The sequence below is a fragment of the Elephas maximus genome, chromosome 4 (genome assembly GCF_024166365.1).
Source record: "Elephas maximus indicus isolate mEleMax1 chromosome 4, mEleMax1 primary haplotype, whole genome shotgun sequence".
Classification (NCBI taxonomy): Eukaryota; Metazoa; Chordata; class Mammalia; order Proboscidea; family Elephantidae; genus Elephas; species Elephas maximus.
Window position 1 is genome coordinate 26,608,727 of NC_064822.1, and position 144,179 is coordinate 26,752,905.

At 38.1% G+C, this 144,179-nt stretch overlaps 2 protein-coding genes across 7 annotated transcripts; one reads left to right on the forward strand and one right to left on the reverse strand.

The window, feature by feature from the left end:
* Positions 1 to 5,697: 5,697 nt before the first annotated feature.
* WAC (WW domain containing adaptor with coiled-coil) lies at positions 5,698 to 107,417 on the reverse strand. 6 transcript variants are annotated; one of them, XM_049881733.1, is made up of 14 exons: positions 106,752 to 107,162; positions 106,359 to 106,395; positions 104,663 to 104,858; positions 45,486 to 45,592; positions 38,370 to 38,485; positions 37,688 to 37,800; positions 32,725 to 33,033; positions 18,588 to 18,833; positions 16,953 to 17,075; positions 15,845 to 15,993; positions 13,074 to 13,207; positions 11,395 to 11,578; positions 9,748 to 9,875; positions 5,704 to 8,033 (listed from the first exon to the last, which is right to left on the reverse strand). In XM_049881733.1, exons 1-14 carry the CDS (start codon positions 106,790 to 106,792, stop codon positions 7,964 to 7,966), a joined length of 1,953 nt encoding a protein of 650 aa, XP_049737690.1. In that variant the 5' UTR covers positions 106,793 to 107,162; the 3' UTR covers positions 5,704 to 7,963. The 6 variants fall into 6 exon arrangements, with proteins under 6 accessions (XP_049737694.1, XP_049737690.1, XP_049737695.1 ...); XM_049881736.1 differs by lacking the exon at positions 106,752 to 107,162 and adding an exon at positions 107,333 to 107,417 and having other exon boundaries at positions 5,708 to 8,033; positions 11,395 to 11,581; XM_049881732.1 differs by having other exon boundaries at positions 5,709 to 8,033; positions 11,395 to 11,581; positions 106,752 to 107,160.
* Positions 106,795 to 111,454, forward strand: LOC126074836 (uncharacterized). The gene is made up of 4 exons (XM_049881623.1): positions 106,795 to 106,805; positions 106,846 to 107,506; positions 107,734 to 107,904; positions 110,747 to 111,454. Exons 1-4 carry the CDS (start codon positions 106,795 to 106,797, stop codon positions 110,846 to 110,848), a joined length of 945 nt encoding a protein of 314 aa, XP_049737580.1. The 3' UTR covers positions 110,849 to 111,454.
* Positions 111,455 to 144,179: the final 32,725 nt, after the last annotated feature.

Consider the following 144,179-nt stretch of genomic DNA (forward strand, 5'->3'; position numbering starts at 1 on the left):
TTCCTAGGTATTTTATTCTCTTAGATGCTATTGCAAATGGAATTGTTTCCCTAATTTCCTTTTCAGATTTCTCATTGCTACTGTATAGAAACTCAACTGATTTAGTTTTTTGGCCTTGTACCCTGCAACTTTGCTAAATTCCTCTATTAGCTCTAGAAGTTTTCTTGTGGACCCTTTGGGATTTTCTATATATAGGCTCACATGATCTGCAAATAGGGATTTTACTTCTCCACTCTGGATACAGAATGTGTATTTTTTAAAATTTAGGCCATATTTATATCCCACAGAAGAGTTTTAAGGTTTTTTTCCACATAGACCCTATGTATGTCTCATTAACTTCATTGCAGCTATATAAATTAAATCTTTACTTCTGTTGCATTTTCAATATAACAAAACTATTGATTTTTGCATATTAAACTTGTAATTAGGCCTCTTACTGAATTTACTTTAATAGCTTTCTATTTTTCAGATACACACATCACTGAAAATAATTTTTCCTCCTCCTTTCCAATATATATAGAAATAAATAGCTCTTCTTTTTCCCATATAATTGCATTGGTTTAGTATTTCCCAAGCAGTATTGAAAATAATAATGGTGATAGTAACTCTTTTATGTCCTTGAATTTTATGGGACTGCTTGTAATGTTTTGTCGTTAACTTTTGCATGGCTGTTTTGTTCTCATTTTTCAAGTATCACGTCCAAAGTCATGTCTTCAGAGATGCTTTCCCTGACTATGTGATCTAAAATTCCTCAACCTTGCCCTCTTACCAGTCTCAATTTTTTTTCTTCACAGCAATTACTCATTATTTATTGTGCACATTATGTACTGATGTCTAATTTTGTGCATTTACTTTTAAAAATCATTTACTGTCTTTTTGCCTTCTCTTGACCGTAAGCTCCATTAGAGCAAGAACCTGTTCTACTAGTAAAGAGTGCATTTCTATTCCTCGATTTATGAACATTAGACCTCCCTAGTAAGAAAAAAAAAATTGAACATCCTCATATTTTCTCCCAACTTCTCACTGCCTCCCATTTTATTTCAACATTTCCACATTCTACTACAATCCTGTATCATGTTCCCCACAGCTCTTCAGTATTAAAAACAAAACAAACTCATTGCTGTTGAGTGGATTCCGACTCATAGCGACCCTATAGGACAGAGTAGAACTGCTGCATAGAGCTTCCAAGGAGCGCCTGGTGGATTTGAACTGCTGGCCTTTTGGTTAGCAGCCATAGCTCTTAACTACTGAGCCACCAGGGTTTCCTCTTTAGTATTTGTTGTCTAAATCGCTTCCATAACACCAACAGTGCTTTTACACTATTCTCCATTCATCTCTGGGTTAGATTTTGTTAGCAATTGTGAGTACAATAATAGTCTCTTGCCCTTTCCTGTTTGGGAGTTTCTGTTGTCTATTTGAACATCTTACTAAGTATGATTTTGGGGTTCAATAGATTTTTTTAGACATTTCTTAGAATTTCGTAGACATTACTCCACTATCCTTTGTCAGGAAATGTTGCTCAAATTGGTATACTTTTTCTTCCTCTTATTAAGCTAGTGGTGGTCAGTGGTTGTGCTGGTTATTTGCCTGTTTCTTCGAAGATTCATTATTTTCCTTTCTCCTCCCTTCTCAGTATTGTAGGGGATTTCCCAGGTTCTGTGTCCTCTTGCTCCTGGGTAAATTCTGCCAATACGTGCACTCTCAGGAGGCTAGAGGGAGAAAGCCTGTGTTTTTCCCTCTCTACTTCAGCTGAAGGAGCCCTGGTGGCACAATGATTAAGCACTATAGTTCAAACCCACTCAGCAGCTCCACGGGGGTGGAGACCTGGTCATCTGCTCCTGTAAATACTAGTCTAGGAGACCCTGTGGGGCAGTTATACCGTCACATGGGGTCACTATGAGCCAGAATTGATTCAATGGCACCTAACAACTGCTCCAGGTGGTATCTTGCTTAGTAGCTGTCTTTTCCTTGGATCCAGACCCCTCCCCCCTGCCCATAGTCCCAGCTCTCTTTTTTGTCATTTCCTCCAGGTACACCTGCCTTGGTTTCATCCTTCAACCCCCCTCCTTTTGAGATACCTAGGGTGAGCTACCTTCTGACTGGACCCTGACAAATCCAGGGGTAATGAGATGTGCTAAACTAAGCCAAAAATTTCTCTTTTCCTTTCTCTTTGGCGATCACTTTCCAAAGATTACAGAACAGGGTTGTGCTCCTTTCATTGTTTTACTGTCTGTAGAGGAATATTGGGGCTCTTTTAAAACCTTTGTTAGGCATTAGGGAGTATGTTACCTACTATCCTTTACTGAAATTCCATTATCAGTATTTTAAATAGTATCTTTGGAACTTTTGTGCTTGTGAAACAGCTAGAGAGATGCAGCCTGCAACTTTGTACTGGCATTTTAAATACCAGAGCTATCACCAACCATGGTCAACATCTTCTGTCCTTTGCCTTAACAGTTACAGCTCACAAAGATAAAATGTCAGGGTATCAAAGTGCTTCAATTTAAGCAATGGACTTGATTTTACATTTCGGATAGTGACTCTCTGTTCAAGTCCTTCTCCTTAATCATGATTAAAAAAAACATTGACTTAAATTTATTAAATAGCAAAGCTGAACATTCTTAGAGAGCAAACATTTAAAATGAGTATTTCACTCACTTGCTCATGCAGAAGTATTTACTGAAGGTCTAGGCAACGGAGATCCACACACAACGCACGGGACAAAAACCCTCGGCTTCACATTCTGCCTTTTCCGCCCAAGAAGACAGCACCAGGACTATCAAAAATGAGTAAGAAATCACTTATTCGGATCCTCACACACTCATCTACAAATGAAAATCTGTTGCTGTCAATTCTGACTCATAGTGACCCTATAGGATAGGGCAGAACTGCCCCCCGTAGGATTTTCAAGACTGCTTTTACGGAAATAGGCTACCACATCTTCCTCCCAAGAAGCGGCTGGTGGGTTTGTCCTGCTGACCTTTGAGCTAGCAGCTGAGTACTTTAACCACTGCACCCCCAGGGCTCCTACACACCCATATATGTTTAATCAGGCAGTCAACAAAAGGCACTTAAAAAAAAGATGCCTGTTTATAATGGCATCGGGTGTCCATTCCATCTTAATCTTCCCACCCATCCCAGAAGCAGAGAATTCTTATACCCCAGCCATTTTCTACAGGATGAGTATGTCCTAGGGCAGATGTTCTATTAATGACACATCTTAGAACGTGACTTGAATACCAGATTGCCACCTACATCCCTGCCCTAGAAAGCCAGAATATCAGTGTGGTTGGGTGTCCAACATCTGAACTGAGGGATGGCCTATCACAGTAGTCCTGCCTTGCAAAACCAGGACTGTCTTCAACCCCCACGCCTCACTGGATCCTTGCCTTTGAGAAACAGGGCCAGTTCCTGCTGGTCCTTCTCCCCATGCTTGTTACATCAGAAGTAGCATCCCCCTTCTCATCAGCTTAATACTAAAATGCACTCATGTAAGTAAGCTCAAACTATCTTCGTTTATCTTGCTTAAACAGTCCACACTAAAAACTATAATAGTCTAGGTTTTGGTAACCAACAGATAGTAAATTTTTGGTACCTAAAAAATTGTAATAATTAAAAAGAAAAAAACTCACTGCTAAGAAAAAAAGTTGTTAAACTTTTTATAAACATATTCTTAAATCCTGGTCTGGTCAAAGTCCTTTACTCAACATCCATAATTCATTTGACAAATATTTATGCAGTTCCTCCAGATCAGACACCGTTCTTTGGTCAGGAAAGGCCTCTTTGAAAGACTGCATGTGACTGGGCAAAAAACTGCAAAAATCTCTACAAAAACAGCTTTCCAGGCAGAAAAAGCAAATGCAAAAGCCCTGAGATGGGACTGCAGCGTGGTCGAAGTGCAGTGACCAAGAGACAAACTGGTAGATGAGAAGAGAACGTAGTGATATTCAGGGATTTGAAATACGTAAGTCACAGCAGTTGTTTTAGGTTTTATTTTGAGTGTGAAATCATTATGAACACAATGACATAATCTAGTTTACATTTCACTTAGGCAGCTGTCTGGAGAACAGAGTGTGTGTGTGGCAAGGGGAGGGCAGCAGTGGGGTAAGAGCAGTGGCAGGGAGAAAGATCAGGAGATGGCTGCAGTGTTCCAAAAATGACTGATCCAGACCAGAACGGTAAACATGGAGGTAGGAGACCTTCTCAGAACCCAAAATACATTTTGAAGGCAGTTAGTGGGTCTTCATGACGGATGAAATATGGGACATAGGAAGCAAAAAAAAAAAAAAGGATTTTTAGTTTTGGGTCTCCAGCAACTGGGGAATAATAGTGTCAATTACAGGTAACGGGAACAATGGAGAATGGTCTAAGGCACAAACTGAGAGCTCCCTTTTGGTCATGCTAAGTCTGAGAGACCTTTAGACATCCAGGTATCTCAACTGACTACCCGGAGCTCAGGGATAAAGATAATTTGAGTGTTATTACAAATTGTTAAGCCATGGACCTGAATAAGATCACCTAGGCAGACTGAATGTTAGGGTACTCCCAACGTGAGAAATCAGGGCAAGGGTCCAGCAAATTAGCAGAGCCTAAAGAACCCCAACTTCAAGCCAGAATTTAAAAATCTTAACTAAAAAATTCTATTTTGAGACTACTGAAACACATGACTGCTATTAAAATTTCAGCAGTAATCTGTTGTTTCCTTACTCAAATTATGCGTTCTAAGACTCTCAAAAACATTGTTCTGAAATAACTGCACAATACTGTCAAAACATATTTATTACTTTTTAGTGTCATTTGTACACTCCAGTACAGATACAAGAATACAGCCGTATTTACAGGTATTAAGGAAAAAAATCCATATATTCAAACTCCACATCTAAATACAGTAGTTTTAAGTCCCAAACTACAATCGTTCTGGTATGTAGAAGGAAATTACTCTGTCACCCCTGCCCCCTTTGAAATAGTTTCTTAAAGCTAGGGTTATGTTTAAACAGAACGAGAAACTGTTTTTGAAATGGGGCAATAATTTATTCTTTGCAAAGTTTTAAGCACCTCCTTCCCAAGATTTTACAAGTGTGAGACAGAAAAATGTCAATTTTTGTCAAATATAAATGCCAAATGTATCAAAGTAAAATATGTCATGTGTGTCAGATTTAGAATTAAAAATAAAACCAATCATCTGGGCTATTAAAAGCAGCATGTATGTCTCAGAAAAGAACTGGGTGGAACATGGAGTTGAGTTTTCAGTGTTTAAAATCGGGGAGTTGTAGTCCAAGTTTGAACTTCAATTCTGGCCTGACTTAACAGAAAAATAAAAGGTAGGGAAGCTGGTTCTTCAGGGGACTTTCTAACAAATCCATCTTCACTAAATACACTTTGTTACAATATCACAGTTTTCAGTGTTTGAATACAGACTATAAAGTCTTTTAAGAGACAAACAAAAAACACCTGAGGCTTCTTAGAGACTATTCAGTAATTTTATTTTCAAATTGTCTGAACCAAGTTGCCCACCAAAATGATACGTGTTCAAAGCTATGGCAACGGGTATAACTAGATAAAGAATATTCTAGGATATAATGTCTATTTTAATAGTACATAATCCCTGGTTACCTCAAAAGCTTAGTAGCTGAATACCATGTCTGTATTAAAGTGCAATATTTAAAATAATTTACTACAGAATAAGTGAATCAGATATTGTAAAAATATTTCCACAAAAGATTTCAATTTTTCTGTGTGTTTAAAAATTCACCACTAAGAAATTTCAAATTAGGCATCGTTTCCTACATATATATGCAACTCATTTATGGATGTAAACATTTTTTAAGCAAAGGAAGAAAAGTGATATAGATCAATAAATTCTATTAGCAAATCAAATCCAAATTTACCTTAAACCACAAGTCAAGTTGCCATCTGCTCAGGAAACACTGGCCTACTACATCACAAACTGTTTGCTTTTTTCCAGGAGGAAAGATCCAGGGCTGCACTAATAAGGGTTCTAGCTTAACACAGCTCTTCAAGGTTTCCTTTACATGCACTAATTAAATCCAACAAATGTTAACAATGCCACAGGTATGAACATTTCATGACATTTACCTTTTCTTACATTTAAGAGTACTCTCAAGTTACAGGGGGGAAAAAAACAGCTTCCAGTTTAAGATTTTTATTCTTCTTAATTACACTGGAACATTTTTGTTATTTTAGAAAATACCATTCATACTGCTGCTTACACTTTACTTACGGAAAAATCTGAGCCTTACTCCTATATGCAAAATATGCTTAAGATATGCTTAGAGCGCGAGACCAATTTTCAAATTTAAGTTAATATCCCATAATGCAAATTACATTCATATCTAACATGACAAGATAAGCCCTTGGTGCTGGCAGTTCTGAAAGCACATGAATATATCTGTGCCAACGACAACAAAAAGAAGCTCTAAATTGGAAAAGATTGTGAAATTAAATGATTTTTCTACATACAGAAATCTTTGTGACTTAATACTGGCAGTGTCATGTTAAGGCCATGTGACTGATATTTTAAGGGGAAAAAAAAAAAAGCCAAAGTAATTTTATAGTAGCAATAGTTTCTTTTTTTATTTTAATATATTTTAGGAAACAATATACAAAGCTGAGCTTTCCCACCATTTCCAGATAACAGCAGGAAGCTCCAATTACACAAATTTAGCGTTTTGTGATGGCTAAGAACAGCAGTCAGCACCAGACTTGAACAGTTAGCTACAACACAAACATCCTTCAAAATGAAATGTCATAATAGCAAGACAGGTAAACCAGGGTTTAACAAATGACAACCACTTGGGAAGTGACTTAATCATTCTTGTTGAATTTCATATTTCATTATATATTTTATACACAATTTTCTGTTAATATGCTTTAAACGAAACTTCCCTTAAAGAATTATTTCAATCAAGTATAAATATTCAACAAGAAGAGTTCTCATAAAGAATCCCCAGGTAGTTCAAATTCTAATAAGCATTGACCGAAGGAAAAGAAAAGTAACAATTTTTGTTTGTTTTAACATGTTTATTACAACAGATACAATTCACATCTGAGGAGCTTTGTTTCCTCTTTCCCCTCCCACGACCACGTTCATCGGGCTATTTCCTTATATCTGAGCAATCAGTGTACTTTCAGCACACATGCCCAGCAGTACTTTTAAGTCCACTCTTACAGGGTGCAAATGGATTTCAATAATTTATACAAACAAGTGGGTTATGCTCAATCACTGCAATTTTAAGCTACTGTACACAGGAATGAAAAGGTTATAGAAAAGTGCCATAGCAACAGTGCCTTAAGAAAGGAGAAAAAGAGGAGCCTTAAAAAAATGGATAAAATCAGATCAAGGATTTCAGAGGGAAATGGAACACACGGGAAATGAAAAACATTTCTCTGCAAAACAAATGGAGAAGCACTGCTCTTGATCAGGTGCAAGTGTGGAAGCAGTTGTTTCATGATATTTCGTACACTGCCCATATGGTTCAAAATCGTATCCTTGGACACAGATCGCCTGGCGCTTGCACTGAATTTTTGAAAATGCAAGATTTCTGAGTGATAAATTAACCCCCCCCAATTTTTTTTTTTTTTTTTTTTTAAAAAAAGCTAATTTTGCAGACAGGTTTACATGTAAAAGGCTAGTTATTTAGCCACCTCAGCATTGATTAGTTTTGGATGTCTCAGCTCTGTTACACATGGCTTCCCATGGCTTCACTCTACAAAACATATTTACAACGTGAAGAATACATCTACAAGAAATCTACATTTCAAGGGTTTTACAAATCAATCTTGTATCTTTCCCCTGAATCGACTCTCACAGACCCATCCCCTTGTCATTTCTTTTGCCCAGCTTAACGGTCCAAAGTCTACTTAAATGCAGCTCAAAAATGTTAAGATTGGGCAATAGATTTACAGTTCCTGTACTCAAAACCATGTGCAATTATTCACATCTTCACACCATGAAGGAATTCTGATTTTTTAGCTTTTCGAGTTCCTTAATTTGTTGTCTCAAAAATAGTATCCTGAAAAATAAAATAAGGCATTAGAACCTGTGTGTTCATATAAATGTAACACAGAAAAAAGTGAACTTTTAAGTATAAAAGTATTTTTAAAACAAAATGATTACTAATTAAGACTAAATAACTGAAAATTTTCTTAGTGTACAGTTAAGGCAAAATAACCACTGAAGATATGTTGAATACATTAAATATCAGAATGATGAAATTTAAAATATTTCGTGGTTTTCTAACATTTTCTCAATAATTGAATATAAAAATTGACTTAAAACTGAGTTGTTCTATATACTGTATTAAAAAGGGGGGGGAGGCAGTAGATTATTATACACAAGAGCCACCCATAACTGCATGTTTCGAGGCCACGATATAGTAGGACTGTATGTAAGTATAAGAGGCTAATCATTTTAAAGAGCAAATGTCAATGCAGATATGGGTTTATAAAAAGGAAACTGAATCAAACTTCAGCTGATATGTTGTATATTTGAAACAAAAAATAAAACACAAACCCCACAGCTTACCAGGTTCTCATGTATTTCAGGAAATATTTTCTATCCTGACCCCTCTTTTCTGTGAACATTTATTGCCTGTACCAGGGAATTTGGTATAATCATATGCCAGGTTGATATCTGACTGTGTATACTATTCCCTATGATGCAATAAAGAACAGTGTAATTTCCTAAAAGTCAAATCGTCTGTCTAGCAAGCCAAAGTGAAGACAATTTTTAATGTACGTTAGAACTATGTTCAGAGCAATCTTAGAGTTAAAAAAAAAAAAAAAAAAAAACCTAGTGATATTCAAAAAATACTTCCAGGTATTTAAATAATTAAATGGGAAAAAGTCACTTTTCCAAGTTTACTATAAATCCCAACTAGTATTTAGTAAGCATCTGTTGTTGCATAGCAAGATTAACTCTACTTGTGACCCACTGACAGATATGAAACCACTGAAAATTTGTCCTCAGTTTTGTAACAAAAACCCAAAAACCAAACCCACTGCCATCGAGTCAATTCCAACTCATAGCGACACTACAGGACAGAGTAGAACTGCCCCATAGAGTTTCCAAGGAGTGCCTGGTGGATTCGAACTGCCGACCTCTTGGTGAGCAGTCATTGCATTTAAGAGCTACGCCACAGGTATTTAAAAAAATGTCTGACATTTATTGAGAAATAGATATCCTACTTAACAGAAATATTAGATTAAGAAATGTGAGATGAAAAGGGTATGGGTGAGGAAACCTAACATAAAAAACCCAACCCAGTGCCATCGAGTCGATACTACATCATTAAACTTGTTGGGTAACTAATTTTTGCTATAATTTCCAACTATAATTTCAATGACATAAGGACAACATAGACTGATGTGAAATTTCAACTGAAAAAAGCACCCTCAGCAATAGAGCACTACTCCCAATTCAAGAGAAGAGCCTTCATAACTGATGGCTATCGACATTCTACTTTTTAAATAATTAAAATATTACTGTAGCTACAGCAGTAACCTAAGGAAAAAGTCTACTGAAGCACTTATCACGGGGTTAAGAGAAATGAAATCTAGGTGCCGTATCATTCACCAGGAATATTGTTAAATTATGAAAAAGCAGTTAAGAGTTATGGAACATAATAAATTAAAAAAGATTTTCACTTTCATAAATGAAATTTGATTTATGTTCTCCAATTTAATATACATAATTCTAAAACCTAGTTACTTCAGTGAAAAACTTACCTTTGCTCTCGCAAAGTTGCTTGAATTTCACATACTCGGACTAAAGATCTTAAATTTTTTAATTCAGTACATATTTCTGACATGTGAACGCTTCCCATGTTATGGGCTTCTTCACGCAATCTTGATGCCTATAAAGAAATAAAAGTTACATAAAAATTAAAATATTAAATATCTATGAGTAGATTTTAAATAAAGGTTACAAAATCATCTAGTAATATTTTCCTTTAAATTCACAAACATGATAAATCTAAGCAGGGAAAATCATTTTCTCTTAAGGTATCTCTAATGCTAGAAGGTACTCATCTTAAGATTTCCATTTCAAGTTTCTTAAGATAGTATACAGCACTAGAACAGAATAGCTTATAAATCTCCTTTTTATTATGGTTAATTAAAAATGCTGGATCAGCAAAAGGGAACGTCATTCCTGCAATTTCAGGTATTATTGTTGTTGTTAGGTGCTATTGAGTCAATTCCAACTCAAAGCAACCCTATAGGACAAAGTAGAGCTGGCCCATAGGGTTTCCAAGGAGCGGATGGTGGATTTAAACTGCTGATCTTTTGGTTAGCAGCCAAGCTCTTAACCACTACGGCACCAGGGCTCCAGATACAGTATTGATAAATGAGCCTTACCATATTCCTTTATCATGAGATACATAAAGTATCTCTGTGAACTTTCAGAACATCTCAGAAGTCAGCTATCTTGTAAATAGGAGAGGCAACAAGCAGCATTCAGTGGACTGTCCTAAGGTCCCTCATAGCAAAGCAAAAATGTTTTCAGGCTGCTAGTCTAGCGGGATAGTCATATCAGATTAACAGTTCTAACAGGATCTCAAACTACCAGAGTGGCAGAAAGGAAAAAGCACACTAGCTTTGAGTAACATCACGGCATTAACTGGGTGACGTGGGGATAATTTCTTTGGTCCTAAGAGCCTCACTGGGAGCAGTGGGATGCAGTCCCCAAATTCTCGTAAAAAGACCAGACTTAATGGTCTGACATGAGAATAGAAGGACCCCAGTGATCCTGGCCCGCAGACCTTCTGTTGGCCAAGAACAGGAACCATTCCCATAGCCAACTCTTCAGACAGGGATTGGACTGGACAATGGGTTGGAGAGGGATGCTGGTGAGGAGTGAGCTTCTTGATCACATGGACACTTGAGACTATGTTGGCCTCTCCTGCCTGGAGGAGAGATGAGGATGAGAGGGTAGAAGGGGGACGGAAGCTGGCTGAATGGATACGGAAACACGTGGTGGAGAGAAGGAATGTGCTGTCTCATTAGGGGAAGAGCAACTAGAAGTATACAGGAAGGTGTGTATAAGGTTTTATATGAGGCTGACTTGATTTGTAAACTTTCACTTAAAGCACAATTAAAAAAAAAAAAAAAAGCCTCATTGGAAAAATCATTATCTGAACTGCTTAGCAGTTTTAAGAGTGGAGAAAGTAACTGATTACAGAGCTAAATCAAATAAACTATATATAAGTACATATAAAAAATCGTATGATTAAAGGCAATCTGATTAGAATTAGTTATTTTAAATACAGCTTGAATACAGTGGTCCAGGTTACAATTTTCTACAAGTAGAATGAACTTCTATCTTGCTAGTCACCCAAAGGTCTCTGTTGTCCACATTTTCTTCACGTAACACACCTGCTTCTCCGCATGATCTGCGGGCCAGCCTTGAACATGTTTTATGAGATTTTCACTGAAGTGTGCCGCTAGCGTAGGTGTTAACGAGCACGCAGGTCGGGCAGAGGCGTTCTGTGCTACGACTGCTGCATTCGATGTGTTACTGCTAGACGTATGATTTGGACCAGGCGATGGACTTCTCTGGCTACTGAAAGAGAAAACAAAATCGAATATGTGGTATGTTTAAAAATAGTTTCAGGAGTCTTAAATTCTCTGTTAACACCTTCTATGAACTTAGAGATATCCAAACTTCTAAAAAACTGTTTATTTAAACTTCAAAAAAAAAAAAAAAAAAAACAACCCCATAGTATGTTTATATCATGTATTTCTCAATACACTTTTGGAGGAAATAAACAGTCCTTTTAACACTAATGCCAGAGTCAAATTAAAAAAAAAGAAAAAGTATACTCTGCAAATTCGACAGCAGGACCTGCTGACCTTGTAAATACCACAAACACTAGGTGAGAATGCAACTAAGAAATGGCCACATTTTAACAGCTGCAGGTATGAGGCACATCTGAAGACTAAGTCTTATATACAGCTAAATAAGAAAGAAAGGGGAAAATTACTGCCTTTGTTCAGCAAATTACAGGCATCTTATTGGACAGCACTGAATGATCAAAGTGGCAAAATAAGACCAAAAAAGCAGTGCTCTGAGACTGATTACCTTCTTTTAAGATTGTATGGTTTGGGCCAGGGGATGAGGATATGGTGGTTAGAACCAAAAATTTAATAACCTAAGTTGATTTCCTACCTGCTTCACCAGACTTGGCTCTGAATGAATTTCAGTAATTTCCAAAAACTAAATCTCCCAAAGGATGAAGAGTTTTCATCACTGAGGATATTTAAAATAATACTGCAGCCTCTAAAGACAATTTAAAAGAAGAATTTCCCAAAAATGTTCTGAGCAATGGCAACATTGCTGGAGTAAGTAGACAGCTTCCCAAGGTGATTATTTTGAAGGGAACAACTCTCATTTGGATGTATAAGTTCTGAAATGGTTGTTTAGAAAACAACAACAAAAACAACAGTTGAATTATTTTGCCACCTCAGCATGAGATAAAAATAGGAAAATCAATTAAATGAAAACCATTCACTAAATTTCATTTAAAGTTTCACTGTTAATTATCAAAGATAAGTGATATCCACAATACAGCACTATACGCGTACCTGAAAAGCAATCTATATCGGGTCAAAGCTAAAGCTATTAGGAAAGCCTGACGTGCACCAGTTGGAAGATACTGGTCCAAGTTTTAGATATAAGATTTTTGGTTTCACCAATAACACTCAAATCTAAAACTGCTATGAGAAGGGTGTATGTAATTCCAACAAAGTATTGTAAAAACACGTGCAGTCTTTGTACATAAGTATCACGTAAGTTTAGTCCCATAATACTCTACTAAGTAAAACTGTAGAGAAAAACAGCCACTTTCCTCAAAACACCCAGGTATCGCTACTAGTGACAACAATCTATTTACGTAAGAATTGCCTTTTTAACATGAAACTAAGTTAGCCTATCTATGGATCCCTTCCACAATTCCATTCTATGACAGGTATGTATTTATAACATTCAGACAACGCACTATGCCATATTAAAGGAAAAAGTGAAACCTATAGTCTCAACACAAACACCAACTTACCTCGAGCGCTGAAGACTTCGAGGAGAAACGGGTTCATGACCTTGTGGCTTCTCAGCAGGTACAGGCTGCTGAGTGGCTGATTGTGAAACTGGTCCTTGCTTAACTACTGGAGTACTAACCTGTAATTTCAAAACCTAATAAGACATGCTTTATCACAAAGGAAAAGATCATGGAAACTAGATAAAAGCAGAAGTTGTATAATTACTGAAACTCTTCTATTATTTCTATTCTTCAGTTGTAAGGTAAGACAATGATCTTAATTCTGTTTCCTAACAATACTAACACCAGTGATACAAACTTATTGAAGTTACGCAGATTATTGTTATTTAGGACCTATAACCATCCATTCCCCCTCTTCCCAACCCAATCTAGTTAATCTTAAACGCTGTAAAGTCCAGAGTTTTTAAGAAGAAGTATCAAGTGCTTTACCAAAGGTCACAGAGCTAAATTTCTTAATCAAATGGCCCAAGGCCATGAAGTTACTTCAGTAATGCAACCAGCATAGGAAACCAGTTCTTGTGATTTTCAGCCTCGTGTCTTACAGCAATAAAAATATATGTTACCACATCATACAAATAACAGTTGCTCAGATTTGGAGGGAATGTAGATTGATTTATCAGAGAATACGCAATGGCCATACAAAATTCAACTCGAAAGGTTTTCAGAGAGAGGTTACTCTGTAGTGATACACCAAGAGGTCCATGACCACCAATGGGGATTCACACACTATTCATATTCACATCATACAGACAGAAAAAAAAAAAAAAAAAAAAAAACAGGTTCAAATATAAGCCCCAATCTAAAGGTGTAAGAAAACCCTGGTGGTGTAGTTATGGTTAAAGTGCTATGACTGCTAACCTAAAGGTCGGCAGTTTGAATCCACCAGGCGCTCCTTGGAAACCCTATGGTGCAGTTCTACTCTGTCCTAAAGGTCGCTGTGAGTTGGAACCCACTCGACGGCAAGGGGCTTGGTTTTTTGGTTTTAAAGGCATAAAGGCAGACGGAACCACTTCTGATGAAGTCACATTAGCAGATCTACGTTACATCTTGCAGCAGCAGATTTTTTAGGGGGGGATGGGAGACAAAGACGAGTCATAATTCTTCCAAACAAATCTGGATAATTCTCATAGTTCTGAACAGTACCTATCAGCTCTCCTCAAAAGGCCTTTTATAAAGGACATGTTTATTAACTTCTACAGAAGATCGCACACCCAATTATTTTGAAAAGCAACTTGGAAGTTTTTTTGAATGCAAAAAGCTGATGGTCATATGCTTAAGGGATCTGAAATGCTGACTGTAAAAACCACTAACCTTACCACTTATTTCATTTCTAGTCACCATTTATTGTACTCTTAAAATATCACCCTGAAGACAAGTTTTAAGCTCTAAGTAATCGCTTTTGCTGAAGTTTACATTTTAATTCTTCTTCCATCAAAACAAAGGCAAGCAATTAGAAATTCCATAATAAACAATTATAACTCAGAATTTTTCAATCCATCTAGATAAACACCACATTCAAGGTAGGGAACGGATGAGCCAATAGAAGACCTAAAAACTGACCTACTGCCAATTTCAAACTATGTTTCACTACATTTTTATATTTCCCATCAAGAGTCAAAAATCAACTTGTATATAGTAAATTTCAACCCTCTCAAAATGTTTCACTGCTAACATGTGAAAAGCAAAGAATGAGTACAACTTTTGAATTCTGGACAAGACTCATAAATAAGTGATACGGTATAACAAAATCTGACTGCAATAATATAAGGTTCTGTTGCCAGTTCAAGTAAGAAGAATTGAGCAAATTTTCAAACTGCTTCGAAGAGCCGTCTATGTACGCTTTTGCTTGGACAAACACAGGCAATATAGCTTAGTAAAATGGGTTCTAGGTTCAGAACAATCTAGGTTTCAAATTCTGACTCCACCACTAGAACTAGACAACCTATATGAAGTTTAATATTCTTATCTACTCAATAAGGTAAATTTTTCTCACGATGTGAAAGTTAAATTAACTGCACATAAAACTCAACATAGAAGCTAACTTACTTTTGAAACAGAAGTATGAAAAAAAAAAAAGTCAGTGGAAACGATGTTTCTCACCTTCCTTATGGTTTAAAAATTCTACAAATTTAAGACCCATCACACTCTTCACCACTCTCTCCATTATCACAGATCCCAGGCAAGCAAAGGGAATGGAATCAGAGCGTAGGAGCTGAGCACAGGTATAAACAACCCCTCTAACCTGCATCTATTACCATCCACCTATCCTGCATGTCAGGAGCCCTGGTAGTGCAGTGGTTAAGCACTCGACTGCTTACCAAAAGGTCAGCAGTTCGAACCCACCAGCTGCGCTGAGGAAGAAAGATATGACTGTCTGCTTTGGTAAAGATCATAGCTTTGGAAATCCTATCAGGCAGTTCTACCCTGTCTTCAAGGGCAATGGGTTTTTAGATATCCTTCACATCAACACTGCATCTCATTCTATAAGAGGGCTTTGTCTACAGTAAAACCAAATCAAACCAAAACCCACCGCTATCAAGTTCATTCCGACTCATGGTGACCCTACAGGACAGAGCAGAACCACCCCATAGGGTTTCCAAGGAGCAGCTGGTGGATTTGAACTGCCTATCTTTTGGTTAGCAGCCAAGGTCTTAATCACTATGCCACCAGGGATCCTTGTCTACAATACAGGTTCTAAAACATTATTAAACTCATGTTCCCAAAGTAAGGTAAGTGGTTTCTTTTCTCAATTTCCCTCAAAGGCAACATACCTTTGGCTGTGATGAAACAGGAGGAGTACTAATCAAAGGTTTGATAGGGACTGTGTTAGTCTGAGGTGTGCTTATTCTTGGAGACACGTAAGATCTTGGGGATGATGCATCAGATGTTAAAGACATTGGAGACTGATTAGATGGCTGGGCTGGAAGAGAGCACAACAACGTCGAATAAAGCAAATAAGTGTGGAGAAAATCTCTGTATCTTTCCAGACACCCATCACTCCTCAAAGAGAACACTGATTTGAATAAATCGGAATCTGCAATATTGCCTGGACAACTCTGACTAAACGAGCTGGATTCCCCATGTGTGTTAAAGATAAGCACATCCAGTGTAGCTCCCTTTCTTTCTGAGGCTGAAACAGGAAGCTAAGCCTGAAACTATGCTCATATGAAGGACTCCTCACCATCCGTATTTCTCCTTTCTTATTCTACATTTAGGCCCAGTTATCCCCTCAGTTTCCTACCTCATGAGGTGAGCCAGAAGGCAGTAACCGTCTTTTCACCATTATACTTCCCTTTTGGACCATTCCAGCTCAGTTTGCTTTCTGAACTGGGGACCAAATCCACCTAACAAACTGGCCCTTTTACTTGTCATTGCTCCTATGCATAGCTCTATTAGATACCTTCATGGAGAGGAAGGGCAGCTAATTCAAGGCAGGACTCTGGCAATTTTTGCATTTTCTAGCCAAAAGTCATTTTATACCAACCTGAACCAAATCTCAATTCCTAAAACATATGCGATGTTTCACAAAGATTTAGAGCATATCATAGGTTCGGTTTTAAAGTAAAATATGTCATTAAGAACTTAAATTCTGAATTAAAATAAATATAATGTAGTGTATATTTAATTCAAAATTTAAGCTCTTAATGAAATATTTTACTCCAAAAGTGAAATTAAACTACATTACAGATTTAATGGCAATATCTAAGATAAACGGCAAACTTTTTTGTCATCTTAAAAAAAAAAGGTAAAAATTCTACTGTATACGCTAGCGCTGTAAAATTATTGTAGCTAATCTCTTTCAAGATTAATAAAAACTTTGCTATTAATTCCAAGATAAAAACAAGATACAATTCTAGAGATACCTAAGAGCATAAATACCTTGTGTAGAGAGTTGAGCAGCTTGAGAAATCAGAGAAGTTATGTTGAAAGCAGATGGTCCAGCAGTAAGAAATTTATGAATTATAGACTGCAGTGAAGCTTGTGTCACAGCTGCTGTAAGAACTGAAAACATATTATTTCCTAAATTTAAGTAAAAACAGGGGCATATGTGGCATCAGTAACAACCTGAAAACTCAAAAGGAATTAAATACATATATATATATACACACACACACACACACCCCTGGATGTTTGAAACCAGAACTCTTGCAATAAAAAACTCAGAAAATAGGAGTAATATAATAGATCTAAGAATTTGAAATTACATAGCTCTGAGGCAGAAAGAAACTTAATAGTTTTATAATAAAGGAAAACAAAGAGTTTTCATTACACTAATAAACGTAGATGTTCAGGTAAAGAAAACCCTTCACTGTAAGATTAAAAAAAAAAAACAAACAAACAAACACTGAAGAGTGTTCATGAGAACTTCTGATTATGCCAGAAATCTATCCACATGTAAGGAGAGTGCTTAGTATATTACTTGGAATTAACTCAGTAAATGATAGCTACTTCATGTGACTGCTTTATTAAACAAGCTGACTACTCAAAGTCTTTATCAACACCCACCCCAAATATCTTTAAAAAAAAAAAAAAAAAACCCAAAGAGCTGAGCACTTTGGAATAGCATGTATTTTTCTAAGCATAAGAAGACCTATGATTACTAACATTTTCCAATTATTTCCTCAAATTTTTTAAAAGCCCGATTTTGCCTAAATGAAATGTTTACCTATGAGTAAGAGGACGGTGGGTTATCTTAGAGAATAAAACCAAAACAGAGAAAAGCTGAGGCCAGTGAGAACAGAAGACTAATGACCAACTAGCCTGACAGAGCTCTATTTTTACAATAAAGGAAGAGCTTAACCACTTAACACTAGCGTTGAATATATTATGTGGAAAATGTAGATAAACAGAAATGAACTATTCTAAACTGAAAGCTTTGCAATACAAATGTGCTCTCAGGATCCAGAGGGTTTATGAATTAAAGCCACATTCACTCTTATTCAAATCTCTTCTCTGAGGTGGCTGCCCAACTACTTTCTTGGCACGTTAAAAAGCAGTGTTGGAATGAATCAATGTAATTAATCAGGAAAAATAGCAAAATTTGATCTAGCACCTCCCTTCCCAGAATTTTTTCCAAGTATTGTGAGAAGAAACTAGTTGAATTCCTACTCTTCAAGTAACAAGCATACTTTTACATTCCAAATAGTTATTTACCCATATACAGAATTTTAGAAATATGTTAGAAGCGAGAAACATTTTTGTATCAGTTTTAGCAAATGCTCTCTTGTTTTTACTTAAAAACAAAACACTACACACACTAAGCACACAGAATGGTTTATCCCCAGTTACACAGCAAGTCTGGAAAAATATACAAAAAAATTCATGTATCACTAGAGCTCAACTGATACTGCCAAGGGGCTTAAGCTATAGATGTAAATTCCATACTAAAAGAATGACGTGCAAACATGAAGTTCAAACTGAAATGAAGTCCATTCCTAAAGTGGAGATTTTACTAGTCACAAAATTTTGTACAATGCAAATAAATTTTTAAAAACTGTTACTACAAAATCTTACCTTCATTGATTTTGGATATATCCACATTAGAATTATTAAGCTGCAGCGTAGCCTGCAAAGCAGGAAGCAACTGTCTAAGAAGATTTGGGTCCTGAAGTAATGGAGGTATTGGTGACTGTGGAACAGGTGAAACAGGGACTGCTGAAGCAGATGTTGGAGGCGCAGATGTGGGATTTAGTCCAGAGGCAGAAGATGTAGAAGGAGTTGTGCAAGAATGTGATACAGATTTGTCTCCTGATGTAGATTCTAAATAAAAAGGAGATAATAAAGCTGAAAAAAATTACTTGAATAGAGGAAACGGGAACCATCAAATGAGCATGTCCCATGTGCCAGGTACCTAATCATTTAATCTTCACAAGGTGGCACACAGAAGGGGCTCGGTAAATGGCTGGCTAACTAGAATGACAAGACAGGCATTTTTATCCCAACTTTCTAAGTGAGGAAACTGAACAAGAAAGATTATGTAACTTGTTTAAAGTCGAAAGCCCTGACAAAGCAGTGATTTAATCATACCAAAAGTACCACGTTCTAGGTACTAGTAAGGCTGCCTCAAGCATAATTTAAGTATTAATCATACATTTAAATAAGCTCTTGCTCAGATAAAGAGGCAATACTAAACCAAACCCACTGCCGTTGAGTCGATTCTGATTCATTGTGACCCTGTAGGACAGAGCAGAACTGTCCCATAGAGTTTCCAAGTAGCGCCTGGCGGATCTGAACTGCCAACCTCTTGGTTAACAGCTGTAGCACTTAACCACTACACCACCAGGGTCTCTGGAGACAATATTACAGGGGCTTAATTTATGTCTGATGAAACAACTTAAAGTGAAAAATGTCTATGACCGCTGCAATAGCCCACCTAAATGTGACAATGGCCTTAATACAAGTACTGTGGTCGTTAATTACCCTTAGTGAGGTGAAGATGTGATGAATGAGGGGAGACTCCCATTTTAAAGTTTCACAATTACTATTTGAGTTTTAGAACTACATACTCCTCCTCTTTTGTAATTAAATATACAAAGCAATGAGTTAAAGTCCGTATTTCTATCATTTAAAAATTATGAGCATTAAAAAACAAAGGACACACACACACAAAACCCACCTAGACAAATAAACCTCAATACTATTTTTGTAGCATTTCACAAGCTGATTCGATTTATTTATTTGAAAGAGTTAAAGGCTTCTAAGAGCCAAGAAATTCCTGAAGAAAAACAAAAAAGAACACAGCTAGCAGGTAATGTCATGCTGGATCTCAAAGCTTACAGAAGAAAAAAAGAAAACAAAAAACCCCAATGATTTAAGGTGGATTAAGCTTTTGTATATACACTTTAAGTCTTTAAAAACTATTAAGGAAATCATAGGAAGGTATCTTGACATCAGGAAGATTTCTAAAATTACAAAAAGCAAAACAATTAAATCCAAAGTATTAGTAACCAGAATATTTTTTAGAAGTTCTGTGACTCAAAAAAGAAAAGCATAGAAAACTGAACAAAAGGCATTTCACAGAAAAAGCTTAAATAGCTAAGAATCAATGCAAAAGATGCTCGATCTCATCACTAGTCAGGAAAATACAAATTAAAACCAACACGGTATTTCTCTTAAATTCACCAGATAGGCAAAAATTAAGGTGTCTCACAAAACCAAAAGTCAGCAAGGAGCAGAGTAATGGGAACATTTTTCTTAACATTTCTGGTGGTGACTAAATTGATATAACCACACAGGAAAACAATGTGACACCATCTAGAAAAGCTGACTATAAACATACCCCCTTACGCAGATACCCTCAAGAAACTCTAACATATGCAAATCGGGAGAAATATTAAAAAACTTTCATACAAGCATTGTGCTTGTTTTATTTTAGCACGAAACTAGGAACAAACCAAATAAATGTCCACCAATTAGAGAATGAAAAAGCAGTGATATTTTTACACCATGGAATTCTACTAATACAGTGGTTTTAATGGAAACAAAAAGAATTAAAACCAGAGACCTTAAGGGTAACAATGCTCAGATTGAACTATTCAAGATGGTCATACATATTCTCTTACAATATTGGTCTAAAGACTAAAATACGAAGATCTACTTAAGTATCTTTAATTTCCTATATATACCTATTTCTTGAAGATTTTCAAGCTCTTATATACACTGTATGGTTGAATTAAGCCTGCTGTTAAGAGCCGTGTATACGTCTTAGGAGCGCTGGATTTGATTATTTACTACACTGCTATCTACTAATTCTATTATCTTCATTGCCAATTCCAGAAACTAAATACCTCATTAACCTTCATGATTCCATAGAAGCCAGGAATTACTAATAAGGTTATTGAGAAGTGACTCCTTTATCAGCCTTTTTACAAGTCTTTCCACTATAATGGTCATACAAACTAGGGATAATAGCTCTCGAAACTCCTGACCTCATAGATGGTTTAAGTACATTTCAAGGATTTGACATTCTTATTTTGGTTTTTCTTGATTAAGCATAATAACTCAAAGCCTAGGACATCTTAATTTTACATAAGGCACACATTTTTAAAGTAGAGCCCCCAAGTCTAGCAGACTATCACTTTCAGCTTTGTTGTTTTAGATTCACAGACAAGCATAAAGAAACTTGAATGAAATGAGATTTCCCATGAAAATCTGCCTTTGGTTATTACATTTATTTTATGGTGGAATTATAGACTATTAACAGTTTTTTATTTGGGAAGACTCCATATTATATCATTTAAGGCTTTTTATGTATAGCTTAGGGACATCAAATATAAAATGCTATTCTTAGAGGTAGTCTTAATTTTATGATTAAAATATTGCAAAAGAGGGAAGTTTTAAACTTAAGGTGGTTGCGGTGCCTCTCTGTTTTGAAAGTGCTCTAACACAGAGCCATCATATCACCCAGCATCCTCTATTATATGGTTTATTATCTCTCCCTTCTACTAGAACATGACCTCCTAGAAGAATTTGGCTGTACTTATGTCTGTAGCCCTGGTGTATAATGAGACTTCACATCACGATGGCACCAATACATATTTGACTGAATGACTGCACGTATATAAGCTGACTCTTGTTAACGTCTCTTCTAATTTTTTGGATTGGCCTAAAAACTGAAGATGTTGGGAAGAAAGTCCTAGATCTCCATAAATCATAAAGCAGACAAATAGCTCATTCTATGTTATATTTATAAAGCTGAGTAACATACAGTCTTAGAGGCAAATTAAACTTTAGGCCTATCTTGTAACAGTCAAGCTACTTTTTTCACACACAAAGGCAACAAACTACTATATACAGTCACTCAACGTCAGTGCTTATCATAGACCGATAAGACATCTGGATCTTAAAAAACAACTAAAGACGAGAATAAGAGAATTTTTAAACGCAGTGTTTTGTGCTACAAAGCCATTGCAATGGGCTTTTCTGCTCTTTAAGCCTCTGGTCTCATTCCTTCCAATGTAAACTTTGATGAGCATTCAAGAAACCTAGTTTTCTTTAAACATCCTTTCACAATCAGTCTTTGGCAATGAAATGGGATCTATTTTTAGCTCTACTGTTTTTTACCTTTTTGTTTGCCTACGATCTATTTGAGGATCTCTAGTGATCTCTTTCTAAGCTGCTTTATAAACTTAAGTGAACTATGTCATTTTCCCCATGACATTTCAATGTCTTATAGATCTCTAACCAATTCCTTCTGCCACTAGTCTGTCACTTTGTCACACTGTGCTGGCTTGCGTTTTGCTGTGATGCTGGAAACCATGCCACTGATATTTCAAATACCAGCAGGGTCATCCATGGTGGGAAGGTTTCAGCAGAGCTTCCCAGACTAAGACCTAGGAAGAAGGACCTGGCAGTCTACTTCTGAAAAAACTGGCCAGTGAAACCCTTAAAAACAGCAATGGAACACTGTCTGATTTAGTGCCGGAAGATGAGCCCCTCAGGTTTGGAAGGCACTAAAAATAACAAATGCAGAAGAGCTGCCTCCTCAAAATAAAGTAGACCTTAATGATGTGGATGGAGCGAAGATTTCAGGACCTTTATTTCTTGATGTGGCACTACATAAAGCCGAGAAGAAACAACTGCAAACATCTATTAATAATTGGAATGTGGAATATACAAAGCATGAATCTAGGAAAACCGGAAGTCGTCAAAAGTTAAAAGAAACCCAGAAAGATCGACATCCTAGACATTAGTGAGCTGTAATGGATCGACACTGGCCATTCTGAATTGGACAATCATACGGTCTACTATGGCGGGGATAACAAAGAGGAATGGCATTACATTTATCATTAAAAGGAGCATTTCAAGATCTGAAGTACAACACTGTCAGTGACAGGATAATATCCATACATCTACAAGGAGGCCCAGACAATATGATTATTATTCAAATTTATACACCAACCACTAATGCCAAAGATGAGGAAACTGCAGACTTTTATTAACTTCTGCAGTCCGAAATTGATCAAACATGCATTCAAGATGCACTGACAACTACTGGGGACTAGAATATGAAAGTTGGAAAACAAAGAAGGATTGGTAGTTGGAAAATACGGCCTTTGTGATATAAACTACACCAGAGATTCCATGATAGAATTTTCAAAGACCAATGACTTCTTTGCAAATACCACTTTTCAGCAACATAAACGGTGACTACACCAAGTGGGAAAACCCTGGTGGTGTAGTGGTTTAAGTGCTACTGCTGCTAACCAAAAGGTCAGCAGTTTGAATCCACCAGGCACCCTTTGGGGACTCTACAGGGCAGTTCCACTCTGTCCTATAGGGTCACTGTGAGTTGGAATCAAGAGGACGGCAACAGGCTTGGTTTGGTCTGTTTTGTTATACACCAAGCGGAACTTGTCAGGTGGACTTCACAGCAATCAAACTGACTACATCTGTGGAAAGAGATGATGGAGAAGCTCAGAATCACTAGTCAGAACAAGGTAAAGGGGCCGACTGTGGAACAGACCATCAATTGCTCATATGCAAGTTCAAGCTGAAGAAAATTAAAACAAGTCCACGAGAGCCAAAACATAACCTTGAGGATATCCCATCCGTATTCTAGAGACCATCTCATGAATAGAATTTGATGCACTGAGCACTAACGACTGAAGACCAGACATGTTGTGGGATGACATAAAGACACCATACATGAAGAAAGCACAAAGTCATTAAAAAGACAGGAAACAAAGACGAAAATGGATGTCAGAAGAGACTCTGAAACTTGCTCTTGAACATGGAGTAGCTAAAGCAAACGGAAGAAATGATGAAGCAGAAGACCTGAAGAGAAGATTTCAAAGGGAAGCTTGAGAAGACAAGGTATTATGACATGTTACAAAGACCTGGAGTTGGAGAACCAAAAGGGAAGAACTAACTCAGTACTTCTCAAGCTGAAAGAACTGAAGGAAAAATTTAAGCCTCAAGTTGCAATACTGAAGGACTCTATGGGCAAAATATTGAATGAAGCAGAAAGCATCAAAAGAAGATGGAAGGAATACATAGAGTCACTATACCAAAAAAGAACTGGTTGACACTGCACCATTTCAGGAGGTAGCATATGATCAAGAACTGATAGTACCGAAGGAAGGAATACAAGCTATGCTGAAGGCACTGGCGAAAAACAAAGCCAACGACAGAAGAATTCACAGAATACCAACTGAGATGTTTCAACAAATAGATGCAACACTGGAAGAGATATCACTTGTCTATGCCATGAAATCTAGAAAACAGCTCCCTGGCCAACCAACTGGAAGAGATCTGTATTTGTGCCCATTCCAAAGAAAGGTGATCTAAAAGAACATGGAAATTATTAATACCACATGCAAAAACGACTGCAGTACGTCGACAGGGAACTGCCAGAAATTCAAGCTGGATTCAGAAGAGGATGTGGAACAAGGGCTATCACTGCTGATGTTAGATGGATCTTGGCTGAAAGCAGAGAATACCAGAAAGATGTTTACCTGTGTTTTTCTGACATGCAAAGGCATTCTACTATGTGGATTATAACGAATTACGGATGACACTGCAAAGTATGGGAATTTCAGAACACTCAACTGTGCTCATAAGAATACTAGACATAGATCAAGAGGCAGTCATTTGAAGAGAACAAGGGAACATTGCATGGTTTATTTAAAACAGGAAAAGTGTGCATGAGGGCTGTGTCCTTTCACCACACCTATTCAATCTGCATGCTGAGCAAGTAATTCAAGAAGCTGGACTATAGGAAGAATGCGGTATAGGGACTGGAGAAAGGCTATTAACAACCTGTGTTATGCAGATGACACAACCTTGCTTGCTGAAAGTGAAGAAGACTTGAAGCACATACTGATGATCAAAGATGACAACCTTTCGTATGGATTACACTTCTACATAAAGGAAACAAAAATCCTTACAACTGCACCAATAAGCAACATCATGATTAAAGAATCCTGAAGTTGTCATGGATTTCATTTTACCTGGATCCACAACCAACACCCGTGGAAGCAGCAGTCAACAAATCAAAGGATGTACTGCATCGGGCAAATTTGCCGCCAAAGATGTCTTTAAATTGTTAAAAAGCAAAGATGTCACTTTGAGGTCTAAGGTGCACCTGACCCAAGCCATGGTATTTTCAGCCGCCTCATATGCATTGGAAAGATGGACAGTGAATACGGAAGACTGAAGAAAAATTGATGTCTTTGAATTATGGTGTTGTCAAAGAATACGGAATATACCACAGACTGCCAGGAGAATGAACAAATCTGTCTTGGAAGAGGTATAGCTAGAATGCTCCTTAGAAGCAAGGATGGCAAGGCTTTGTCTCTGGTACTTTGGACATGTTGTCAGAAGAGACCAGTACCTGGAGAAGGACATCATGCTTGGTAAAATAGAGGATCGGCAAAGAAAACACCGTCAACAAGATGTACTGACATGGTGGCTGCAACAATGGGCTCAAACACAGCAACAACTGTGAGGATGACACAGGACCAGGCAGTGTTTTGTTCCACTGTACACAGGTTATCCCTATGAGTTGGAACCAATTCCACAGCACCTAACAACCACCAGCACCAATTCTTTGATTCAAGCCATAAGTATGTGACCCTTGGCTTTGTTTTAATTTACTTCTTTTTTTATGCTTACTTTAGGAGACAAAACCTCTTAACTGTATGCTTGTAATTAATTATTAACTTATATTACCAGATTTTGTCAGCAGGGGGAGTAAGCTACCAAAGACTAGACTTCACATAGAAATCTGTTACTACAACCTAACTTTTTCAGAGTTAAATACCACTTAACTCTTCTAATTACAGGCACCCTTTCAAACCATCCTAGAAAGCACAAACTCAAGTCAAAATTTATTTCTGACCAATATTTTTCTGGTATGTTAACTTCTTATAGGTCCAAAAAAGAAAATGATACTATTTTAAGAGTAAGATGGTACCAATTGTATTCCTTATCGAGTAGGCATCATAATAGTTACTTTAGTGACAGTCAAAGAGAAATGAACAATATGAAATCCTGAAGACTAGAGCAGTGAAGTAAAATGAAACCAAAACCTCTACCATCTGATACCAACTCACAGAGACCCTATATGACAGAGCACAACTGCCCCATAGGGTTTCCAAGGCTTTAATCTTTCCGGAAGCAGACTGCCACATCGTTCTCCCATGGAGCGGCTTGTGTGTTCAAGCCTGACATTTCAGTAGGCAGCCAAGTGCTTAACCACCGCACCACGAGGGCAGTAAAATACCAAACACTTTTAGGGATAGGACTATTGGGCTAGTCAAGTTTTTCTCTGCTAATTTTCTATGATGTTTGATAGTTGCTATAATACTGAACAGGACATGTTGGAAGTACTGTTACATCAAGGGACGGCCTACTAGTTTTATTTTGTAGTACTGGTATTACGTGGGAGAGTACAAGTAGGAAAACAAGTACGCAAGGGTAGTAGAATTTACAAATGTACACAATTACGGTGTTAATGTCTTGTAACAAAGAAGGTACTACATGCTTTGCAACGTGTTTTTTCTCATCTGAGAAAACCTTTATGTCAGTACTTTGTAATAATACTGCTTTGACTCTCTTTAATTGCCGCAGAGTATCCCATAGTATGGATGCATCGAAGTTTAACCATCTCCCTTTCAAAGAACATTTGGTTTGTTTCCAATTTTTCATAATGACAAATAAATGCTACAATGAGAATCCTTATGTCCATACTGCTTTAACTTTAACAGATTTCATTATGACTGACCTCCACACTAGCAGTACCAACTTACACACTCCCCACGACTACATTTCCCCACATTTAATCTTTGTTGCTAATCTTAAAGGTAAAAAATGATCTCATTTAATCTGGATTTTCAGTATGTACTCACCAGTTTTCATTTCTCTTCTAAAACTGCCTATATCCCTTGCTCCTTTTTATGCTGGACTGCCTTTTTGTACTGATTTGTATGAATTTTTAATGTATCCTTAATATAATCTACCCTCTCTTCTATTTCTAATAATCTTTTTACCATTTAGTCGGTCACCCTGCCCACTGTTCAAAATGCCATCTTTATTACAGATTAAATTCTTCCACTAATGCCTTCAGTTATTCAACAAATACCTGAATAACTCTATGGTCAGTCATTCTAATTTTTCATGAATATTAAAATAAAGACACTGGTCACATGTTGCCCACTATAGCCAATTACTGACATGTGTAATCTATAAAAGGATATTGCCTGAACATATACTTAACAGTCTTCAGGTTTATTCGAATTTCAATTAGTCTACAAGTACCATCAAAACACAAAAGCGAAGTTTATTCCAAGTGGCTGACTCACACGTCCTAGTCCTGAAGGGCTAATCCTGCTCCTCTCGGCTCCCCCAGACTGCAGAACCGGCATGTCATTACTGAGCAGTTCAGACATGCTAATCCCCTGCTAGCTAGAGCCTGCAGTCACTGAACAGGTCTGCTGCTGTGGCACTCTGTTTCCAAATTTATGTATTCTAATAAATTCTAACTATAAATTACCAAATGAGGAACTTACTGATTAGGCTTATTAATAAAAACTCTGCTGACTATCATCCATTTGGGCAAAGCCAACAAGGACCTACTTTTCCTGCCTATTTTGTCATTTCACAAAAATGGATGGCAGAGCTACAGTTTAGAATTATCACTGGGGTATACAGTCCCAAATGATAAAAAGGTTTTAGTTTTTTTTAGTGTGTAAGAGTTTCTCTATTAATTTGTTACATGGCTGTCCAATAATGTGATCTTACAACAGATGTTTCAGTGTTAGCGTAACTAACAAGTAGAGATCTAAAAGGAGATATCCGATCGTCCTGTTTTACCCCAACACCAGGATCATTCTCTGCAAAATCCAAAAGCTTCACAGCTTCTCCACACTTCTTTCTACCCCTCAAGCAAGGACAGTTTATCTTACGTGCTTTCCTCTAATGACACACTAGAATTAAATCTAAATTTACTGATGGTATCCCTTCATTAGATGTACAACACATACACACCCATCTTTTCCCCCAAACACAACTTTTTAAAAACCGCAACTAATGCGGGTCCTTCCTCAACCCTGAACACGCTAATTATCATTCTTTCAGTTATTCATCTACAACAAATATTTACTGACTGCCTGCTACATGCCAAGGCTTAGGGATACAGCAGTGGAATATACAGGGTAGACAAAGATCCTGCTCTTTATATAATTTAAGATAGCAGCCTACCCTTGATATCCTTAGATAGTTTAGCTATACCATCGGCACTTAAGACCAACATATCAACCTGATTTGAACTATCGATTCCTAATATAAATTCTTTAATTGTTAAGGGAAATCCAAACAAGAAAAAAAATCACTCTGCTGACGAGAAGAGTCAATAGAAAGGTAATTTAAACATGGCTATCTCCTTTGAGAAACAAAAAACTCAAATTAACTGATTATTCACAAATTTAGATGAACTGGAGAACAATCTGAAAAGCTGAAAATGGTTATATATTTAAGGAAATAAACTGTTTGCAATTCACATGCAAGAAGTACTCCCACAGATAGTAAAATTTTCCCTATTTAAGTAGGCAATTCCAAGGTAATCAAGTTTCTTCCCTGTAAGTTTAAAATGACCACATATAAAATCTTGTATATGTATATGATTACCAAATACGTGTCACAGAATGTAAACTTGAATTACCCCTAATCTGCCAGGAATTTTGAATTTTAGAGTCCAAATTAATAAAGATTTATTGGATCTTTCATTACATATGATATTGTGTAAAGAACATGGATTTTGGAGTAGAAGCTGCCTCTAACAATCACCATGTGTTTGAACTTAACAATTTTCGGGTTCCTCATATCTATAATAGAGATACCTTCCTCCATAGAGTTGTTTTAAGGATTAACCTAAAATGTACGTAAAATACTTGCACCAAGCCTGGTACATTATATTTTTAATTATGTTAAAGTTTGGCAGGACAGGTGCCTGAAGCATAAAGAAAGTATACAATGCAATAAAGCTTAATAACAAAGTCCAAGCAGAAGACAGTCTAACTGAAGAAACTAAAGTGCCAGAATAAATACATAAAAGTACAAAATGTTTGATAAATACAGATTTGGAGACCTTAACTGACAAAAACCAAGTTCATTAGGAAAAAAACCAAAACTGATCGCCATCAAGTCAATTCCAACTCACAGCGACCCTACTGGACAGAGCAGAACTGCTCCACACCGTTTCCAAGGCTAAAATCTTTCTGAAAGCACACTGTCACATCATTCTCCTGCACAGTGGCTGGTGGATTCCAACTGTCCACCTTACTGGTTAGCACCATGCCACCAGGGCTTCTGAGAACACAGTATATTCTAAAAAATGTAACCAGGTATGCAGCAGGTGAATTATAGAGAATGAAAGAGTGGAACAGTTGGAGATCAAGCTAGTGAAACAGACTATCAAGTACTTGTTATAATCTTACTAAACTATGGATTTTATTTCTGGATAGCGGAAAACCACTGAAAAGTTTTTAAGCAAGACAGTACCATAACGCAATCTAAATTTCATAATGATGCCACCATCAGTAGACAGACTAAGTAGGATGAAGAGTAATAATCAGAAGGTTATTTCAAGACAGATGACCCGAGTGTCCATTATGGCAGTGGCAGTAATATGACAAAGGATCTACATAAAAATGACATTTAGGAGACAGTTCAAAATTTATACATGGGTGGGAAGGAGCTGGGGGGCAAGAAAGTCAAAGAACAAAAAAAAGTTGATGAGAAATTTCAAAATCAGAGAACTCTGGTTGAGTGGATAGTGCTGTTACTTACTGAAAGCCTAAAAATAAAAGATAGGAAACAGAGCAATTTGGACACATCATATCTAAAGAGATATAGCAAATAAAAAGAGGTTTAAAAAAAACAAAACCCAGGCTGTCGAGTTGATTCTGACTCCAAGCGACCCTATGGCGGACAGAGTAGAACTGCCCCCACACGGTTTCCAACGAGCAGCTAGCTGGTGGATTCGAACTGCCCATCTTTTGGTTAGCAGTCAAGCTCTTAACCACTGTGCCACCCAGAAGAAAACCCAGTGCTGCTGAGTCGATTCCGACTCACAGCGACCCTACAGGGCTCCACAAAGAGCTTATGTAAGGTAAATATATGGGTTTAAGCTGATTTGGGCGTCATGGTAGTTCCAAGAATGGCTGCCCAAGGGGGCGGGGGGAGGAAACAAGGCTGAATGATACTGATATTTAAGTGTCAGGAAGAGAAGAACCAAGAAATTGGAGAAGATTATCACAGAGGAGTCTCTGTGTGGCGCAAAATGGTTAACGCACTAAGCTGCTAACCAAAAGGTTGGCAGTTCGTGTCCACTCAGAGGTGTCTCAGAAGAAAGGCCTGGTGATCCACTTCTTAAAAATAAAAAAAAAAAAAAGCAGCCATTAAAATCCCTATGAAGTCCTTTTCAAAATTACCTACATGAGACCCAGTGGTTAACAATCATTTTAAAAACAAAGGTGAGAATGTAAGGGAGCAGTGAAGCTACAATAATGGAATCAGAACAGAAATCATGAGATTAAAGCATCCTAGGCACTGATAATTTGTGGTGCCCCATGATGTAAAAAAGTTCTTCTTAAATTCGACTGTTAAATATTAGCAATTGAATGCAGAAGTGGCATATACCATTTTAGTGGAATGAGATGAACTGGATTACAAATTTTTTGGTGGGTGAATGCAGCAAGAGCTAGACTCGACAGCCCACCCCCACCTCTTGTTTATTAGAAATAGTATACTTCCAAGAGACCTGCTGAGATAAGGAGTTTCAACTAAACCAGAGGGTACCGTGGAAGACAGGTATCAACGAAGGCATTAAAGCGGGAGCGGCCTCAAAAGCTTAAATGACCTTTCCCATGGGCACCCTCATGACCTTGCCCAAACATTTTTTCTGGCCAGCACATTCTCAACACACTGGAGCTGGTATCAATTTCATTTAGGGCCCCACCAGTTTCCTTCCACTGCAGCACTCGATTTTCCTTCGTATCTTCATGTCTTTGCTTTGGACAACTGGTGCTCCTATTTTGTTGATGCCCTAAGCATGTGCTTACCTTGCTTACTGGATATGTCCCTGATGAGAATCTTCACACACTGTGAAGAATGTAACCAATGTCACCGAACAATTTGCGTAGAAACTGTTGAATGAGAACCCAAACTACTCTGTAAACCTTCACTGAAAACACAATACTTTTTTAAGAAACAAAACAAAAAAAAAACAACCCTATGGAGTAAAATTCTACTTGACACACATAGGGTTGCCATGAGCTGGCTCGATGGCAACTGGTTTTAGTATTACAAGAGCCAGAAGAGAGTTTCAGAAAGTGTTAAATGAACAAGAGGTGAAATGGGATAAAGACCATGGGATTTTAAAATAAATTTTTCTGTGACCAAATATTCAAATAAAATTCTAAAAGCTGGAACAGCTGGAACATCCTTTAGAAAGTAGTACCATGTTAACAACACTGCATTAATTGAAACTTAATTACCTTTCTAAATTTAATTCTGCATCAAGGAAAATCTGAGATATACATGTGGATTTTGGTATAAACCATCTTAAAGGAATTGACACCATTTGGAACAACCACAAGTCTATTTAATACATTACGTACTACATGATAAAAGTATACTGTTTAGTTATACATAATGCAACCTGCTATAGTACAAGGAAAATTGAAATAGGATGTATAGAAAGAAAGAGAAAACCAGAAGCAAAATGAAGCCAATTATTTGGAACTGTATTCAACAAATTAAATCAGTGTGAAATAATGGATCAAGTAAGCAATTACAGACGTTAAGCATCATGAGATTCATGTAGCATTTCCTCAATCCACAGGACACTGAAAAGCTCCTCAGCACTTACTCATGGTCTCCTTGGTCCACACATGATAATTTGTTTACTTACTGCCTTTTAATTTCCTCTTCAAACATAAAATGAAGCCTGTTTGGCACTGTGAGTCTATGCATATATATCGTTAACCTGCTATGTTATGTGTCATCTCCCAAGTACCTGTTAAGTGTTACAATTTTTCTCTAACCTTTCTGAACATGCTATTTTATGGTTATAAACACTGAGTTGGATAAGCACAATTTGGGTTGCAATGCCTAACTTCTACTCTTCAAGCTTAAGTTCTTATTCAGACATTAACACTCCTCAGAGCTAGAGAGAAGCCTGAGCCTTTTACCAGGACTTAGTTTTCAAATTCACAAGTTGAAACCAATTAGCTGCATGTTATGTAGAAATCACAGATTTCAAAATGTCTCTATTCAATAAAGAGAAAACAGACAATTTCTAAACTAAACCATCAAGACAATTATCACAAAAACAGAAGGTTATTTTACACAAACATGAAGGGACCATCATTTGACTGTGACAAGTTATTTAAACCACTGTTAACTGTTATAATCTAAGCATTTGACTTCAAAGTGTCAAAAAACAAAAACAAAAATTTCTGAATCTCAATAATTACAAATTGAAAGGAAAAGCTAAATATGGCTAGCTTTAGGCCTAAATCTGTACAGTAACATTCTAAAATACTTTTAAAAAATTTTAAATTTAAGAGACTTACTTAAGCTAAAAGAAATAATGTAATATAATCAGAAACTCTAGTTCAACGTGCAGCATCTAGTAATAATGGCATACCTTTTCTTTCTGTTTTCTGTGCAGGGACAGAAGATGTGGGTGTAGGCAGTTTTGATAAAGTAGATGCTCCATTAGCATCAAATGATTTCTTTGGCTGGTGATCAGACTGTAGCGTAAATGGACTAGAAGGAACAGTGCTTGGGGCAGCAGTTGGATGAACCACTGGTTTGATGGGGTGCTGTACTGGCGTAGAACTACTGTGAGTCTCTGCTCTTGGCAGTCTGTAGTCTCTGTCATTGTGTCTGCTTGTTTGAGACAAAATATTCTGTGGGAGCAAACTACTGGCATCACTGGAATGCTTGTCTTCCACTTTAGTTCACAGTTCGTAAAAAGAGATGTTGGAGTGACGGAAGGGGGAAGAAAAAAGATTACGTTAGAATTCTGTCTTTAACAACAGCTAATGTAGCAACATACTTGTAATTAGATATCTTTTTATAAAACTGCAAGCTCAGTTAGCGTCTGCAGTTATACCACTAGCATATAAATATCCAAATACTGGAAGAGGCATTTTAGCTCAATTATAAATATTAAATATATACTCAGATTTCACTGGGCTTTCAAATGGGAGCTAGTTTTTTTGGATTCTTTAGAATCACACCTGAGTTCAAACAAAAATATATATATATTTTTAAATCAATATATGGAATAACATTTTATTCAAAAAAAAATTTAAATATTTTAAAAACAAAAAAAGTAAATGGTCCATCCTTTTAAAATCTGGGCCACGGGTTCTGATAAATGACTGAATTAGCCACAGTGGTTCAACTGCAAAGGAGTATCTGTTTTACTAACCTGATTTTTCTGGATACTAAGGTAGATAATTAGTGGGCTCTGAAGTGGTTTATGCCAAGGATTAAATGACCTCATTTGAGGCTGGATGAATTTATGATGAACTGTGCGTTTAATAAGTAAGTCAATTCACATTTTCTTTAATAATGCAAACAAACACCAGAGTTTGTTATAAGATCTTGATACAAAATGTTATCTGAAATTGAAGTTCTATATTCACAGTATCGTCATAAAAAAATCTACTTGCTATCCTTTTCTAACTTAAAGCCACAAAGATATTAACTCAGAAATAAGTACTAAAAACCACTTAAGCTCTATCATAAGCACTACGCTTCTGTAAAAGGGCAAAAAAAAAAAAAAAAACCCAATCACACATTAACAGATTCTGTATTTACAAAAAATTTCTAGCCTAAGCTACAACACAGTTCAATCAGTAATGAAATAATTAAAATATCTCTCCAAGTAGATAAACACCTTTGTACTAAAAAATATGGTATGTAATGATAGTATGAGAAACCCGGGTGGCGCACTGGTTAAGTGCTACAGCTGCTAACCAAGAGGTCAGCAGTTTGAATCTGAAAGGCGCTCCCTGGAAACTCTATGGGGCACTTCTACTCTGCTCTATAGGGTCGCTATGAGTCGGAATCGACTTGATGGCAATGGGTTTGGTTTGGTTTGGTTTTAATGGTCGTATTACCAAAGGATGCTCTCTCTGTTGAATACAGTATTGTTTTTACCAAATTCATGGCTCCTCCAGTTCTAGAGACCATGATAGCACCAACAAGGAAATATACTCAAACTACAAGTCAGTTTTAAGTTTTCAGTATCCAACTACCACACGCCTATGCTATACCAAAACAAGGTACTGGAGTATTGCTAACAAACTTCCATACATATGAAAACACAAGGTCTTTTGATTTAGTAATGATTTAAAAGTAAAATTTAGTATTAGTAATTACATATTCACTACATTATCAGAAAAATAAAAAATAAACAAAATGAATGCAAGAATGCTGAGCTATTACAGTATTTGTTGTTGCATTATTAGTCAATAAGCTATAAATCTGCACGCACGTGTAGCTTTCTCAGTTTTATTCTAGGTTTCTTCCTGCAAAAAATGTTACAACAACAGAAACCTTTAGGAACAGATATAACAAGAATAATCCACATCCAATGCCCACCAGTCATTCTGTCACCTGACTGCCTGACAAAGACAATCCCCTTCTAGTTCTGTCTGGCTACAGTTAGAGAGAATACAGTATCAAGGAGCTGTATTTAGATGAAAATGAAAGAATTCATAACATGTATAAGTTTAAAAAAAAGCAAAATGGTGAGAACTGGGGAAGCTTTAGCTGCACCAGCTTACAATTCTAGACAGAACACAGTCACGGAGGTGGCTTTCGAGTGGGGCTGTTATGTGCCAGTCCTCAGGGGGTGCTCTGCCATGTCTGGAGACACTTCTGTTGTCATGACTGGGGAGAGGGACGCGCACGACTGGCATCTAGTGCAGAGAGGCAGAGGCGGTGCTCAATATCCTTCAGTCTATAAGACAGTCTCCCGCAAGAAACAATTATCAGGTCCAGAATCTCATTCATGCCACTGGTGAGAAACCCCATTAAGGTTTCTCTAACCATAGACTACTCCTCACCCGAGGAGAGATTAGAGATGATAAAAATAATCTAGTAGAGGCAGTATCAAATAAAAAAATTTATCCATACAATTTTAAATATCCAATTATAGATACCATTACCATTGCTTAAAAATCTCAATACTACACTGCAAGAAGAAAACTCACTAACATTTTTCTACCTCTTTATCTCTTTACATGTAAAATCTTCCTAGTCCCGCCCCCCCCCTTTTATTGGCAGTTTGGAACTACAAGCTTTAAGCCTTACACTACATCAATACCAATGTACTGAATACGTGGGAAAACTCTGCCAACATTTTTGGGTGGACAGTTAAAACACTCAGATGGCTTACTGATTTTATGAGTACCACACCAAATGTAGCTTAGCTGACACATACATACATAGATAAAACAAAGTCAGCAAGGCTTAGTCCCTTTCGGACATTACTTAAAACACCCAACCTTCCCCCAAAAGGTGTAATATATGACTACATTTCAATACAAACACACAAATGCACTGATTCATCATTTGCACATCCAGGAATTTATTTTGAGAAAATCATCAAGTTTAAGTGGGGAAAGGTGTGAACCACAGCACTGTTTATAGGAGGAAGACTGGAAATCACCCAAGTATTCGTGGATAGGGAATTGTTTTTAAACAATGGCACATTCTAAACGACGGAATACTGAGGTCAATTAGACAAACTGACATGGAAATACAGCCCTGAAATACTGATCAAAAAGCAGGCTAGAAGCAGTAATATATAATCTTAGTTTTTAGCATAAAATACATGCACATTATTTCTAGATACATTTATATACATACGGAAACAAGTATATAACCCCAAAACATTCCTGAGTCATGGGATTAAAAAATCTTCACTCTCTTTAGTTTTGTTAATAATGAACATGCCTTACTTTTAACATCTTGGAAAAAACTTCCATTTTTGAAAGAAAAAATGCAAACAGATAATTAAAAAACACATGACTCTTGACTTTATTTCCTTTATTAAGAAGACAAAAATAGTATTTTCACTTCCCATAAATTTTTCTATCATATCTCTAATCCCTCCCTTCATTTACTCTACCCGACATGAGAAGTAATTTAAATGACTGGTTATTTTGGAAAAAGTAAAGCAGACCTGCTCAGCTCTGCTTTTTCTTCTTCGGGAGCCCCTATTCGGAGATGCCTAGCCCAATCCCAAACCAGTGCTACCTAATTCTGGGGTCTAGTCTAGCAGGCCCACAGGTTCTTTAACAATGTTGCATTCGCCAACTCGTCTTTATTTACTAAAAAAGGGTACTATTTTAGTCTCCATTTGCCACTCCTCTCAAATACCCCCAATTTATGCAAGAGGCTCACAAGCTGAGTACCATTTTCCTCAAAAGACAACCTCTGTCTTATTTTTAATTGTTTGCCAAAAAGTCAATTACTTAAAATATTAAATTAAATGGGTATTAGAGTCCAGGTCCTCTGCCTCAAAATACAGTGTTCTTAACTTTACAACTCCAACACTTTAAATCATTTTCCTAAGAATTACTTCGAATTTCAGCAGTAGTTTTTTAAAAAACTAAGTGTTCCAAAAAACATATTTTAAACATTCAGGCTTGCAGAACTGTTACTATTTGTTTCAGTTTAAAATAATTTTTTTTTAAATCAAATTAAAGAATCAACATCCCTTACAATGATCAGTGTCAAATACACTCCTCATTTTTTTTTTTTTTGAAGTTCCAGAAGGATTCGAAGCATTAAAATTAAGAATTATGAACACATCTTAAAATTCTTTCAAAATGTACTAAAGAACCCATGAACTCTTACATAGCATTTAGTTTTTATTCAGGGCAAGGGAAGCCACCAGGAATAGAGGATGTTTAAATTAAAAACCAAATGTGTATTACCCAAGCTCTCCCAGGTGGGCAAAATTTGATCTCAAAAGAACATTAAAGTGTGCCCACGGTTTGAGCTGTAAATGAAGACCAACTTGGAACAACACCAGTAGGTATTTTACTAATTTTGAGGAAATTCAGTATGGAGAAGATGCTGCATTCTTCCATGACAGTGGTAAAATCAGTTTCCAAATACAAGGATAAACGAGTTCCTGCCTAATAACAGAAAACCCCAATTGGTACTCTCATGTCATTGTGTTATGGCTAGGGTTCAACTGCTAGACTGAAACCCAGTGAGTCTTGGAAAGGATTTCAGTTCTAGTTTAACAGGATACAATTCAAGAAAAGATGATCCTGTTTAAAAAAGTCAATCCAATACATGCAATTTATTTTATTTGTTTACCAATTTGACAACATTACATTTAATATAGGTAGTGATACATACCTGTACAATTCCACTGTGTGCCCTTCTTTCCTTTTCAGGAAACAAAATGGCAGAGAGGCTAGGGGAGTGATCCAATGTTAAAAGAAACCCTGTATGGTTGTATTAATTTCATAGTCTACATATGTAGGTGGCTATGCATATAGATTTATAAAGTAAATTAATTATAAGGCTGAATCAAACATTATATTGTTTCAAAGAAAAAAATTAATACTTACTTCCACCGGCAAACCCACTGGTGGCTGTTGCTTGCATCACCTCTCTTCTGTAATCCCTATCTTTTGGGAAGCTATTAACTGCCATCTTGTTTGCTTCTTTTTGTCTCTGTTCTCTGAAATTAAAAAATAAATGAACCCATAAATATCATATCAATAATATGAGTCTCCATATGGCACTTCTGGCCAAATGCTCACTGAAATGGTTTATGGCAAATAAAAGAATGGAACAAGGCCACAATATAGTTTAAATGATGTGGGGAAACGGGGTGTAGCAAACAGAATGCTAATGTTTATCACTGATGGCAAAATTATACCAATTATTTATACCACTAACAGCCCAACAAAAAGGCTGCAATATTAATTCTACATATATAAAGAAAACACCTTATTATTGCCCCATAAAAATTATAAGGACTCCTATGAAGAATTTTAAGGAAGGTTCATCTATGCAAATTAACAATATGTATTTTTTATTTACAAGGCCCATGCAGACAGCTGCTTATCAGTCCTAGATTTTATTAAAAAAAGCTGTGGAAATCAAATGATGGATTAGCCACTACAGTTAAAAAGGGGAATAAGGGATGTCACTACAGAGAACCTAAAACGAGAACTTTAATGCCATAAGACGTTAAACCGTAGAATCAAGAAATGAGAAATACTATTTTAGATTAAGAGCAAATACCTTTCAAGCCACTCTTTTGGTTTTTCCCATTGTGAAACTTCTGTTCGACAATTGTAGTAGTACTTTTTCCCAGAAGAGCTAATATGCTCAGACCAGTCATCTGCAGAATCATAAGGCTTAAAAATACATTTTTAAAAATTAGAAAAGGTTAACACTATTTAACCTTGATAATGAAATATCCAAGAATGTCAATGGTTTTCAAAGCATCATATGGGAAAAGAATGTAATTATCTACATATATATTTTAGAAAGCTTTACTCTGAGGAGAACCTTCAAAGATAATAGAAAAAATCTAAAAAAAGTTTAAAATTAAACAGATTAATAAATATCAGCTCTGTTACATACAGGAAGCAAAACGTAAAATGAACACTGCCCTGACTTTATAAAGCATTATTAAAAGCTCCTGATTATCATAATTTTAATTGCTGAAATCTAGTGGGTTTTTTTTTTTAGTGGTGGTGGTGGTGGGGGGAGACACTCTCAACTTAGTTCTTATTTTATGCCGTAAGATTACATTGGTTCTACAATCTTTAAGGCACAACTGAGAACAACCTGCCTGCATTTACTGTTACTTAGTAAAGAAAGGCACCAAAAAACTAAAATGTATAAAGAATTTTTATGTAACATTATTTCTCTTACAATATTTTTTAAAGAAAAAATTGTCTAAAAATCCAGGGAAAGGAATAGTGAAATGTAGTAACATTTCATTTTCTTAAAATGTCAACTGTGAAATATGAAAAATAACATGTCAAATATGGATAAAGATATTAACTACTTAAGGTAATATTTTTCTTGTATTTTTTCTCATCAAAAACACAAGGCTAATTGAATCAATTTGCTTCACCTTCCAAATCTATGAGATTAGTCAAGCATTAACTAGAACCCTGCTTCATACAATATGGCATCAGCATCATCACTCATTTTCCAATAACTAAAACTGGTCTTTCAAAAATTCTCAGATACTTTTATAGGCACTGTAAAATTACAATGAATTTAGAAAAATCTAAAATGCTCAGTTGGAATTGATTTTAAAAAGTGAAAAGTTTAAGTGCCTGCACTGACCCTAGGAATTTTGACAGAATCTCAAGTATTCTTCTAGTTGGATTGCTTAAATATTTTTTCAAAGGAGCTTTGAGATTAAAATTAAATAATGTTACACCCTGGCAGCCTGTCCTTCTGGGTTCACTGCAGCTCTATGTAGAGTGACATTACTTTACAGCTTGAGGGAAGGAAGGCTTACTCCTTTCCCCTACTTCCCTGCCTTAATTTTACCAATCAGGAAACAACGTGAGAGAACTTAAGAGCTGTCCACTGATCACAAAATTAGTGGTAGAAAAAGGACCAAAACTCAAGTTTCCTGATGCCCATTATTTCCACTAAATCAATACCAATTCTGGAAATGCTCTAATAATTTTGAGGGTGGTTGGGAGATATATTCCATACTCTACCATATGCTCTTAGGTTTATGTCTCAAAATAATGAGGGTATCAGAATCAGCCCTTTGCCTCCAAACTCTAAAAGCAGTGATGAGTCAATTTTCAGACCCTGGCTTCCCAAAGAAGGCTTCACTCAAGCTGCAGGAACACAACTGCAGAAGGCCAAATTCACAAAGTTCTTCTCTACCATCCACCCCTTCTCTATACCACCATGTTACTACGCAAACTGAGCTCTGGTTTGCCTAGAAAGTGGTTATATGGGATTCCTAGTTTGTTCTGAGAGTGAGAATGAGATTTAAGGCTAGTGGGCAGAGGACACTGAAGTAGATCAGTGTGGTCTAGACCAGCGCTTTTCAAAGTGATGGTTTGTGAACTGTCACCTATTCTGAAGGAGATAAGGAGCTTGCATCAACACTCACTTCCTTCACCACAAGTCTAGCTTTATGGGGGAAAAATCAGTAGAACTAAACAACATACTTTATGAGAGCTGATTTACATGCTGGCGCAACTTCCAGAACAGTTCTGAACCTTAAAGAACACTGGTCTACCACACCATACTGATCCTCCTACCTAGCCTATCAAATCCCAGGTAGCAGGAATTAATGTCTTACTTAAAATGTTCCAGAGTGCCATATTGTAACCACATACCAAGAATTTTAGCTTCTCTTCTTCACCCCACTTTTATCCCCAAAAAAGATGGTAAAGAGGGGAAGAAAGGAAATCAAACAATGGAGTAACTACTTTAAAAAATACTGATATACAGCTTTAGATAGTAATTTTTTTTTTTTTTTTAATTAAGAACTAAACTTAGGCTTTCAAAGTTTTCTATATCATCATATGCTCTAAAACAGTAGTTTTCCAACTGTTCAGGACCCCTTGGGGGACCCTTAGATCCTTCAACGGGTTTGAAAAGATCTAAACTAATTTCATAATACTAAAGATGATCTTTTAAGACTGGAAGCTGATCTTGCCTTTTTCATTGCCATTACACCACAAGAACACAGAGGCGTTTTCTCATGAGGCTACTGGACATTTGATATCACAACTGAATGCAGAAGTAGATATGAAAATCCAGGGGTCTTCTAAGAAGCCAAGCATTAAAGAGGTGTACAATGTCTAATATTTGTTTTAGAAAATAGTTATGTTCATAAACATGTTATGTATATTAACACGTAATGAATTTATGACTGGTATTTTTAAGTGAATTAAGTATTTTTTCCATTTCTCAGTTTTTAATTTTTGTATGGTAAATATTGATGATATGGTCCTCAAAAACAAAAGCGCTCAATTTTCATGAGTGCAGAGAAGTGTTGAGACCAAAAAGTTTGAGGACAGCTGCTCTAAAAGAATAGCACTCAGCAGTTACTGTGACACCCATCGGTCTCCCCTCAGAGTCGCTGCTTTTCTCCTCTTAAAAGCATATCCTTTTCCACTCTTTCCCCTAAATAGAATAACAATGCTTCTCCTCTAAATTAATCTCTGGTAATCAAACAGTTCATCTTCCAATTAACTTACGACTATTTTATCATTAAACACTAGCTCACTTAAAAAATAGTTCACTAAATACAACATCAAAGATGGTGTTTCCTGAGTGAGGATGAATAGGACAGGCCAAGATATTGACCTTTTCAAGGCTGACAGAGATGACACTATAAATCTAAATTATGGGCATTTAAGGGGGGAAAAAAGGTGATAATGAGCAACTGGATTCGTTTAAAACAAAGGTATATTAGAGAATGCCTCGTTTTGTGCACATACCTTAGCAATATATTCTCTGCTCAGGTTTTACCTTACATGCTCTTCTTTAGCATTACTTCCCTTCCACTATGATCACAGAAGCTGTGGTGGCATAGTGGTTAAGAGCTATGTCTGCTAGCCAAAAAGGTCAGCAGTTTGGGTACACCAGGCGCTCCCTGGAAACCCTATGAGGCAGTTCTACTCTGTCCTACAGGGTTCGCTACGAGTTGGAACCGACTCAACAGCAATGGATTTGGTGTTTTTGGTTACTATGATCATATAACAAAAAGCTGTATATACGATTTTCAGCAAGTCCGGGAATTTCTTTAGTTCAAAACAAACTGGTACAGTTTAACAATGCATTTCATGGAGTTCTAAGAAGTCTTCTGATAAACTTCTATTCATTATTTACTAAACAGAGATTGGTTATAGAGAGTAAACCTCAGGAGACTTTGAGGATACTTAGTCGATAATGAGAGGAACTTGAATATGAATGCAAAGTCATAGCGCAGTAAATGTAAAGAGCCTCCTAGCAAATCAAAAGTAACAAGAGGATACTTAGAAGTGAGGACTCCCATTACACAGTATCTTTAAATAAGAAAAACCAACTCTTCTCTAAACAAAAAACTTCAGAGCCCCTTTTAAGAAATCACAAATACGCACAACTAAACTAAAACCATCTACATGTCTGTAAGTCTTATAATGACTTAGATTAGAAAGAAGGCGGCATTCAACAAGCTTTTCTAAACAGTCACTGTGAGTCACACTGTGTTAAACACCACAATAAATGCTAGTCATTGGACTCTGTGAAGAATTACACATTAATATCAAAATCTAATACTGGAAAAAAATTTTCAACTTGGCTTTTAGCATTAAAACTTGATTAAAAACTACCCACAAATTCAAATGTCTGTGTAGATGATAACTCTAAATGATGTTAGATTTTCAAAAACATTTAAAACTTGAAAAGCTTCAAGGGTAAAAAACACCATTTAAAAAAAAAAAAGCCTATTCCAGAGCAGTGGAATGCAGACCTCAAATTCTCGTAAGACCAGACTTAATGGCCTGACTGAGGCTAGAAGGACCCCGGAGGTCATGGTCCCCAGACCTTCTGTTTGGCCAAGACAGAATCCATTCCCAAAGCCAACTCTTCAGACGGGAATTGGACTGGACTATGGGACAGAAAATGATACTGATGAGGAGTGAGCTTCTTGGATCAAGTAGACACATGGGACTAGGCGGGCAGTTCCTGTCTCGATGGGAGATGAAAGGGCAGAGGGGGTCAGATGCTGGCAGAATGGACACGAAAATAGAGAGTGGAAACGAGCGTGCTGTCTCATTAGGGGGAGAGTAACTAGGAGTACATAACAAAGGTGTATATAAATTTTTGTATGAGAGACTGACTTGATTTGTACACTTCCACTTAAAGCACAATAAAAATTTTTAAAAAAGCAATTCCATATATTAACCTACCTCATCCTGAGTTACCATCTAATATTTGCAGTTCATTTACTCTTTCGTTATGAAAATATTAGATGAAAGGTAATTTCATGTCTTATTAATTGCTTAAAAACTTCCGTTAAAAGTGATTTTAAAACATAAAAAGAAAATGCCTGTTGACAACCTTTAGAAATATTCAAACACCACTTTTCAGGTAAGACTGAGTTTGTAAAATATGCATGGTATGCATCAGGCCTACTGGATATGTTATACTGCAAAAGACCACTGCTTGGAGGTACTACAGGACCCCGTTTCTACAAATTTCAACTCTATGTATGTACGTTTATTCTGAAAACATATAGCATTCTGGTTAACAGTTTTCAGTTTCTACTCACAAAATGAAATTCCCTGACATTCTACCAATTTGGGACTTTCAAGCTTATGTGATGTCCACTATTTATTCTAATTTCACAAGATTAATTTATTTCTTGAAAACCCCAAAAATCACAATCTGTTTTCTCTAAATAAGGATTAAAAAAAAAAGAAAAAAAACAATGTCTATACGGGCTGCCAACGTGCCAACACCAAATACCAAATTTGAACTGTCAGCGATAAACACTGGAAGACAGTGATCACTAACGAATGAAACTCTAGATTAGTGTCACCCTTGTAAACTATAGGGCCATTTTCCAGGCAGGGAGAGAAATCATTCTAAATTCTATAATATGTTTTAAGTATATATCATACTGATAAGTAACTTATCATGGCATCTGCAGGTTTATCAAGATGTAGTTCCAGCTTCAAACCCTACCCTGTAGTTCTGTGATGCTACTGTTGGGACAATGCAAATTAAAATCCTGTTTGCTTCTGCCAATAAAAGGCATAAGAGGATAACTGAAAGGCAGCCTGTTTACCTGCTGCTTCTGTTACTGTGATACTAGCGACAGTCCCTTGCGCCAGCAACCAAAAATGGTTCCAGTTTCCAGCTCTCCCCTACCTCCCACTAGAACCAGCTTCATCCTACTCCTCAGAGGTATTATCACCAGCTCTGTGAGGCTCCTCTTCTAAGCTTTTAAGTTCTGAAAATTCAACCTCTTATTCTTCCCCAGCCCCAAAAGGTGATTATCATGTATGTTACCTCATGTTACTTTTTTTCGGTCCTCAATACCTGCAATGTCTGCCTATTTAACCATTCCCCTATATTAAATTGGGTTAAAATAACTAGTGTGATTTCTGCTTTTCCGAATTCTGACCGATACAATATATAAAGCTATTCAAAACCTACTTTGCCCAAATATTATCATTAATGTTCCAACTTCTATGGAAGTGTATTATCTACACTGTTTCAACAAACTCGGAAACTCTTTCAATGCTGACCAAGGTATGATGATCACCCAAATATTCAATGCAAAAAATCTGCTGGAGTCAACTTACACTTCCACAGCAAGACCATTTTTTTAAACTGCACATCAGTTGTTACATTCCTGACTATATCCTTCAAAAGCTCTCTGCTACCTTCATATAAAATTCATACTCCTTAGCAAGATATAAAACCCTTTATGACTTATGCCCCACTTGTCTCTATAACCTTAGCTCCTGTCATTCTTCCACGTTATCAAAATCCTTACGGTCCTTCCAACGTGCTATGCTGTATCACATTTCTGTCTTTGTAAGTGCTGTTCCCCCTACATGCTACGCACAAACGCCAGGTCTCTTTAGCTAAGTTGTATCCAATCTGTTGGGAAGCATTAATCGTATCTCAATGCCTTCTTCACCCCAACTGAGATTCCCCCTCTTGAGTGTTCCCAAAGCAGCATGCACTGTTGTAACTGTTTACTTTTCTGTCTCCAACGCAGCCCAAACTCCTATGAAAGAGGTCATTTTAAAAAAATTCTACAACCTACCATATGCCTGGCATATAGGTGAAAACATTTTAACTTTTTGCTGAAATGAATGTTTTAGAACATCCATTTCAATCTGTGACCATGAAAACTTCATATTGTGTTAACAGTTACTTAAACTTTTGAAAACATTTGAAATTCCTCACTGGGTTTCATGCCCTTGAGGATAGGGACATTTATATCCCTACTGTCTAGTAGAGTATATAGTACACAAGAGGTAATAAATACATGCTCTAAGAAATTTATATATTATGGAAAGATGGCAAAGCTCAGGTTTAACCACTTTAAATAAACTACAGAAGTTTCACAGCTCTAAGCTTTTTATACTGTAGATATAGCAAAGCTAAAATTCTGCTCTATAAAGGGAATACTGATGAAATAACCAAAATGACTATCATCTCACTACCCTCAGTTGCACTAAAATAAAGCTAGCTCATTAGTGAGACATTGGGACGCTATGGTATCAAATGAAAACATCACATAAGATCAACTTTAATTAAAATATTTCAAAACAATAAAAGACATTATTTAACGAGATTTGCTGTGGGATATTTCTGCAATAGATTCCAAAAAATAAAATTGGGCATGCTGATAATACTTACTGCATCTGAAGTTTTGCTTGGATTATTGCTTGGATTAGAAGAATGTGAATTTGAACTATGAAGAGCACTGTGGTTGTGTGAATTTTCTTGTGGAGAATAACTGGTCCCTAAAAAAAAAAAAAAAAAAAAGTAAATTAAAAAAGTTACAAACCAAATCCAGTGCTGTCGAGTCAATTCTGACTCATAGCAACCCTACAGGACAGAGCAGAACTGCCCCATAGAGTTTCCAAGGAGTGCCTGGCGGATTCAAACTGCCGACCCTTTGGTTAGCAGACGTAGCACTTAACCACTACGCCACCCGGGTTTCCAAAAAAGTTATTACAGTTCATGTTTAATTTAAACTGGTTTCTTTCACACTATATACACGGGTCATCTGTACATCTCTAAATCATCATTTTACATAGCATCAAGAAAATAAACATATTCACATTTTTTATAACATATAAAGTATGTCAGCCTATTAAAGATGTGGCTTAAAGAACATATACACTCCTACCATGCCAAACAAACCAAACCCACTGCCGTTGAGTAGATTCTGGCTCATAGCAACCCTATAGGACAGAGTAGAACTGCCCCACGGAGTTTCCAAGGAGCGTCTGGCGGATCTGAACTTCTGACCTCTTGGGTAGCAGGCGTAGCGCTTAACCACTACACCACCCCCAGGGTTTCCACTACTACCATGACTGATGGAAACCCTGGTGGCATAGCAGTTAAGAGCTATGTCTGCTAACCAAAAGGCTGGCAGTTCGAATCCACCTGGCACTCCTTGGAAACTCTATGGGGCAGTTCTACGAAGGTCGCTATGAGTTGGAATCGACTTGACGGCAATGGGTATACCATGGCTGATATCCTATGGAACAATGTTCTTTGTAATTAGACAAGCAAAACCTCATCTATGTCATTGCTAGCAACTTCTAGTTTTTGTTATTTTTTTTAAATAAAACTTTTATTGGGAAAAAAACATAACCATCATGTATACAGAGAAAAATGGCACAAAAATTCAACTGATATGGAACTAGTAAGTCACAATTATCCAATGTTTTTGCAATTACTTTTCACTTTCTTAAATATTTCTCCTAACTTTTTTAGTAGTCTGGCCAATTTTTCAGCTGGAACAGCATCAAGTTTTCAAAAAGTTCAGCATCTCAGGGAAGTGATCTACATTCAAGATGGTGAAGATGACATCTAGAGTTTGCTAACAGAACAAAACAAGACTAAACGGGTGCACCAGCCCTGGGGCAGGGACTGGAAGGCATGAGGGAACAGGAAAGCCAGTAATAGGGAACCCTGGGTTGAGAAGGGAGAGTGTTGACATGTCATGGGGTTGGTAACCAATGTCATAGAACAATGTATATACTGACTCTTTGATGAGAAAGAAACTAGTTTGTACTGTAAACCTTCACCTTAAGTACAATTAAAAAAAAAGTCTCCTAACAGGACCAACTCTATCTAAAAATTCCTAAGAGTAACTGTTAAGTCTTATGAGTGACCTACACAACTCAGAGGCCATTAGGGAAGATAGTTTTTATTGTTTTAAGAAAAGCCAAGGTATAAAAATCCAAACTTGCAAGAACACTCTGATTACAGATACAAAAAGATGCTGATTCTAGTATTTCCATTTCATTCCACATATTCAAGGATTTTTCAGCAACAAAGTGACATAACTTAAACATACTGACAATGGAATGTAGGCCTAACCATAAAGAAAAAGTGAAGTGTGGAGCATTTAAATGGTTCAGTGGTCTGTGAATTAATCAGCAGTCAAAGTGGTTAAAAGTAGAAATGAAAAAGAACTATTTCAATCAACAGGAAAAACTAAATGGGTAAGAAGGAAGGTGAGCTGGAACTGGCAGATGACTGTAAGGTTTTAGATATCCAAGTGGAAATGGTCAGCAGATCTACGTAGAACTAATTGAGAAGAAAATGAAGATGTAGATTTGAAAGTCTCTTCCATTAGAGGTGAAAGGCAGAAGACTCTCCAACATGCTTTATATATAATAAACAAGCACTAAGCATTCTGGAAAGAAGACATAGGACCCACTTACAAGGGAAACTAGAGCAGATTGACTACAGACCCAAAAAAACTAGTGATGTCACAAAAGAGTGGGTTACTTATATTAAACAGATCTGACAAGAATATTTCAGAAGAAGGTTGCTGCTTGAGATGTTTCTAATTTTATTTTGCTGTACGGTATGTTTTTATGTAAAACGCTAAATCTCTTTTTTAATACATTAGGTAATAAGCAAATTATTCCCTAAATGTTGTAAGAATGAATATGATCAAGAAGCAATCAATCAAGAATATGCTCAGTGTAAAGAAGAGTTTAACACAGGAGATCTGAGAATGCTATCCTCAGAAAAGCCTGCTGGCATGATTGGCTTGTGGTAAGTTGGATTATAGGAGTTTCTACAATCTTAACTGGTAAGAGTTGCTCACTGTGCTTAAACTTGTTTGTGCAAACAATATATTTATGCTGATCACCTCCTTTCCTTCTGGGAATCAGGAATTTTGTTAAAGCACTAGGCAGAGGGTACCTATATAACCAGTCAAGCCCAATGAAAACCTTAGGCACTGAATCTCTAGTAAGCTTCCCTGGGAAAAGACATTTACAGGTGTCACAATTCATTGCTGAAGGCACTAAGCATGTCCTATACAACTCCGCTGGGAGAGAGAACTCTCAGAAGCTTGCAACTAGTTTCCTCAGGACTTTACTCCATATGCGCCTTTTCCTTTTGCTGATTTTGCTTGGAATCCTTCACTGTAGTAAATTATAGCTGTATGATTCTATGCGGAACCCTTTGAGTCACTGAGAATCACCAAACCTGGAGGCAGCCTGGAGGCCCCAATACACTCAACAACAAAAAGTGACACTTTCAAGTTTTTAAGAAAATCTTAGATGTACAATGAAATTTCCATTTTCCAGTTTTAACTCGTAATTTTTTTTAAATTCAGATTTACAGCCAAGTACAAATTAAAAACTTGTAATAGCAGACTACTAGAACACCATGTTTATATACTACCTCTTGCTCTCCAGTCAATTCTGACTCCTAGCAAACCTATAGGACAGAGCAGAACTGCCCCATAGGGCTTCCAAGGCTGTAAACCATTACAGAAGCAGACTACCGCATCTTTCTCCTGTGGAGCAGCTGGTGGGATGGAGCCTCAACCTTTCAAAGTTAGTAGCCGAGTGCTTTAACCACTGTGCCACCAGGGTTCCCTCTTTACACATTAAATAGGTGAGATTTCCATCGAAATTTCCATTAAAATGTTGACAACAGAGGGAAGGCCAACCTTACCGAAATGAAGCAATACAGATACATTAAGAGGCCTGTGTTAAATGCCCTATTCTGACATTCATTTGCATACATTAAGCAACTTGGTCTATGCTCAAATCTTCTCAGAGGCTTGTTAAAAAAGCTATAAGCAGAGTACTCCATGAACATGAGGTATAATACTGATAAGAACTACTGATCTCTCCTTAGGATCCAAGAATTCATTCCACATTAGCAGTTAGTCTTATCACCAATGAAAATTCAAATACTGATGAGCATCCCAATTAACAAAGCTCTTAACTCTAAATAAATGATATCTCTTCAAACAGCCTAAGAGATGTTACTAGTTTTTAGGTCTACTATATGGGTTTTCAAAGGGCATGACATAATAATCAAGAAACACTGGCAACAAGGCACACCAGTCTAAGACTTTAAGAGTCAAGAGAAAACTGAATCAGCTGTTAAGAAAGAACTCACTTTTTAGGGGACTTTTTTCGCAAAGGACTAGACTCCACATTCTATGGAATAGATTTATCTGGACCACTTAGCAAATATCAACAACAAAAAAGGCAACTTTCAGATGAAGATACTTTAATTCAGTAAAAGACTAAGAATAAACTGAGACTCTTATATAGAACCCAAATGCAAGTAAAACAGGTTTCATAGAAAGTACAGGAAACAGACCTTTAGAGTCTGGTCGTAAGAATGCTGTTCCCTAAGAACTGAAGCCAAAGCAGCAGATTTGCTCCTGAATCACATGATTTTAACGGCAACATGGAGTTAACTCTCCAGTAATAAAAATCTCAACTTACATTATGGTTTACAAAGCATTTTTCTGAGTGGGTATCTCACTTGAGACTTGTAACCTCTTCAGTTTACTTTCCAAACTGAAGTAACACAGAGAAAGAATAGCAATGTGATTCACCACACCCTCTCTCAAGGATCAGAGTGCTGATGGTAGTGCGGTTATGGCTTTCCAATGCCATACCTAAAAAAAGTGCTACAGCACAAAATTTCTTTGAAAATTTCCATTTTATCTTAAAAACTCACATGAATTTTGTGTTCTACCCCATGATAAATCTGTGTGTGTCAGGATAAGAACGCAAGATATATTTTTCTCTTCATATAAATGCAGAGTCTAAGACTGAAAGAAAGAATAGGTGATTTGTGGATGGTTAACGAATCAAGAGTAGAGCCATACATAAAACTTGAACGCAGGATTTCAATACTAAATCTGATGATAAAATGCACAAAGGAAGGTAATATACATGCTAGAGAGAGTCTCATGGATACCATTTGACCCAAAGAAGTAATGGGAGCAGAAGCTGTTCATGTGGTCCAGTGCCCTTTATGCTCTGTGAATTACCAAGGCTCACCACTTTCAAAGAAAATTATCTCCCCAAGAAAAGTAGGATTAGTGAGTAAGTGGGATAAACTTGGGTTTGAATGATACACATTTTAAAACCAACTTTACCATTCCCAAAGCCAACTCTTCAGACAGGCATTGGACTGGACTATAAGATAGAAAATAACACTGGTGAGGAATGAGCTTCTTGGATCAAGTAGACACATGAGACTGTGCAGGCAGTTCTTGTCTGGAGGGGAGATGAAAGGGCAAAGGGGGGTCAGAAAGTGGCCAGATGGACACAAAAATGGAAAGTGAAGGGAGGGAGTGTGCTGTCTCATTGGGGGAGAGCAACCAGAAGTATATAGCAAGGTGAATATAAATTTTTGTACGAGAGACTAACTTGATTTGTAAACTTTCACTTAAAGCACAATACAAATTAAAAAAGAAAAATCAACTTTAAGGAATTAAAGTTAGGATGGATAAATCAAGTTGTAAAGGCTTTTAAGAAAGGGACACTTGTGAGAATTACCTGATTTGATGTGGGAGAGAGGGGGATAAAAGAGGTTGAAGTACGTCAAGGAGGAGCTAAGTTCTCCCTTCCAGTGCTTAGCCAAAGAGAGATGAAACAGAAATGTGTAACATGATTGGACACTGGTGTCAGACTACAGTCCAAGGGTCAGCTAACTACAACCTGCCAGGTGCGTGGTCTTATAAGTTTTATGGGTGCACCAAAAAACCCACTGTCGTTGTGGCGATTCCAACTCATAGCGATCCTACAGGACAGAGCAGAAATCCCCCGTAAGGTTTCCAAGGAGTGGCTAGTGGATTCAAACTGCTGACTTTTCGGTTAGCAGCTCAATTGTTTAAATTTTGTCCATGGCTACTTTCACTCTACTAGTTACCACAGAGACTGTACCGTCTGCAAGTCTAAAATATTTACTATCTAGCCCTTTAAGAAAAAGTTTGCCAACTCTTGGGCTACATAATGCTCATCAAAGGTAAGTAGTTAATGTACTAGAAGAATGCCAAGATATTATTTCCCTGATAGAATTTGCAACATTTAGAAGGTCTGAATAACACCTTTTGGCATCCTCTAGAACTTCAGAAGCTGGATCTTATAGGAAAGAATGATATAACCTACAGTCTGAGAAACACAGGGCCCCAGAAAAGTACTCTGGGAAACAGAACAAAATATGCAATAAAATATACCTGACTCAGCAAGAAATTGGCATTAGGCAATTAGACTGCCCTCCCATGAAAAAAAAAAAAGGGAGGGCGGGGACTTGGATATTAGAGGGAAAGGAAGAGGAAGTATATACAATTCTGTATAATCTAACAAGGCTGGAAAATGCAACCAGTTTTTTTTTTAAAGGTAGAACAACAGTTTTTACTTTACTCAGGGTTAAGACATTATGGCATTTGTGTCTTTATTCAGAACATTTTGATTATTCTAATTCACTACCAGATCCTTATATTTAGAAGTCTTAATGCCTTCATCAAAGAACTGGAAGAAACAAGTATACCCGTTAACACTAAATGGAAAATTTCAAGAAGTACTACCACCTCAAACTGCTTTTTAAATTAGCAGTAACAGGAAGAATAACTGAGTAAGGGTCAGCAATGATTCTCAAACTTTAATGTCCTTAAAAATGTAGATTTCAAGGTTGCATCTCACAGAGATTCTGATTTACAGTGTATGGAATGGAACCTTAAGACTGGAATTTTTAACAAGCAGTCTACAGATGGTCCTAGTGTGGTCTGCATCTGGGCAACACTTAGTGAAAAATTGGTTTATGAGGTTAAATGGCTGAGGACACTCAACTAATCTCTTTTGAAAATATGGCAATATGCTAAAATGCACTGGTGACCGTGCCTCCTTTATTTACAGATGCTCAAACCCTACAATTCTCCTAAGTCCTTTCCAGTCTTTCCAAGGATCTGCTTCCTCTATTATTCCCTAAATATTATACTTCCTTCCACTGTCTTTGTAACTCCTCTCATCACTCTAAGCCAGAAGTCATAAGCATTTAAAAACAACTCAACAAAAAGACAAATTAACATAAAAATGGGGAAAGGACTTGAATAAACTTTTCTCCAAAGAAGATACACAGATGGCCAATAAGACACAAGAAAAGATGCTCATTATTATTAGCCATTAGGGAAATGCAGCTCAAAACCACAACGTGATACCACTTCACTCCCACTAAGGTGGCTATTATTAAAAAAACTGGAAAATAACAAGTGCTCAATTTCTCCAGGATGTGGAGAAACTGAAACCCTTGTGCACTGCTGGTGGGAAGGTAAAATGGTATAGCTGATTTGGAACAGTTTGGTGGTTTCTTAAAAAAGTTGAACACAAAACGATCATATGACTCACCAATTCCACTCCTAGGTATATACCCAAAGACGTGAGAAAGCAGGGACTCAAACGGATACAGGCAGTCCCCGACTTACAACATATTCGAGTTAAGACGAATCACACTTACGATGGTCCATTTTTTTTTAGACATCTTATTGCTTGTTAGGGGTTTGGGAAACCCTGGTGGTGTAGTGGTTAAGTGCTACAGCTGCCAACCAAAGGGTCGGCAGTTCAAATCCGCCAGGCGCTCCTTGGAAACTCTACAGGGCAGTTCTACTCTGTCCTATAGAGTCGCTATGAGTCGGAATCGACTCGAACGGCACTGGGTTCTCTGGGATTGTTTGTTAATGTGTACTACATTCAATGTTGCAGTGTGTAGTCTGCCGATGTCATCGTATCTCTAAGTTTAAATGTAATGTTTCCAACCCCCAAAGACAAAGATCAGATTTAGAAAGATACTGATAATAAAAGGTAGTAATAACGAAAACTAAATAACAAAACAAAACAAAAAAGAGGTATTTGACTTAAGTCAGAACCGACTTAAGATGGAGTAATTGGAACGGAACCCTGTCCCCTAAGTGGGGGACTCCCTGTACTTGTATACCAATGTTCACTGTAGCGTTATTCACAATAACCAAAAGGTGGAAACAACCTAAGTATCATTAACAGACGAAGATACACAAAATGTGGTATATACATATAATGGGATATTATTCAGACACAAAGAAGGAATAAAATTCTGATACATGGTAAGATACTGAGGAACCATGAAAACACTATGCAAAGCGAAATAAGCCAGTTCTGAAAGGGCAACTATTATATGATTACGCTTATATAAAGTATCTAAAAAATCAGTTTCCATCAAGTAGATTCTGACTCCTGGCAACACCATGTGTGTCGTAAGAGAACTGTGCTCCACGGGGTTTGTTTCAAGGGATAATTTTTCAGAAGCAGATTGCCAGGCCTTCTTCCAATGGTGCCTTTGCATGGACTCAAACCTCTATAACCTTTCGGTTAGCAGCTGAGCATGTTAACCAATTGAGCCACCCAGGGATTCCATGAAATATCCAGAATAGGCAAACTCAGAGACAGACTGTAGATTAAAGGTTACCAGGGGATTAAGAGAAAGGAAGAGGGGGACTTATTGCTTAATAAGTACAGAGCTTCTGTTTGGGGAGATGAAAAAGTTTTGGAAATAGATGGTGGCAATGGTCTGTAATGAATAGCACTGAACTGTACACTTAAAAATGATTAAAGTGGCAAATTTTATTTTTTTCTACAACAAAACTAAAAAAAATTTTTTTTAAAGAGAAAACATTTTCTTTGAAGGAAATCCGAATGTCTGTAATGGGTATTTTTGCTATAACATGATAAATGTTTTCTTGAAAAATCCTGAATTTTGCGAAATTGCATACTAGAAATACAAGGCTTAAGGGAAAAACCGAGTAGGGACAGCCTACTCAAAACTACGCGATTTTGAACTGCAACACTTAAAAAACTTGAAAAGAACAGGCAAGCCCCTCAGCATAGCTGTAGGTTGCTTCGAGTGATGTTAAAAACGCCAACAACATTAGAAATGTGGCTTGCTGGGGCTGATAAAATGGAAATAAACATGCAGTTCTGAGCACTGAAGCTCCAAGTTAAGATGGACATAGGAGAAAAGTGAAACTTGACACAGAAAGAGCCATGCAAGGCTAAGGAAGCAGCCTTGAAATTTTCTTTAGGGATCCGGGCTGTGCAGAAGCTGGCTGAGGGGTTCTCCTTTCTCGTTCCACCCAGGTTATAAACTATTCCTGCTATTCTCATTCTCCTTTCCTAAAAAAAAAAAAAAAAAATTGATGCATGAACCAATACAACTTCAGCTGATACAGATTTCTTTCTTCAGCTTGTCAACTGCTCATCACATAAATGATGGTGAAAAGGCAAAACTTGTAGCCAACCAGATGATGTCTGGGGGGGGGTGGGGGCAGTGAGAAGATCTGTCAACAATGGGCTTGCATTGGACAGTGTGCTTTAGTTGAGTCACTCCTTCTAGATCTGTTCTAATATGATAGTCTCTAGCCACAAATTGCTATTGAGCACTTGAAATGTGGCTAGTTCAAATTGAGATTTGCTGTTTGTGTAAAATACACACCAGACTGCAAGGACTTAGTACAGAGAAATACAGTATATCAAATTAATAATTTTTATATTATTTACACCTAAGTATTTTGGATATACTGGGTCACAAAAAAACCCAGTACTGTCGACTTGATTCCGACTCATAGCAACCCTATAGGACAGAGTAGAACTGCCCCATAGTAGAACTGCCCCATAGTAGAACTGCCCCATAGTATATATTAAAATTAATTCCAGATGTTTCATTTTTTTTATTATTTGGCTACTAGAAAATTTAAAATTACAGACATGGCTTATTTGACATCACTCGCGCAGATGAGGGTATACACTGACATTTAGAGGGGAGAGGGCTATGGATGGGCTACGGATGCCTACCGTACATAGGACTTTTCACAAAGAACTGCCCCATGTCTAAAAATAGTTCTTTGTAATTAATTACCTGAGCCTAGAACTTAGCTCTGTTTAACACAATTTTTAAAACTTTTTGGGAAACTTTTACAAAGATGTTCGCCACTTGGAAGAATCACTGACAACAGTACACCTGCAAATGTATCTGTCACAAATAAATTTTAAAGGGGGAGGAGGCACACATAAAACAATTAAGTTGAATAGGACTCCTTCCTCACACCATATACAAAAACTAACTAAAATGGATTGAGTCCTAAATTTTAGAGCTAAAACTGAACCTCAGAAGAAAATACAGGCATAAACCACGGTGGGGTTGGGCTAAGCAAAGCCTTCTTAGAAATCACACCAAAGAAAAAGCAATAAAAGAAAAGAAACAGATAAACTGAATTTCATCAATATTAAAAATTTTTGTGCTTCAAAGGACACCATCAAGAAAATGAAGACAGTCCACAGAATGGGAGAATATATTTGCAAATCATATATCTGATAAAGGACTTATATGTAGGTTCTACTTCTACGAACTCTTACAAGTCAATAAAAAAAGACAACTCAACTAAAAAAATAAGCAAAGGATCTCTCTCAATAGACGTTTCTCAAAGAAGATATACAAATGGCCAAAAAGCACATAAGAAGATACTCAACAGTTATCAGCCATTAAGGAAATGCATTTCAAACCCCCAATGATATTACTACTTCATACCCATTAGGACAGCTACAGTCAAAAAGATGATAACCAGTGCTGGCCAGTTAGAACCCTTATACATTGCTGGTGGAAATGGTGCAGCTGCTTTGAAAAACAGTCTGGCAGTTCCTCAAAAGGTTAAACAGAGTTCCCACATGCGCAAGCAATTCTACCCCTAGGTATATACCCAAGGGAAATGAAGTCTATGTGTACTTGTACATGAATGTTTACAGAAGCATTTTTCTTAACAGCCAAATGCTATAGGCAAAAAAAAAAAAAATTTTTTTAAACCAAATGGATAAATCAAATGTGATATATACATACATGGAATATTATGTAGCAATAAAAAGGAATGAAGTACTATTGTATGCTATAACCCTGATGAACCCTGAAATCCTTATGTTGAGTGAGAGAAGGCAGTCACAGAAGTCCGCAGATTATATAAAATGTTCAGAACAGGCAAAATCTATAGACAGAAAATAAGTCAGTGGTTGCACAGGGCTGGGGGAAGGGTTTTGGGGAGAAATAGAAATAACTGCTAGTGAGCATGGAGGTTTTTTTTTTTGAGGGGTGACAACTGTATCTTATGTGAATCATATCTTGATTTGAAAAAATAGCCATTTAAAATATTACGTGGAAGAGGAGTAGGGAGAGGGTTTAGGCATAACCAGGTTGAGAAACACTCATTTAGTGAAAAGAACACTCAACTGGGCTTCAGTACAGACTTTGCCACAACCTTAGTAATAAAAATGACCAGGTCATCATCTAGCCTCTCTGGTCAAATTCCCTTGTCAGGTAAGGTACTGGGGGACAGTGTGCAGGATCACAAAGGTCACATCTATGTCTGAAATGCAATGCTTATGAATATTACTAACCTCTGTTAACCCCAACCATCTGACTTTCCAAGGGGTTAGTGAAGATTTTAGAGTGAGATTTTTATCTTCCTCCGCATTAGCTCTTAGTGAAGGCTTTATTAGTAAAGTAACAATAAAAGCCTCCTCTTCTAACTGCCTATGCCCTTAAGACTCATTGCCTTATGCTTCTATTTGCCTAAAAAATTTATCAGCACATGACTTGAATGCTCCAGTGATCAGAGGCACTTGATTTAGTACCACAAAGAGGACAGTCAGTCAGTCAGCATTAAATGGCTCTGTAGAATTAATCCTGGTAAGGATCTCCTGTTCCTCACTGGCGGCATTACAAAACTCAGTGGGTTCACACAATAGTCTTCAAGCTGTCCTTCCATTTTCATTCCTGTCTCCATTTCAAAATACTCTCAACAGTCAAAGTAATCTTTTAAACATGTATCTTAGGCCATGGCATGTCTTTTGAACTGTAATGAGTACAGGGGGGAGCCAAACCCCTCTGTACTATCTGCCCCCAAATTACCTTTCTAGCCTCATTCTCCAACACTCATCACATCACTCAATACTCATGAACTCACTTTATGCCAAGTTCTTTCCTGCCCTAGACTCTTCGCCTGTCTATTTCTTGGTCACTCATCAGGTCTCAGTTTAAATGACACATCTCAGAGAAGTCCTCCCTGACTCCCCAATTTAAAGTAAGCCCTCTATCACAGCACACATCTCTCCTTAATAGATAATTTTATGCAGTATAATTAAATTATACCCTACATTGCTCCCTATGTTTTCTTATTTTTAAATGAGCTAAATGGTTAGTCTAAGAAAAAAAAGCATTCCTTTGAGAGAAAAAAGTATGGGTTAGTACGAAAAATAATCAAGAAAACCAGTTTTAGGAAAATCTGTCAAATTATCCTATGACTCCAGAAGGGTGAGTGGGAGACAGTACAGTTGAAAAACTGAACATTATCTTCTCGCAAGCTGATGATGCCTTTGTAGTACAGCAAAGGAAGGAGTTAAGAGGCAGGTCCCAGCACACCTATGTCTCTCCAGGTAGTTCTAGTCCTGTCAAAAACACTGGTGGCATAGTGGTTAAGAGTTACGGCTGCTAACCAAAAGGTCGGCAGTTCAAATCCACCAGGCACCCCCTGGAAACTATGGGGCAGTTCTACTCTGACCTGTAGGGTCACTGTGAGTCGGAATGGACTTGACGGCCACAGTTTGGTAATCAATTAAGCGAGCAGCAGCTGATTTCAAATCCACATGGTACTCAATCTGAAAAGGAATGAAAATGATCTAGAATGCAAAGAAATCTTCAAGTATGTATTATGCCTCCATGTCTTACAGACAAACTCTCCGTTACGTTAAAACAGTAACATAAAATACAAACAAGAAGAGAATTCACCTGGGCAAAATGGAGAGTAAATTTCAGTCAAGGGAACCAATATGAGCAATGGCATAAAGTGGAAAAGTACAAGGTGACAAGAGTTCAGAGGGCAGTGAGTAAAACCAGTTAGATAGAAACGTGAGGTTTCTGTACGTGAGACAATGGGAAGTAAAGCTAAAGACTACTCAAAGACGGTAGATGCCAAACTAAGGGAAAATAGATTTCATTTTTTAGACAATGAACTCTCAGAAGTATTAAAGGCTACTATGTATAACCAAACACCTAATGGGATTTGGTTTCTTGGTTTGGACGTTTAGGGTCATGGTTTCATGGGACATCCACTGAATTGGCTTAATATTATATTTAGTGCTTCTATCTCCCCTAGTTCTCTGTGTAGTACCTGGGGTCTTAAAATCTTGCAAGCGGCCATCCAAGGCACAACAACTGGTCTCTATTCACCTGGAGCAACAGAAAAAGAAGGAGAGTCAGGAATGGGAGAGAATGGAATGTGCAGCCAATTGCCTCCATGAACAACTGTCTCCTTTGCCAGAAGATCAGAAGAACTGGACGGTGCCCAGCTACCATTACTGAACACTTTGATCAAAAATACTATAGAAGAATCCTGATCAAAAGGGAGAAAATGCAGAACAGAACTTCAAATTCTCATGGACTCTAGACTTTATGGATCCATGGAGGCTGGATGAACACCTGAAACTATTGCCCCAAGATAATCTTTAAACCTTAAACCAAATATATCTCCTGTAAAGTCTTCTTAAAACCAAACAACAGTTTAACTAATAATGAAGTCTGTCTTGAGCACTATGCTCTTTTAAGATCTATCTATACAGGATCAAAGTGACAACAGCAACTAGAAAGATTACACAGGAACCTCTGGGGGCAGTGAGTTTATGCTAACGGAGAGAACAACTCAGAAAAGGAGGATAAGAATGTCTGCACAACTCCAAGAATGTAATCAGTCACTGAACTGTACAGGCAGAAATTGCTGAATTCGTGTATGTGCTGCTGTGCATATTCGCAACAAAAATCATCAAAAAAAAAAAATCACTATCATACGTCTCAGAAGAAAGAAAGTATTATTAAAGAAGCTATTTTCCTCTTTATGCTTATGATTAGTACTGTGGGCACGGCATCATAAGAAATATTAAAAGTAAATGTTTAAGGATTATACGAAAGACTAAATAAGAAGATTCTTTCTAAAGAAATGGTTTTCTATTTCCCAATTTTTTAACCCACAGAATTCTTTCCCTTGCTAGGGCTGTTCATCCTTCAGGTTACCCCCCTACCAACTACCTCCTACAAAAGTCCATTCCTGACCAAAGCAGATATTCTGCCCACCTCCCTACCATTACCATTTCACATCATGATTTATTTCTTTTACAGTGCAAATCGCAGACCTGTTTCTCTAACTTCATATTTGCCTGTCTCTTCTACTAGGAGGGAAACACCTCAGGAACAGGGATCTTGCTTGTTCTGCCACGAATATTTTCCCTATAATTACAACAGTGCCTGGATATGAAGAGTGGACCCTAAAATAAAATAAATACATGGATGGAAGCCCCATATTTAAAGTGAGGGCTGTTCTGACTACAAGGTTAGTAGGAGGATTAAGGATCAACTCTTAGCCCAGTCACCTTCTTAGAACTTCTTTCTAACCGCCTTGACGACACCTAACGATAACAATCTTTACAGAAGCAGACTGCCACATCTTTCTCCTGTAAGCATCTGGTGGGTTCAAACCACTGATCTTTTGCTTAGCAGCCAGGCACTTAAGCACTGTGCTACTACAGATATCGAGAAGCTGTGTGGTGATGACAAATCACATCCTATGTATATATAAACTTACATAAATTTCAACTGTTGGATGTATAACAAGAAAATTTTAATAGATACTCATAACCTGTAACACCCACTAGAAATATATCACTTAATAGTATAAAAAGTTACTTTAGGCTTTGTATTACCTGTACAGTTTAATATAAATTGGAAAAGTGCTTTCCTCAAAAATAAGTCGTGTCATGGATTAAACTGTGTCCCCCGAAAAAATATGTGTCAACTTGGCTAGGTCATGACTTCCGCATTAAGTGGCTGTCCTCTATCTTGTGATTGTAATTTTACGTTAAGAGGATCGCGGTGGGATTGTAACACCACCCTTACTCAGGTCACCTCCCTGAACCAATGTAAACGGAGTTTCTCTGGGGTGTGACCTGCACTACCTTTTATCTATCAAGAGATGAAAGGGAAGCAAGCAGAGTTGGGGACCTCATACCACCAAGAAAGCAGCACCAGGAGCATGGCGTATTTTTTGGACATGGGGTCCCTGCCCCTGAGAAGTTCCTCGGCCATGGAAAGATTGAGGACAATGACCTTCCTCCAGAGCTGACAGAGAGAAAGAAAGACTTCCCCTGGAGCCGATGCCCTGAATTTGGACTTGTAACCTACTAGACTGTGAGAAAATAATTTCTCTTTGTTAAAGCCATCCATCTGTGGTATCTGTTACGGCAGCACTAGAGGACTAAGACATGTGGTATTAATGTTTTCTCTTACAGATGAAACATTTTCATATTGTTCATGTGTGTTAGTAAAGACATGTGCACATAAACAGCATTTATAAATCCATCTCTTCCTGCTACTTAGTCTTCCTGCTTTTGCACTGAGACATTCAGGGCTAAGTTTTCTGGGCACAGCTGTTGCTAATCTAACGTTGGACACTTTGTGCCTAGGTATTCTCAAACTGTGAAGTGGGTGTCTATTAAAGGGAAAGTAAACTTTGCCACCTTGTCTAAACCAATTTTATACACATTAAGAGAAAGAGGGAGCCCTCGTGGCACAGTGGTTTAACAGCTAGGCTGCCATCCAAAAGGTCGGCAGTTTGAATTCACCAGCTGCTCCTGGGAAACCCTACAAGGCAGTTCCACTCTGTCCTACAGGGTCACTGTGAATTGGAATTGACTCGACAACAACAAGTTTTTTGGTTTTGGTTTAAGAGGACAGATACAAATGTTACCCAGTGTGAAGCATTTTAAAAGTAAAAAGAGAAGTTCAAAATGATTAGTGGGAGGAATTCCCAACAGCTCATATTTGCTGGTGATGTTTAATTACATACTAATTATAGGACAACATGCTTTGGACAAAAAATGTTACATATCTCTTCACTCTTTCTCAGTCCCCATCTTTCCATCACCTACCACCCTCCTTGTCCAAATTACAGCTCTAGCTAGACTTTCAAACTTTCAAGAAATAAGTTAATTCTTGTGCTATATAACCCCGTCTGGGTGTTATAAATGTCAACCCATATAAAAAGAAATTAGTGATATGTAATACTGGAAAGGAGTTCTACTGGCAAAGTGGTTAAGAGCTTGGCTGTTAACCAAAAGGTCAGCAGTCTGAATCCACCAGGTGCTCCTTGGAAACCCTATGGGGCAGCCCTACTCTGTTCTATAGGGTTGCTATGAGTCTGAATCTACTCAACGGCAATGGGTTTTTTTTTTTCTGGAAAGAATAATAAAAGTTATCTTAAGAGGTAACTTCAAAACTGACCAAAAAAAACCATTAGTTTAACACAATGGAACACATTTTAAAAAATACTAAATGAGCCAGAGCAGAAAAATTGATACTGAATATTGTGTTAAAAGACTTTCAGAAAGATAACAGCATGAGAACATGTTTCTGTATTTGCCCTCTATAAACCGTATCAAAATTAACTAAAAGAACCAAAAGTGAAATTTAATCAAATGAAACAAGGGAATAATCACCGGTGCAGAAAAACAGTTTTCAGAGCCAACAAAATCCATACTAAAGTACAGGAAAATATTAAAAGTCAAATACCAGTTCCTCTAAAGTCTACAAACCAGCTATATTCAAGTTGATTCTGACTCATGGTGAACCCACGTGTGTCACAGCAGACCTGTGCACCACAGGGTTTTTAACAATGACTTTTAGGAAGCAGGTCACCAGGCCTTTCTTCTGAGGTGCCTCTAGGTGGACACAAACCTCAGATCTTTCAGTTAGCAGCTGTGTGTTAATCGTATGTATCACCCAGGGCCTCCTTAAGTCTATAAGGATACGTATTTTGAAAATCTAAGGCAGGGAGAAGAGGTGGGAGAGAAGGATCACTTGCCCCATTAAGTAGAGAATTGCTTGAATCAGAGGATAGGCCTGCCACTGTTAACCTGGGTCTGGACCCCCAGATGTGATCCCTAAGAAGAGAATTATCAGATACAGTAGAAGTTCGGAGGAAACATGACCAACTGCTACGTGCCCACCTTATCACTCCCCTCCACACTCCTCTCAAACCTCTTTCTGTGATCTGACCTCAGATTATAAATCATTAAACTTTTAGGATACAATTAAAATAGTGTCCAGGAGAATAGGAAACTGAATCAAGGAGACAACCTGTAACATACTTGCATATTTTTTAAAGGATTAATAGAATAAACTCTTTGAAGACAAGTACAAAGAAAGCACCCAACACAGTCTATGTAGAGAGTGAAGCAGGGGTGTGTAACATAAGGTGAAATACACTTTGAAAGAAATCTCAAAGACCATCAAGAACTTTTTAAATTCTATTCTATCTCAACGAATAAAGAGAACATAAACTCTCCAGATTTGGAGGAGGGGAGATGAGACAAGACAATGCAAAAAAAGGGAGGGGGGCTGAAAGAAATAAGAAAGGAACTTAGAAAAAAGGTGAAATCATTAAAGAAACAAAACCACACTGAAAAGTATGAGAAGAATCAACATAGCTGAAAACAGTATCAACCATAAGGAACAAAGAACTATCACGAAGAATACAGGAAAAAAGGACAAAGATCAAACAGCATTTAAGAGTAAGATGCCACATGTAAGATAAAGCCAAAATACGTAAAACCCGAGGTCCTGAGGAAGAATGGAAAGCAGAGGGGACAATTAAAGGTATAATAAAACAGAGGCAGGACCAAGATGGTGGAATAGCCAGCCGCTTCCTGTGAACCCTCTTACAACAAAGACCCGAAAAAACAAGTGAAACGATTATATTTATGACATGCTAGAAGCTCTGAAAACCAAAGGCAAAGTCAGAAAACGGACTGAGCAGCACGGGGGGAAAGAGACGGTTCAGAAGCAGAGAGGAGTTGCCCGACCTGAATTGCTGGGATTCCTCAGGCACCATTCCCCAGAGCGGCTGTGGTGGACCCGTATGGGCCTATTTCAGGAGAATAGCCCCTTGTTGGCAGACTAAAACTGTTTCAGCTGTGCGGTGGAGAGGTGGGTATTTGATGTTTGACATTGCTTTGCCTAATTAACAGAGTCCTTTTTTTTCACCTACCCATACGAGGGGTCTAAGGACTGGTGGCTCCACTCAGGCCACCCAGCCACCCGCAACAGGGGTACCAGGATAACTGGTACCTCCCAATTCCCACAACAAAAAACTTTGGGTGCCCATGGTCCGTCTATGGAACCCACCTATCTGTAGGCTCTAGGAAACCGGGACACTCTTTCCTCAGAGACACTTGGCAGATGATTCTCAGCCCCCTGTCTTGTTCAGAGTGTGACCTGCTAAAACCAGATACCAGTACTTACACCAACCACTCCTGCCCATCTAAGGCTGTAGGACAGAGCCTATACCACATACTTGATGATAAGCTACTTGGACACCTGAGGTGAATTCATACAGGAAAAGTGAATGGACTCCTAGAATGATACACCTGATAACAGCTCTAGTCATCTGGGGACAGGATGTCTGAGCTCCAAAGGTGAAAATAATCAAGCTAGCTCACTCAAGCAACCCATTTTGGCATATCAAAACAAAACAAAGCAAGAAGCTACGATACAGTAAGCAAACATAAACTAATACAATAACTTATAAATGGCTCGGAGACAACAGTCAATATCAAGTCACATAAAGAAACAGACCATGATTGCCTCAACAAGCTCTCAAAACAAAGAGTCAAGGGATGTTCTGGATGAAGATGCCCTCCTGAAATTACCAGATGCACAATTCAAAAGATTAATATACAGAATTCTTCAAGACATCAGGAACAAAATTACAAAGGAGATCAGGCAATATGCAGAACAAGCCTAGGAACACACAAAGTAGTTGAAGAAATTAAAAAGGTTACTCAAGAACATAATGAAAAATTTAATAAGCTGCAAGAATCCATAGAGAGACAGCAACCAGAAATTCAGAAGATTAACAAAATTACAGAAGTAGACAACTCGATAGAAAGTCAAGGGAGCAGAACTGAGCAAGTGGAAGGCAGAATTTCTGAACCTGAAGATGAATCACTTGGCACCAACAGATTTGAAGAAAAATCAGATAAAAGAATTAAAAAAAAAAGAAAAATCCTAAGAATTATGTGGAACTCTATCAAGAGAAATAACCTATGAGTGACTGGAGTACCAGAACAGGGAGGATAACAGAAAATACACAGAGAATTGCTGAAGATTTGTTGCCAGAAAACTTCCCTGATATCATAAAAGATGAGACAATATGAACCCAAGGTGCGCATCAACTCCACATAAGGTAGATTTTAAAGGAAAGTCACCAAGACATATTATAATCAAACTTGCCAAAACCAAAGATAAAGAGAGAATTGTAAGAGCAGTGGGGGACAAACAAAAAGTCACCTACAAAAGAGAGCCAAGAATAAGCTCAAAACGCTCGACAGAAACCATGCAGGCAAGAACGCAATGGGATGACTTATATAAATCACTGAGGGAAAAAACTTGCCAGCCAAGAATCATAGATCCAGCAAAAATGTCTCTCAAATATGAAGGTGAAATTAGGACATTTCCACAAAAACAATACTTTAGAGAATTTGTAAAAACCAAACCAAAACTACAAGAAATACTAAAAGTTCTCTGGTTATAAATCAATAATATCAGGTATCAATCCAAGACTACAACACTGGACAGAACAATCAGATGTCAACCCAGACAGGGAAACCACAAAAAATAAATCAAGATTAAAAAAAAAAAATGCTCAAAACAGGGCAATGGTGATGATATTATGTAAAAGAAGACCTTAAAACAATAAAGAGGGATTAAGAAATGTAGTCACAGATCTTTCATATGGAGAAAAAGACAAGGCGATACAAAAAAAATAAAAGTTAGGCTTAAATTCAGAAAAAACAGGTAAATATTAAGGTAACCACAAATGAGGCAAACTATCCTACACATTGAAACAAAATACAAGGAAAAAAGACTCAGCAGAATCAAAATCAACAACAATGAATATGAGAAAAAGACAACAAACTACTCAGCACAAAAATTAACTGGGAAAAAAAAATTGTCAACACACAAAAAAAGACATCAAAATGATAGCACTAAATTCATACCTACCCATAATTACAGTGAATGTTAATGGACTAACTGCACCAGTAAAGAGACAGAGTGGCAGAATGGATTAAAGACACAGTCCATGTGTATGTTGCCTACAAGAGACACACCTTAGACTTAGAGACACAAACTAAAACTCAAAGGATGGAAAAAAAATGTATCAAGCAAACAACAATCAAAAATAAGCAGAAGTGGCAATATTAATTTCTGACAAAATAGACTTTAAAGTTAAATCCACCAAAAAGGATGAGGACTATATATAATGATTAAAGGGACAATATACCAGGAGAATATAACCATATTAAATATTTATGCACCCAGTGACAGGGCTCCAAGATACATAAAACCACCAGCGTTGAAAAGTGAGATAGACAGCTCCACGATTACAGTAGACTTCAACATACCACTTTCCGTGAAGGACAGAACATCCAAAAAGAAGCTCAGTAAAGACACAAAAGATCTAAATGCCACAACCAACCAACTTGACCTTAGACATATACAGAACACTCCATCCAAGAGCAGTCAGGTATACTTTCTTTCTAGTGCACATGGAACATTCTCTAGAATAGACCACATATTAGGTCATAAACCAAGCCTGAGCAGAACCCAAAACACTGAAATATTACATAGCATCTTCTCTGACCATAAGGCCATAAAAGTAGAAATCAGTAACAGAAAAAGCAGGGAAGAGAAATCAAACACTTGGAAACTGAACAATACCCTGCTCAAAAAAGACTGGGTTATAGTAGACATTAAGGATGGAATAAAGAAATTCATAAAATCCAATGAGAATGAAAACACTTCCTATCACCACCTTTGGGACACAACTAAAGCAGTGTCCAGAGGTCATTTTACATGAATAAATGCAGATACAAAAAGAAGAAAGAACCCAAATCAAAGACTTATCCCTACAACTTGAACAAATAAAATGAGAGCAACAAAAGAAAACTTCAGGCTCCAGAAGAAAGCAAATACTGAAAATTAGAGCAGAATTAAATGGAACAGAAAACAGAAATAAAATTGAAAGAATTAACAAGACCAAAAGCTGGTTCTTTGAAAAAATTAACAAAATTGATAAACCACTGGCCGAACTGAAAAAAGAAAAACAGGAGAGGAAGCAAATAACCCAAATAAGAAATAAGATGGGTGATATTACAACAGACCCAACTGAAATTAAAAGAATCATATCAGATTACCATGAAAAACCGTACCCTAACAAATTTGAAAACCTAGAAGAAATGGATGAATTCCTGGAAGCACGCTACTGTACCCAAACTAGCAGAAACAGATGTAGAACAACTAAACAGACCCATAACACTAAAGAAGAGACTGAAAAGGTAATCAAAAAACTCCCAACAAAAAAAAGCCCTGGTCTGGACAGCTTCACTGCAGAGTTCTACCAAACTTCCAGAGAAAAGCTAACACCACTACTACTAAAAGTATTTCAGAGCATAGAATAGGATGAAATACTCCCAAACTCATTCCATGAGGCCAGCATGTCCCTGATACCAAAACCAGGTAAAGACATCACAAAAAAAGAAAATTACAGACCTATATCCCTCATGAACTTACACGCAAAAATCCTCAACAAAATTCTACCCATAGAATTCAACATCAAAAAAATAATTCACCACAACCAAGTGGGATTCATACCAGCTATGAAGGGATGGTTCAACATTAGAAAAACAATTAATGTAAGCCACCATATAGATAAAACAGAAGACAGGAATCACATTATTTTATCAATTGATGCAGGAAAAGCATGTGACAAAGTTCAACACTCATTCATGATAAAAAAAACTCTCAGCAAAATAGAAACAGAAGGAAAATTCCTCAACATAATAAAGGGCATTTATACAAAGTCAACAGCCAACATCATCCTAAAAGGAGAGAGCCTGAAAACATTCCCTTTGAGATCTGGAACTAGACGAGGATGCCCTTTATCACCACTCTCATTCAACACTGTGCTGGAGGTCCTAGCCAGAGCAACTAGGCTAGATAAAGAAATAAAGGGCATCCAGATTTGTAAGAAGTAGTAGAAGTATCTCTATTTACAGATGACATGATCTTATACACAGAAAACCCTAAAGAATCCTCAAGAAACCTACTGAAACTAATAGAAGAGTTCAACAGAACGTCAGGATACAAGAAAGCATACAAAAATCAGTTGGGTTCCTATACACCAGCAAAAAGAACATCGAAGAGGAAATCACCAAATCAATACCATTTACAGTAGCCCCCAAGAAGATAAAATACTTAGGAAGAAATCTTATCAGACATGTAAAAGACTTACACAAAGAAAACTGCAAACGCTACCGCAAGAAACCTACATTAAGTGGAAAAACATACCTTGCTCGTGATTGGAAGACTTAACACTGTAAAAATGTCTATTCTACCAAAAGCAATCTATAGATACAATGCAATTCTGATCCAAATTCCAACAACATTTTTTAATGAGAAGGAGAAACAAATCACCAACTTCATATGGAAGGGAATGAGGCCCCAGATAAGTAAAACATTACTGAAAAAGAAGAACAAAGTGGGAGGCCTCACTCTATGTTAGAGATGTTAGAGCCTATTATACCGCCACAGTAGTCAAAACAGCCTGGTACTTGTACAACAACAGATACATAGAGCAATGGAACAGAATTGAGAATCCAGACATAAATCTATCCACATATGGCAGTTAATATTTGACAAAGGCCAAAATGAATTAAATGGAGGAAAGACAGTCTCTTTAACGAATGGTGCTGGCATAACTGGATATCCATCTGCAAAAAAAAAAAAATGAAACAAGGCCCATACCTCACACCATACACAAAAACAAGCTCAAAATGGATCAAAGACCTAAATATAAAATCTAAAACGATAAAGATCATGGAAGAAAAAATAGAGACAACCCTAACACACACACAAAAAAAAAAACCCAGATGACACACTAGGAGCCCTAATACATGGCATAAACAGTATACAAAACATTACTAATAATGCAGAAGAAAAACTAGATAATTGGGAGCTCCTAAAATTCAAACACCTAAGCTCAACCAAAGACTTCACCAAAAGATTAAAAAGACTACCTACAGACTGGAACAAGTTTTTAGCTACGACATTTGCAATCAGCACCTGATCTCTGAAATCTACATGATACTGCAAAAACTCAACTACAAAAAGACAAATGGCCCAGTTTAAAAATGGGCAAAGGATATGAACAGACACTTCACTAAAGAAGACATCTGGGTAATTAACAGATACATGAGGAAATGCTCAACGATCATTAGCCACTAGAAAAATGCAAATCAAACTACAGTGAGATTCCATCTCACTCCAACAAGGCTGGCATTAAATCCAAAAGACAAAAAATAACAAATGTTGGAGAGGTTGTGGAGAGACTGAACACTTATACACTGCCAGTGGGAATGTAAAAGGGTACAACCACTTCAGAAATAGACTTGGCGCTTCTTTAAAAAGCTAGAAATAGAACTACCATACAATCCAGTAATCCCACTCCTTAGAATATACCCTAGAGAAATAAGAGCCTTTACACAAACAGATATATGCACACCCATGTTCACTGCAGCACTGTTTACAATAACAAAAAGATGAAAGCAACCAAGGTGCCCATCAACGAATGAACGGATAAATAAATTATGGTATTATTTACACAATGGAATACTACACATCGATAAAGAACAGTGATGGATCTGTGAAAGAGTTCATAACATGGAGGAATCTGGAAGGCATGTTGAGTGAAATTAGTTAGTTGCAAAAGGACAAATATTGTATAAGACCACTATTACAAGGACTCGAGAAATAGTTTAAACAGAGAAGAAAATACTCTTTGATGGTTCCAAGAGGGGAGAGGGAGGGAGGTGGGGGTATTCACAATCACATAATAGATAACTATTTTAGGTGACTGCAAAGACAAGATGCAATACAGGAAAGGTCAGCACAACTGGACTAAATCAAAAGCAAAGAAGTTTCCTGAATAAACTGAAGGCTTCGGAAGGCCAGTGTAGCAGGGGTGCAGGTTTGGGGATCATGGTTTCAGGGAGACATCTATGTCAACTGACATAATTAAATCTATTAAAAAAAAAAAAAAAAAAAAAACAATGTGCATCCCAGTTTGGAGAGCGGCATCTGGGGTCTGAAATGCTAGCAACCAGCCATCTAAGATCCATCAGTTGGTCTCTCAACCCACCTGGACCAAAGGAGAATGAAGAACACCAAAGACAAGGTAATCATGAGCCCAAGAGACAGTAATGGCCACATAAATCAGAGGCTACATCAGCCTGAGACCAGAAGAACTAGATGGTGCCCGGCTACAACCGATGACTGCCCTAACAGGGAACTCAACAGAGATCCCCTGAGGGAACAGGAGAGCAGTGGGATACAGACCCCAAGTTCTCATAAAAAGACCATAGTTAATGGTCTGCCTGAGACTAGAAGGACCCCTGTAGTCATGGTCCCCAGACCTTCTGTTAGCCCAAGACATGAACCATTCCCAAAGCCAACTCTTCAGACAGGACTGGACTGGACAATGGGACAGAAAATGATACTGGTGAAAAACGAGCTTCTTGGATCAAGCAGACAGATGAGACTATGTGTCTGGAGGGGAGATGAGAGGGCAGAGGAAGTCAGAAGTTGGCCAAAGGGACAGGAAAGGAGAGAGTGGAGGGAAGGAGTATGCTGTTTCATCAGGGGGAGAACAATGAGGAGTACATAGCAAGGTGTACATAAATTTTTGTATGAGACTGACTTGATATGTAAACTTTCACTTAAACTAAAAAACTAAACCCAGTGCCGTCGAGTCGATTCCGACTCATACTTAAAGCAGAATAAAATTTTTTTTAAAAAGGTATTAATAAAAGAAAACTTTCCTGCAATAAAGGAACATGCAGATCTGCATACTGAAAGTTCTTACCATGTACCAGGAAAAAGTAATAAAGAACCAATAAAAACCAACACACATACCCTCATATAGTGTTGAAGTTACAGAATTTTAAGCAGGAAGAAATTATGCTTTTACAGTATCCTAAAGGCATCCAGGAATTAGAAGTATCGCATAACAACAACAACAAAAAGCCAAACACATAAAACACAGGCTAACCTCAGGCTTCGCCTCAGGAACATTAAACGCTAGCATATACAGTAATGTCTAAAGCTAAGGCAAAATACAAGATATGATCCAGAGAATTCTTTTCCCAGCCAGGATGTCATTCATGAGTAATAACAATAGACAGACATTCTCAAGTATTAAAAGCTTTCATAATGGGGGCAGAAGGTGGAGGGCTACAGAACACAATCAAAATAAAAATCAAAGTAACAAACTCACAAAGAAAGAAGCTTCATTTTGAAGACAGACAGAATACACTCAATCCACCTAAACTCATCTCTATTAATATCTGGGATCAACAACGGCTTTATGATTATCAACTGTTTATTTCGATAACTGCTACTTTGTTTTGTGCAAAATGACTGATACTATACAGTAAATATTAATTTACTCAAAACATACTCTTTAAGCTTTCCTTCACTGTAATTTTATTTTACAAAAACACTAAATATCAGCCCCCCTCCACAACATAACAAATATTTAATTTCTTGAACATTTACCATATACCAAAGCTAGTGTTAGGGACAGAGTAAAACAGAACTCATCCTTTTGTGGAGCTTAGTCTAATGTGCCAAACGTAAGTATCCTATCAAAAGAAAGTGAGGTGCTTTTTTAAGAAAATAAAGATGCCTAGTGCCACAACACCATATTTACTAACCTAAGGATTTTTTTTTTTTAACTTCCCAGGTGATTCTGATAGCCAGGTTTAGCAATGTCTCCAATAGCTACAGCATGAGCTGCAACCTCTTCAAATTTCCTGGAGTTTTCAAAGGCAGATATAACAACATCCAGTAATTTCACTGTTGTCTATCTTTTATTGGGTTCTAAGGTTTTTGGAAATAGGCAGTATAGGTCTAGAATTTTACTATAAATTCTACACTGTGTCATTGCTTTTTGAACACTCCTCAGTAAATTTTAAATGTCTTCAAAAACAGAGTAGCAGCAAAATGCAACTCTGTGAAAGCAATCATTCAAGTGTTTGATGGATTAAAAAACCTACTTTAATTACACTGAACGGTGTATCTGTTCCACAGTGTGTGTGTATATGTATATATGTATACATAGAAATCGTTAATTAAACGTAATTAAGCTATTATGTTATCTAGGAAATGCTGCTTATTTTATGAGCAAAACAAAAGGCAAATCTGGTACATTTACTGGCAATCCACATCAGATACATGTATTAAACTGTTAACTTGTTGTTAGCTGCTGTTGAGTCAGCTTCAACTCACGGCAATCTTATGTATAAAGAAGGGTCCATCTTTATGATCCTTGGTATGTCTGAGTCCATTGCTGTGGCTATTGTGTTAAACTGACACCCAGTAACTGAACTCCTTAAAAAAAAAAAAAAAGCTGATATTTGTGTAATGATCTACAGAAGAATGTGATTAGCTGAAGATTAAATGCTGGCAAGTCATTTACAACAACCTAGTTTGATGATTAATGACAATAAGTAAAGACTTCCCTACCTGTAATTGTTATTAAAAAGTTAAGCAACTTACTTACTATATGGCTCCACAATCTTACTCATGGGCATTCATTCCAGAGAAATGAAAGCTTATGTTCACACAAAAATCTGTACACAAATGGTCATACTACTTATATTGGTAATAGCTGAAAACCAGAAACAACTAAGTGTCCTTTAATGAGGAAATGATTAAACAACCTGTGATACACCCATATTGTGACATATTAGCAATTAAAAACAAATTATTAATACACACGAGTTTGATATCTCAAACTGTTCTGTCTTGACTGTGGTGGTGGTCACAGTAATCTACTCCTGTGATAAAACTGCACTGAACACATACACACACACGAGTGCATTTAAACTGATGAGATTTGAACAGGGTTAGTAGATTTTATAACTGTCAATTCCCTGGTTGTTACGAAGTACTATAATTATATACAAGAAGTTACCACTGGGGGGGACTGGGTAAAGGTTATATGGTTCTGTCTGCATTATTATCATTATTTTACAACTGCAAGCAAATTACCTGGAAATAAAAATTTAAAAAGTTAACCAGTTGGGATTTTATTCTAAACGAAACTAAAGTGGAATCACGTTGCCTCTAGTCTCTTATTAACAAAACATATGTGGTTTTGTTCTCTGAGTGCTCGGAATGAGAAAGACAATCTTGCTAGTGATATGCTTGCAGATTGCTCCTCGCCATCCCCACTTTTAATTACTCCTGCTACCTCATCTAACCTCCATGGCTTTTCTCACATTCTCCTTACTCTTCTGTCTCCATGACTTTCAGTCAGTACTAGAGCTTTCTCCAAAAAACCATCTTTGCCTTCTACAGGCAACATCAATATGTCAGCCAATTTCCCTTCCCACTATCTTGTTTCTCAATTTCGTTTTCTCTAACTTCTGGACTTGATGCCATTTTAGAAAGCAAGTTTCTATTTAAATAAGGTTTTACTGCAATTCCCCTTAAACATACAGTATACTGAGACTATCTTGTATTGCTATCATTAATGGCCATAAATTTTAAAAATGAAAAAAGAACCAAAGACTTTACGTACTTCATGCAAAGACTTATCGTATAATTCCCAAATTTGACTAATTAGTACCATGAAATACAGCATTTTTAAGAGTATTAAATTCTAACAAATACTTTCAACAATAGGAAACTATTAGGTAGCAGAAAACTTTGCTGTAGCCAACATGGAGCACCACATTTAACATTCCCTCTTTTCTCATTTAAAGTTGAAAACCTCACTTGTTCTACCTCCTAGAAAACAATCACTAAGACTATCTGTGGTTAAAACCAAAGTTAAGGACAGGCAGAAATACCAGGTATTACTAGAAAAGCTAAGCATATCAGAGAATCCAATTACGTTGAGAAGACTAATATGGTTACTTCTATCTAATCTGAATAGATTTTTTACCCAAACTGACACTATCATAAAATGGGAGAAAAAAGAGGAAATAACATTCACTGATCACCCTCTATGTGGCTAAACCAAACCCAGTGCCGTCGAGTCAATTCTGACTCATAGTGACCCTATAGGACAGAGTAGTACTGCCCCACAGAGTTTCCAAGGAGCGCCTGGCGGATTCTATGTGGCTAGGGACTGTTAAAGATTTCAGCCACGTTAGTTCATTTAATCAAGGAAATCTTTGAGCGGGTAGTAAAAATACTTTACAACTCAAAAAACAGAGGGGAAAAAACCTTCCCTCCCCCGAAAGATTCTGATTCCATAGTCTGGAAAACAAAACCTTACTCGTCATTCCCACCTAGTGAAAAAAAAGTATCTTCATTCCCCACCCGCCCCCCCCCCGTCTTTGTGTCAAATCCCACTAAAACATACACATACATATCTCCCCTAAAGTTAATTTTTTTAACCCACTTTTATTTTTTAAAAAATCAACATTTAAAAGTGAACTTTTCATTTCTTGGTAATTTTTTTAAAAAAAAGGAAAAATTTAAATCCATAAAAGTACATTTCTGAAAAACACAAAATAAACACAAAACAAGCCAAATCCATGGAAATGATAAACACCTGCACATCAGAACAATAACCGGAAGGAGGAGGTAGAGGGTAGTATGACTGAGGAAGCGTAGCACACAAGGGGCTTCCTTTATTTGTTATGTTTTATTTCCTGAACTAGGGGTAAGTATACAACTTCTGGAGAGCTACAACAGATCACCACTCTACAATACTGTTAACTTTGGAATCTACCATTCGTATTAAAAAAGAGAATACAAACTAAAATATTCAAGTGGTTTTCAAAATCTTTAAAAAAAAAACTGTCTAAAATTAATTCTTACCCAAAACATATAGATAAAACAAAGAAAAGTGGAGCAGATCTCTCTTCCCTTGCTCCTAACATTTGCCTGCAAAAGGCAACATCTGAAGAACACCCATGACACCAAAGGCTGCAGTTTGAAAACACGAAGGAAACATCCATTTAGCAACCAGAGCCTCAAATTAAACAATCTTCCCATATATAACTTTTAAAATGGTCCTACAGTGATCTCTCCAGCTATAATTAATTGGCAAATAACCACACTGTAGCAGTAACACGTTGCCTTATTATTATCATCAATGAACTGTTAATGCTTTTATTTAAAAAAAAAAAAAAAACAAAAAACATCAAATCCATTGCCGTTGAATCAACTCAGACTCATGGCGACCCTACAGGACAGGCCCCACAGAGTTGGTTTCCAAGGAGCGCCTGGTGGATTTGAACTGCAGACCTTTTGGTTAGCAGCTGAACTCTTTACCACTACGCCACCAGGGTTTCCAAAGCCAACCCTTTAGTTTGTACACTAAATCTCAAGAAGACTTTGCTTCAGCAACTGCTCATTCTGCAATCAATTTTTTCCTCTGTATTGGATTGTTTCCACCTGCACATCAACAGGCTGCAGTCACTCCCATCTTTAAAGTAAAAAAAGAAAAGGACCTTTTCCTTTAGCCCACGTCCTACTCCATCAAAGCCTTTTTATAGCAAAACTGCTCAAAAGAGTTTGCTACATATACTCGCTGTCACCTCCTCTCCTCTCAGTCTCTCAAACCCACTCCAATTAGGCTTTCCTTCATTCCCCCAAATCCACTGAAACCGCTCTTTTATCAAGGCCAGTGACCTCTGGGTTGCCAATTCTCAGTTCTCATGTAATCCAACCTATTAGCAGACTCAGACACAAAGGATCAGTCTCCCATTCTTGAAACACTTTTTTTCACTTGGCTTCCAGGATACATGCTCTCTCGATCCTCTTCCTATTCCACTGGCTGCTCCTTTGCATTCTCCTTTGCTATTCCCGCCTCATAACCTTGATTTCTAAACATCATAGTAGCACAGGGAGAATTCACAGCCTTCACCTTCTTTTCTCCATCTACAGTCAACCAGTTGCCACCAAGTTGATTCTGACTCCTGACGACTCCATGTGTGTCACAGTATAACTGAGCTCCGTAAGGTTTTCAAAGGCTGATCTTTTCAGCAGCAGACCACCAGGCCTTTCTTCTGAGGTACCTCTGAGTAGACTCAAACCTCCAACCTTTGGATTAGCAGCCAAGCCCTTTAACTGTACACCCAGGGATTCCGTTATCTATAGCAGCGGTGGGCAAACTTCCGAGCAGTCATATCTGGTCACACCCATTAGTTCACATACTGTCTACTAGGCTGCATCTGCACTATGATGGTACAGCAGAGTATTTGCAAGAATTTCTATGGCTGCAAATCCAGAAATATGTATTTACTACCTGGCCCTTTACAGAAAGTCTGGGGACCTCTGATCTTTGCTCACTTTTTACAGAATCTAGTTGATATCTAGTCTCACGGTTTTAAATTCTATCTATACACTTAGTTCAGCCCAAATCTCTCCCTTAATACTCCAGACTCATAGCCACCTGCTACATGGGTGTCTAAACCAGATTCTCAAATCTTAGATCATCTAAAAAACAAACTCCTGATTCTCCTCATCTCAATAAATGACAGCTCTAGCTTGTAACTGCTTAGGACAAGAGTCTTGGAATCACGCTTAACTTCCAGTCCATCGGCTGACTCTTTCAAAATATATCCAGAATCACACCACTTCTATTGCTAACCACTGATCTCCAAACCACCACTTTGTTCAGAGTAAAAGCCAAAATCCCTTCCAAAGCCTACAAAGCCCTACATGATCTGGCTCCTGCTACCTCCTCTGACTTTCCCCACTCTAAAAACACCGGTGGCTACCTTGTTGTTTAGACGCACCAAACATCCTCTCACCACAAACCAAACCAAACCCACTGCCGTTGAGTCAATTCCAATTCACAGCGACCCCATAGGGTTTCCAAGGCTGTAAATCTCTAGGGAAGCAGACTACCACATCTTTCTCCCACGGAGCTGCTGGTAGTTTCAAATTGCCGACCTCTCAGTTCACAGTCGATCACTTCTTCTCACAAGGCCTTGTGCCTGTGCCTGGAACACTCTTCCCCCAAGCATATCCTATTTCCCCTTGACCAACTTTATTTTTCTACAAGGCCCCCTTCGTTTATTGTCTATCTCTCCCACAAAAATGTCAGTTCCTGGAGAGCAGTTTTAACTATCTCATTGTCTGCATATTCATAGTGAGTGGTGCACAGGTGCTCAGTATACCTGTTGAAAGAATACATGTCTGTATTCTTCTTCATCAGTGCTATATCAGTATCTCATGGAAAATGTCACTCTTCCCCCCAATACTTCACCTTATACATTCCACTCATTCTATCAACAAATTCAGCTTGGTTGATTTGTATCAAATGCACTGCTACAGTCTTCATTCTAGGATTTTCTGATTTCTTCCAATTTTTCAATAGTATCCGAAGCAGTACTTGACTTCGAGATGCCTCCTAATCATATCAACTAAAAAACTCTCTTTAATCCAGGATACCCCCCCAACCCTGGGAGTCCTTGAACTTCTGGAGTACATGAGGTTTCACTGACTCTGAAACGCACTCAACTTTATTTTACTTGCTTTCATTCATATCAACAATTTCAGTCTTTGACACTAGGAAGTGCAATCATGAGGAACGAAGTTAAAAATGGAAAATTCTGAACATACGCAGGTTGGTTCATATACATAAAACTTTTTAAAAAATTTATACAAGTAGATTGTTGTACACAACATTAGAGAAAAAAGTGGCAGTGGGAAAAAACTTCAGCAAATAATTTCATAGGAATACAGTTTTATCTCTAAAGATTGATTTTGCTTATAGAAATTTCACAAGGAAAAGAGGGAGGCCAAACAATGACCCACCAAGGAGGAGTTTCTCAGAAGTGATACAAGTGACCCTAAAAATATTTTCTTAACATATGTCAAAAATCTACTCAAAGAAATTTTTCTGAATTCACATTTTAAGGCAATTCCTTTACTTTCTGACTCTGGTTGTTAAAGAAAATCTTATGTAATTTACATGTTGTTCTTGTTGTTAGGTGCCATTGAATTGACTTCAATTTATAGTGACCTCGTGTGACAAAGGAGAACCGCCTCATAGAGGTTTTTAGGCTGTAATCTTTATGGGAGCAGATAGATCTTTCTCCTGCAGAGCCTCTGAGTGGGTTCTAACTACCAACCTTTCAGTTAGGGGCCGAGTGCTTAGCCACTGCACCACAAGGGCTTCTTATGCTTTATATTCTTATGCTAATACAGTGAAAACTGTGAGAGGTGGAACTCTCGATGGGGCTGCCCTGTTTTTCCAGGTCCCACAAGTTTTCGGCTTTTGACGGGGTGCAACCAAAACACCAAACCAAACCCAGTACCACTGAGTCGATTCTGACTCACAGTGACCCTAGAGAACAGAGTAGAACTGCCCCACAGAGTTTCCAAGGAGCACGTGGCAAATTCGAACTGCTGACCCTTTGGTTAGCAGCCATGGCACTTAACCACTACACCACCAGGGTTTCCCGACGGGTTGCAGTCACCACTTTCCTATTGCTCTCTTTTTAGTGGAAAATATTTGAGTCTCTCTTTGACAAGTTTCCACCTACAAAAGTTCCGGCTTTTGCAGGTTTCGCTGTAGTAACACTGTAGCATATTAACATAGCTTTGTGATACATGAGTTATATGAAAATGTGATTTGTAACGGCATTAAAGATGCAGTGAACTATGCCTCAAAGAGCTCATTACACGATTACACAAGGTACTCAACTTCATTTCTAAATCCTGGTACTGGAGCCCCAGTCAGGGATTAACCACTCATTACCTGTTTGTATTACAAAAAGAGTTTTAACATAATCAATCTTGACTTAGCAGACTTTTCAGGAATGCAACCAGAGCATGCAATTACTATATCATATGTTTAGGACAAATCCCAACTTAAAATTGTTGGATTAAAGTGTCAAGTTTTCCTTTAACAACACTATTTCTAGAAAGAAAAACCTTCCTCAGCTCAAAATAACCCATTCACATTCAGGCCAAAAACTGAGTGCCAATGTAAAACAGTTCACAATCACTGTCACAACCCCCTGAAAAATTCAGATGCAACCAAGCACTAGAATAAAAAAGATACATCTCCGCAGAAGGGAGAGGTTCAGAGACCTATTTATAATATTGTATGCATGTATGTATCAATGGGTATTTCCAAAGTTCTCTAGTAAAATCCCAAGTGACTTAAGTGTCACCAAGAATAAGAAGGCACAAGAACACTGGCAACTCCAAGGCAACTCTACCCAGTCCCAAAACACGCAGTACTTGCTTCCAGGAAAAATGAAGGATACTTCTCTAGACTTAAATGGTCCATGTTCTCCTGGCAACAAAATTTTAAAAGATTTTTTTTTTTTAATTTTTAAATTTTCTAGTTCTACTCTAGACTTCCTGCCACTAATCATACCAGGAGATTCTAGTTCCTCTATTCCGTTGTATCTCCATTAGGCTTACGACACAAAGCTGTAATATTCATCAAAATGAAAGTTGGGAGCGTGTTAAATCCAGGTCCCACCAATTCTGAACCAGTTGGTCTTGAATGGGATTGACTGGCATTTTTAAACACCCCCAAATGATTCTGGGGCAAGTGGTTTATGAGCCACACTTTCACAAACAACAGAACAATGTTTTTGACCAAGCAAAACCCAGAATACTTCTCTGAAATACACTGAGCTTACAGTATGTTCTGAAGAACATTGAAAAATTGACAGGACTCAGTAAGACCACTACCAGTATATTTATAGCATGTATTTACTTTTTGCCCAAAAAATAAGGAAAAAAAAAACAGCTTTATAGACCCTAAATAACTGATAAATGCCACTTGCACTGATCAAGCCTTTAAGAACTAGACATGTAAGTCCTCTGGGAGGGAAAAATTCTTGAGAATCCAAGTATTTGAACAATCTGTTGTTCCCGTGCTTAAGAACCACAGTATCACAAATGTCACTTGCAATCCTTTTGATTATTCCATTTCAATGTACTCAGTGTGTTAGCACTAACTACTAATTAGTAATTCTTAACCACACATTTTAAATACCATTTTCAAATTGCTGTAAAATGAAATGTCAAGGACAAAGGCAGGAATCTGCCTGAAATGCTCAAAAAACTGCAAAGAGGTCAGTGTGACTAAAGCTCAGCAAATGAAGAGCAGATCTAGAGATACGAGGTCAAACAGGTAACATGGGGGAAAGGAACAGATCTTAAAAGGGCCTTCTGGGCCATCATAAAAGGACATTTTAAAGGGTTTTGAGATTATTAACACGATCTCACTGCTACATTGAGAACAGACTGAAGAGGAAGGGTTAGAAGATAGGAAAGCAGAAAGACTAGTTAAGGAAGCGCAAGTGTGTGGCCTGAGCAATTGGGAAGCTGCCGTTTCCATTTAATAAAACACAGAAGCTAGTAGCTCTGTAGGAGAAGAGACCTGGCAATCTATCTGCTCCCATAAAGATTTCAGCCTAGGAAACCCTAATGGACAGTTCTACTCTATTCTATAGGGTTGCTGTGAGATGGAATCGACTCAATGGCTCACGACAACATAATGCACACATACATAAAACACCAAACCCAGTGCCGTCGAGTCGATTCCGACTCACAGCAACCCCACAGGACGGAGTAGAACTGCTCCATAGGATTTCCAAGGAGCATCTGGAGGATTCGAACTGCTGACCCTTTGGTTAGAAGCCACAGCACTTAACCGCTACGCCACCGGGGTGTCCACATACATACATATAATCCATGCATATATATAATTTTTAATTGCTAATATTTTTTGAGTATTTATTATTTGCCCAACACTACTGAATTTTCCACTTATCTATAATTTGAAAATTCAAGCCTACAGGAAAGTTTAAAGAACAGTACAGTCAGCACCCACATGTCCTTTACCTAGATACAGCAATCAAGAATTGAATTTTCCAATGTTCACTGCAGCATTATTTATAATAGTCAAAGGGTGGAAACAACCCAAGTGTCCCTCAACAGATGAGTGGATAAACAAAATGTGATATATACATACAATGGAATATTATTCTCCCATAAAGAGAAATGAAGTTCTGATGCATGCTACAACATGGATGAACCTTGAGAACATTAAGTGAAATAAGTCAGATGCAAAAGGACAAATATTGTATAACTCCAAGTATATGGAATATCTAGACCAGGCAAATGCATAGAGACCATAGTTTCCTGGTGGTTACCAGGGACTGGGGGAGGGGGAAAATAGAGTTATTGGTTAGGGGGCACTGAGTTCTATTTGGAGGATGAAAAACTTCTGGAAACAGTGGTACACACATGGTGAATACAACTAAAAAAAAAACTAGTGTCACTAAAATGTACATTTATAAATGATCAAAATGCCATATTTTTTGGTATATATATTTCACTACAACAAAAAATTCTTAGTGAAAAAAATGGAGAGGCTGAGAGAAAAGCAAGTTTGGGAGGAAAAAATAAGAAGTTCAGTTCTGAACATTATAATACAATCACTATAAGAGTTGTATGGGATAAAGAATGTGCTAACTAACCTAGGTTGGGGGTTAAAGGGCTTGAGGAAGTAACATTTAAGTTAAAAGCCTGAAAAACAGGAAGTTGATCAGGCTAATGCAGCTAAAGGATAGAAAAGTATTCCAGAAAAAACACATGTGAAGGATGCAAGGTAAAAGAGAATTCTACCTTCAAAAGAACTGAAGCATTTAGGAAAGCTGGAGAAGCAGAAAAGAGATGCAGCTCCTCAAAGAAATGTTTGTTCTTTATCTTAAAACAGAGATTTTTACACAAAGAATGAGGAAATGTGCTTTTCTTAAAAAGTGATCCTGGCTGCACTGTGGAGAAGGACTTGGAGGCAGTGTGTCACTGCTTTAATTCAGGCAAAAGAGGATCTTGAGCTGAGCTAGAAAAAGTGAACAGATTCAAGAGATATTTCAGAGGTAAGAACTAAGACACTCTAAGTGAATATTGGGTATGAGAAAGATAATGACACTAACAGAGTCAAGAGTAAAAGACACCACCATAAAGAGAATTTAAGCTCATACAACAAGTAAATGGCACAACCAGGACTCTTGATCTGAACCTCAGCACTCGTTCCATTCCATCACACAACTACAGAAGCCTACAACTTTGCAAATAACTTGACTCATTCCAGGTATTTTCACTTTTGAAAAATCCATTTCCACCAAAATAAACTGCAAAACTACACATTAACATGTGCATTCTACTTACTTTCAATTTAAGAACAAGAATGACTCTTCCGTTCCGGGAAGATGGAGGCATGAGGAGATCTAAGATCCCAACTCTTGCCACAAGAACACCACTAGGGGCAGTCAGCACCTGTATGCAGCCCTATAGGAACTCTGAAACAGTGGACAACGAATGGCAGCAAGAAACAGTATCATCCAGTAGGAAAAGCACGTCTTCCGCTGTCTCCATCCTCGCCATCCAGGCATGACAGATGGACTGCTCCAGAAATGCTGCAGCCACGCCACACCACAAACCAACACAGACCTCTCCTATGCACTGGACAGGGCTCCGACCTCTAGCTCTGAAACTAACAGCACGGATCTCCCAGGCAGACTATTCAGGGTGACGGCAGAAGGGAGGCAGCAGCCATACAACGCCAGCACAGCCCTAGTAGACCCATGGCTCTCCTGTGCACGGAGAAGAACCCAGATCTCTGTCTTTGAAATAAACAGATCTTCCTAAAAGACTGCTCAGAAAATACTGTCTTCCCTCGGTATCCGCAGGAGATTGGCACGGGGACTCCTGTGGATACCAAATCCATGAATGTTCAAGTCCCTTACAGAAAAAGGCATTGTATTTTTTTTTTTTTTTAACACTGTACAGAAAAGAACAATGTTTTGCTTTGAAGTAGACCAGCGATGGCTGAGCCAGGTTAGGGTGGACACGTGAGGCGCTGTATCAAAGCAGGCACGTCGAAGGACAGCCGCATCTGGGCCCTCTTGCCACAGGCAAAAGCTCTGGGTGACTTTGGATGCCAGCATATACACGGTGCAGAGTGCAAGGTCCTGAGCCTGTCAATTTTGCTCTCTCCTTCTGGACCCAAGACCTGTGCCACAAACATGCTCGGCCAGACCCTCCGTCACGTGGCCCCATTCCTAGTGTCCTCACTTGTCCAAATTGTGTTGGGATGCAGTTACCTCTGTCCCCCTGGCAGCTTCTTCCTTCACAGCCTCATACCACTCCTTGGGCAAACCCTGTCTTGCCCTTACTTGCAACTACCACAGAGCAGGAAAGAGAGCAGTACTCAAAGTATAAAGATGGTGCCTCCTAAGAGTTTTCTGCAGAAATGTGCACCCATGAAAACACTATTTGGGGGAAATGAGAAAGCTAACATCTTGGAGAATTCGAAAGTCCCATCTTCAACAACAACAACAAAAAATCACAGGCACGTAAATTAACTGGAAATGATGACCCACTCAACTGAACAAGAAAGGAGAGAAATATTTACAAAAACATGAATAACAGATTAGAACTAAAACAAATGAGAAGAATTAACACAACAACATTAAAAAAAAAAGCTCAAAGAACCAAAGAAAAACACAAAGAACTAAAAGAAATCAGGAAAATGATAGATGAACAAAATAAAACTATTAAAAAAAAAAAAGAGAGAGAGAACTGTAAAAAGAAACCAAACAGAAATACTAGAACTGAAAGACACGATAACTGAAATTAAAAAACTCATTGGAAGGAAATGAAAATAGATTTGAGCTGATGAAAGAATCAGCAAACTACAGGATAAGGAAATAAAAAATCAGGTAAGCACATTAAAAAGATCCAAAATAAATCACCTAACTCTGTAACCTGAGAACCAGAAAAAGAGCAAACTAAACCTAAAGCTGCCAGAATGAGAGAAATAGCAAAACTCAGAGCAGAGATAAATGAAATATAGAATAGAAAAACAAATGAGAGAATCAATGAAACCGGAGTTGGTTTTTCTGAAAAGACCAATAAAACTGACAAACTTCTAGCTAGACTAACAAAGAAAGACAGGAGGTGCAAATATCTAAAATAAAACACGGAAGTGGGGACATTACAATCAATCCTGCAAAAATAAAAAGGATCATAAGTGAATACTACGAACAACTGTGTTGTTGTTTGGCGCCGTCAACCCGATTTCAACTCACGGCAATCAGGTGACAGAGCAGAGCTGCCCACAGGGTTTTCTAGGCTGTAATCTTTATCAGAGCTGATCACCAGGTCTTTCCACCTTGGGGAAGCTGAGGGGATTCAAACAGCCAGTCTCTCGGTTAGCAGCCAAGGGGTTAACCTTTGCTCCACCCGGGCTCCTTACCATACACTAAGAAATTAGATAACCTAGATGAAATTAACAAATGCTAGAAACAAATACACTTCCTACGCTGGATCAAGAAGAAATATAAGATCTCAACAAACCCAAGTGAAGAGACTGCATCAGTAGTATTTTGCTGTGGTTGGTAAGTGTCACTGAGTTGATTTTCAACTCAGAGCGACGCCATGTGCAAAGAACCTCTATGGAGGTCCAGTGAACCTCTCAAGGACCAGATGACTTCACTGAGGAATTCTACTGAACATTTATAGAAGTGACCCTGATCCTTAACTCTTCCAAACAACAGAGGAAGGAGGAAACACTTCCTAACTCATTCTAGGAGGTTAACATTGCTTTGATACCAAAGCTAGACAAAAACACCTCAAAAAAAGAAAACTACAGACCAATACCCCTTACGATTATAGACACAAAAATTCTCAAAGCAAACCAAATCGAAAAGCATACTAAAAAGGAATATACACCACAATCAAGCAGAATTAATCTCAAGAAGAGTGGTTCAACATTAGAAAATCAATCAGTATAATATACCGCATTAATAGAACAAAGGAAAAGAACCACATGATCATCTCAGCTAATGCAGAAAAGGTATCTGACAAAACCCAACACCCTTTCACAATAAAAACACTCAACAAGCTAGAAATGGAAGGGAAATTTCTTAATCTGATAAAATGCATTCGTTAATACCGAATAGCTAACATCATACTAAGTAGAGAAAGACAGAGATCACGCAAAAGACAATGATGTCTGCCTTCCTTGCTACTCAACATTGTATTGCAAATCAGTCAGAGCAATTACACTAGAAAAAGAAAACCTATTCAAATTAGGGGAAAAAAAATCCACTGTCATAGATTCTGACTCATAGTGACCCTACAGGACAGAGCAGAACTGCCCCTTAGGGTTTCCAAGAAATACCTGGTGGATTTGAACTGCTGACCTATTGGTTAACAGCTGCAGCTCTTAACCACTATGTCACCAGGGTTTGTAGATGACATGACCCTATATGTGGAAAATCCCAAGGAATCCACAAGAAAGCTACTAGAGCTAATAAACAATTTCAGCAAAGCAGCAAGATAAAAGGCCAACAACACATGTATCAGCAGGGTTTCTAAACAACAGCAACATTCTAAAAAACAAAACTAAGGAAATAATAGCATCCAAAAGGATAAAATATCTAGAATAATTTAAACCAAAGAAGTAAAAAGACTGTACACTGAATAAAGCACTATTGAAGTTAAAGACAACCAAAACAAATGAAAGGACACTCCATGTTCATGGATTAGAAGACTTCATAGTGCTGACATGTTAATATCACCCAAAGCAAACCACAGCATCAACGCTCTATCAAAATTCCAACAGCCTTCTTTACAGAAATGGAAAAGCTAATCCTCAAAGTTATATACAACTGCAAAGCTCCCTGAACAGACAAAAGTCTTGGAAACGAATAAAGTAAGAGGATTCACATTTCCCAACCTGAAAACATACTATAAAGCTCCAGTAATCAAAACAAACTGGCACCAGTATGTCAGACATATTGCCCAATGGAATAGAACTGAGAGTCCAGAAACAAACCCACATATCTCTGGTCCATTTCTTTTTGATAAGCGTGGTTAAGCCCATTCACTGGGGGAAAGAAGAGTCTAACAAATGATGTTGAACAACTGTACTTCCACATGCAAAAAATGAAACTGGACTGATTCCTCACAAAACCATAAAACTCTTTAAGGGAAAACACAGGAGTGATGCTTCAGAACACAGTATTTGGCAATGGACTCAGATATGACACTGAAAGCACAAGCAACAAAAGAAAAAGTAGGTAAATGGGATTTCATCAAAATTAAAAACCTTTGTTCATCAAAGAACTTTATCAACAAAGTGAAGAGACAACCTACAAATGGGAAAAATGTTTTGTAAACTATGTATCTGATGAGGTTTTAATACCCAGAATATACAAGGAACTCCTATAACTTAACAGCAAAAGGACAAACAAATCAATTAAAACATAAGCAGAGGACTTAAATAGACAGTGTACCAAAAAACAAATACAAATGGCCAACAAGCACATGAAAAGATGCTCAGCGTCAAGAGGCATTAAGGAAATGCAAATCAAACCCACAGTGAGATAATCATCTTACCCCTACTAAGATGGCTATGATTTAAAAAAAAAAAAAATCTGCTGCTGTGGAAAACAATTTGGTAGTTCCTCAAAAAGTTAATCATAGAATTACCACAGGATCCAGCAATTCCACTTCTTGGTATATACTCAAAAGACTGAAAGCAGAAACATAAAAAAGATACACATACACCAATGTTTGCTGCAGCGGCTACTCACAGTAGCCAAGATGGAAACAACCTAAATGTCCATCAACAGATGTATCAATAAACAAAATGTGGTACACACAATGGAGCATTACTCTGCCATGATACATGCTACAACACAGAGGAACCTTGAAAACATTAAGCTGAGTGAAGTCAGTCAGTCACAACAAGATAAATGTTGTATGATCCTACTTATGTTCTGTTGTATATACTTACCACAAAAAAAAAGAATGACTCCTCAATTTTAACTGACATTATAAAATTGCATTATGCCTTTGTTTTACAATACCATAAGTATCCTAAATAATTAAGTGAAAACCAGAAAAGGCTGTACATTTAAAATACAAAGGATACACAAAAATTTCTGAAATATGAAATTAGTATTTCTCATTTTTCAAAAAGTAAACCTATCATAATTACATACCTACTGACGGATTAAATCTAAAATGATTAATACTCAATATTTCAAAAGCCATGATGATTATTTCCTGACAGAAAGCAGCAAATGGATACTGTATTTGATGGGCAACTTAAAACTTAATAAACTGGAAGCTGTATTGACAGTTACACACTAAACCGCTTTTTACATAAACAAAACGGATTTTACAGTATATACATTAAACCCACTGCTGTCAAGTCAATGAGGGCTCATAGTGACCCTACAGGGTAGAGGGGATCTGCCCCACAGGGTTTCCAAAGCTATAAACCTTTATGGAAGCAGACTGCCACATCCTTCTCCTGCAGAGCAGCTGGTGGGTTCGAACTGCCGACCTTTCGGTTAGCAGCCAAGTGCTTAACCAATGCGCCCCGAAGGCTCCTCAGTATATACATTACATACAGTAAAAACTGCAAGGGACTTCTGTTTATAATAGTCTTGAAATTTTTCAACCTTATTGCTCAAGTGAAACTCCATAAATACAGAGACAACTATTTTGCTCTTATACCCTTTTCTATATAGTGATGAAAATACTAAATGAATACCAGTGGGAAATATTCCAAATGTCCCCAAAGAAACAAAATTAAAAAAAAAAAAACAAAAAAAACCCAGTTGCTGTCGATTTTGACTCATAGTGGCCCTATAGGACACAGCAGAACTGCCCCATAGGGTTTCCAAGGAGTAGCTGGTGGATTCAAACTGCCGACCTTTTGGTTAGCACCTGTAGCTCTTAAACACTACAATGACAGGGTTTCCACACACATACAAAAGAAGCCATAAATACTACACTATACCTGTGGTGGTAGCAAGAAAGTTTTAGTTACTTTGTGTTGGGCAAGGAACAGCAAATATCTGAAAGCATAAACTATTAAGGCACAAAAATCAAGAGGTTCCCCTCTACATGTCACAAGCTATTTGGAAAGGACCTTGGGGATTATCAAATTCAGCCCCATTTTTTAGCAGGGGGGAAAAAAGGGCAGCATCAGCCCAATGGTTATAGGATTTCCCCATAGTCAAAATGCTAATATCCAGATCTTAACACCTGTTTAGTGCTCTTTCCACTTTATGATTTTCTTGCCTTAATTGTTATTAAGTTGACAAAGATCTATCTCAAGCAGCATGCCATCCTAAAAAATGGTATTGTTCCAAAATGAAACTTTCTTCAAGATATTAGAATCAAATCAGTATTCAGAGTTCTGGCTCCACGATTTAACATTTTCTTTTTCAAATTTTAAACTTTATTTGGTAGTAGGTTCCTTAACATAATGCTTTGACACATTCATTAAAAACCCAAAGGTCTTATTAAAAACAGAAGAGATACTTCAAGCAAAAAAAAAAAGAACCAAAGGCCATCATTTAAATTTCTTCTGAAATAACACTGCACAAAAAGAGAATACAGAAAAGCATATAAACCCTTCTATATGCTCTGATTCTTTCCTCCATCGTTAACATGTTAATGATACTAAAAGGACTAAGAGAAGTGACAGTTAATACGCTATAAAGAAAATCAGGGTCACAAAACCAAAACTTAAGTACCAGTCTGACCAACAAGTCTCAATTTCACCTTATTTCTATCATTTCTGAGCCGCAGTAGAGGAGAAACTGTAATATACTACACCAGCATCTGCAAAAAATAAACTAGTTCTTTTTTAAGCCAGAAGATGGCTTTTTCAAAACCACACGTATCTTTAAGAACATACACTGAGAAAGAATTGGAAAGGTGACAAATTTGATTTTTAAAAAGTAAACAGAATATTCATATTAAAAAAATAGGAACTTTCAAAACCGTCACCTTAAGGAAGCACAAATAATGCCAATTCTCGAAACATTTATTACTCCTCTTTGAGAAACCATTTCAGAGCCCACAGCATATTCACTCAAATACTTTAAGCCAATTCTTTAATCCGTGAGACTGGGTTTGGCTATTAAAAACAACGGATAATTCAGTGAAAATATTGGTAAATAAAATAGAAAGCTGGCTAATATTATTTCAGATAAAAAATAAGATTAGACTAAAAAGAAAATGAGACTAATCTGCTACTGCGCTCTTAGCTTTTCAATAAGAGGTGAATTCAATCCCAGAGAGCATTCTATGAAGACTTCACAACTGAGCCATCACTGGACTAAAATAGCTTATACTCTTTCAAGGAATCTACATTCTAATGGGCTTACTTTTTCAAAGTCATAGTTTTACTGTCAAAATGCATAAGGCCAAGAGCTACAGTATGCCCATGTAAGAGTTATATTCTTTTGTTTTCCTGATACAAAATGTCTTCCATTAACATTACAGTCACTTCAGGAATAAAATCATAACATAATGAAGCACCAGCTCAAAATAATTAGAGCAGTGATTCTCGAGGGCGAAGGAAATGGAGCACCACATATGAAGATTTCTCAGGATTTATAAGTGGCTTGAAAAAGCCTTTCAGTAGTCAAATACAGAGTTGGATTTGGAAAACACAAACATAAAACCCTATTACTGCACTTAATAATCTACAGAAAGCAAAAGCATAAAATCTCCTTAGCTGGAGGGGCATGAATTTAAGAGGTTTTGTGCAACAATGATTTAGGAAAGGAACAGTCAAAATGAGGAATCTGAACTGTAGAACTTTAAACATCATTTTATCATTAAAAATACATACAGCATTTTATAGGATTATAATAAAGCAACTGATACTAGACTAACAAGCAAACCTACTTAACGGATTGGTTAGTACTGGTTTGGAATCAACATATCAAATATATACGCAATTGTTTTCAAGTTCATAAGCTAATAGTTTACACGTTTTTCTGAAAGTGAAACTATTCGCTTCCCTCATAAATAGTACAAAATCAACTTTAACTACTATAGGAACTCTAGAATAGTAAATTATTATTTTACTCTATCTTAAATGCTATTTCAAAAATAACTTTTAACTGAAACCAATTAACTCTCTGGAAGTTACTACCATTCACCTGTTTTTGACACACACTACCCCCCCCAAAAAACTCAGTGCCCTCGAGTCGATTCCATATGTCAAATAGCGTCTAAGATGTTAACACTGACTGAGCACCTACGTTTATATGTCAGGCCCTGACAATAAAAACCATCCTAGCCTCCTATGTGTTCGCAGTGTCAGCAGGCAAACCACACAGGAAACAGTTACAGTTCATTGGAAAAGAGCTGTAATATAGAAAAGCCTCAAGGAAGGCTTCAGACAATCAGGATCTAGAATTATGAAGATTAAAACGTATGCCAATGATAAAAAAAAGGGGGGGGGCAGGAGTGGAGAGGAGACAGTTGGGGCTGTGAAAACACATACAATGGGAAAAAGGTGTTTGAGGCCTGGCTAAGGAGTCCTGGTTGCTAAGTGGTTAAGCACTCAGCTGCTAACTGACAGGTCAGCAGTTCAAATTCACCAGCCACTCCATGGGAGAAAGATGCAACAGTCTGCTCCCATAAAAATTACACTCTTGGAAACACTATGGGGCAGTTCTGCTGTCCTACAGGGTTGCTATGAGTCAGAATCAACTATGGCATACAACAGGCCTGGTTAAGTGGTTTTATATGACTGGAGTATGCCAAGAGGAGAGGCTGGTTCAGAAAAGTGATGTCTGGACTCTCGGCAACCGTGACTCGGAAGATTTAAACTCTTCAAGTTTTCAAGCTGTACTTAGGAGCAGACAGTTTAGTCTGAGATGCCAGCTTCCTGGCATGACACTACAGTGCTATCATTTCACTGTCCTCAATATACAGTAGATGGGGAAGATTTCCCTGATAACAATGTGAGGAAGCGGGGTGGAAAACCCATATATTTGGACTAGAACACAGGGTTGGCAATACTACATAATGAACACCTATAAAATTGAAGCTTTAAGGGAATACATTTTTACCTGTAATCTAAAATTCTGAGGGTAGGAATGACACAGCAAACATGTTAAGAGGACAAGGCAATAGTTAGGACAAAGGCAATGAAGTCTGTAAAGTCCACTCCTGAACATAGGAGAAAAGAAAAGGACTCAAGAATGACTTTCAAGCATTAACTGGAACAGGCGAATGGTCAGGAGAAGATTTAGAGCAACATCTCTAGAATATCAAGGTGGTAGCTGTCTAATAAACAAACAAACAAACAAAAAACCCTGAGCCTGGAAATCAAGGAGGTGCTAGTAGAAGCCTCAGGTATCAAAGGCTATACCCAGAAAGAGTTTGAAAAATGAGAAGCAGCAAGGACAGAACACCTCAGGGAACAATCACACTAAGATTTCAACGATAGGTAAATGAGATTTTGCACTTAGGAATAAAATTAAAACAGCAGCATGAAAGGAAAACCAACATCATGAAAAGTCAAAAACTATCAGTAACAAAGGATAAATCACTTTGAAGGATGTAAGTCAATTAAGATAAGAAATGAAAGATTTTCAGTGGACTTGGTAACCAGGAGATTATTAACAACTGAAAAAAAAAACTCTCAATAGTAAGATGAGACGAAGCCTAATACTAATGAGCTAAATTTAAATTAAAACAAAATAACATTAAAATTTCAGTTTTTGAGTTTTTAGGTACACTAGCCACATTTCAAATATTCAACAGGCACATGTGGCTAGTGGCTACCTTACTGGTCAGCACAGACAATGAACATGTCCAATCATACAAAAAGTTCCAATGAGCAGTGGCTAGCCTAAAACTTCCCAAATATGACGACAACTACAAAACTGCAAACATCTGAAGAATCCAATAACATGGAAGAGATGCACCAAACTCAAACGGAAGAGCTTATGAGGAAAAAGATTCGATACAAAAAACTAAAATATAATTTAAATTTTAAGAGTGATTCTAGTCAATCAGACTCATAAAATTACAAATGCTATAAAAAAACTGAAAGTAGTGTCAGAATAAAATTTTCAATAGGTGGATGAAATAAACACAGCCTTAAACAGTAATGAAAAAGACCTGAGATTAGGGTGAAGGATAGAGGGGGGAAAAATCTTAAAGGCTCCCATGCTGGCAGTGAGAGAAAGGAGGAAACTGGGAGACATACATTCCAGTGGATAGCTACCAATAAACAAAAACTAGCTTGATATCAGACTTCTCATCTGCTATGTTTAACATTATCTTTAAAACCAAAAAAAAGATCCAAAGGAAAATAATTTTTGAATCTAGACAAAAGAGCATTCTTTAATGAAGAGGACAAAATGAAGACATTTCCTGGCATTCAAAGTCTCAGATTACCACCCACAAAAACATAATGAACCTTTAAGAAAAAAAAGAATACTAAAGCAAAAAAAAAAAGAAAAAGTTTTAAGAAACTAAGAAATAAAATCATCAATCATTATGGAAAAGTATTCCATCTGTCAGTGAACAGCAGATAAATTAAAAATCAATACAAAAAATCTATAATTATACTGATTATTACTATACTACATAATTAAAACTCTTGACCCACTGACAGAGCTTCATACCAAAGAGAACACGTATTTTCAAACATCCAGAAAATATTTTCAACAGCTAACCAGGTATTCAGAGATAAGGAAAACTCAATTCCAGAAGGTCGATAATTTAGAATTTAACAAAGAGAAGGCAGATAATAACGGTGATTTACAAAAATAATTCATTTATAAATTCTTAAACATCCTTTAAATATACCTGGGCTAAAAAAGAGGAAAATTAAAACAAAAATCATATTAGGCTTGAATAAATATGAGATCGCTATATAATTCTACATCAAAATCACATGCAACGTGAACAAAACACCAAACTTTAAAGAAAATTTACACATTTAAATGTCCTCTTTACAACAACAAAGATCGGAAATAAACTAAGCATTCAACTGAAAAAACTAGGGCCAAAGAATATTTCAATAAAAAATGAAATAGACTGGTTTCTTTGTAGCTTCTTTCAAAGTATCAAAACAAGCAGTGAGTCTTTGGTAAGTCTAATTTTTAAAAAGTGGGAGGAAAGAACATTAGTACAAAAAGTCATGACTACTGACATTAGAATTTAAATTTGAAACTTTATACCAATAAATTAGATATGGATGGAGCTGGGGGAACAATAATCATAGGAAAAAGGGGGAAAGGATCCAAAGTTCTATCCGTAAATAAGACAATAGTTTCCAAGCCACTGCAGGGTGTTTCTCATTTAAAGGCCAGCGACAGGGGAGGGGGGGAAAAAAAAAACACTAACAAAATATCAGCACATCACAACCATGAAAAATATTATGACCAAGAAATCAACATTATGAATGATAACATTAAGAAACCCATTATAATAAACTGAAATTAAGCCATGGGGCCATCTCTCTTAACAGTTGTAGGAAAAGCATGAGGTTCAACATCCATTCCCTACATTCTTGGCAAACTAGGGGGAAAAAAAGAAGTTGCTTTAACTTGACGAAATACCAAAAAAGTAAAGGAAGCACCCTTGATGGTTCACCCTAGGAGTGTACCCATTAAAGTCAGTACCAAGGATGCCCGTTATCAACACAACAAGCAACATTATTTGGATGCCCAGCTGAGGCAATGAACATAAATTAAAAAAAAGAATTATCCAGGTAAGAAAATACATAAATACATCCTAGAAGTTTCTGGGAAAAACAAGGAGACTCCCTTGCAAGCAGCAGTAGCTGATGTTGTTAGCTGCCACTGAATCATGCCCCTGACTCAAGGTGACCCCAAGACTGAAAGCAGAATACACTATAAATCTCTAGTAACGTCTTGAAATTGCTAATGTTTATAATTTTTTTACTTACAAAAACAGCAATTTTGCATGGTTTAATCCAATATAAATCTATTGTGAGGAACCATAGAAGAAACACACATTCTACCTTTTATAAATGCTGCCTTTCTAATTTTAATAAAAATAATATGCAATTAACATACTGCATGTAATGGCTGCCTTGAACATGCTTTCATTGTTGTAAAAGTTGTTTTCTTTGGATACTTTCTCACCAATCTTATTTACAAATTATTAGTAAACCTTTCTTTATAAAAATAGAAATCAGAATTATCCACACTAGTAAGGTTTTGATATGGTTCCTATATAGCAAAATTCAAAATAAGATTTTAACAGTAATGAAGAAGTCACCCAATGAAAAACAAAACATGCTCAAAATCTAACTATTCTAGTGCTGCCTTCCCGCCCCTCCCAATTCTTCTGGATTCTACTTGTACATCATCTTCGACATCTCTATTTTAACATCAGAGACTATGTTTTCCTCCCAAAATGTTCATATCAACTGTAATTCCATTTTCTACTTCCACCATCTTAATCCAAACCCTAATGACCTCTAATCTAGAATACAAAAGAAAGTGTCAATAACATACGGTGTTATATAATGAAAGGTTAGCTAATGTGTTCAATATCTAGCAGAGAAAAGGCGAATTCTCAAGGTCTAAACATATAAGTCAGAATCGACTTGATGGCAGCGGGTTTTTTTTTTTAAACATATAATGTACCAATGCACACGGACATAGGGAAAAAAAAAGTAGTGAACACATAATGTATAATACCTGTTTTAACATCATGCTTATAACACAAGTGTTGGAAAAAAATTAAGAAAATAAAGTTAAACAGCTAAAAGTAATAGCAAATACCTGGGTGCGGCAAACGGTTAAGCATTCAACTACTAGCCAAAAGACTGGTGGTTGGAACTCATCCAAAAGCACCTTAGAAGGCAGGCGTGACAATCTGCTTCCCAAGGGTCACAGCCTGGAAAACCCTATGGAGTGCAGTTCTACTCCGCACACATGGGTTTGCCACGAGGCAGAACTGACTTGATGGCAATTAGCAACAACAGGAGTAAAAGCACCTAGTAGCGCTCCTGGCTCTAGACCAACTGTATTTTTAAGTCTTTGCATACACTATTTAGGAAACCCTGGTTGCACAGTGGTTAAGAGCTACAGCTGCTAATCAAAAGATCAGCAGTTCGAATCCACCAGGTGCTCCTCGGAAACCCTATGCGTCAGTTCTACTCTATCCTATAGGGTTGCTATGAGTCAAAATCACCTCGATGGCAACAGAATTGGTTTGGTTTTTTTAATGTACTATCTTACAATGAAAATCAGCTAATACACTAAGTTAACAGCAAAATAAATTTTATGACTCCCTATATCTACAATGAAAATAAAGGAGCCCTGAGGGTTCAACAGTTAAGTGCTCAGCTACTAACAGAAAGGTTGGCAGTTGGAACCCACCCAGGGGCTCCACAGGAAAAGACCTGGCTGTGAAGATTACAGCCTAGAAAACCCTGTGGGGCAATTGCGCTGTCACATGGAGTCACTATGGGTCAGACGTCCACATGATGGCACCTAACAACACTTAAAATAAGAGATTATCATTTAAATACTAACATGAATGCTTCATTTTCTTCCCAAGGATTAAGAACATTCCAAATTATGAGTCAGTATCGGGCTCACTTCTTGCCAAAATAAAAAGTAAATACACAAAACTGACTCAAATCAAAGATTCTGAAGATCCAAGTGTTTTAGAAAATGCAATTCTGTACTTTACCCCTATTTTTTATAATTTAAACGTCTCATGGTAAGCTTGAAACTTGGATCATTTGTACATGCCATACTAAATACGAATGCTTAAAAACACTAATAAGGAGCCAATAGTCAGCAGGAAGAAAAACGGACCAAAATCACAGAAAAGATAATAGAGAACCAACTTCTCACAGTCTTCCATGATGTGTTCCAACTTCACTGGCTTTTCCCCACTACTATGATCTTTTCATGATCAACAGGCATGCATTTCTGTTAAGTTGGAAAAAATCTCAAAATTATTCAATTATTAAATGCAGAAGTAATTTACCACGATTCTCTGCTCACCCTAGCCAAAATATTCCAAAATAACTTACTAGTATCGCTTTTTGGCTAGTTTAAAAAAAAAAAATTTTTTTTTCTTTTTTTCATGAGCACAGAACAGGTCAGAACATTTCAGAAGATGTCAACCGTATGTGATGCTCTTCTGTCACATAGTTCAAAAGTAATCAAAGATTTTTATCAACCATACATATCGTAAGTTTCTTTTTGAAAATGCAGCTGCTCCTAACGGTCAATTTTAAGACAAGTGTTTGCTCACATCTGAAGTTAGCCTAAGTATATTATTTTTCAAATTGAGATAAAAAGACCTAAATGAAGTTCACTGCTGAACTGTCTCAAAACAGGTAGTGGGCACTTGCGGGAAAGGAGGGAGGCGATATGAGTGCCTAAGACAGTTTTATCTAAAGCAATAATGGTGGATCCAGATATTACCCAAGCATATCTCAGCTGCTAACGCAAGTTAGCAACTTCTCTATTGTCGGGCATTAGATGTCCTTACCATGGGATACCAAGTTAGCTACTTAACAGATATTTAATGTGTAACTTGCATAAACATTATACTACTGTATGTGCATCTTGGAAGAAGCTGATACAATTACTTAAAACTCAAGAAACTCGTAATACACAAGCTGGCAAAAAACCACTCTAACTTCTAGATTTCTAATGATAAAATGAACATTCCTTAACATCCTGCTTAGAGTTCCTTCTCCTCCTTTTGCACGTACTCCCCCTAGACCTGTAGTTTATAAATACTCAATTAAACCAGTTTTTATTTAAAAATTCCATTTTCTAGGCTCCATCCCCTATTGCTCTGATTCAGAGTAATAGAATCAGGGAACCTACAACCTTAAAAGTTTCCTAAGTGATTCTAATAAGCAGCCAAATTTGAAAATTATTATGTTAAACCTGTGGAGTTCTGTAAAAATTTTAAACCTTCCACATCTACCCCAAAAATCTCTGTAATGCAAAGACCTATGTATGAGCAGATGCCAAGTTAGAATTGCCCTCCAGCCCCCTTCATTTAGCAATTACTTGGCAATTAAATTATCTGTTATTTTCCTTCCTAGCCCCAAGGAAGAAGCTTTAGCTTGAGACCTAAGGCTGCTCATCTAAAACTAAATTTTATTCACAGAAATAAGAATAAATCCAATAATTTACTCTTAGTCCAGGCACTTAGATAAGCACATTAGTGGTGTTTTATATACGTAATACTGTTTAACCCTAATAATCCTAGGGGAGTAGACACAAACTCTCAGAGATTAAGTAATTTGCCTGAAGTCATTTACCTAGCAAGTAAGTACCACAGCCTGGACTTAAAATACAAATCTGAGAGAAGACTTTATTAGTTAAGTGATAAGAGAAACAGTGTGTAATTAGTATTCTCTGAGCACTAACTGAAAAGTACTCCCAGTCAGTCCTATCAGATTGGCATTATCAACACCAATCATCTGTTGACTCTACTATGCAAATATGAAATACGAGCAAGAAAAAAAATATATGGTACAATATGGAATCATTTTTATAAAAATTCTGAAAACACTATTATAGAAGCGCTGTATTATTTTACAGCTTAAGAATATGACCTATGAAAACTAGTGATAATCTCTAAGTGATAGGATTTGAGGCATTTTTATCTTTCCCCCTCTTTTTATTTTCTAGTATTTCTGTAATGAACTTGTATTAACAAAAAAAAATTTCATCTCCCTTAAATCATGACAATCCCAATATTCCTTTACCTGCTCATTTATAAATGCTACAAGGTGCAGGCACTTTCTAGGTTGACAGAGATAAAAGGATTAACAAAATAAACTCACTTCCTGTTCTGGTGGAGCTTATATTCCACAGCAGATAAGCAAATAAAAACTAGTCAGCTCTACTGTAAGTTTTGAAAACACAAGTTTGTTTCAACACTACTGATACATCAAAGAACAACTTGAGCATCATATAATTTCCCAGCTGCTTATCCACAATTTCCCCTGGGAGATACACTAGGTGCTGAAATGAGCCGCACAGGAATACAGAAAATGCAGACACGCACACCTCACACATCTGCCAGCTACCTTACATGTGGAGCTGAGTCACACCCATCCACATTCGGTGTTACAATTCTGTCTGATTTCAGACAACGCACCTTCCATCATTTCACAATAGCTCACATACTGCAACTCTTCCAACAGATGCCTACTTCCACATGCCGACTTCAGGTCTTTGCCAAGGTAAAGTGCCACATTTATTGTAGTATTTATAAATTTATTAACCACTTAATATGTATAAAACTAAGGATTTTATTAGGTTTCTGTTTTCAGTGTGTCACCAACAAACTTTGAGTGCTGTCCCCAATTCCATTTTTCCTGTAAGTACTGTGGTTTTTTAATCATGCGATTTTGCACAGCATGGAGGTTTTTAGGAACACATGTCATTATACCATAATGACTATAAATAAACAATAACATCAGGTCACATTAAGTACAAGGAAAGAAAAACGCAGTGTTAAACGGATAGACAGTGATGAGGATGGCTGTTTCAGAGCGGTCAGGAAGGTCAGGGAGGGCCTCAGTGAGAGGCTGGCATTTAAGTAGATACATTACTGAAATAAGAGTTCAGCACAAGAACATATAGAAAGAACATCCCAGAAAGAAGAAACTTTAAGTGCAGAGCCCTTGAGACAAGAGCAAACTTCTTCCTGCAGGGCCAGTATGGACAGAGCTGTACAAACAAGGAGTATGAAAAGAGGCTGAAGAAACACCCAGAGACCATACTACATAGGCTCTTTTGCAAGGTATTAATAAGTAACCAGAAGTCACTTAAGGGCTGTGAGCAAAAGGGTGATGTGATCTGATCTGCATTTAACTAGATCAACTGGCAGCTGGAAGCTCTTGCAGAGTTCAGGTAAGACAAGGTAGTACCAGTAACCAGTTGCTATCAAGTTGATTTCAACTATGGTAGTAGTTTAAGTATGAAATAGTGTATCTGGAGGGGAGCTCTGGTGGTGCAGTGGTTAAGTGTTCAGCTGTTAACCAAAAGGTCGGCTGTTTGAATTCACCAGCTGCTGCTTAGAAACCCTATGGGGCATTCTACTCTGTCCTATAGGGTTGCTGTGAGTAGGAATTGACTTGATGGCAATGGGTTTGTTTGTATTTGGAGTATACTCTGAAGACAGAAATACGGTTCTATGTACAGTAAACAGACTTGCTTTCCAGTTTCAATTATTACTTAATAGTAAACTAATTACCTTAGTTGGATTTTAATTTTACCAGTAAAATATTAACCAGCCTTTTTCAGAGTTATTATGGAATCAGATGACAAACAATGCAAAAAGACTCTTAAAATTATAAAACAGCACATAAATCATAGACTGTTCATAAGATTTATTTTCAATTTTAAATAACTGGTTTTTTAAAGACTAAATTGACAATTAGTATCTTCAGTACAGAGCACAGGACTCCATATGCCCCAGCTCATTACTATCTTCACTCTTTCTAGCATTGTTAACACAATGATACATAACATCAAAACCATTCTGCCCAAGAGAATATGATACGAACAGATCCTTAACAGGGCGACCACCTAGAGTATGTTTTCTGTGAATTATGGACCAAAACCATAGGTTTGCTACACCAATGGCATTAAACACATCTTGCACGACTAGGGAACAGTTCAGTTGAGACTGCTTTAAAAGATCAAGACGAGCCATTCCAAAATAATGATGATTGTGAAATAGAAATACCATTAAATCATAACCAATACATAAAAACCTCTTTAAAAACTTTAAAATGATGACTATAAGCCATAATACAAATGACTTGGTATTGCTGTTCAAATGTGACACCTTACATGCACAGATGTAAAGAGTTAACGTTTTAAGGAAGGAATACTAAAGAGATGAAACATTAAGACTGCTCATCTGTCAACCTTAATCTACTTCTCTTGAAACGGAACATGTGTTTCCTGTGGTCATTCTTTTAATTGACCTATAGAAATCCAATGCAAACGTTATCTGCCCAGTTTACTATCATACTATGAAGCACGGATCAATAAAAACAGGTAAGATTTACGCCTATTATTTTCTTTAGAAAAATACTTAATGTTAGTCAATAGCATTGTTGACAAGTAAATATTAGTAAAGTTTAGATTCTGTATGAAATTTCCTGAATGAGGGCTTGTCTTGAGAAAAATGACTTCTAGTGAAATTTCTGACAAGCTTTCAGGTTAAAATTTATTTTAAAAAACAGAACACTTGACACATGTGATAACTTGGCATAGGATTATACACACACCTTGTACCAATGTCAATTTCCTAGTTTTGATATTGTGCTGTAATAGGCAAGATGTAGCCACCAGGGGAAACTGAGTGAAGGATACATGGAACCTCTTTACTATCTTTGCAACTTCCTGTAAATCTATAATTTCAAAATAAAAAGTAAGTAACACACAGCAGTCTCACTAACATTTTTTGGGCTCTTCTGGTCCTATGGAGCCCTGGTGGCACAGTGGTTAAGCATCTGGCTGCTAACTAAAAGGTCAGCAGTTCAAATCCGCCAACCGCTCCTTGGAAACCCTACGAGGCGCTTCTACTCTGTCCTACAGGGTTGCTATGAGTTGGAATTGACTCAACAGCAACAGGTTTTTTCTGGTTCTATAACTACAGGACAGTTACCATGAGGTCTTTCTATCTTGTAATGAAGAATAAAAGGATACAAGAGCAGTATTGCCTTTGAACTAGTTTATGCTACAGTCGTTAGCTGCCATGGAGTCAGCCCGACTCACCGCAACTCCATGAACAATGGGATCAGACCACTGTGATCCATCACGTTTTTACTGGTTGATTTATCTGAAATAGATCACCAAGCCTTTCTTTCTATGCTACGGTAAATATCAGGAAATAAGTATTAAATATACCTAAATGTTTTATCTCCAACAAACCGACTGCCACTGAGTTGATTCCACCTCATAGCAACCCTATACACACACACCGCCGTCGATTCCGACTCGTACAGACCCTATAGGACAGCGTAGAACTGCCCCATAGAGTTTCCAAGGAGCACCTGGCATGTTCGAACTGCCGACCTTCTGGTTAGTCAGCCGTAGCACTTAACCACTACGCCACCAGGGTTTCCAGCGACCCTATAGGACAGAGTATAACTCCCCCATATGCTTTCCAAGGAGTGGCTGGTGGATTCAAACTTCTGATTTTTGGTTAGCAGCCAAGCTCTTAACCACTGCACCACCAGGACCCCCTCTGTAAAATAGAAGCAACTGATGGAGAGCCAAGGAACCCTCAAGGGATTCATTCAATATAAGCCGGACCCTCAAATGATTCAATATAAGTGCTTCTATGTCACATGTAACTAATAACACAATAAAGCATGTATTTAACCCCCAAACCAAAAAACCAAGGTGTATACAATCTACCAGAGTAGGAAGAACTAATTTCTAGACTTGGCTCTGTCACTATATGTTCAACCACACACAAGTACGCTTTCTATCAATTTTGTAAAACTGTGAAACAGGGATACACGAGTCCTATCTATCTTTCAGAGCCCTGGTGGTACAGTGGTTAAGAGCTCAGGCTGTTAATCAAAAGGTCAGCCGCTCCCTGGAAAACTAATGGGGCAGTTCTACTCTGTCCTATAGGATCGCTATGAGTTGAAATCGACTTGACAGCAACAGGTTTCCATCTTTCAGGGTCTATTATGGGCTTAAAGGGAAGTACTAATTTTTTACAGTACTTACTAAAATTACACACGCAACGCACACTTTATTTTACTCAAAACGTAAAGTTATTTGAGTAACCACAAGCCCACGTTGTACAACCAGTCTATTATCCAATGTGGAAAATATTAAACATCGCTAAATCGTATTTTTAAAAACTTTAAGACCAATAATCCCCAAATGGTCCCTATTCAACAACTCCCTCAAAATGTGATTAATAACCCATTGTTTGAATATGATCTAATAGGAGAAAATACATTTCCAAATTTCTCCACAGATATGGCTAAATGTCAATGCAAGATAAAAACTTCACTATGCAGCTATAAACTTTGAAATCTTCACTAAACCACTAACGGGAATTTTCCTTTATACTAATGAACAGGTACTAAAACGCTAACTAAAAAGCTATGCAAATTCATCAGGAAAAGTCCCTAAAACCACAGTACCTAGAGCCAATACAGGAATATTCTTTAATTAACGAAATGAGTTACAACTATCTTCCCAAAGAAGATGTTTCTAACAAGTATTATAAGCATATAAGAAAACAAGTCTGTTACCGTAAAAAAGAAACAATGAGGAAAAGAGAGATAACCCCCAAAAGGCTGAAGTTTTTGGAACAGCTTTTCAAAATACCCACAAACATACTCTTCATCCCTAAGCTTATCTGTGCTATCATTCTTAAAGTTACTTGGTAATCACTTAGAAATAGTTTTTAAGAAAAACAATATGAACCAGGAAATGTCTCAGGCTGATCACAGAATTAAAAAATATACATATACTTCACCAAGTTAAGGAACCTTTTAATAAGCTGCACCCTCATATAACGTCCCTTGATTTACAACAGATAATCTCCATTCCCTCTAATAAGTTCTAAGGGATAAAACCTCTCAGTCTTTGTAAACTGTACATACTATGTTGCAGAAAGTCTTACTTTAACCAATCTAAGGATTTTTATGGCAATACTCAATCTCTGCTTTCTTATTTTAAAAAATATATTTTGAAGTCCTTTTATAATGACTTCTAAAGTGATAGTTCTCAAGGAAACCCAGGGTCCCATGAAGCAAATCTATATGTAATTATTGGAGAAACACAACGTGTTGTGATGTTGATAGGTGCCACCAAAGCCCAATCCTGAGGAAATCAAACATTTGTTTAACTAGCTTTGTAAGTGAAAAGTTACAAATCATAGGGTATAATCACTTAAATTAGGTATTTACTAAAGAAAGGAAAGTCATTTGGTTTTTAAACAACCGTATAAGTAAAAGGTAATAAATTTGCAACAAGTAGCTCAGTAAACAAGATAGCAATCTGTTCTTACATTAAGGTAATTATACATGCTGAGAGCACAAATAAACCAACTCACATGTGATTTTGGATAATGGTTTTGAATTCATACATATTTAAATGCATATTCATTTAAAGATAAAAATCTAAGGGAATTCATAATACCGCAAATAAAATCATACACAGACTTTAAAAAGTATATTGGCGATAAAAGAAAAAAGTATATGCCTGAAGTCAAACTATGATGGCTAAGTAAGTATCACATACCCTTTTTCTCAAAGAGGATAATTCCCTTAGAATGCAAAAATGAGGGAAGAATCCTTATTTTACAGCTCTAAGAAACTAGGGAACATCAAAGATGTACTCTGAAATCCAGAATGGATACCATTTTTTTATGGTATTGATTATTACTCATTCTCTTATAGTTAAAAGGAATATGGCAACCAGGCTTATTAAAGATACACACACGTACAGAGTTACGTTAATTAAAAAAGGAACTCAGGAAGACAGGCAAAAGAGCTGACAGACTTATATATAAAGTATCTTAGAAAGTAGAGAGTGGAGCCTAACCTAGAAAACGATCAGAAAATCATGCAACAAGTTTCTTATACATGAGGCTAAAAGAACATCAACTGAGTAAACAATGGAAGCAGATACAAATAAAAAGGAACCTAAAAACCAACAAGATATACCTAGAGTTCTCCCAGGAAGGAAAATTAAAATCAAAGTGAAAAGGGGTTCAGAAAGGACAAGCAGCTAAAATATGACTAACTCTCAAGAGTCAATGCCTTGACGGCCAGCCTCAAGACCAGGACCACATCCTATCGGTACTTCCAGGAGCACCGCACAGCTGGTGGCACACAGTCGATGCCCAATGTTTGCTGAATGAATAAGCCAACAGGATGCTCTTGGGCTTACTTCACCTGTGAAAGAATTTATCGGGTATGGTTCCCTGGAAAATGTATGGAAGCATTTACACAAGTTTCATTGTGTGCATCAACGGACTTCTTCCCTGGCTTTGGAAATAAATGGAACGTAAGAGCCTATCTACAAGGAGATGAGGTGCCACATCCTGTTTTTTTTTTTTACAATCACCAAAACTATAAAAAATAAAGCTTTCTACCACATAAGCAGTACCCACCCTCCAAGAGTTTACATTTGGTACGTAACCCACTATAGAAAAGTTCGATAATAGTACCATCTTGGTCTATACATAGCGCCGTGGAAAATTCACCCCCCAAAATGAAAATGTTAATAGTTTAATTTTGCCAAAGAACTTCAAATGTTTTTAATAATCAAGCCCCACCCAGTAGTACTACTGAAAAATATGGTTTACCTGCTTAAGTAGTACAAAGTTACAGCAATATTCAACAGAGAAGAAATGAACTTTATTTTCCTCCCATCCAATAATCATCCAAATTATTCCTTCCCAATGCAATCTATGACCATTACTAATTTCCCCAACCTAGTAATTATGTAGTACATAGGTGATCAAATGTTTCTCATTACCTGATTACATTGAGTAAGGCTGATTTCTACACTAAAGAGGACCAGAAGGTGCAGGACATTAAAAAACAAAGTACTGAAAACTAGTTGCTAACAAGGAAGAAAGAAAGCCATATGGTACTGTTGAGTTTCCCTGGAAGTTTATAAAAGCACAATCTGTACATTTATCTCAAGCATTCTATCTATTAAGCAATGTAAGATCTAACTGTGGCGGAAGAGAACTGTCTTGATTATCTTAGTGAAAAATGGTTTGTTCTTTAATGTCTTTCTTAGACATGAAACCTGATTACTTTGGTAAATTTGGGGCAACTTAAGTCTGAAAATAGTTACCTAGAGTTGGATTTATTTACTTATTCTGTCTCCTACCACAAAGAACTTGAGGCATAGTAATAACTGAAGAGTGTTAGCAGCATGCAAAAGAAATAAGGCTAACCTAACCTTTAAAAAGTTGAATTGAAAGCTGTGTAAAAGTTAAATTAACAGGACCCTAGAAAATAAAATTTAAAATGTTTACAACAAAAACTCAGAAGATATTTTCTGAATCACAAATGGGCTTTTTAATCCATGAGCTGTTTTGAAAACATACTAAATTTTAAATTTTCTAACTTATTATAATTAGGAAACAGACTTGAACTCTTTAAAACAACTTCAAGCAGCAACAAGGGTCTCAAAATAAACTAAGCCAAATAAACTGAAATCTTTACTTAAAAGTAACTTACTTTCCTGGGAAAATGTTTTGTATTTCTCCCATTATTAATAAAGCATTTGGTAAACTATATATTCATAAATACACCCTCTTATTATCAGCCACTAAGAATCCAGTTTTTAGATACTCAAGTCAGCATCTTATTTCTACAATAACCTGTTAATGAATCATAATAGGTTAATAAAATTGAAATACTTTAATGACATAACCTCATGACAATGTCCTCAAACTTGAAATACTACTACCGCCTATAGGCCTATACAGCCATTGTTATAAGATAAATATGTGACAGTTTCAACAGGAAAGCTACTCACCACCATCCCTCTCTCTAACTCTGTGAGCATGCACGTTTTTGGCCTTAGCGTGACCTGTGCTGTCACTAAATTTGTTTTCAGGACTATCAGATCTCCGCAACATTTTATTTGGTGGTGAAGGATCTGTGGCGTCTCGCATCTTTTCATGTCTGTGATCACCACTACTGGGGTGACTCTTCGATGAGTATTTAAGTGCCTGTAAAACATCACACCCCCCCCAAAAAAGAAAGAATTGAAACTTTAAACTTTACTATTTTGTTTAATTGACATCATTAAGTTTTAAAAATTTACATAGGCAAAATTAAATTTTCCATTATCAGTTATGCTCTTAAATTATTAACACAAGCCACAAATGCTTGTTATTACAAAGCTCCTAATAAATATCATAACGGGGAAAAATCCACTCCATTATATCAAACACCTCAGCACACTGATTCCATATACATTTTCCTGGGAATTAATATTTCAAATTTTTTTGAAACCTTAATCCAAGGAAAACTAGAACCTAAATACTACTGTATTCAATTTCTGCTCTGCAACTGGTATGTTTAGACATGTACAAATCTACAAAAAAAAAATTTTTTTTAAAGGGGGGTAATAGTTCTCAGATGAAGTGTTTCAGGCCTAACTTACCTATTTCTGCAGGCTTGGAAAACAATTTCAAAGGGATAAAAATACTGGCCAAAATAAAACTGATACATGAGCAATATTTGTAAAAAAAAGTATAATAAAACTTCCCCACAATAATGGCTTAATTTCACTTGAACACATTTAAAGCATTGATATATGAGGTGTTTGCAATATTTAATATATAGAGGGCCAGACTCAATAGGGTTTAATCTTTGTCATATCAAAATGTTATGGACAATGTTTACACATCAGGGGACCTAGCGTTTCTAACTTGAGCTTTAACAACTCCTGTTTGCCAGTAACAGAACTTTCAGCTTAGAAAACTATTCTCTTATCCCTTAAGTGATCAGACTCAAAGTTATTTACAGAAGTTCTAGAGTTATGATAGTTGTCAGCCATGCATCAGATTTCTGCCCCAAACCTTGGGCAATTCTATCATAATTTTTAAAAACTTTACTTATGTAACACCTGCAGTAACATAACAAAAAAGAAACTACTTAGCAAGAGCCATCCACATTAGAATGAAATATTCAAGCATCCAAAGATCACAAATCTTACAGTAATAAAAAAGCAGTACCTTTCACCAGTTAAGCAATTATTTGCAACAAAATTAGAATGGGCAGAGAGAGTTGTTTACAAACAACTTAAGAGCTGAAAGGCAATTAGCTATCTCTTTCCAGGCCTTTCATCTAATTTTAACACCTTCCCATTAACTTTTAGTTCCTCAGTACAATAAATACAAATACTTCAAAAATCACCTAACTCCTCTTCACATCAATTCCTTTACACCCAAATAATCGAGCCAGGTCTTCCCGGTTGCAGATGATTTTTTTTTTTTTCCTAAAAACTTGTACTTCCTCCAGTCACCTGTCAAAATAAGTCAGTAAACCTTGCTGGAGAGCGCTAATATAACTAAACACAAAATTTTTGGAGGGCCCGCGGTGCTAGTTTCGGGTTTGGTGCACTGAAGGGCCTGTAGCGACTTCAGAAGCCTGCGCTCGAGTAGCAGCCTCTCCCCTCCCCCTCCGGCCCCCTCCCACCCTTCCACCCCGGCCACGGCTGGTACCTGGTAAGGCTGCGAGTCCCCCCTCCGGTCGTGACAGCTGAAAAACAGGAAGAGACACAGCGACATGAGACATCGCGGGAGGAGGAAGAAAAAACGGGTCCCCCCTCCACCCCTCCCGCGGCAGACCTAACAAGTGTACCCCGCGAGCAACACGCACACACACACTCACACCAGGACGGCGAAACGCTGCAACCCCGGCCCTCGGCTCCCCTCCACGCACACTCCCTCCTCGCTGCTCCCGCGGCTGCTCCTCCTCCCCAGCCCGATCCGGATCAGGGTTAACAACAAAAATGGCGGCCTGGCCAGCACCAGATAAGGAGGAACAGCCCCCCCTCCGCCGCCGCCGCCGCCCCCCGCTGCGGCCCGGCCCGAAAAGAAGAAAAGACAATTTACCCATCACTGAGTCTCTGCTGTTTCCTCGCATACATTACCATCAATGCCCGGCCTGTGAGTGTGTGTCGGGGAGGGGGGAGAGCGGCCGCGAGAGGCGGGCGGGCGGGCGGGCGGCAGTACCGGCACCACGGCCCGGCGCGCCCTCGGCGAGTCTCAGCACCTCCCCGTTACTGGCGCCGGCGCTCCCGGGCCATCTCCCTCCGCCGACACCACACTCACTCTTGGCCGGGGCAACGGCGCCAACTACACGGCGGCAGCGGCGAACCGGGGGGAGGGGGGCAAGAAGACGCGTCTGGCTCAGCGCCGCGGAAAGCGAATGCCTTCCCCGCCTTCTCCTCCTCCTGCTCCGCCGCCTCCTCCCCTCCTCCCCCCGCCGCCGCCGCTGCCTGGTCCTTCGCCTCTCCTCCTCCCGCCGCCGCCACCGCCGCTGGTGCCGCCGATACCGCTCCACCAACTACATCCGGGCAACTCGGATGCTGCCGCCTTCGGAAAACATCGGCAGTTTCCGCCGCGCCCGTCCTCTCCCACCCTCGGTCTTCCTCCCCGCCCAGCGCAGCTCCAGAACGGCGCCTTCGGCAAACCTCGGCTTGTGCCGGCCTTCCTCTTCCTCTGAGGCCTGCTTCGCCTCTTCACGGCCCGTCAGCTCTTTCCGGTTGCCGCTTCTTTTCCTCACGCGCGCGTCCGGCCACCCCTATTCCTGTTCAGGGCTAGCCCCGCTCAGGGACTTGCTCGAGGCCGGTCCCAGTGGCTCTGGGGTACGCAGGGGCCGCCTTCGGGAGGAGGACGGTGGGGCGCGAAGGAAGCCATCGCGGACTAAAGGAAGGCGGTTGCGCGTGCGCCCAGAAGCGAGGGGGTGGTGGGTGCCCTCCGGCGAGCTCTCGGGCCGCCCGCCCCCTCCCCTGCGGGCTCTGATCGCCGGGTCGTCTACAAGCCCCTAGTTAGGCGACAGGCGAGCAGTTACCGAGTAGCTCTCTGGTTGTAGTTCGCGGATCCTGCCCTCGGGAAAGCGGGGCGCCTGACCCGGCTCCGTCAGGGCTTCCCTGTGGGGGCCAGATCCTGGGCCTGCGCACCTGGCCCAGATGAGACGCTGAGCACGCTACCGGCCGTCAGCCGGGCAGGGGCTTCTCCGCGCGCGCCCGGCGGCGTTTTAGAAGTAAGTCACGCTCTCTTAACGAGAACTGCCGAATACAGAGGCGTTAGGGGATTTGTACCGAATGCGAGAAAGCTGTGTTCCTAGGATTCCTGAATTGAGGAGGGAGCGCCGCTCAGGGCAGTAAATTAAGAAATCGGATTAGGCTGGAGATTTATAAGGATGGGCTACTTGGGAAAAGCGTTCAGCTGTCGCATCCTCTTTCGATATTTTCCTTTCTCAGCATGGGGAATTCACCGTGCACGCCCCACCCTCTCCTTATTTGCCATTTTTTCGCTCTTCGAGTTCCTCGCTGAAATATTGGTGAAGTAAAATTCATTTGGAGGCTCTAGATGTGAGGCTTTGCATGTGAAGTATTAACAGGCCTGTTGCTGTCGAGTCCGACTGATAGCCGGCCCTCTAGCACAGACTAGAACTGCCCCATAGATATTCCAAGGCTGTAAATCTTTAAGAAAGCGGACTGCCCCATCTTTCTCCCTCAGAGCGCCTGGTGGGCTTTTTGATTAGCAACCAAATGCTTAACCGCTGTGCCACCAGGGCCCCTTTATGTCGGCATTTAAAAATAAAGTTGCTTTGGAGTCCACTCTGACTCATAGCCACCCTGTAGGCAGAGTAGAACCGCCCCATAGGGTTTCCGAGGAGCAGCTGGTGGATTGGAACTGTCCACCTTTTTCTTAGCAGCCTGAGCTCTTAACCACCCAAACCAAAACCCACTGCTGTCAAGTGTATTGACTTATAGCAACCCTATAGGACAGAGTAGAACTGCCCCATAGAGTTTCCGAGGAGTGCCTGGTGGATTTGAACTGCCAACCTCTTGGTTAGCAGCCATAGCACTTAACCACTATGCCACCAGGGTTTCCCTCTTAACCACAGGGCTACTTTATGTCAGATATTAGGGTATGCGAAATTAAATTGCTACAAATTTAATTTTGTGGGCTGCTGCAGTCCAGGAAGATCAAAGACTGCAGCCTTCAGTATGGATTGCATTTCGCCAAAAAGGAGACAAAAATCCTCACAACTCGACCAATAAGAAACAGGATAAACGGGGAAAATATTGAAGTTGTCAAGGATTACATTTTACTTGGATCCACAATCAACAGCCATGGAGGCAGCAGTCAAGAAATCAAAAGATGTATTGCATTGAGCAAATCTGCTGCAAAAGACCTCTTTAAAGTATTTAAAAGTAAAGATGTTACTTTGAAGACTAAGATGTGCCTAACCCAAGTCATGGTGTGTTCAATGGCCTCATATGCCTACAAAAGCTAGACAAAGCCAGAGAAGAATTGATACCTTTGAATTATGGTGTTGGCAAAGAATATTGAATATACCATGAACTGCCAGAACAACTAACCAATCTGTCTTGGAAGAAGTATGGCTAGAATGTTCCTTAGAAGTGAGGATGGGCAAGACTTTGTCTCATGTACTTTGGACATGTTGTTAGGAGGGACCATTCCCTGTAGAAGGACATCACGCTTGGGAAAATAGAGAGGGAAAAAGAGGAAGACCCTCAACGAGATGGATTGAAAAAATGGGCTGAAACAGCAGTGATTGTAAGGATGATATGGGACCAGGCATTGTTTCATTCTGTTTTACATAGGGTCACTATGAGTTGGAACCAACTTGTCCACACTTAACAACCCAGGCACAATAGCAACATTGGCATATGGTGGGAGGGGACATTAGGTATTTCAAAAAATTAAATTTTACTTTGGTGGTAGTGTTTTTTTTTCTTTTCTAAATTTTTCTGTTCTAAATTTTTTCTAAGGAAGTTGATTATATGGCATTAGTTTAATGAAAAACATTGTAATAAAGTAAATGTATAAACTAGGCATCATTAGGGGAAAAAAAGGCAAAGTAGGAAATCAAAAGAAAGGAAACCTCTCCAAAAAACAATATCAAAAAATAAATGATTTGTTTAGGCATGTGTATCTGACAGGTTGTTATTCCTAAGCCTAGTTAAAAGGTGGAATTATGGAGGGGAAAAGGGCCCCTGAAATCACAACCAGTTGAAAAAAATTAGTCTTATTTACCACAAGGTGCTCTCATAGCACACCGGTTAAGTGCTAGGCTGCTAAGGTTGGTGGCTGAACCCTCCACAGGAGAAAGGTGTGGCAAGTTCTCCTTGGAAACCCTATGGGGATAATTCCCAACCTTATAAGGTAGCTATGAGTCGGAATCCATTCAACAGCAAAGGTTATTTACCACATCCACTTGCTAAATGTAAAGATTGTACCAGTTTATAAGGACCAGTGAAAACCTATTTAATGCCCACTTAAGCTGTCAGCAATTAAGAAAACAAGTCAGTCTAAAATAACGCAAAAGGGGTAAAAAAAAAAAAAAAGAGTCTTAGTGCAACTTTCAGCACTTTTGTAACAAACTGAAGACAGGAGACATTAGAGTAAAAAACGGTAATATGTAAATCTTACGCAGGAGGCAGCGAAGTTATCTGATTTTTACATGATAAGCAAATGTCTATGCTGAAATTGAATTGCACTGCTGGAGCAAGAGCAGCAAGCTGGACTAAGCTATGGGGAGAAACAGTCCCAGGCAGTGTTTATCCTAAAGGACACTTCTAAATGGTACATCCATTTTTTAAAAGTTCATCTTGTTGCCCATTTTATTTAATTTTGGATTTTTTAAATAAGTTTTTTAATAATTTATATTGTGCTTTAAGTGAAAGTTTACAAATCCAGTCTGTCTCTCACATAAAAACTTATATACGCCTTGCTGCATACTCCCAATTACTCTCCCCCTGATGAGACAGCCCGCTCCCTCCCTCTGCTCTCTCTTTTCCTGTCCATTTCGCCAGCTTCTAACCAACTCTACTCTCTTATCTCCCCTCCAGGCAGGAGAAGCCAACATAGTCTCAAGTGTCCACCTGATCCAAGAAGCTCATGCCTCACCAGCATCCCTCTCCAACCCACTGTCCAATCCAATCCCTGTCTGAAGAGTTGGCTTTGGGAATGGTTCCTGTCCTGGGCCAACAGAAGGCCTGGGGGCCATGACCACCAGGGTCCTTCTAGTCTCAGTCAGACCATTAACTCTGGTCTTTTTATGAGAATTTGGGGTCTGCATCCCACTGCAATGTTCCTCCCTCAGGGGTTCTCTGTCAGGTCAGTCATTGGTTGTAGCTGGGCACCATCTAGTTCTTCTGGTCTCAGGATGATGCAGTCGCTGGTTCATGTGGCCTTTTCTGTCCCTTGGGCTCGTAATTACCTTGTGTCCTTGGTGTTCTTCATTCTCCTTTGATCCAGGTAGGTTGAGACCCATTGATGTATCTTAGATGGCCACTTGCTAGTGTTAAGACCCCAGACGCCACTCTTCAAAGTGGAACGCAGAATGTTTTCTTAGTAGGTATTATTAAGCCAACTGACTTAGATGTCCCCTGAAACCATGCTCCCCAAACCCCTGCCCCTGCTACTCTGGCCTATGAAGCATTCAGTTTATTCAGGAAACTTCTTTGCTTTTGGTTTATTCCAGTTGTGCTGACTTCCCCTGTATTCTGTGTTGTCTTTCCCTAAAGAGGGTGGGAGAGGGATATTCACTAATTAGATAGTAGATAAGAACTACCTAAAGTAGTTCTTATCTACTATCTAATTAGTGAATATCCCTCTCCCACCCTCCCTCCCTCCCCCCTCAATAACCACAAAAGAATGTTTTTTTCTCAGTTTAAACTGTTTCTCAAGTTCTTATAATAGTGGTCTTATACAATATTTGTCCTTTTGCAACTGACTAATTTCACTCAGCATAATGCCTTCCAGGTTCCTCCATGTTATAAAATGTTTCACAGATTCCTCACTGTTCTTTATCGATGCATAGTATTCCATTGTGTGAATAAACCATAATTTATCCATACATCCGTTGGTGGGCACCTTGGTTGCTCCTATCTTTTTGCTATTGTAAACAGTACTGCAATAAACATGGGTGTCCATATATCTGTTTGTGTAAAGGCTCTTATTTCTCTAGGATATATTCCGAGGAATGGGATTGCTGGATCGTATGGTAGTTCTATTATAGCTTTTTAAGAGAGTGCCAAATCTATTTCCAAAGTGGTTGTACCATTTTACATTCCCACCAGCAGTGTATAAGTGTTGCAGTCTCTCCACAACCTCTCCGACATTGATTATTTTGTGTTTTTTGGATTAATGTCAATCTTGTTGGAGTGAGATGAAATCTCATTGTACTTTTGATCTGCATTTCTCTAATGGCTAATGATCGTGAACATTTCCTCATGTATCTGTTAGCTACCTGCATCTCTTTAGTGAAGTGTCTCTTCATATCTTTTGCCCATTTTTTAATTGGGTTATTTATCTTTTTGTAGTTGAGTTTTTGCAGTATCATGTAGATTTTAGGGATCAGGCGCTGATCGGAAATGTCATAGCTAAAAACTTTTTCCCAGACTGTAGGTAGTCCTTTTACTCTTTTGGTGAAGTCTTTGGATGACCATAGGTGTTTGATTTTTAGGAGGTCCCAGTTATCTAGTTTTTCTTCTGCACTGTTAATAAAGTTCTGTATACTGTTCATGCCATGTATTAGGGCTCCTAGCATTGTCCCTATTTTTTCCTCCATGATCTTTATAGTTTTAGATTTTATATTTAGGTCTTTGATCCATTTTGAGCTAGTTTTTGTACATGGAATGAGGTATGGGTCTTGTTTCATTTTTTTTTTTGCAGATGGATATCCAGTTATGCCAGCACCATTTGTTAAACAGACTGTCTTTTCCCCAGTTAACTGACTTTGGGCCTTTGTCAAATATCAGCTGCTCATATGTGGATGGATTTATGTCTGAATTCTCAATTCTGTTCCATTGGTCTATGTATCTGTTGTACCAGTACCAGGCTCTATTTACTACTGTGGCAGTATAATAGGTTCTAAAATCAGGTAGAGTAAGGCCTCCCACTTTGCTCTTCTTTTTGAGTAAAGCTTTACTTATCTGGGGTTTCTTGCTCTTCCATATGAAGTTGGTGATTTGGTTCTCCATCTCATTAAAAAATGTCATTGGGATTTGGATCGAAATTGCATTGTATCTATAGATGGCTTTTGGTAGAACAGACATTTTTACAATATTAAGTCTTCTTATCCATGAGCAAAGTGTTTTTCCACTTACGTAAGTCTCATGTTTCTTGCAGTAATGTCTTATAGTTTTCTTTGTATAAGTCTTTTACATGTCTGGTAAGATTTATTCCTAAGTATTTTATCTTCTTGGGGGTTACTGTAAATAGCTTTGATTTTGGTGATTTCCTCTTCGATGTTCTTTTTGTCGGTGTACAGGAATCCAACTGATTTTTGTATGTTTATCTTGTATCCCGATACACTGCTGAACTCTTCTACTAGTTTCAGTAGTTTTCTTGAGGATTCCTTAGGGTTTTCTGTGTATAAGATCCTGACATCTGCAGATAGAGATACTTTTACTCCTTCCTTGCCAATATGGATGCCCTTTATTTCTTTATCTAGTCTAATTGCTCTGGATAAGACCTCCAACACAATGTTGAGTAAGAGTGGTGATTAAGGGCATCCTTGTCTGGTTCCCAGCCTCAGTGGGAATGCTTTCAGGCTCTCTCCATTTAGGGTGATGTTGGCTTTGTATAAATGCCCTGTATTATGTTGAGGAATTTTCCTTCTATTCCTATTTTGCTGAGAGTTTTTATCATGAATGGGTGTTGAACTTTGTCAAATGCCTTTTCTTCATCAATTGATAAAATCACGTGATTCTTTTGTTTTATTTGTGGTGGATTACATTGATTGTTTTCCTAATGTTGAACCATCCCTGCATACCTGGTATAAATCCCACTTGGTTATGGTGAATTATTTTTTTGATATGTTGTTGAATTCTATTGGCTAGAATTTTGTTGACAATTTTTGCATCTATGTTCATGAGGGATATAGGTGTTTAATTTTCTTCTGGTGTCTTTACCTGGTTTTGGCATCGGGGTATGGTGGCTTCATAGATTGAGTTTGGTAGTATTCTGTCCTTTTCTATGCTCTGAAATACCTTAGTAGTAGTGGTATTAACTCTTCTCTGGAAGTATGGTAGAACTCTGCAGTGAAGCCGTCTTGGACCAAGCCTTTTTTTTGTTCGGAGTTTTTTTTATTACCTTTTCAATCTCTTTTGTTATGGATTTATTTAGTTGTTCTACCTCTGTTTGTGTTAGTTTAGGTAGGTAGCGTATTCCTAGGAATTCATCCATTTCTTCTAGGTTTTCCGATTTGTTAGAGTATAATTTTTCATAGTAATCTGATATGATTCTTTTAATTTCAGTTGAGTCTGTTGTAATATAACCCATCTTATTTCTTATTCCGGTTATTTGCTTCCTCTCCTGTTTTTCTTTTGTCAGTTTGGGCAGTGGTTTTTCAATTTTGTTGACTTTTTTCAAAAAACCAGCTTTTGGTCTTGTTAATTCTTTCAATTGTTTTTCTATTTTCTGTTTCATTTAGTTCTGCTCTAATTTTTATTATTTGTTTTCTTCTGGTGCCTGAGGGTTTCTTTAGTTGCTCTCTTTCGATTTGTTCAAGTTGTAGGGATAATTCTTTGATTTTGGCCCTTTCTTCTTTTTGGATGTGTGCATTTATTGATATAAATTGACCTCTGAGCACCGTTTTTGCTGTGTCCCAAAGATTCCGATAGGAGGTGTTTTCATTCTCATTGGATTCTATGAATTTCTTTATTCCATCCGTATTGTCTTCTATAACCCAGTCTTTTTTGAGCAGGGTATCGTTCAGTTTCCAAGTGTTTGATTTCTTTTCCCTGCTTTTCCTGTTATTGATTCTCACTTTTATGGCCTTATGGTCAGAGTAGATGCTTTGTAATATTTCAGTGTTTTGCATTCTGCTAAGCCTTGCTTTATGACCTAATATGTGGCCTATTCTAAAGAATGTTCCACGCGTACTAGAAAAGGAAGTATACTTGGTTGCTTTTGGGCGGAGTGTTCTGTATATGTCTGTGAGGTCAAGTTGGTTGATTGTGGCTTTTAGATCTTCCGTGTCTTTATTGAGCTTCTTTCTGGATGTCCTGTCCTTCACTGAAAATGGTCTGTTGAAGTCTCCTGCTATTATTGTGGAGCTGTCTATCTCACTTTTCAATGCCGATAGTTTGTTTTATGTATCTTGCAGCCCTGTCATTGTGTGCATTAATATTTAATATGGCTATATCTTCTTGGTGTATTGTCCCTTTAATCATTGTATAGTGTCCTTCCTTATGATAGATTTAACTTTAAAGTCTGTTTTGTCAGAAATTAGTATTGCCACTCCTGCTCTTTTTTGATTGTTGTTTGCTTGATATATTCTCTTCCATCCTTTGAGTTTTAGTTTGTTTGTGTCTCTGAGTCTAGGGCGTGTCTTCTGTAGGCAGCATATAGACGGATCTTGTTTTTTAATCCATTCTGCCACTCTCTGTCTCTTTATTGGTGCATTTAGTCCATTTACATTCAGGGTAATTATGGATAGGTATGAATTTAGTGCTATCATTTTGATGTCTTTTTTTGTGTCTTGTAGACAGTTTCTTTTTCCCACTTAATTTCATGTGCTGAATAGATTATATATTATCTTTTCCTCATATTCATTGTTGTTGATTTTGTTTCTGCTGAGTCTCTGTTTTTTTCTTGTATTTTATTTTGATGAGTAGGATAGTTTGTCTCCTTTGTGGTTACCTTATTATTTACCCCTATTTTTCTAAATTTAAACTTAACTTTTATTTTTTTGTATTGCCACATCTTCCTCTCCATATGGAAGGTGTATGATTACATTTCTTAGTCCCTCTTTATTATTTTAATGTTGTTTTCTTTTATAAAATAACATCACTGTTACCCTGTTTTGAGCTTTTTTGGGGGGGGGGAATTTCCCTGTCTGGGTTGACTTCTGGTTGCTCTGCCCAGTGTTCTGGTCATGGGTTCATACCTGATATTATTGGTTTTCTAACCAAATAACTCCCTTTAGTGTTTCTTGTAGTTTTGGTTTGGTTTTTACGAATTGCCTAAACTTGTGTTTATCTGGAAATGTCTTAATTTCATCTTCATATTTAAGAGACAGTTTTGCTGGATATATGATTCTTGGCAGGCAGTTTTTTTCCTTCAGTTTATTAAATATGTCATCCCATTGCCTTCTTGCCTGCATGGTTTCTGCCGAGTAGTCCGAGCTTATTCTTATTGGCTCTCCTTTGCAGGTGACTTTTTGTTTATCCCTTGCTGTTCTTACAATTCTCTCTTTATCTTTGGTTTTGGCAAGTTTGATTATAATATGTCTTGGTGACTTTCTTTTAACATCTAACTTATGATATGTTAAGGTTTATGTTAAACTTATGTGGAGTTTGATGAGCATCTTGGATAGATATCTTCTCATCTTTCATGATATCACAGAAGTTTTCTGCCAACAAATCTTGAACAAGTCTTTCTATATTTTCTGTTATCCCTCCCTGTTCTGGCAGTCCAATCACTCATAGGTTATTTCTCTTGATAGAGTCCCATATAATTCTTAAGGTTTCTTCATTTTTTTTAATTCTTTTTTCTGATTTTTCTTCAAATATATTAGTGCCAAGTGATACATCTTCGAGTTCAGAAATTCTGGCTTCTACTTGCTCAATTCTGCTCCTCTGACTTTCTATTGAGTTGCCTGCTTCTGTAATTTTATTGTTAATCTTCTGAATTTCTGATTGCTGTCTGTCTATGGATTTTTCCAGCTTATTAAACTTTTCATTACGTTCCTGAATAACCTTTCTAATTTCTTCTACTGCTTTGTGTGTTCCTTGGCTTGTTCTGCATATTGCCTCATTTCCTTCCTGATGTCTTGAAGGGTTCCGTGTATTAAAATTTTGTATTCTGGTTCTGGTAATTCCAGGAATGCACTTTCATCTAGAAGATCCCTGGGTTCTTTGTTTTGAGAGCCTGTTAAGGTGATCATGGTCTGTTTCTTTATGTGACTTGATATTGACTGTTGTCTCCGAGCCATCTATAAGTTTTTGTATTAGTTTATGCCTGCTTACTGTGTCATGGCTTCTTGCTTTGTTTTGTTTTGGTATAGCCCAATGGGTTGCTTGAGTGAGCTAGCTTGATTATTTTCACCTTTGGAGATCTGATGTCCTGTCACCAGATAGCTAGAGCTGTTATCTGGTAAATCAGTCTAGGAGTCCATTCAGTTTTCTTGTATGAATTCAGCTCAGGTTTCCAGGTAGCTGGTCATCAAGTGTGTGGTACAGGCTCTGTCCTACAGTCTTAGAGGGGCAGGGGTGTTTGGTGTATATACTGGTATCTGATTGCATCAGGCGGTCACGCTCTGAACAAGGCAGGGGGCTGAGAACCGACCCCCGAGTGTCTCTGAGGAAAGCACGTCCCTGTTCCTAGAACGTGCAGGTGAGTGGGTTCTGCAGATGGACCGTGGGCACCCAAAGTTTTTGGTTGTAAGGACTGGGAGGTACCAATTATCTTTGGACCCCATCATGGGTGGTTGGATGACCTGAGTGGAGCTACCAGTCCTTAGGTCTCTGATGTGGTAGGTGAGGACCTTGTTTAATAGGCAAAGCAATGTCAAACATCAAACACCCACCTCTCCACTGCACAGCTAAAGCGGTTGAAGTCTGCCAACAAGGGCCTATTCTCCTGAAATAGGCCCCCACAGGTCCATCCAGAAGGGAAAGGTGCTCAAAGTCCACAGACTGCTTATGCCTGGACAGGAGCCGCTTCTGTCCTGAGCTCCCCCGGTTAGTGGAGCTAGCAAATTATCTTTTCCCCCAATTGCAAATTTTTTCCCTTCCCCAAGGCTGGGAGGATAGCTCTAGGTGCTCAACAGTGCCTATCTCAGGCCCAAGGAATTCAGCCGCTGGAGCCGGCTTGGGGGTGGGGGGGTGATGTAAAATATACGCAAGTACTTAGCTTTTGCCGAGAGCGCCATTCTTCTCAGGTTCTGGAGGTGTGAGTAGGCTGTGTGGCTGGCTGCTTCTTCCTGAGGAAACTGAGGCCAAATGCTAGTACCAGCCCTCCAGTGCCACTCCAGGAATGGTGCCTGAGGGTTCCCCGTGATTCAGGTCTGGTAACTCCTCTCTGCTTCTGAATAGTCTCTTCCTCCCTCTGCTCCTCAGTTCGTTTTCTAAGCTTGCCTTTGAAGCTCAGGGCTTCCAGCTTGTCATAAATATACTCGTTTCACTTGTTTTTTCAGGTCTTTGTTGTAAAGAGGGCTCACCGGAAGCATCTGTCTATTCTGCTCTCTTGGCTTCGCCTCCTCATTGCCCATTTTAGATTCCATTGTTCATCATTATGCAGTCTCCTGGTGGTGCAAACAGCTTATGTGCTTGGCTGTTAACCGAAAGATTGGAGATTCCAGTCCACCCAGAGACACCTCTGAAAAAAGGCCTGGTGATCTTCTGAAAGATTAGCCATTGAAAACCCAGTGGTGCACCGTTCTAATCTGATACATTTGGGGTCCCCATGAATTGGAAAAAGCCAGTCAGCAACTGTTCTTATGTTTTTGTTTTTTAATTCATCATTATAAATCCTCCCACAGATACCCTCAACTTTCCTCCCCGCCCCCCCCCCCCCCCATCTTAACCTGGCTAAACCACAACTGTTGTTAAAAGTCTTCACTACATACCTTCAGCAGAACAGTTGAACTTGGCTGGAGAAAAACACAGAGCCATGCTGACCTCATCGGGCTGTATTTCCATAATCTTTTCACCCTGCCCCTTAAACAACTGTTTCATGTCTTCTAAAACCACCCTACTCCTTGCTCATAGGTAATTATCTTGCTTTTTACTTCTCTAAGAAAGTAGAAATCAGAAAGCAATAATAGCTCCCTCCTGCTCTCGCTGTTATATATACCAGCTTTCCTATATGTGAATCCTAACGCACTACTACAGCCTCCCTTCCGTGACCGTGGATGTACTGTCAGAGTTCTTAGCTAAGACCAGACTTGCCTCTTTTGCATTGAGTTATGTTTACTGTTTTAATCATTTGCTCTCCTTTTAATTTTTTTCCCTGTCAACTGGATCACTTCCATCAACTTATACACATGCTATAATAGCTTCCACTTTAAAACAACAAAAAATCACTTTTGACTCGTATGTCCCTCCAAATACTAGCCTATTTCTCTGCTCTGCTCGCCTTTACAGAAAAACTTTGTCAACTGCTTCTACTGCTCTTGAACTCGCACCAGTAAAAATTTCTCCCCACGCTCCACTGAAAATGCTCAAGATCGTCAGTAGCCTCTGTTATGGATTAAATCCTGTCCCCCCCAAAAAATATGTGTTGTAACCTCTGTGCCTGTGGTTATAATCCCTGTGGCTGTCTTTGTTATGTTAATGGGGCAGGATTAGTGTTGTGTCTTCATTCAATGTCTTTGAAATGTAAAAGAGACTTAACAAGCAGGCAGAGGAGAGATGGGGTAAGACAGATGCCAGGACACTTGGAGATCTCCAAGGAACCGGGAAGCAGAAGCTGAAGAGACAAGGACCTTCCTCCAGAGCTGACAGAAAGCCTTCCCCTAGAGTCAGCACTCTGAATTCGGACTTCTAGCCTCCTAAACTCTGAGAAAATAAATTTCTGGTTGCTAAAGCCATTCACTTCTGGTATTTCTATTATAGCGCGCTAGATGACTAAAACAGCCTCCATGTTTTCAAACCCAGTTTTAATCTCTATCATCCCGCTTGACCTGTCAGCAGCATTTGACACAGCTGATGAATTACCTCTTTCTTCCAGAAACTCATTATCTTGCCAATCAAGATACAATTTTCTCTCTCGTCTCTCTTCCTTCTTAAATAACTGTTCCATAGTCTCCTTTTCTGACCCCAAAATGTTGGAATATCCCAGGGTTCAGTTCTCACACCTTGTACGCTCATTTGTGTACTCATTCCCTAGGCCATTAAGATCTATGCTTGGATGAAACCGACATTTGACCCTCTAGTCCAGCCCTTTCTCCTAAACACTAGTCCCACAACTAACTGCCTACTCTACAGTACTGCTTTAATACCTAACAGGAGTCCTGGTGGCACAAATCATTAGGTGCTCAGCTACTAACCGTTTGGCAGTTTGAAACTATTCAGCGACCACAGAAGAAAGACCTGGTGATCTGTTCCCGTAAAGATGGTTGTGTTATTAGGTGCTGTCGAGTCAGGTCTGACTCACAGAAACCCTATGTAAAACAACGAAACACCACCTAGTCCTGCGCCATCCTCACAATCGTTGCTATGTTTGAACCCATTCTCACAGCCACTGTGTCATTCTATCTCGTTGAGGGTCATCCTCTTTTTCACTGACCCTCTGCGTTATCAAGCGTGATGTCCTCCAGGAACTGGTCCCTCCTGATAACATGTCCAAAGTACATGAGACAAGGTCTCAACATTCTCACTTCTAAGGAGCATTCTGGCTTTACTGCTTCCAAGACAGATTTGTTCTTTCTTTTGGCAGTCCATGGAGTATTCAATATTCCTCGCCAACACCATAATTGAAAAGCGTTAATCTCTAGTCTTCCTTATTTGTGTGGCTGTTGCGTGCATATGACCATAGCAGTATCCTCCTATCTGATCTCCCACTTCTACCGTGCTTCATCTGATCTCAGCCAGCACTCAGTGAACCCTTCAAAAGCCAGATAATATCATTTCTGCCTTAAATCCCACCAATGGCTTCCAATCTCACTCAAAAGACAAAGTCCTTACTATGGTCTACAAAGCCCTGTGGAAACCGCCCCCACCCACGTTTCCTCTGGCTTCATCACCAATGTGATCATTTTTCTCACACTTTGTCCTCCCTGTTTCTCTAGCATACCAAGCATGCATCTGCCTCAGGACCTTTGCAGCACTGTTTCTCTGCCTGGAATGCCATTCCCCTTAGTACCTACTCAGCTCACACTGTCACTAATTCAGGTCTCTGCTCAAATCTCACCTTATTAGAGAGGTCTTTCCTGAGAATTCTATATAAATAGTACCCCCACCGCCATCTCGCTTCCTTGCCCTACTCTATTTTGCTTATGGCACTCACCATGTAACATGTTACATATTTTGTTTATTGGTTGTCTCCCTTCCACTAGAATGAAAGATCCATGTGAGATATTAGGTAAATTTTTTTTTAATAAAAGGCTAGTTGCCTACAAAACATATGCAAAGAAAACAGCAAAATATTGGAATTCTCAAGAGGAAAAGACATGATTTTATTTCTGTTTTCCAGTCCTGCTGTCACAGATAAGGTAAGAAAAAGTTGGAATACCCCTAATGCAGATAAAATATTGTGTTGTAACAGATAATATTTCAAAATCTTATAAGCGTATAAAGCAAATTTTAAGCAGATGGTTTGCGTTGCTTTCTAATGGCATCTCAAGTTTACAAATGAGCAAAAGACCTATATTTCAACTGATACATTAATGTATATCAACCAAGAGAGGAGGGGAACTATTACCCCAAAGGGCATAGGTGACCAAGAGTTTAATGTGATCCTATTTGTGGAAGAAGAATAAAAAATAAAGCCCTGATGTCTTTAGCTATGAAAGGGACTTAAGACTTTGCTGGAATTTCTAAAGAATCTTAAAATATGAGTGTATTCCCTGAAATTTTTATCCACCTCTTTACTTTTTATTTCTTTTTTTCTTCTGTCTTTTCTTTCCTCTCAAAGTGAGTATATAGTGATTAAAAGCATGGGTTTTGAAATTAAAATGACACAACATAGAGCTGGCTACAATCATTGACTGATAGTGTGACCTTGGGCAAATTATTAGTCTCAAAGACTATGCTCCCTCATTTCTAAAATTGGGATAGGGCATTGGGTTGTTTCTAAAAAATAAATGAGATTATGCAAATAATTTAGTGCCTAGCACATAACATGCTCTACTAATGGTGATTATCATTCATTCATTCAAAAAAGGCATTACATGCTTAGGAACGTAGTGATAAGCAAAATTGACTTGGTCTCTGGTCTTACGGAGTTTACATTTTAACTGACTATAAATACACAACTAAAAGTAGAACCTTTGTGTGCTTAGATTTCATGTGGTGTATTTCATTCAGTTGAGGAAAAAATAGGAAAACTGCAACAAAATTGTTTAGAACAAGATAGAAAAAATCTCCAGAACAGCACCATATTTTGGTCACATCTCTAGAGAATATGGTATATCCTATGCAGAGATAACAATGTACATAATGTAATCAACAGATCCTTTGAGCATCATTTATTGATTCATGTGTTAGCAATAGAGAAAAGTTCTGGATTTACTAAACTGACTTTTTTTTGAAAGATACTAAGGCACAGCCTAGATTGAGAACCATACCCTAAATCTTTGCCTCTGTCTGGTGAAACTTCAGCCTGAATGAATCCACCGATCCACTTTCTTGGTACCTCTTAGCAGCTGTACAGTGTTAAAGACTGTTAAACAACAGAATAGACTGATTCCATGAGAAACTCATGGTCACCAAAGTCAAATGGACCCTCAGTACAGCCGGGGAATCCTACATTTCTCTTTTCAATTCTCTCACCCACTCCAAAAGGTTTTTCAGACGTCAACTCTCAAACCTATCTCCCTCTCCACTCTCAGCAGATAATCTCTTGTCCTTCCTACCAGACTAAAGCCCTAACTCGCCATCACTCTCAGCAGATGACCTTACCTCCTTCCTCCCAGACTGAAACTATCAAATGGAAATTTCTTTCTGCTTCCAAATATGCAAACCTATCTATACTCATCTTATCCTTCTCTTATTTACCCAACAAACATTCACTGATCACCCACTATGTGCTAGGCACTGTCTCTGTGTATGGGGAATACATCAGTGAAGAGTACAGAAAAATCCCTGTCCTCCTGTAGCTTATAGTCTAGTGGGAAAATATAGACTATAGCCCCTGGGTGGTGCAAATGGTTAAGCACTCAACTACTAGCTGAAAGCTTGGTGGTTTCAACCCACCCAGAGGTACCTTACAAGACAGGTCTGGCGATCTGCTTCCAAAATGTCACAGCCTCGAAAATCTTATGGAGCAGTTCTACTCTGCACATATAGGGTCACAGTGAGTTGTAATCAATTCATCAACGACCACCAACTACAACCAGTAAATTAGAAAGTAGTATTGTGGAGAAGAACAGAGAATGACAAGAAGTGCCAGATTAAGGAGTAATATTTTAAATAGAATGATCACTAAGCAGGTGACATTGAACAAAGACTTGAAGGTGATAAAGGAACAAGCAGTACTGATGTCTGGAGAGGAGCGTCCCTGGCAAAGGGAACAGGAAAAGCAAAGGCTCTGAGTCAGGAGTGTGCCTGATGTGTTCAAGTATGGTGGGAGCAGTGAGGGAGGGAGAAAGTGTAAGGAAACGAAGTTAAATCGTTTCAAGGAGGGGGTGAGGGAGCAGATAGAGAAGGATCTTATAGGCCATTATAGGAATGTTGACTTTTATTCTAAGCTGGGAAGTCATTGGAATGTTACGAGCAGAGAAGTGACACTGGCACCTGGGTTGAGAATAACCTGTATGGCAAGGAGGGGAGCAGGGAGACTAGTTAGGATGCTACTTGACTGTCCTAACTGGATCACTATTTCCAAACAGGAGCTGAACTTCTTATCCAAGGCCAGTTGCATCACCTGTGCTCTCCACCCCTTCAGTAACCTTACACTATCAATTATCCCTTCTTTTGTATACAGGCAGTCCCTGGGTTATGAGCAAGATCCATTCCTAAGCGTGTCTTTAAGAATTTGTAGGTAAGTTGGAGCAGGTGCGTACGGTTCTTATCTAGACTTCCTTTAGTACAAGAAAAGGCTCAAAGCCTTTTCAGTGATTCAAAAGCTGCGTATGCAGCAAGTGAAGGTGATTGCAATGAAGAATTTGTTGCAGTGGGGATTGGTTCAGTTGTTAGAAAATGAAGGCAAATTTACATAACGTTTAATGGAGAGTATGAGTTGTCCTTAAGTTGGGCGTTTGTAACCCAGGGACTTACTGTATTCAAACTGTCCCTCTTATCTGGATCATTTCCACTGACTTTTAAACATATCTGAATCCTATCTTTTAAAAAAATTTAAAAAAGGCTCTATATTCGCCCTCAAATTACTGCTTTATCGCCTGTCTCACCTGAGCTAAATTTCTTTTAAGATGTGTCTGTGGCCCTCCTCTGGATTCATTCCTCACCCACAATTCATGCTTCAGCTCCCGTGGTCTGAATTCTGTTCCCGTAAGATCACCAAAAATAGATCTTCTCAAGGCAGTGGTTCTTCAAGAGGCGGGGTGGATTCTCCAGAGAGCATTGGGAAATGTCTGGTAGTACTTTTGGGTTACCACTTATATATTTTCAGTTGTGACTTGAGAGTGGGGGCCAAGGATGCTAAACATACCGCAATATGCAGGACAGTTCCTCACGTTTAAGACTTGTCCTGCTCAAAATACTAATATGACCCAATTGAGAAATACTCTTAAGGTTGCCAATGACTTCTGTATCTCTAGGTCCAATGAACATATTTCAGTCCTTTCATACTTGACCTCAGAATATTTGATCTCAGAATAATCTACTCTCTGCATTACTCTTCTCCCGAGGCTTCTGTGGAACAATACATTTCCTATTTTCCTCCCCCTCCAACAGCTTCTCTCATTCCTTTTACATACTCATCCTTTTCTACTCTACTACAAAAAATTGCAAATAAGGGACTCCAAAGACCTGTACCTCCACATAACAAATAAATTGGCAAAAGCTGTCCGAATCAACTTTATCTGAATTCAGGAAACTAGTCAAAGGTATACAGCAACCAGCAAACACGGAAAAGGCGGCTGATCCTTGATAGAATAGCTTTGTGGTATTTAAACTTACCCTGACCCCATAGCCACCCTCCCCAACTCAGCAGAGGTCTTCAAGACGGCAACATGCAATTCCTAGTGTAGGTTCCTGGTACCAGAGGGACCAGAGTGGAGCTTGTTCTCAAAGAATTGTGGTGGCTTGTTTTTATTTGACTGGTGGCTCCCTGAAACACTAGTGCAAAAGACATGCCTTTATTTCACCTTCATCAGAATTCTCCCAAGACAAAGAGATGACTCCCCATGGGAGCATTCGTCAAAAACATTTAAAGGCACATGTACTAGCCTCTGCTGCCTAGAGCAAGGAATAACAGTTGAGATATATGAGACATACCAGCAAGCCTGGAAGGAAAGGTTAAGGAGACAGATACTATGAGGAATAAGGGCTTTGGAAAGCTCCCACATATTCCTGGGAATCTAAAAGTCCAGGTACAGTAAAACCTGCAAAAGCTAGAACCTGTGAAAGGCAGAAACCTGTCAGAGAAGGAAAGCGCAAATATTTTCCATGAATAGAGAGTGATAGAAATGTGGTAAGACTGCACCCTGTCAAAGGCGGAAACTTTTGGGACCTTTAAAAAGCAGGCAGTTGCATTAAGTTCCGGTTCTCATAGGTTTCACTGTACATGCCCAGGGTGGGTGCACGCTCAGAAAAGACCTAAGAGGGCCCTAAGCTCTCACCTGTGGCTGACATTCAGGCTCTGCATAAGCAGGAAGTGAAGGTGAAGGTAAACTTCCTGCTTAGTGTTGAAGATATGCTCAATGTGCACACACAGCTCACTGGCAAAGACTGGGAAACTTTTTTTCTTCTTTTTTTTTTGGAAACACTGAGTGCCATGCATTTATTCATGCGACACATTTTTTTTTTTAATCGTGGTGCAAATATACACGACAAAATATTTACCAAATCAACAGTTTCTGCATGCACAATTCAATGACATTGATTACACTCTTCATGTTGCACAATACTTATTCCTATTTTTTTCCTAATTATTCTGCCACATTAACATAAACTCAGTACTTCCCAAGCAAAAATTCCACATTTGTCCTTCTCACCACCCCTCGTAACCATTAATAAGCTTTGGTTTCTATATATTTACTCATTTCATATAAACGAGGTTATACTGTATTTGTCACTTTGTGACTGACTTATTTCACTCAACATAGTATTTTCAAGGTTCATCCACATTGTGGCATGTATTGGGTCTTCATTTCTCCTTATGGCTGAAGTAATATTCCATCGTATGCATGTACCACATTTTGTTTATCCATTCATATGTTGATGGACATTTAGGCTGTTTCCACCTTTTGGCTATTGTGAAAACTGCTGTAAAAAATATTAGTGTACAGGTTTCTGTTTGCATTTCCGCTTTAACTTCTTTTGTGTGAAATTTTTTTGTGAGTAGGCTTGGGATTGCTGGATCATATGGTAGTTCATGTTCAACCTTTTGAGGAACCACCAAACTGTTTTCTGTAGTGGCTGTACCATTTTGCATTTCCGCCAACAATGGACAAGAGTTCCGGTTTCTACACATCTCCAAAATATCCCCAACACCTCTTATTTTTCTTTTCTTTTTTTAAAATCACTTCCATTCTATTGGAGATGAGGTTGTATCTTATTATTGTGGTTTTGATTTATATGTTGCTATGAGTTGAAATCGACTCAACAGCAGTAGGTAATGGCTAATGACATGGAGCATCTTTTTATGTGCTTGTTGGCCATTTGAATATCCTCTAGTGAACTGCCTATTCAAGTTCTTTGCCCACTTTCTGATTGGATTGTTTGTCTTTTTGTTGAGTTGTAAGAGGTTTTTTTTTAAACTATATTTTGGACGTTAGACCCCTTTTAAGATAAATGGTTCCTGAAAATTTTCTCCTGATCTGTAGGTTGTCTCTTTATTTTTTTTTTAAATAATTTTTATTGTGCTTTAAGTGAAAGTTTACAAATCAAGTCAGTCTCTCACACAAAAACCCATATACACCTTGCTACACAGTCCCAATTACTCTCCCCCTAATGAGACAGGCTGCTCCCTCCCTTCACCCTCTCTGTCTGTGTCCTTTTCGCCAGCTTCTAACCCCCTCCACCCTCTCATCTCCCCTCCAGGCAGAAGATGCCAACACAGTCTCAAGTGTCCACCCGATCCAAGAAGCTCACTCCTCACCAGCATCCCTCTCCAACCCATTGTCCAGTCCAATCCCTGTCTGAAGAGTTGGCTTCAGGAATGGTTCCTGTCCTGGGGCAACAGAAGGTCTGGGGGCCATGACCACCAGGGTCCTTCCAGTCCCAGTCAGACCATTAAGTCTGGTCTTATGAGAATTTGGGGTCTGCATCCCACTGCTCTCCTGCTCCTTCGGGGGTTCTCTGTTGTGTTCCCTGTCAGGGCAGTCATGGGTTGTAGCCGGGCACCATCAAGCTCTTCTGGTCTCAGGATGATGTAGTCGCTGGTTCATGTGGCCATTTCTGACTTTACTTTTTTTATAAAGTCTTTTTGATGAACAAAAGTATTTAATTTTTATGAGGTCCCAGTTATCTGTTTTGTCTTTTGCTGCTCATGCTTTTGTTATCATGTCTGATAATCCATTGTTAAATACTAGGTCCTGTAGCCACACTGCTATATTTCCTTCTGAGAATTTTATGGTTTTAGTTTTTACATTTAGGCCTTTAATACATTTCAAATTGGTTTGTGTGTATGGTCTTAGGAATGGATCCCATTCCATTCTTCTGCATATGGAAATTTTCCCAACATCATTTATTGAAGAGACTATTCTTTTTCTATTGAATGGACTTAGCACTGTTGTTGAAAATCACTTGACCATAGATATTTAGATTTGTTTTCTTCTGTTTTTGATTCCAGACATTTAATGAAATTCTTGTCAAATCACTAACTGACCACTAAGCAAACCAGAGACTTCAGTGGTCACACGTGACAAAAAAGAATAGACTTTACTAAATAAGTTTTTAAAAAGTCACAAACAAAATAATGGCAGCCACAACAAACCCTGGGGAGGGAGGAGAATCTGATATCCAGAACTGCAACATTGTAATATTCAAAATGTCCAGTTTTCAACAAAGAATTACAAGGCAGTCAAAAAATAATAATAAGAAGAAAGTACAGCCCATACACAGGAAAAAAAAAAGAAATTAATAAAAGCTGTCCCTGAAGAAGCCAAGACATTGAATTTATTAAACCAAGACTTTATATTAAATGTTTTAAATATGCTCAGAAAAGCCTATGAACAAAGAACTAATGGAAATTAGGAAAATGATGTATGAACAAAATGAGAATATCAGTTAATAGGTGGAAATTATAAAGAGGAACTAAAAAGAAGTTCTGGAATTGAGAAGTACAATAACTGAAATGAAAACTTCATTAGAGGGGCTCAACAGCATATTTGAGCAGACGGAAGAAAGAAGCAGCAAACTTGAAGATAGGTCAATTAAGATTATTCAATCTGAGGAGCAGAAAGGAAAAAAGAATGAAGAAAAATGAAAACAGCCTGAAGAACTATGGGCCACCATCAAGCATATTAACATATGCATAGTGGGAGTCCTAGAAGGAGAGGAGAGACAGAGAAAGGGGCAGAAAGAATATGTGAAGAAATAATGGTTGAAACCTTACCAAATATGATGAAAGACAAGAATTTACACATACAAGAAGCTCAGTGATAAACCCAAAGTAGGATAAACCCAAGGATATCCAAGACACATTATAATTAAGCTGTTGAAAACAAAGACTCCCAAAAACAGCAAGAAAGAATTGACTTGTCACTTACAAGTGAACCTCAATAAGATTAACAGCTGATTTCTTATCAGAAACCATGGAGGCCAGAAGTCTTTGGAATGACATATTTAAGGTGCTGAAAAAAAATGTCAACCAAGACTTCTGTTTCCAGCAAAACTACCCTTCAAAAAATGAAGGGGAAATTATGACATTTCCAAATAAAGAAAAACTAAGAAAGTTTGTTGCTAATATACCTGCCCTACAAAAAAAGCTAAAGGGAGTCCTTCAGACTGAAATGAAAGGTCACTAGACAGTAACTTGAATCCACATAAAGAATTAAAAAAACACACCAGTGAAGGTGACTAAGAAGATAAATATAAAAGTCATCACTAATTTATTTTTGCTTGGTGTTATAGATTGAATTGTGTCCACCAAAAATGTGCGTCAACTTGGCTAGGTCATGATTCCCAGTGTTGTGTGATTGTCCACCATTTTGTCATCTGATGTGATTTTCCTATATGTTGTAAACCCTACCTCTATGATGTCAATGAGGCAGGATTAGAGGCAGTTACATTAATGTGGCAGGACTCAATCTATAAGATTAGGTTGTGTCTTAAGTCAGGCTGTTTTGAGATATAAAAGAGAGAAGCAAGCAGAAAAACAGGGAGACCTCATACCACCAAGAAACGAGAGCCAGGAGTGAGAGCATCCTTTGGACTTGGGGTCCCTGCTTTGAGAAACTCCTAGATCAGGGAAAGATTGATGACAAGGACCTTTCACCAGAGTTGATGGAGAGAGAAAGCCTTTCCCTGGAGCTGGCACCCTGAATTAGGACTTCTAACCTCCTAGACTGTGAGAGAATAAATTTCTCTTTGTTAAAGCCATCCAATTGTGGTATTTCTGTTATAGCAACACTAGATAACTAAGACAGTTGGTAACTCCTGTTTTTTTTTTCTATATGATTTAAAAGACAGCTACATAAAACAATAATTATGAATCTATGTCAATGAGCACACAGTGTATAAAGATGTAATTTGTAATGATAACAACATAAGATGAGCATGCAGAGCTATATAGAGCAATGTTTTTGTATAATATTGAGACTAAGGTGGTATCCAAACTAGATGGTTATATATTAAAATATTAATTATAATCCCCAGGATGACTACTAAGAAAATAACTAAAAATATGTAACAAGAAGGCAACCAGCATAGTAACACTAGAAAATATATATTTATCACAAAAGAAGACAGTAATGGAGGAATCAAGCAGCAAAAAAACATAGAAAACACATAAAATGTAAATAGCAAATGGCACAGTAAATCTTTATCAGTAGTTACATTAAGTGTCCATGGATTAAACTCTCCAAATAAAAGGTAGAAATTGGACAATTGTAAAAACAGCATGGGAGAGGTGCCTGACCTAACTCCATAGGGTGAAAGAAGAATCAAGATAACAACCCAAGGCTGATCCCCATGAGGTGGAGGTCAGTCATGCCTTCTTTCTCCTTAACTTTACTAATTCTGACACCAACCATCCCTCACACAGCACTCTCTACTGAGTTTAATAATAAAATTGCAATGGCCAAAAGAATGCGCAGACCATACTTACAATTATGGGGTTTATTAGGGAAGTAACAGTTACAATTCACGCTCAGTAACACTCAGGATACAGTTCTTATATCAGGATAGCCTATTCCCAGCTGTGCTTGTGAGCACGCCTCTCCCTGGCCCTCAGTCTGTACCCAGAGGCACTCAGCTTTCTCTCTACATGTGCCGGGAAGCCCACCACACCATCTCCTGCTGCGGGATCTCTCCTGCTGGTCTCTTCTTCCTTGGTCGTGGTGAGCTCCTCTTCTCTGCTCTGAAATTGTCTCCCTTATAAGAAAAAACTGACCAATCCCCTTGGATTGCCCTATCACACAGTCCCGCCCAATCACTTGGGTGGGAGTTACAAGACCATGGCTAGAAAGGCCACACAAGAGTAATCAATTAGTAATCAACCAATCACACCACAAGAATGAATTTTTAAAAATGTGATCCAACTATATGCTGTCTACAAGAGACTCACGTTAAAACCAAAGACACAAATGAGTTGAAAATGAAAGGATGGAAAACAATATTCCATGCAAATAGTAACCAAAAGAATTTGGAGTGGCTATATCGACTTGACAACACTGGGGCGGGCTGGGATACTAATACCTATCAAAATAGACATTACGATAACGAAAGGTTACAAGGGATAAAAAAGGCATTATATAATGATAAAAGGATCAATCCATCAAGAAGATATAACAATTATAAACATAAATGCACCTATCAACAGAGCCCCAAAATATATGAAGCAAACACTGACAGAATTGAAGGAAAAAATACACAATTTGACAATAATAATTGGAGACTTCCACGCTCCATTTTCAATGAGGCTAGAACAACCAAACAAAAGAACAAGGAAAATAGAAGACTTAAAGAACACCATGAATCACCTAGACCTGACAGAAATGTATAGGACACCGCTTCCCCCAGAAAAACAGCAGAATGCACATTCTTCGCAAGTGCACATAGAACATTTTCCAGGGTAGACCATATGTTAGGCCACAAAACAAGCCTAAATAAATTTAAAAGGACAGAAATAATACAAAGTATGAACCTTTTTTTGTGTGTGCTTTAAGTGAAAGTTTATAAATCAAGTCAGTCTCTCATACAAAAACTTACACACACCTTGCTATGTGACGCTAGCTGCTCTCCCCCTAGTGTGACAGCACACTCCCCGTCTTGACCCTGTATTCCCTGTGTCCATCCAACCAGCTCTCCTTCTCCTCTGCCTTCTCGTTTCGCCTCCAGACAGGAGCTGCCCACATAGTCTCACGTGTCTACTTGAGCCAAGAATCTCACCCCTCATCAGTATCATTATCTGTCTTATACTCCAGTCCAATCCCTATCTGAAGAGTTGGCTTCAGGAATAGTTCCAGTCTTGGGCTAACAGACAGTCTGGGGGCCATGACTCTGGGGTCCCTCCAGTCTCATTCACACCATTAAGTCTGGTCTTTTTACGAGAATTTGAGATCTGCATCCCACTGTTCTGCTCCATTAGAGATGCTCTGTCAGGGCAGTCATTGGTGGTAGCTGGGCACCATCTAGTTCTTCCAATCTCAGGCTGATGTAGTCTCTGGTTTATGTGGCCCTTTCTGTCTCCTGGGCTCATATTTACCTTGTGTCTTCGGTGTTCTTCATTCTCCTTTGCTCCAAGTGGGCTGAGACCAATTGAGGCATCTTAGATGGCGACTTTCTAGCATTTAAGACCCCAGACACCACTAACCAAAGTGGCATGCAGAACATTTTCTTAATACATTTTGCTATGCCAATTGACTTACATGTCCCCTGAAACCATGGTCCCCAGACCCCCATCCCTGCTACTCTGGCCTTTGAAGCATTTCATTGTACTCAGGAAACATCTTTGCTTTTGGATTACTCCAGCTCTGCTGACCTCCCCTGTATTGTGTGTTGTCTTTCCCTTCACCTAAAATAGTTCTTGTCTACTATCTAATTAGTGGATGCCCCTCTCCCTTCCTCCCTCCCTCCCCCTTCTCGTAACCATCAAAGAATGTTTTCTTCCATGTTTAAACTTTTTCTTGAGTTCCTATAATGGTGGTCTCATACAATATTTGTCTTTTCGCGACTAATTATACTCAACATAATGCCTTCCAGATTCCTCCATATTATGAGATGTTTCATGGATTCATCATTGTTCTTTATCATTGCATAGTATTCCACTGTGTGAATATACCATAATTTGTCCATTGATTCATTGGTGGGCACCTTGGTTGTTTCCATCTTTTTGCTATTGTGCTATTGTAAACAGTGCTGAAATGAAAACGGGTGGGCATTAATCCTGTGAAGGCTCTTATTTCTCTAGGATATATTCCAAGGAGTGGGATTGCTGAATTGTATGATAGTCTATTTCCAGGTTTTTAAGGAAGTGCCAAATCGATTTCCAAAGTGGCTGTACCATTGTACATTCCTACCAGCAGTGTATAAGTGTTCCAGTCTCTCCACAACCTCTCCAACATTTATTATTTTGTGTCTTTTGGATTAATGCCAGCCTCATTGGAGTGAGATGGTATCTCGTTGTAGTTTTGATTTGCATTTCTCTAATGGCTAATGATCCTGAGCATTTCCTAATGTATCTGTTAGCTACCTGAATGTCTTCTTTAGTGAAATGTCTGTTCATATCCTTTTCCCATTTTTTAATTGGGTTATTTGTCTTTTTGTTGCTGAGTTTTGACAGTATCTTGTAAAAAAAAAAAAAAATTTTTTTTTTTTTTTTTTGTAAATTTTAGAGATCAGATGCTGATCGGATTTGTCTTAGGCAAAAACTTTTTCCCAGTCTGTAGGTAATCTTTTTACTCTTTTGGTGAAGCCTTTGGATGAGCATAGGTGTTTGATTTTTAGGAGCTCCCAATTATCTAGTTTCTCTTCTGGTGTTTGTGCATTGTTAGTAATGTTTTGTATACTATTTATACCATGTATTAGGGCTACTACTGTTATCCCTATTTTTTTCTTTCATGATCTTTATCATTTCAAATTTTATTTTTAGGTCTTTGATCCATTTTGAGTTTGTTTTAGTGCCTCATGTGAGGTATGGGTCTTGTTTCATTTTTTTACAGATGGATATCCAGTTATGCCAGCACTGTTTGTTAAAGAGACTGTCTTTTCCTCATTTAACAGACTTAGGGGCTTTGTCAAATATCAGCTGCTCATATGTGAATGGATTTATGTCTGGATTCTCAATTCTGTCCCATTGGTCTATGTCTCTGTTGTTCTACAAGTACCAGGCTGTTTGATTACTGTGGCAGTAACATGGATTCTGAAATCAGGTAGTGTGAGACATCCCACTTGGTTCTTTTTTAGTAATGCTTTACTTATCCGGGGCCTCTTTCCCTTCCATATGAAGTTGGTGATTTGTTTCTTCATCTCATTAAAAAATGTCATTGGAATTTGGGTCAGGATTACATTGTATCTATAGATTGCTTTGAGTAGAATAGACTTTTTCACAATGTGGAATCTTCCTATCCATGAGCAAGGTATGTTTTTCCATTTATGTAAGTCTCTTTTGGCTCCTTGCAGTAGAGTCTTGTAGTTTTCTTTGTAGAGGTCTTTTAGGTTTCCGGTTAGATTTATTCCTAAGTATTTTATCTTCTTGGGGGCTATTGTAAATGGTATTGATTTAGTGATTTCCTCTTTGAAGTTGTCTTTGTTGGTATATAGGAATCCAACTGATCTACTAGTTTCAGCAGTTTTCTTATGGATTCTTTAGGGTTTTCTGTGTATTAGATCATGTCATCTGCAAATAGAGACACTTTTACTTCCTCCTTACCAACCTGGATGTCCCTTATTTCTTTATCTAGCCTAATTGCTCTGGATAGCACAATGTTGAATAAGAGTGGTGATAAAGGACATCCTTGTCTGGTTCCCGATCTCAAGGGGAATGCTTTCAGACTCTCTCCATCTAGGATGATGTTGGCTGTTGGCTTTGTGTAAATACCATTTATTATGTTGAGGAATTTCTCTTCTATTTCTATTTTGCTAAGAGTATTTTTCTTTTTTAAATCATGAATAGATGTTGGACTTTGTCAAATGCCTTTTCCATGTCTATTGATAAGATCATGTGGTTCTTGTCTTTTGTTTTATTTATGTGATGGATTACATTGATTGTTTCTGTAATGTTGAACCATCCCTGCATACCTGGTATGAATCCCACTTGGCCACGGTGAATTATTTTTTTGAAATGTTGTTGAATTCTATTGGCTAGGATTTTGTTGAGGATTTTTGCATCTAAGTTCATGAGGGATATAGGTCTGTAATTTTCTTTTTTTGTGGTGTCTGTGCCTAGTTTTGGTATCAGGATTCTGCTGGCATCATAGAATGAGTTTGGGAGTATTCCATCCTTTTCTATGCTCTGAAATACCTTTAGTAGCAGTGGTGGTAACTCTTGTCTGAAAGTTCATTGGAGTTCTCCAGCTAAGTCGTCAGGGTCAGTCCTTTTTTTTTTTTTTTTTCCTTTGGGAATTTTTTAATTACTTTTTCAATTTCTTCTTTTGGGTTCATTTAGTTGTTCTACTTCTGTTTGTGTTAGTTTAGATAGGTAGTGTGTTTCTAGAAATTTGTCCATTTCCTCTAGGTTTTGAAATTTGTTAGAGTACAATTTTGCATACTAATCTGATATGATTCTTTTAATTTCAGTTGGGTTGGTTGTGATATCGCCCATTTCCTTTCTTGTTCAGGGCATTTGCTTCCTCTCCTGTTTTTGTTTTGTTAGTTGGCCAATGGTTTATTGATTTTGTTGATCTTTTCAAAGAAGAGCTTTGTTGTTGTTAGGTGCCATCGAGTCATTTCTGACTCATAGTGACCCTATGCACAACAGAACGAAACACTGCCTGGCTCTGCGCCATCCTTACGATCGTCGTTAAGCTTGAGCTCATTGTTGCAGCCACTATGTCAATCCACCTCATTGAGGGTCTTCCTCTTTTCTGCTGACTCTGTACTTTGCCAAGCATGATGTCCTTCTCCACGGACTGATCCCTCCTGACATCTTGTCCAAAGTATGTAAGACATAGTCTCGCCATCCTTGCTTCTAAGGAGCATTCTGGTCGCACTTTCCAAAACAGATTTGTTCATTCTTTTGGCAGTCCATGGTATGTTCAATATTCTTCGCCAACACCACAATTCAAAGGCGTCAATTCTTCTTCCGTCTTGCTTGTTCGTTGTCCAGCTTTCACAAGCATATGCATATGATGCAATTGAAAGTACCGTGGCTTGGGTCAGGCGCACCTTAGTCTTCAGGGTGACCTCTTTGCTCTTCAACACTCTGAAGAGGTCCTTTGCAGCCGATTTACCCAATGAAATGCATCTTTTGATTTCTTGACTGCTGCTTCCATAGCTGCTGATTGTGGATCCAAGTAAAATAAAATCCTTGACAACTTCAATCTTTTCTCCATTTATCATGATGTTGCTCATTGGTCCAGCTGTGAGTATTTTTGTTTTCTTTATGTTGAGGTGCAATCCATACTGAAGGCTGTGGTCTCTGATCTTCATTAGTAAATGCTTCAAGTCCTCTTCACTTTCAGCAAACAAGGCTGTGTCATCTGCATAACGTGGGTTGTTTATGAGTCTTCCTCCAATCCTTATGCCACATTTTTCTTCATATAGTCCAGTTTCTCGGATTATTTGCTCAGCATACAGATTGAATAGGTATGGTGAAAGTATACAACCCTGACACACACCTTTCCTGACTTTTTTGGTATCCTCTTGTTCTGTGCCTCTTGATCTATGTAAAGGTTCCTCATGAGCACAATTAAGCGTTCTGGAATTCCCATTCTTCACAGTGTTATCCATCATTTGTTATGATCCACACAGTTGAATGCCTTTGCGTAGTCAATAAAACACAGGTAAACATCCTTCTGGTATTCTCTGCTTTCAGCCAGGATTCATCTGACATCAGCAATGATATCCCTGGTTCCACATCTTCTTCTGAAACTGACCTGAATTTCTGGCAGTTCCCTGTCAATATACTGCTGCAGCCGTTTTTGAATGATCTTCAGCAAAATTTTGCGTGTGATATTAACCATATTGTTCTATAATTTCTGCATTCGGTTGGATCACCTTTCTTGGGAATAGACATAAATATGGATCTCTTCCAGTCAGTTGGCCAGGAAGCTGTCTTCCATATTTCTTGGCACAGACGTGTGAGCACCTCCAGTGCTGCATCCGTTTGTTGAAACATCTCAATTGATATTCCATCAAGTCCAGGAGCTTTGTCTTTCACCAGTGCTTTCAGGGAAGCTTGGACTTCTTCCTTTAGTACCATTGGTTCCTGATCATATGCTACCTCTTGAAATGGTTGAACATTGAGCTTTGTGTCTTGTTAACTCTTTCAATTGTTTTTCTGTTTTCTATTTAATTCTGCTCTAATTTTTATGATTTGCTTTCTTCCGGTCCCGAGGGTTTCTTTGGTTGCTCTCTTTCTATTTGTTCAAGTTGTAGGGACAATTTTTTTATTTTGGCCCTTTCTTCTTTTTGGATGTGTGCATTTATTGCTATAAATTGACTTCTGAGCACTGATTTAGCTGTGTCCCAAACGTTCTGATAGGAAGTGTTTTCATTCTCATTGAATGCTATGAATTTCTTTATTCCGTCCTTAATTTCTTCTATAACCTAGTGGTTTTTGGGCAGGGTGTTGTTCAATTTCCATGTGTTTGATTTCTTTGCCCTGCTTTTTCTGTTATTGATTTCTACTTTTATGGATTTATGATCAGAGAAGATGCTTTGTAATATTTTGATGTTTTGGATTCTGTTAAGGCTTCCTTTATGACCCAATATGTGGTCTGTTCTGGAGAATGTTCCATGTTTGTTGGGAAACAAAGTATACTTGGCTGCTTTTGGGTGGAGTGTCCTGTATATGTCTGTGAGGTCAGATTGGTTGATTGTGGCATTTTGATCTTCCGTGTCTTTATTGAGCTTCTTTCTGGATGTTCTATCTTTCACCAAAAGTAGTGTGTTGAAGCCTCCTTCTCTTATTGTGGAGCTGTCTCTCTTGCTTTTCAATGCCGTTAGAGTTTATGTATCTTGAAGCCCTGTCGTTGGGTGCATAAATATTTACTATGGTTATACCCTCCTGGTATACCCAAAACCCAGTGTCGTCGAGTCACTAACCGTCTAATCATTATACAGTCCCCTTCTTTATCCTTGGTGGTGGATTTAACTTTAAAGTCTATTTTTTCAGAATTTAATTGGCACTCCTGCTCTTTTTTGAGTGTTGTTTTCTTGATATATTTTTTTCCATCCTTTGAGTTTTAATTTGTTTGTGTCTTTAAGCCTAAGGTGTGTCTCTTGTAGGCAGCATATAGACGGATCTTGTTTTTTAATCCATTCTGCCACTGTCTGTCTCTTTATTGGTGCATTTAATCAATTTACGTTCAGTGTAATTATGGCTAGGTATGCATTTTAGTGCTGTCATTTTGACGTCTTTTTTCGTGCGTTGTTGACAGTTTCTTTTTTCCACATAATTTTTTGTGTTGAGTAGTTTTTCTTCATATATTATCTTTTCCTCTTTTTCATTGTTGTTAGTTTTGTTTTTGCTGAGTCTTTATGTTTTTCTTGTGTTTTACTTTGTTGTGTAGGATTGTTAGTCTCTTTTATGGTTACATTAATATTCCTATTTTTCCAATTTTAAACCCAACTTTTGTCTCTTTATATCAACTTGACTTCTCCATATGGAAGATCTAAGACTGCATTTTTAGCCCCTCTTTATTGATTTAATGTTGTCATCTTTTACATAATGACATAGCTATTTACCTATTTTGAGCTTTTTTTTTTTAATGTATTTTCGTGATTTCCCTGTCTGGGCTGATATCTGGTTACTGTGTCCTGTGTTCTAGCCTTGGGTTATTATCTGATGTTATTGATTTTCTAACCAGAGGAATCCCTTTAGTATTTCTTGTACTTTTGGTTTGGTTTTTGCAAATTCCCTAAACTTCTCTTCGTCTGGAAATGTCCTAATTTCGCCTTCATATTTGAGAGACAGTTTTGCTGTAGATATGATTCTTGGCTGGCAACATTTTTCCTTCAAGGCTTTATATATGTCATCCCATTGCCTTCTTGCCTGCATGTTTTCTGCTGAGTAGTCCAAACGTATTCTTTTTTTTTTTTTTGAACTTTAAATGAAGGTTTACAGAACAAACTAGTTTCTCATCAAGCAGTACACACATTGTTGTGTGACTCGGTTAACAACCCACGACATGTCAATACTCTCTTTTCTCAACCCTGGGTTCCCTATTACCAATTGTCCTGTTCTCTCCTACCTTCCAGTCCCTGCCCCAGGGCTGGCACATGCCCCTTTATTCTTGTTGTATTTCACGGGACTGTTCAATCTTTGGCTGAAGGGTGAACCTCAGGAGTGGCCTCATTACTGAGCTGAAAAGGTGTTTGGGGGCCATACACCAGGGTTTCTCCAGTCTATGTCAGGCAAGCAAGTCTGGTCTTTCTTTCTGAGTTGGAATTTTGTTCTACATTTTTCTCCAGCTCTGTCTGGGACCCTCTATTGTGATCCCTGTCAGAGTAGTCAGTGATGGTAGCCATGCACCATCTAGTTGTACTGGATCCAGTCTGGTGGAGGCCATGGTAGATGTGGCCCATTAGTCCTTTGGACTAATCTTTCCCTTATGTCTTTAGTTTTCTTCATTTGTCCTTGTTCCCGAAGGGGTGAGACCAGTGGACTATCCTAGATGGTCTCTCACAGGCTTTTAAGACCCCAGACACTACTCACCTAAGTAGAATGTAGAACATATTCTTTATAAACTCTGCATAACAATTGAGGTAGACGTTCCCTGAGACCATGGTCCCCACGGTCCTAAGCCCAGCAATTCAGTCCCTCAGGTCCATGTGTCTATGGATCTACCACGGGCTTGCCTTGTACAGGTTGTGCTGGCTTCCCCAGTAGTGTATACTGTCTTACCCTTCACCAAAGTTACCATTTATCTATTGTCTATTAAGTGTTTTTCCAGCACCATCCCTCCGCTCCCTCATAGTCATCAAATAGTTTCTTTTTGTGTGTAAAACTTTCCATGACTTTTTACAGTAGTGTTCTCATACTATATTGGTCCTTTTGTGACTGACTTATTTCACTCAGCATAACATCCTCCAGATGTATCCATGTTATGAGATGCTTCACAGATTCATCTTTGTTCTTTAGCATTGCATAATACTCCATTGTGTGTATGTAGCACAGTTTTTTTATCCATTCATCTGTTGATGGGTATCTAGGTTGTTTCCATCTTTTTGCTATTGTGAACAATGCTGCAATGAACATGGATGTGCATATGTTTATTCGTGCGATGGCTCTTATTTCTCTAGGATATATTCCTAGGAGTGGGATTGCTGGATCAAATGGTATTTCTGTTTCTAGCTTTCTAAGGAAGCACCATATCATTTTCCAAAATGGTTGTATCATTTTGCATTCCCACCAGCAATGCATAAGAGTTCCGATCTCCCCACATCCTCTCCAACATTTGTTGTTTTCTGTTTTATTGATTTGTGCCAGTAATCTAGGGGTGAGATGGTATCTCATTGTGGTTTTGATTTGCATTTCTCTGATGGCTAGAGATCATGATCATTTTCTCATGTGTCTGTTGGGCACTTGAATGTCTTCTTTGGTGAAGTGTCTGTACATTTCCTTTGCCCATTGTCTTTTTGTTGTAGAGGTCTTGCATTTTCTTGTAGATATTAGAAATTAGAACTTTGTCTCATTTGTCATAGCCAAAAATGTTCTCCAGTCTGTAGGTTCTCTTTTTACTCTCTTGGTGAAGTCTTTTGATGAGCATAAGTGTTTAATTTTTAGAAGATCCCAGTTATCTAGCTTATCCTCTGGAGTTTGTATGTTGTTGGTTGTGATTTGTACCCCATTAATGCCATGTATTAGGGCCTGTAGTGTTGATTCTATTTTTTCTTCTACAACTTCATCGTTTTTGGCTTTATATTTAGGTCTTTGATCCATTTTGAGTTACTTTTTGTATATGGTGTGAGGTATGAGTGCTGTTTCATTTTTTTTGCAGACAGATATCCAGTTTTCCAACTCCGTTTGTTAAAAAGACTGTCTTTTCCCCATCTGATGGACTTTGGGCCATTGTCGAAGATCAGGTGACCATAGGTGGATGGATTTACACCTGGGTTCTCAATTCTGTCCCATTGGTCAACGTATCTGTCATTGTACCAATACCAGGCTGTTTTGACTTATTTTATTTTTATTGACTGTCCTTTGTAGGTGAATTTTCATTTCTCCCTAGCTGCTCCTACAACTCTCTCTTTATTGTTTGTTTTGGCAAGTTTGATTATTGCTTGGTGACTTTCTTTTGGTATCTACCTTGCGTGGGGTTCGATGAGCATCTTGAAAAGATATCTTCTTGTCTTCCATGATATCAGGGAAGTTTCCTGCCAACAAGCCATCAACAATTCTCTCTGTATTTTATGTTCTCCGGCCTGTGCTGGTACTCCAATCACTTGTAGCTTATTTCCCTTGTTAGAGTCCCACATGATTCTTACAGTTTCTTCATTTTTTTTTAGTTCTTTTATCTGATTTTTCTTCAGATATGTTGGTGCCAAGTGTTTTATCTGCAGTGTTCAATCTTAATTCTGACGTCCATTTCCTCATTTCTGCTCCTCTGACTTTCTATTGAATTGTGCAATTCTGAAATTTTATTGTTAATCTTCTGAATCTGATTGCTGCCTCTCTATGGATTCTTGCAGCCTATTGAATTTGTCATTATGCTCTTGAATTACCTTCTTAGTTTCCTCCACTGCTTTATCTGTGTGTGCCTTTGCTTGTTCTGTGTTTTGCCTGATCTCCTTTCTGATCTCTTGAAGAGTTCTGTATATTAATCTTTTGTATTCTACCTCTGGTAATTCCAGGAATATATCTTCATCCAGAAGATTTCTTGATTCTTTGTCTTGGGAGCTTGTTGAAGTGATCATAGTCTCCTTCTTTATGTGATTTGATATTGACTGTTCTCTCCAAGCCAGCTATAAGTTATTGTATTAACTTATTTTGTGTTTGCTTACTGTGTCCTAGCTTCTTGCTTTATTTTGTTTTGATATGTCCCAAATAGGCTGCTTGAGTGAGCTATTTGATTATTAGTGCCTTTGAAGCTCTTAACTTCCTGTCACCAGATGGCTAGAGCTGTTACCAGGTATATGAGCCCAGGAGTGTATTCACTTTTCTTGTATGGATTCAGCTCAGGTGTCCAGGTAGTCAGCCACCAAGTCTGTGGTGTACGCCTTCACCTACAGTCTTAGAGGAGCAGGGGTGATTGGTGTAGGCACAGGTATTTGGCTGCAGCAGGGGGTCATGCTCTGAGCAAGGCAGGGGGCTGGCAACTGTCCCCCGAGTGTCTCTGCAAAAAGCGCATCCCTGTTCCCTAGGGTGCACGGGTGGGTGGGTTCTGCAGCTGGACCATGGGCACCCAATGCTTTTGGCTATAAGGGCTGGCAGGCATATTTATCCTTGGACCCCTGTCATGGGTGGCTAGGTGGTATGGGTGACACCACCAGTCATCAGGCCCCTCATGTTGGTAGGTGAGAACCCTGCTTAATAGGTAAAGTGGTGTCAAACGTCAAAAATCTGCCTGTCCACCACACAGCTGAAACAGTTGAAGTCAGACCTCAGGCACATAGAGCCTTGCACTGTGTCAACGAGGGCCTAAGGTGCTGAAATGGACCCACACATGTCCATGTGGGGGTGAAAGGCATTCAAAGTCCGTGGACTGCTTGTGCATGTGCCCAGGCAAAGGAGCCACTTCTGTGCTGAGTTTCCAGCTTAGGGGGGCTGGCAGATATTTTTTCCCCATTTGTTAATTTGTTCCTTCTCCAAGTCCAGCAGAATGGCTCAGTGTGTGCAGCAGGACCTATCTCAGGCCCAGGGAAAGCAACCACCACTGAAGCCTGATTGAGGGCTGGAGCAGAGGGAGGAGGGATCAGGTAAATGGGAGAAAGTTCTTTCAAAAGGGGTGCTTTTTGGTCCACGTGGTAAATTAGACACAAGTAGTTGTCTTTTGCTGAGAGCACTGTTCTTCCCTGACTCCAGAGGCATGAGTAGACCCTGTGCCGCTTGCTTTCTCCCACTGAGGAAGCCATGTCCTGAATGCTACCACTAGCACCGCTGTGGTTTGCCCAGGGGATCAGAGCTGTGGAGCGCAGGTTCCCGCCGGGTTAGGTCTAGCCACTCCTTGCTGCTTTTGAACTGTCTCCCCCCCCCCGCCCCCGCCACTCAGTACCATTTCTTAACTTTGTCTTTGATGTTCAGGGCTCTTAGCTTGTCATATATAAAATCAATTCACTTGTTTTTTTGGGTCTTTGTTGTAAGAGGGACCACGGGAAGCGTCTGACTACTCTGCCATCTTGTCCCTGCCTCACAAAGTAAGAACTCTTATCACACAATGGAATGAAACTAGAGGTCAGTATCAGAAGGAAAACTGAAAAATTCATATTTATGTGGAGATTGAAAAACACGCTTTTAAACAATCAATGGGTCGAAGAGAAATTTCACGGAAAATTAGAAAATACTTTGAGATTAATGAAAACAAAAGCACAACGTACCCAAAACATGGTATTCAGTGAAAGCAGTACTTTGAGAGAAATTTATAGCTGTAAACATCAACATTAAAAAAGAAAAAAGATCTCAAATCAATATCAACCTTCCACCTTAAGGAATTACAAAAAGAATAGCTAACAAAACCAAAAGCAAGCAGAAGGAAGGAAATAATAAAGATTAGAGCAGAAGAAGAGACTAGAAAAGCTATAATAGGATCAATAAAACTTACAGTTGGTTCTTTGAAAAGATCATCAAAACCAACAAACCTTTAATTAAATTGGCCAACAGAAAAAGAGAGAAGACTCAAATTACTAAAGTCAGGAAATAAAATGGGGATATTACCAACAATTTTACACAAAAAAAGATTGGTTGTATGCCACAAACTAGATAACATTGATGAAATGGACAAATTCCTAGAAATACGAGCTACAAAAACTGACTCAAGAAGAAATAGAAAATCTGAATAGACCCATTAAAATTAAAGAGATTGAATCTGTAATCTAAAAAATTTCCACAAAGAAATGCCCAGGACCATATGGCTTCCCTGGTAAATTACGTCAAACATTGAAAAACACTTACCAAACTCTTCCCCCACAAAAGTAGAAGAGGAGCATCACTTCTAACTCTGTGAACTAGGAATAGAACTTTCTCAACCTGATAAAGGGCATTTATGAAAACCCGTTGCAAGGTCCCTGGGTGGTACAAATAATTTTCACTGGGCTGATAACCAAACGGTTGGTGACTCAAACCCAGCCAGTGCCACCACGGAAGAAACATGTCTGGTGATCTGCTTCTGTAAGTATCACAGCCAAGAAAACCTGACGGAGCAGTTCTACTGTGTAACACATGGGGCCTCCTAAGTCACAAATCAACAACAAAAACAAAATCAACAAAGAAAACTCATTGCTAAAGCTTTTCCCCTAAGATCAGGAACAAGACAAGAACATCTGCTGTCACCATTTCTATTCATCATTGTACTGGAAATTTTAACCAGGGAAATTGACAAGAAAAAGAAACAAAAGGCATCCAAATTGGAAAGGAAGAAGCAAATCTCTAGTCACAGATGATGTGCAGTAGCCTAGGGCTACTATAACAAACTGGGTGACTTAAAATAAGAGAAATTAATTATCTCAGTTCTGAAGGTTAGGATTATTAGAAAAATTATTAGAAGGTTCAAAAAAGTAAATTAGCATAGAGTTTTAGCCTTGTTGGGAGGTATAGTGATACATGTAAGCTGGGCTTACAAAAAAAATTTATTGTTACAACTAACTACAGAGACATTTTTATAAAACATAATAAATTTCTGCTGAACAAAGATTTTATAGACAGTCATTTTGGTGTCACCCTGTCTGATAGTGTTACCCAGTGCGGTCTACACTTCCTGCACCCCCCTAGTAACACCACTGCTTGGATAGCCACTTAAAAGTTTTTAAGACCCCAGGCACTACTCAATGAAGTAGCAGTTAGAACAGAAGCACTAAACATTTTATTAGGACGATGAACTGGAATGTCTCAGGAAACCATGACCCTAAACCTCCAAACCAAGGAACCAAATCCCATGAAGTGTTTGGCTGTACATTTGGTTGTACATAAGCAGCCTCTGCCGCTACTCTTTTTTTTTTTTTTCTTTTTGGTCATTGTTGTAAATATGTCTATCATACAACTTTTGCCAATTCAACTTTTAACAGG

What these genes read in the sequence shown, in the direction of transcription:
- LOC126074836 (XM_049881623.1), top strand. An exon ending in CCGGTCCCAGTGGCTCTGGG is followed by an intron (nt 107,507 to 107,733) that starts GTACGCAGGGGC and finishes CTCTGGTTGTAG; the next exon opens with TTCGCGGATCCTGCCCTCGG. An exon ending in CGCCCGGCGGCGTTTTAGAA is followed by an intron (nt 107,905 to 110,746) that starts GTAAGTCACGCT and finishes TCTCCCCTCCAG; the next exon opens with GCAGGAGAAGCCAACATAGT.
- WAC (XM_049881732.1), bottom strand. Translation starts at nt 106,792, where the DNA reads ATGGTAATGTATGCGAGGAAACAGCAGAGACTCAGTGATGG. An exon ending in TGCTCAACTCTCTACACAAG is followed by an intron (nt 15,994 to 16,952) that starts GTATTTATGCTC and finishes GCTCTCTTCCAG; the next exon opens with CCCAGCCATCTAATCAGTCT. An exon ending in CTGTTTCATCACAGCCAAAG is followed by an intron (nt 13,208 to 15,844) that starts GTATGTTGCCTT and finishes ATGTCTTATTAG; the next exon opens with GTTTTGAAATTACAGGTTAG.